This window comes from Schistocerca serialis, chromosome 5 (genome assembly GCF_023864345.2).
Source record: "Schistocerca serialis cubense isolate TAMUIC-IGC-003099 chromosome 5, iqSchSeri2.2, whole genome shotgun sequence".
Lineage (NCBI taxonomy): Eukaryota > Metazoa > Arthropoda > Insecta > Orthoptera > Acrididae > Schistocerca > Schistocerca serialis.
In genome coordinates, this window is record NC_064642.1 from 566,132,397 (window position 1) to 566,276,575 (window position 144,179).

Below are 144,179 nucleotides of genomic sequence, written 5' to 3' on the forward strand. Positions count from 1 at the left end.
CTATTCTTCGTTCTAAGAATACCACATACTGAAATTTCCTGGAAGGTTAATGCTGTGTGCCGAACTGAGACTCGAACCCGGAAACATTGCCCTTCGTTAGCGAATCCTCTACCGAATGACCTTTTCCAAGTTCGACTCACGACCCGTTCTCACAGCGTTGCTCCGCTGCAAGTGAGGACTGATTCTGGAAACATTCCCCTAGGTAGTAGGTAACAAGGGGTTGCGGCTACTCGCCATCACCGATTTCATCAAAATTTACGATATACTAGGGGACAAACCTGGAACTGCTCGGGTATTTATTTTACATTTCCCATTACAACGGAAACTATGAACTATGTTTGTAGTGTAATATCGAAAAAATTTATATTTCCATGTATTCGTAAAAATGTGTAGGTTACATTCAGTCATGTAATTAGTAACAAAGAAGTAATTAATTTAAACGTCATGCATGATAGAACATTTTTCACACATATCATTGTTTATGACGTCATATATCCTGAACTATGAAAGGTAGATCCTTCTTGCCTCTGCAGCGTTGTTTGACTGACAAAAAGGGAGAAGTGTACCAATTTTTCATTGAAGTCGGTCCAATGGTTTTGGAGAAACATACGTACACATACTCATTTTTATATGTCTGGATGCAGCACAAGGCTCGAAATGAAACTGACAGGTGTGTGAGCTCCATGTAGCTTAGATAAAATGGTATTTCTGGCACTGATCGGTCAATGCATGGCACATTTATGCACAGAGGCTGGCTCAGCCCACAGACTACATACCGCTAATCCGAGAATAATGAGGTAGAGTCTGTAGGTGGAATTTTTTTCAATTTTTACGTTACTTACATCGTAAATAAACCAAAATAATGCTCAGTATATTGTACTTATTAATATTATCGTAAAAGGCAGGAGAAAATAGGGAAAGGGAAATTTTCTCTGCCTCGTGATGACTGGGTGTTGTGTGATGTCCTTAGGTTAGTTAGGTTTAAGTAGTTCTAAGTTCTAGGGGACTGTTGACTATAGATGTTAAGTCCCATAGTGCTCACAGCCATTTGAACCATCTGCTGTATTATTTTACAATTGATAATTCACACGGATGATATTCATCGTAAAAACAAGAGAAGTTATGATCTCGGTATTTTCCATACGTTACAAACGCCTCGTTATTACAACTACATGGTAACTTTAAGGTTTCTATGGAAAAACAGGAACATAAGAGAATAGAAGCATTTGAAATGTGGTGTGACAGAAGAATATTGAAAATCAGGTGGACTGATAAACAATGAGGAGGCTTTCTGCAGAGTCGGCAAAAAAAGGAACATATGGAAACAGTCACAGAATGATAGGACATCTGTTAAGATATCGGGGAATAATTTTCATGAGAATAGAAGGAATTGTTAACAGTAAAAACTTTAGGAGAAGACAGAAATCGGAACACATCCAACTAATAATTGAGGACGGAGGATACAAGTGCTACTCTGAGATGAAGAGGTTGGCGCAAAAGAAGAGTTCGTGTAGGGGCGCATGAAACCAACAGAAGGCTGATTAAACATAAATACATAAATAAAGAGTATATGGTTACATTTATAAATCGTTCTCTCATCGGTCAGTTTGGTGGCAAATCAAATGTAACGAACTCCTGTACACTTGGATGTCAATCTCTTTTTGCGAAGTTATTTGCAGAAACCTCGAGATGCTGTAAGTACAATCGCTTCCTGGAGATTTTTTTACAATCTCAAATTTTCCTTTTCTTTTCTAGTTAGACATTTATGAAAATATTAGTAAATATAATATATTTAGCATTATTTCAATCTGTATTCAGTGTAAGTAGCGTAAAAACTGAAAAGGAAAAAAGGAAAAAAAAAAAAATGTTTCCCCCTAGGGACTTGACCCCGCGACTTTCAGTGCTCGGAAACTGAAAAGTCTGTAAGGCTGTTGCAGGTTAGGTTTTGCTCAGAAATAATTGTTAAGAAGCAAATTCAATAGGTAGCTCCGTTTCGGAGTTAATTAGCATTGAAGATAGCCGTTCAGGCAGTTGCGCGCGCAGTTTCAAGAGGCCTGCCAGAGACGCTGTCGCCAAACGATGGCCACGAGAAAGACTGGCTGCTGTGCGCACGTCACAGCTTCTGACACTGCATGTCTTACGAGTGCCAGCAGCAGTCTCTGATGGGGAGCGAGAACTAATTCAGACCAGTTGAATAGTTATTAACTACCCGTTTAAATGCATGCTAGCTCTCGATTGCACACGACGAATTTAAGAAATTTAGTGGGCACCTTTTCATTGACGTACTGATCTATCGTAAGACCTGCACGGATCCGAGCGTTCGCGAAGTATGCCGGGCAAGGCGACTAGAGTGACGTCACAAGTTCGTTGCAGGGCCTGTATTTTTCGTGGTTTCCTATAATCGAAACAGAGAGTGATATAATAGTTGGATATGGACGTAGGAAGGACAGAATCCGAGCCAAAGGCTGGTAAGTCTCGTGCACTGTCATCTACGCAATGAGAACAACTGACGCTAAATGTATCTGGCGGGTCGCTTGAATCTGCGCGCGAAGTTAGTTCACTCGGAAACTGAACTTTCTTCATAACAGTTATTTCTCAGCACAACCTACCAATCAGTACCCTTACAAGCTTTTCAGACTGTTTGTAACTGCTCTTTATAGTCTTTCCGCTGCGCCAAACGCTGCCTGGGAACTACACCTACATAATGGCTAATGCCACACCCAATCTGCACCAAAGCGCTGTGCCATCTTCGCTCTCACTTATGTCAGTTTCATTTCTGGTTAAGCCCTGCATATACCATAAATCTGGACGAAGTCGGCGATGGAGAGCACGCACGGTGATCCGCAAAACCGTTTCTTCCATGAGTACTAGTCCCGTTACGTAGGCAGAACTGGTGGCAGTAAAGCTTTGGGAGCAGCTTATCAGTCCTGCCGAGATAGCTTAGCTGGATTAATGAAACAAATACGAGCTCATCGAGTATCGGATCAGATTTACGACTGGAGTCAAGCCTTCTTTGCATATAGAACTCAAGACGTCGCTATTAACAGGACAAAATCTGCGGATGTGAAGATAATTTCCGCAGTATCCCATGGAAGTGTGAAAGGGCCGTTACTGTTTGCAAAGTATGTAAGTGATCTAGGAGAAAGCGTCGGAACGTCTATAAATCTGTTCGGAGATGACGAGGTTGTCTACGAGTAAGTTACAAGAGATGGTTCAAATGGCCCTGAGCACTATGGGACTTAACCTCTAAGGTCATCAGTCCCCTAGAACTTAGAACTACTTAAACCTAAGTAACCTAAGGACGTCACACACATCCATGCCCGAGGCAGGATTCGAACCTGCGAGCGTAGCAACCACGCGGTTCCAGGCTACAAGAGAGTATGGATTTGTGGAATGACCTGCAGAGGACTGATGAATGGTGCAGGCTCTGGAAGTTGACCCTGAACGTAAATAAAAATATTGTGCAAACATAGGAAAAGAAATCCAATGCTGTACAACTACACTATTGATGATAATTTGCTGGAAACAGCAGTATCGTCTTTCTTTTTGCTGTTCGTCTTTCCGGAAAGTGCAAGTGATATATGCGATGTTACAAATGTTGGTGAAATAACGCCAGAAGTCGGCCACCTGGAGCATGGAAACAAACACACACATCTCTAAGACCGCACGCATGAGTTCACAGCAATGGAAATCACCACTGAAGGTGCTTCCCAAATAAAAGAAGCAAAACGCGTATGCCAATAAACAAAATGCCTTCAATTAGTTGTATAGACGGAAGATACCTCCAAAAATCTCTAGCAGTAGCTAACAAGAGCGACCTTAAGTGGAATGAAAACGTAAAACAAATAGTAGGAAAAGCAGATGCCAGACTGAGATTAAGAAAAGTAGATGCCAGACTGAGATTAATAGGAAGAATCTTATGGAAATATAACTCATACACAAAAGACGCTTGTTAGACCGACTCTTAAATATTGTTCATAGGACCCTTACCAGGTAGGACTGATAGAAGAGATAGAGAAGATTCGACGAAGAGCGGCGCGTTTCGTCACGGGACCGTGTAATCCGTACGAGAGCGTTACAAACATACTCAACAAACTCCAGTGCAGACGCTACAAGAGAGGTTGATGTGATCCTACAAAAGAATGTTAAAAATTAGATGGACTGGTAAAATAAGGAACGAGGAAGATGTGGAAAACACTGGCAAGAAGAAGGGATAGAATGAATAACTTCCACCTTTCCAGAGGGAGCTATAGAGGGTCAAAATTGTAGAGGAAGACAGAGCTTGGAATACATCCAACAAATAATTTCGAGAGACTCGCGCCTCGCGAAGTGATCACAACAAGAAAATTCGAGAAATTAGAGCTAGTGCTGAAGTTTACCGACAACACTCTTCCCACGTGCCATTCGCGAATAGGACAGACAAGGAGAGGATCAATTGGTAGTACCAGAAGTAACCTCCACCGCACACTACTAGGTGGCTTGCGGAGTAATCAGGTAGATGAACGTAAGCTGACAGGTGGCGTGGGGATTTCCCGTCAGCTTGGGAATGATGCAAGCTTTGGCCTCCCGCAGAATAGTTGCTTAGGTAGTTAGTCTGTGAAATCTGATCAGGAGGTGAACAAGTGCGAGTCGGGGTGGAATAGGGGAGCGATTACTTGTTCTATGATAAGTACTATGCAATATGAAATAGCATATTTTTCTTTAAGACGACTGAACGTAATGTAAAAGGGCAATATTTGACTCAAGTCTAACTTTATAAATAGTGTGAGTGTTCATTGATTCTGAGTGAACTTTAGACGAACGTAGGAACATTTCCATATAATAAACCTTGTGTTAATCTCAACCTCTTCAATTTGAAGATTCCTTTATCCGTCATAATATGTTCATTGAATGTCATATCTAAGAGAGACAGTAGCACCTTGAGAGGGTACGTGTCACATAAGCACACGGTTATGAAAGTTACGTCTGTGATACATGTACTTTCTGATTAATATCAGTCATAATATTGCTGATGACATTGCTATCCTCAGTGAAGCGCAGGAATTACTGGATCAGCTGAGTGGAATGAACTGTCTGTTGAGTACACAGTATGGATCAAGAGCAAACCGAAAAGAGCCGAAAGGAACGAAAACAACAGAAATGAGAACAGCGAGAATCTTAACATCAAAACTGGGAATCACGAATTTGACGAATTCTGCTACCTTCGAAGTAAAATAACCCATGATGGTCTATGCAACGAAGACATAAAAAGCAGACTAGTACATGTAAAAAGGTTATTCCTGACGACGAGGAGTCTACTAATATCAAACATATGCCTTAATATACGGAATAAGTTCCTCGGAACGAACGTTTGGAGCGCAGAATCATGGACATAGGGAAAATCGAAACAGAAGAGAATCGAAGAGTTTTGGAAGTGATGCTACAGAAGAATGTTGAAAATTAAGTGGAATGATAATGTAAGGGATGAGGAACAAGACAATGATAGGACATCTGTTACGCCAGGGAATAGTTGCCACGGTTCTAGAGGCAGCTGTAGAGGGTAAAAGACAGAGCTTGGAATACATCCAACAAATAATTGAGGAAGTAGGTTGCAAATGCTGCTCTGAGATAAAGAGGTTGGCACAGCTGACAAATTCATGGCGGGCCGCACCAAACCGGTCAGAAGACTGAAAGAAAGACACCGTGTGCCTTGGGACTAAGTTTTTCCGGTAATGCTTTCTACGAATAGTCCGACGTCGAACCAGTACGACAGCCAACGACAGTCGAACAAATGAACAGTCCATAAATTCGTCATACGATCGGTCAACTTGCAAGTCTTGGTCCGGCACATAGTTTTAATCTACCAGGAAGTTTCAAATCATCGCGACTTCGCTGCAGAGTCAGATTGTAGAAGTACTGGACGCTATATAGATAACATTTCAGTAAAAGAAGATGAATTATTGGTATATTTATTCTTGTGTGTTTGTGCTTCGTACGTTCGAAGCACTAACAAGAACTAATTTTGATTTTTGCTTCTCGTTTTATTTCACTACATTAAGAACATTCAAATTGAATATGTCTATCTATCATATCTATTTTCAAAACAGAAAAAAGTAATGTTTCGCAACGGACTCAGTTATACTTCAGCAACGTGAAACCAATCACGCTACTCTGAGGACGTAAATAGGAAACGCTTGCGTTCAGACGTGCACAGCTGTGATGTAGGCTACAGAGCGGGCAAGTTGCCACAATCCATTGCACGGAGATCTAAATGTAACTGAAGGCAAGCTTTCAATATGCCACAACAAGTAGCTAGTTTGAGAGTGAGCGTACAACAACGTGAACCAACTGTGATATTCGCTATTTTTGACTTCATTAAAACAGCAAATAGTTAACACTTTTAGCCAGAATACGAATACTTGTTTATAAAGAATGATTAATGTATAATAAGGCGTCGCATAGCGACGGTGAGTAATTCGTCGTCTTTGGGCGGCAATATAAACAGAAGAACACGGATCGATATGCGATCCTTCACTATTTTGTTCGCTGGAGAACAAATGAAGCCTTGAGCGCTAAACGCTTGTACTGCTTTTCTTAAGTAAGACGGACTAATTTTTACTAAATTTTTAAAAACGTGTACCGTCTAAGTTTGAGTGAAGTGTAAAAAGACGAACTGTTATAACTTATCGTGACGAAGCACGGGCGACTCAAGAAGACAATGGCCGTATAGAAAGAGCTCTCAGTGGACATGAAACGGACATAAAAATCTACCGTCATTGTTGTACTAAGCATTAGGTACGATATATGTTTTAGTTATAATAAATATTTGTTCTAAAAATACTGAATCATTTAGCAGCGCTCATTCCTATCATCTCCTCAGTATTATTTTCATTTTAATTATGCATTTCGCTAAGATTACAGACACCAAGATCAGCATTCCAATGTGCGTGTTACATCGACAAAAAAAGAAAACTTCTTTATCATCTTCTTGCATCAGCTTTAATATTGAATTCCCATTTTGTGTGATGTTACAGTTGTTTTTGCGCCCTTAAGAACTTTCTGGTCCCATAGGAAATTGTTTTGTCATAACAACAACTTCACAACCGGGTATGATCGTATCTACGATCATGAAGTAATTAGAAAGACGATAATGCAATTTCTTAATCAATAGCGCGGTAGCTGTGACTGCCTCAAGCCACTCGAAACTGCAAGTAAAGACTATTCACATTTCATAATGCAATATCTTAGACAATGGTCAATCCATGATTCTTACGCCAATTGTGATTGATAAAACATTAAACGAAATCTCAAATTCCAACTTTTCCATTGAATAACAACATTACTTTTACTCTATTACATCACACAACTTGTTTCATTCTCAGAAAGTAACAGGAAATTTATCGATAATATTACATCACATTTTTCCTTGGAACAGTCGGTAATTTAAAAAGCCCAATGTTACGCAGCGTTGTGTCTTAAGAAAATAGTTATTATGATGGGTTTAGCAACACTTCAGCGAACTTCGATGCTCATAACAATATAATTTAAGGAACGTGCAAACAAAAGGAGGAAGATTAACTCTCAGTAGACTTCGAGATAATTAGACACTGACCACATGCTATCGTAGCCAAAGGTAGGAATTTAATGATGTGTTTTCAGATGTTCAGTCGAGTTGATTCCATTTAGCTGCACAATATTTCGAAGACCAATCAATTCGTCTTCTTAAGGTGCTTTTATTTATTCGTACTGCTGCCTGGACCCTGATCAGATCGAAAAGTATTAGTGGTACCACGCCGTTATTTATGGGCGAGATGGACTCCCGACGGCCAATACTCCTGTTGATGCTCTTTTGTTTTTCGGAACCCGCATTATTATTCTGCGAAGTGCACATTCTCTCGGCGTTTCCCATCTCTGGTGGATGAGATGGTCGACGAGGTCATAATACTACAACGACGCCAACAGTGTTGTTGAAGTCCATCCTGCGATTACGTGCTCATAAGAACAGCTCGCAGCACTCGAAGACGACGACTAGGACGGAAGATTGTCATTAAAAATTGTATCAACACCGCGGCTGAACACCAGAAAGCACGATATTGCGTAATCACGTGAGAAAATATGAAACCTTACGAGTGTACAGAACGTAATCGGTAACGTCGAATTAAAGCTTCCATTCCGGTATTCATTTGACGTGATTTGCAGAGACTGTTCGGTCTCTCGGTAGGCAGTGGCTATAACATCTTACTCATTAATGCACAGGGTGTCCCAAAAAGAATGACCCGATTTTAAATAGAATCATGTATTAGGAAGAAGGGCTTAACACCAACAAATTGCATACTAAATTACTCAGAAAAGACAGACGTTTATAAAAGTCCATCATAAATGTTCAATATGTCCTCCGTTGGGTGCACGGACGACATCTTGCCGATAGTCGAGTTCATCCGAAACTGAGCGTAAGATGTCTTCTGTCACTGAAGCTACAGTAGCTGACATTCTGGTTTTTAGTTCGTCAACGTCTCGAGGTAAGGGAGGAACGTAAACACATTGTTTAAGATATCCCCACAGGAAGAAATCACATGGTGTTAAGTCAGGGGACCTAGGAGACCAAGAGTGTAAGGCCTGGTCTCGCGGTCCTGTACGCTCTATCCAACGTTGAGGCACGTTGGCATTGAGGAAACTGCGCACGTTGTTGTGCCAGTGCGGTGGTGCTCCATCTTGCTGATAGATGAAATTGTCGGAGTCAAGTTGTGGAAATACCCAGTTCCGTAGTATTGTAAGATATGATTGTCCTGTTACGGTTTCTTCCTCAGAAATGTAGGGTCCATAAACCTTGCTTTGCGAAACAGCACAAAAAACATTCAATTTTGGTGAATCATGTTCATGTTCAATTGTTTCATGAGGATTTTCGAGCCCTCATATACGCAGACTATGACGGTGAACTTTACCGCTAATATGGAAAGCTGCCTATCGCTGAATATCAACTGTGACATAAAATTGTCATCTTGCATGTCCACGCTCCAGGTCAGCACTCGTAGCGACATCTAGCGGATTTTTTCTGAAACTCTAGACCATGCCGATTACATCTAGCACTGTTTCAGTTACCTAGTGACATTTGTCTCCAATTACAAGTTAAAATCGGGTCATTCGTTCTTGAACACCCTGTACTCATCTACGTCATACTATGCAAACCACCAAACGGTGTGTATCGGAGGGTGCCGCTGCTAGCACTAACTGATCCCCTCCCCTTCCTTTTACACTCGCGAATTGAGGTGGGGGGGGGGGGGGGGGATGGGGATGAATGACTGTCTGTAAGACGCTGTCGCCCCCTGCTCTTCTCCCCCATCTCTTCCCCTCCCTCCCTTCTTCCGGTGTCCCTCATCTCCTTGCGCCTGGCAGATCCTCTGTTTTGATCATCGTCAGTGTGCCACATCAGTGTTGTGTTTAGTGCTGTTTCTCCTGTGCGTCAAGAGGTGTGATTTTAATTGTGTACTGCCTTGAGGTTCGCCGTCAGTGTTTGTTATATGCTACGCCATCCGTCGATACCTTTTCTGCTCCAGTCATACTGTGCCTTGTGTTCTTTTAATTGTCGCAGTGTGTGGCTTTTTGTGTGTGCTACTTGTAAATAGTTTTTTATCTCCATTTTACAGTCACCCCGTTTTTTGTCTATTGCCTTCCATGATGTTCCCCCTTTTTCTGTATCTATGTTCACCATATTCTCTCCTCTGTTATTTTTAAATGTCTTCTATTGTTTGTTCTATGTCTTTCGGCTGAAGAGCAGAGCATATGCTGCTGCCAGCCCGCCCCGATGGGGAATTGAAATACAATAAAGAAGAAAAAAAAAAAAGACACTGTATTAGTTCTAATTTCTCGAATTCTCTCGTCGTAATCACTTCATTAGAAAAATATGGCAAGAAGTATGTCGTCCGACTCTTGCTGGCAAGCTCTCTCTCGAAATTTCAGTAGTAAGCCCCCCGTGAAGCAGGACACCTATCTTGTGATGTCTGTAACGCTCTCGTGCCGACTAAACGATTCCGTGACATTAGATCTTCTCTATCTCTTCTGTCAGTCCTACCTGGTAAGGGCCCTACATTTTCAATACTCAATGATCGGTCGACAAGCGCTTTGTAAGTCACTTCTTTCGTGATGGTTACATTTCCTTAAGATTCTTCTTCTGAATCAGTCTGGCATCTGCTTTTCCTGCTGTTTGTTCTATGTGGTCATTCCACTACAGATCGCTCCGGATAGATACTGCTGGATTCTTTATCGTAGATTCTGTTTCCAGCAATTTGTCATCAATAGTGTAATTGTACAGGACAATGGATTTCTTTTCTTGCGTGTGCTCGCGCGCAACATATTACATTCATTCACGATCGGAGTAAAGCGTCAGAGCGTCTCTCTGCAATTCTCCCCTACTGTCTTCTGGCGTTGCTACTTTGTCGTCGACAGCCGGGTCGTCTGCCAGCAGTCTTAAAGAGCTTCCAATGTCACCACAGCCTCGTGCAAGTTTATCAAGAGGATTTCACTTCGGCTATTGGCGTCTCCTTAAAATCAACAACACCCGTTTTTCACAGGACGGTCACCCATTGAAGTAGTCACTGCGTCTAACTTTGCTTAAGGGGAGACGGAAGGCAAGTGGGCTTCAAAAATTGGATTTTTAGATTTTAGCATATTTGAAATGCCTTATATTTCCTGCATGAAACAGTTTTTGTTTTATATAATACAACAAATTTTCTTGATATATGATGGTTTTCCTGACTCTCTGTGCAATCTGGCATTTAAATGCCACGCCTTCGTTTTTGCGGCATGCAGAGATAATGCACAGCATTCTTTTACTCCTTGTATATTATTTCATGCTTCTATTGTTTTATCTCTTCAATGTTTCCTACCCTGTATCTACCATAGATACTCGTTTTTCCGATCGTTTTTGTTATTGTTTTCGAGCGTTAATGGTTGTACTTAGTGAAGTCTGTTGTGAGTGAAGTATGTGTTGATTTGCATTTTCTTTGGATCCGCATGTTTTCATAAAAATGCCGCGAATAAAGAAATTCTCGCCTAAATTAAAATTCAGAGGAAATAAATACGTAAAGCCGGCCGAAGTGGCCGTGCGGTTAAAGGCGCTGCAGTCTGGAACCGCAAGACCGCTACGGTCGCAGGTTCGAATCCTACCTCGGGCATGGATGTTTGTGATGTCCTTGGGTTAGTTAGGTTTAACTAGTTCTAAGTTCTAGGGGACTAATGACCTCAGCAGTTGCGTCCCATAGTGCTCAGAGCCATTTGAAATACGTAAAGGTAAATGAGGTTAGTGGGTCAAAGGACCCAAGAATGTTTGACATAAATAAAATCAGCACATCAAGAAAGAAACTGCAGTGTCTTCAAGGCATTTCCTCCCAGTCAGCTTGGGAAGATGAACATTCGTTTGGAAATATTATGGTGAACCTTAGCATGCTCTGCGGTTTCATTTCCAAAAATACTGTGTGCAGAATATGTGGTGGTGACGTATCTTTGGGTGAGAATCAGCGTCTTCGTAAAGGGATTGTGTCAAACCTGACAGTGAGTTTTACAAAATGTGGTGCAGTTGCTACAACTATGACATCAAAAATGGAAAATAATAATTTATAGGAGAACAACATAAAGCTAGCTTATACTCTCAGATCTAGTGGTAAAGGGATGGAACCAGACAAACGCTTATGTGCATATTTCACATTCCAAATCCTCCTGCAAAATGTTACAATAATGTTACTGGTACTGCTGTTGCTGAAGTTTGTAACATCTCAATCAAGAAAGCAGCTGAAGAAGCACTTAAGGAAAGTGATGACAGTGAAAATAGTGATATTTGTGCATGTTTTGATGGCAGCTGGCAGAAACGTGGACACACTTCACTAAATGGTGTCGTGACAGCTACATCATTTGATACTAGCAAGGTAATTGATGTAGAGATTCTAAGCAAGTACTGTAAAACTTGTGGCAGTGGAAATGAGAAAGAGCATGAACATAACTGTGAGATGAATTATACTGGTCTGAGTGGTGGGATGGAAGTGGCAGGAGCTCTCAGGATTTATAATCGTTCAGTGGCAAACAGAGATGTCAGATACACACAGTATTTAGGGGACGGCGACAGCAAGGCTTATGACTGGGTATGTGCAGAACAACCCTATGGTCCTAATGTCACAATTTCTAAATTAGAGCGCATTGGGCATGTCCAGAAGAGAATAAGATCCAGGTAGAGAAAATTATTGAAAGAAAAGTCAAAAATAGTATTGGAAGATGTAAGAAGACAGATGGTAAAGGCCGCCTGACAAATGTTGAAATAGATAGATTACAGAATTATTATGGCTTGGCCATAAGAAGAAATTTAGGGAATTTAGAAAACATGAAAAAAGCTGTGTGGGCTATCTTTTTCCATAAGCTTTCCACAAATGAAAATCCAGTGCACGGTGTTTGCCCGAATGATCCTGACACTTGGTGCAAGTACAGGAGATGTGCCAGATATGACCACAAACATTCTTTACCCGCATCAGTAATGAATGAAGTTAAACCCATATTGAGAGACCTTTGTAAAGGTACCTTGTTGAATAAATGTCTTCATGGGAAAACCCAAAATTTAAACGAATGTCTGAATTCTGTCATTTGGGACCGGTTACCGAAAACTGTATTTGTTCAACTTACAACCCTCAAATTTGGTGTTCATGACGCTATTTTATGTTTCAATGGTGGTGTAGTTAGAAAACTGGATGTTTGGGAATATTGGGCATAAAATCTAGTGAAAATACTGCAAAATCCTTGATGCAAATAGGTACAGAGAGAATCCGCAAAGCAGATATTGCTAATTTAAAACGCACAAAAGAAGCCAGACAGAAAAAAAGAGGGATCAAGAGAAGAAAAGAAGATCAGTGTGATTCAGATGATGCTCAGTATGGCGCAGGAAAATATTAGTGGCAAGCAATTCTCATCAATAACCATACTAGAATTGCAATATCAAACTTTAAATGGATTTTTCTCAAAACTACATATTTTGCTTTCAGGTACCATTATTTGATAAACTAATCGGGTTAGAAACATAAAATTTGGTCAATTTGTACTGCAGATAGTAATGAGTTATTACAAGTAAATTGAAAACTACCAAAAAATCAGTAACTGTTTTATACTAATTAATGTACAAAAAAAGTTAAATTTTACTAGTGAAAGAATATTTTTTCTCTAAAACGATAAGAGGTATTATGTTCATATTACTTGTAAATTGAGGTATATATGTTATATATATGCAGTAAAAATTTCATTGTTTTATTACTTACAGTCCTTTTGAAAAATGTACCTATTCAAAGGGCAAAATAGCATTGGCAGAATAACTGCGTACCTTCTCCCCTTAACTTCGGTGATCGGGCGAGAACCGGTGTTACCAATGTGGCAAGACGGTTGGCTATTCTGCGAGGCCATTTATATACATTGTAAACATTAATGGTTCTATCACACTTCCTTGTGGCAGTCTAGAAATCACATTTACATCTGTCTATTTTGTTCTGTTAAGAGCGACTTGTGTTCTGTCTACATGGAAGTCTTGAATCCATTTGCAAATATGGTATCATACTGGGTATTCTTTTTTCCTGAAGTTAAGGAACACGGCGTCAGCCTGAGCGCCATTGACTGGAAGCGCTCATGGAGACACTAAGCGAGTTGAGTTCCTCAAAAATCTCTGTTTGCTGTATCCATGTTTACTTTTGTAGAGCAGATTTTTGTTCTACAAAAAGTCATAGTTCTTTAGCATAAAACGCGTTTCTCAGTCCCAAGACAGATTGACGTCAACGATATAGGCTTTTAATTATGTGTATTTGTCCTATGATACTTCTTGAAAATGGGAATGATCTCCACTTTTTTCCATCTGCTAGGTACCTTTCGTCGCTTCAGTGGTCTACGATGAACCCCTGCTAGAAGGAGGCTAAGTTCCTTCGCATATTCGTATAGGTCTTCCATCTTGTCCTGATGCCTTTCCACTTCGAAGCAGTTGTGGTTGCTTCTGTTACCGAGTGAGGCTCATCATCATCATCATCATCATCATCATCATCATCAGTGTTCTGCCAAAAGGCAGGTTTTCACATGGTAGTTCTCCAGGCTGTCCGGTCTTCTGCCATCCTCTTCAGGTCTGCATAATTTCCTCTTCCTTTACGTCGTCTACCATCTTGTATCTCCTTCTTTCTCTCAGTCTTCTCCCACAAACCAACCCTTCCAAAGCATCTGCTACAAGCTCTCTCTTCTCAATGAATGTCCGAACCAGTTTTTTTTCCTTTCTCTTACAACCTTCAGCAGACATCTTCTCTCACCAACTCTTTCCAATACTCTTTCATTACCCACTCTTTCCATCCAGCTTATACTCTCCATTCTCCTCCACATCCACATCTCAAATGCTCCTAACCTTTTTTCATCCTCTCGTCTCAGCGTCCATGTCTCTGCCCCATATAGTGCCACACTCCAGACAAAACATTTGCCAAGTCTTTTCCTTAGATCTTTATCTAATTTGCCACATAAGAGTCTCCTCTTTTTGTTGAATGCCTCCTTCACTATGACAGTTCGAGTTTTCACCCCCTGGTGACATCTCAAGTCTTCAGTTATTGTGCTTCCAAGATATTTAAATGCACTTACTTGGCTAATGGTTGATTGTCCTATTTTAATATTGGACAGTCTGCGTCTTGTACTGATAACCATACTCCTTGTTTTTGCTGTGTTTATTTGCATCCCATATTCCACACAAGCTTCATTCAGATCTTTCAGCATGTTGTTCACTGTCCGCTCACTTTCTGCCACTAATACCATGTAACACCTCGTCCAATACCGCTTCGTGCTGACATTTCATTTCCAATCCTTATCCTTACTGTCTGGTGTAAATATAGATTCTGTATGAGTCGTCTCTTTCCAATCTACTCCTTTCCTCTTCAAAATATCCATCAGTTTGCTCCACTGAACTTTGTCAAAAGCCTTTTCTAAATCTATAAAAACAGCAAAGATTTCTCTACCTTTTTCCATATACCTTTCGCCTATAGTTCTTAACAGGCCAATAGCATCTCTTGTTCCTTTTCCTCTTCTAAATCCGAACTGCTCCTCTGCAGTCCCTCTATCCAGCTTGCCACATAGCCTTCTACTCAACACTCTCAGCAAGGCTTTAGCTGCATGAGAAATTAGACTGATGGTCCGATGCTCTTCACATTTATTTAAGTGTTTCTCTTTTTCTCTATTGGTATCATAGCTGTTGCAAGGAAGTCCTCAGGCCATTCCCCTTTGTCATATATCTCGTTACAGAGGTAGACTATTTCTTTTCTTGCCTTGTTTCCCAGACTCTTCAACAGTTCTGCTGGCAAATCGTCAATTCCACATGCCTTCCTATTCTTCATCTCCTTCAGCGCCTTTTCTGAGTGAGGCTGCAGTGAGATAAATACTGTGGGCTCATATTCAGAGAGCCATGGCTCAAATCCCTATTCGATCATTGCCATTTGAATTTTCCTTGCTCTACCTACATCTCCACAAATAAATGCCTTCATGGTTCTTTCTCGACCACTTCCATTTGCTTATTCTTGTACAATTCGGCTGCTTCTCCTCTCTAATACCCTCGAAGTCGACACAACGCCTTGTGTAACATTTTTTCCCTCTGCTCTGCCCTGGTATCTGAACCGGCAGCTCGCACCCAGAATGAATGCTTTCCCCCTGCTCGTAGCTTCCGCGGCGCTTGCGTGCCGTGTCCGGAACAAAGTTACTGCCTGCGTCTGTTTGTGACAGGCGTTTAATATCAGCGTCTCGCTTGCCCCCGTACGACAGCTTGTCACCAGCCCAGACACGGTCAAAGGCCCTGGCAGCGTTGTAAATCACTGAACTGCTGCAAATGCGTGCTTTATTCGTCTTGGACGGCATCCGGTCAATATTATATTTATACACGTGAGTCAAGGATCTACACGTATTTTTTGAAGCAATGATCGTGTTCACAAACCACCGACGTTTTTTACGAAACGTTTAAGAATGCTCCGATGTTTGATTAAACACGGAGGTTGTTACTCTTCAAGCGTCAAAGGAGAGAAACTTTCATTCATTCCATGTCTGATAAACGAATAATACGAGTATATTTGGTATTCGAAGATTATGTGAACACTTTGTCATCCCTAAAAATTATTACACAACGTTAATGAATTAAATTCAAGTAAACCGTGTACGAGGGAACATGAACATTTCTCATCTGGGGATAATATCAGTAATCATATGAGGGGAGTGGGATTCGTCATGTATAGGAAGCTAGGGCAAATAGTGAGTAACAGAACAGTTCAGCGATAGGCTTTTTCTCATTAGAATAGAAACAAACGATCACCAACGACTATTCTTCAAGCATTCATGATCCAAACGTCACAAGCAAAAGACGGCGAGGTATAGAGATTAAATGAGGAAATTGAAACGGTCAGTCGAATGAGCCACATATTCACCTGAACCATCATCTTGAAATTGGAGTCAACAATTTGAAGACGGTGATGACCAAATGTTCAAATGTGTGTGAAATCTTATGGGACTTAACTGCTAAGGTCATCAGTCCCTAAGCTTACACACTACTTAACCTAAATTATCCTAAGGACAAGCACACACACCCATGCCCGAGGGAGGACTCGAACCTCCGCCGGGACCAGCCGCACAGTCCAAGGCAGCAGCGCCCTAGACCGCTCGGTTAACCCCACGCGGCCGGTGATGACCCTGAGAGATCACTACCAAGAAGATACCATTATGCGTAGTGTACCACATGGAAATATCAATACGATTATGTGAAACAGACCTCATCTAGAGAACGTTTATTGATATTCTTAATAGCACGTATCCTGTGCCACATAGTGTGCAGAAAATGCTGGAAATATAAATACACCCCGTGATTTTTGACATTCAGTCTTAATCTCACTTTACGTAATTTATAATCTGCCACATCGCAGGTATGCAGCCACTCCAAGGTTAATTATTTTCACACATACCAGTTACGAGATGAGATCACAAAAGATGCAGCTGAAAACTTTGAGATCAAGACACACACACACACACACACACACACACACACACACACACACACACACACATTCGGCTAATCTTTCCACATAGTGACTTTTGTTCTCCAAGAGTTTTTGACAGGGTGAAACATGTATTTCTTTAAGAATGTGCACAGACCACGTACCATCTTTTCCTTAGTTTTCTTCACCCATTCCTGAAGGCTCATATCAGCCACAGAGCTCGCAATGCATTTCACCCGTGTTGGGTTCTTTGGCATTATGTAATCGAATCCCATCAATAAAGAGGAAGTAACAACAGTACCAAGAACTTAGCTGCTTTCTTTTTTTTATTTTTCCTTTTAGTTCCTAAAGCCTTACATCACAGTTGCAATCTAGTCATCTCTAAGTCCATTCGCCACAGACATTGTACTTTATTCCATAACTACTAATAACCGTTAATTTGATTTCGTGATATACAGGGTGATTATAATTTAAGTTAAACTTTCAAACCGCCGTAGAAGTAACACCACTGGTCAGAATTACGTCAAATTGCAACAGAATATTATCGGAGAAGGGGAAAAACGTATGGCAGAAGAAAAATAAATCGTTACAAAATGTAGCAGTAGATGGCGCTGTAAGTATCATAATTTAATATTGGCCGACTACAAATGACTAATGAATCATACAACAATGCCTAAGGTGTGCGTCTGACGTTAAACAAACTGTACTACTCAGTGTGCATGGGTGTACAGGTGTGATACTGTTAGTTAGTAAGCGCATCCACCACAGCAAGGTCATATCACATCGGATGGGAAAAATCGGTTTTTAATTGTCCTGAAGCCAAAAACCACATACAAAGCATCAATCAAAATCGAATCGGAGTATTACTTTCCGTATGACTGAAGCAAAACATGTTCAATATGCTGTCCACCGTTTTCTGCAACAAGTTGAAATCGAGAAACAGCATGTTCCACAACTGATCGATGTGTTTCTGGGGTCACGTTGAGAAAATGTTGCGCAATGCATGCCTTCAATGCAGCTAAGTTTGCAATCGGAACGCTGAACACAACATCTTTCAGATAGCTCCACAGCTAGGAGTCACACGGATTAAGATCAGGTGATCTGGACGACCAGGCTGCAGGAAAATGGAGGCTGATAATTTTAGCATTTCCGGAATGGCACTTCAGCAGCTGCTTAACTGGATTTGCAATGTACGGAGGTGCGCATCTTGCATAAAAATGATCCTATCCACACATCCACGCTGTTGGAGAGATGGTATGACGTGATTGTACAAAAGAAACTCACAGCGCTTACCAGTGACGGTACAAGTAACAGGACCGGAAGTAGCTGTCTCTTCGAAAAAATATGACCCTATGATAAGTGAAGCCGTAAACCAGCACCAGACAGTGACCTTTTCAGGATGAAGTGGTACTGGTTGATTTTTATTTATTTATTTATTTAAATGTCAAGTTCCGTAGGACCAAATTGAGGAGCAAATCTCCAAGGTCATGGAACGTGTCAGTACATGAACTTACAACATAAAAAGTAATAACAGATAAAAATAAATGTTAATGAACCTGAAAGAAAATCAGTCCATAAGTTTAAGCAAACGCTATCAGCAATACAATGAGAATCATCTTAATTTTTCAAGGAACTCCTCGACAGAATAGAAGGAGTGACCCATGAGGAAACTCTTCAGTTTCGATTTGAAAGCGCGTGGATTACTGCTAAGATGTTTTAATTCGAGTGGCAGCTTATTGAAAATGGATGCAGCAGTATACTGCGCACCTTTTTGCACAAGAGTTAAGGAAGTCAGATCCAAATGGAGGTTTGATTTTTGCCGAGTATTAACCGAGTGAAAGCTGCTTACTGTTGGAAATAAACTAATATTGGTAACAAGAAACGACAATAAGGAATATACATATTTAGAGACTAATGTCAAAATACCCAGACTCGTGAACAGAGGTCGACAAGAGGTTCGTGAACTCACACCACTTATTGCCCGAACCGCCCGTTTCTGAGCCAAAAATATCCTTCTAGACTGGGAAGAGTTACCCCAAAACATAATACCATACGACATAAGTGAATGAAAGTAAGCAAAGTAGACTAATTTACGTGTCGAAGTATCACTCACTTCCGATACCGTTCGAATAGTGAAAATGGCAGTATTAAGTCTTTGAACAAGATCCTGAACGTGGGCTTTCCACGACAGCTTACTATCAATCTGAACACCTAGGAATTTGAACTGTTCAGTTTCACTAATCATATGCCCGTTCTGTGAGATTAAAACGTCAAGGTTTGTTGAATTGTGTGTTGGAAACTGTAAAAACTGAGTCTTACTGTGATTTAACGTTAGTTTATTTTCTACAAGCCATGAACTGAGGTCATGTACTGCGCTACTTGAAACCGAGTCAATGTTGCATACAACATCGTTTACTACCAAGCTAGTGTCATCAGCAAACAGAAATATTTTAGAGTTACCCATAATACTAGAGGGCATATCATTTATATAAATAAGGAACAGGATCCCTGGGGCACCCCCCCCCCCCCCCCCCCCACTTGACAGTACCCCACTCAGATCCCACATCACAGCCGTTATCAACATTGTGAATAATGACCTTTTGCTGCCTGTTGCTAAAGTAAGAGGTGAACCAATTGTGAGCTACTCCCTTTGTTCCGTAATGGTCCAACTTCTGGAGCAATATTGCGTGATCAACACAGTCAAATGCCTTTGTTAAATCAAAAAATACGCCAAGCGTTCGAAACTTTTTGTTTAGCCCATCTAGTACCTCACAGAGAAAAGATAATATAGCATTTTCAGTTGTCAAACGACTTCTAAAGCCGAACTGTACATTTGATAGCAAATCGTGTGATATAAAATGATCAATTAACCTTACATACACAGCCTTTTCGATAACTTTTGTAAACACTGATTGCATAGAAATAGGTCTAAAATTATCTACATTATCCCTTTCTCCCTTTTTATAAAGAGGCTTTACTACTGAGTACTTTAATCGCTCAGGAAACTGACCATTCCTAAAGGAAAACTTACAAATATGGCTAAATACAGGGCTAACATGTGCAGCACAGTACTTTAATATTTTACTAGACACTCCATAATAACCATGAGAGTCCTCAGTCTTCAGTGATTTGATTATTGTGTCGATCTCCCTCTTGTCTGTATCACAGAGGAATATTTCAGACGTCAATCTCGGAAAGGCATTTGCTAAGAAATTTATATGATTTCCTGTAGATACCAAATTTTTATTTAATTCACCAGCAATGCTCAGAAAATGGTTGTTAAATACTGTACATATATCTGATTTATCAGTAACAGAAATATTATTACTGCAAACTGACTTTATATCGTCAACCTTGTGCTGCTGACCAGACACTTCCTTCACAACTGACCATATGGCTTTAATTTTATCCTGTGGATTAGCTATTCTATTTGCATACCACATACTTTTTGCTTTGCCAATAACATTTTTAAGCACCTTACAATACTGTTTGTAATGGGCTACTGTAGCTTGATTGTGACTACTTCTTACATTTTGATATAATTCCCGCTTTGTTCTACATGATATCCTTATCCCACTAGTCAGCCAACCGGGCTGTCCATTACTGCTAGTACCCCGTTTAGAATGTTCTAATGGAAAGCAACTCTCAAAGAGCATGAGAAATGTGTTATGGAAAGCATTGTATTTATCATCTATATTATCGGCACTATAAACATCTTGCCACTCTTGTTCCTTGACAAGTTTTGAAAAACTCTCTATTGCTGTTGGATTAACTTTCCTACGTAGTTTGTAATTAAATACGACATTGGTTTGAGTACAAAAACCGTTTAGTGTTAAAATTTGTGCATCATGGTCTGAAAGTCCATTCACCCTCTTACTAACAGAATGCCCATCTAGTAATGAAGAATGAATAAAAATATTTTCTATGACTGTGCTACTGTTCCCCTGCACCCTAGTTGGAAAAAACACAGTTTGCATCAGATCATATGAATTTAGGAGATCTACCAACATCCTTTTTCTTGCACAATCATGTACAAAATTAATATTGAAGTCACCACACAGAACTACTTTCTGGTACTTCCTACAAAGTGAATCAAGAACCCTCTCTAGCTTAAGCAAAAATGCTCTGAAGTCGGAGTTAGGGGACCTATAAACAACAGCAATTAGAAGTTTAGTTTCACTAAATTCAACTAATGCTGCACAACTTTCAAATATCTGTTCAGTGCAGTGTCGTGATACGTCTATGGACTCAAATGAAATACTGATTTTTACGTACAGAGCCACTCCCCCACCCCGCAAGGAACTCCTGTAACCTGGTAAAGGAAGCCTCTGAATTATCAAATTATTTAAGTGGTGCTCTGATATACCAATAATTTCAGAGTTAACATCTATTAGCAGTTCACTGACTTTATCTCTAATACCTCTTATATTTTGATGAAATATGCTAATTCCTTCTCCACCTGGAAACATTACATCCTCTGGAGGTGATCCCTTAGTTAGAGGCACTTCCTTTAAGCAGGTATTTGGGTGTGGATTTTTCGTTGCCCATATTCGACAATTCTGTGTACTGACATGTCCTGTCAGATGGAAGCAGGCTTCGTCTGCCGACAAAATCTTCTACGGCCAATCATTATCCACTTCCACGCGAGCAAGAAATTCTAAAGCAAAGGTTTCTCTTGCTCGCAGGTCAACAGGAAGCAACTCGTGCACGTGGGTAATTTTGAATGGATAGCAAAGAAGGATGTTTCGTAAGATTTTACGCACCGTGATCACTGGTATTTCCAATGTTCGGGCAGTACACGTTTGCACACCATCACTCGTCTGCTTCTGCATTCTTGTGGCCACAGCTTCCATTGGCGTCGAAACAATTCGTTTCCTCGCTCTATCAGGTTGCACACCAAAAGAACCCGTCTCTTCGAACTTCCGAATCATTTTCTCCAGACCCACGGCAGTCATCGGACCAACGCCTTTCTTGAAACCCTTCAGTTTCCGGAACTTCTGCAGAGCGACGTGTGCACAGTCATCATTCTTGTAATACAGCTTTAAAAGCGGAGAGCGAGCCTGCATTGAGACAGTCATGGCGAAAGTCGCAGACGCAAAAGGAGGAAAAGCCGTGTACTCGGCGTGTTTATACCAACTTCAGTGGGTCGTGAGCATGACAGGTGCATTCATTTATGTATTCTGACACATAAAGCGCCATCTATTGATCAATTTTCACACTATTTTGTAGCAATATGACGTCATTCTGACCAGTGGTTGTATTTCTACAGGGTTTAGAAAGTTTAATTATAATCACCGTGTATATATTTAGCTGAGACTCTCAGAAACGGCACGTTTAAAACTCACACCCATGACAAAGTCAGGACGAAAACCCGCTTTTAGAGTCAACGTGGTTCTAGGCGCTTCAGTGTGGAACCGCGTGACCGCAACGGTCGCAGGTTCGAATCCTGCCTCGGGCATGGATGTGTGTGATGTCCTTAGGTTAGTTAGGTTTAATAAGTTCTTAGTTCTAGGCAACTGATGACCTCAGAAGTTAAGTCGCATAGTGCTCAGAGCCATTTGAACCATTTTGAACCAGGGTCAACGACATTACATCGCCGTCAGGGACACAGGCCGCTTTTGCTGTGAGTAGCCTCACACGGGTGTGTGAAAAGGGTTCAAATGGTTCTGAGCACTATGCGACTTAACTTCTGAGGTCATCAGTCGCCTAGAACTTTGAACTAATTAAACCTAACTAACCTAAGGACATCACACACATCCATGCCCGAGGCAGGATTCGAACCTGCGACCGTAGCGGTCACGCGGTTCCAGACTGAAGCGCCTTTAACCGCACGGCCACACTGGCCGGCAGGGTGTGTGAATGCTATTGCTCTTAACGCTAGCTGATCTCTCAAGAAACTTTTGTCAACCATATGCTCGTCATTAAAGAACGCCTCGTACTTTGCCACTTCGACAAAAATAGTACTCGCATTACAACGAAATGGAAGCAAGTAAAAATCTACTAAGAATGCTGAGATAAGTGGACCTAATATCGTCCCTGTTCCTAATTCCGTCCCCCTTAGAATTCCCGGTATCCGAAGTTGGTAAGTAATGTTTAGCTGCGTACTCATACGTGACCTCAGTTCATTGTTGTTGAGAAAGGCTGTTGTGTACAGAACGCTCAGCTGCCGTGTACGGGGGAATTCATCTTTTTACGCTGAGGCGAGTTAGTTCAGCAGTTAAATTAACAGCGTGCTATTCCTAGTGTGAGTACTGCTTTGTGCTCAAATATTGGGCTTTATTTCAGTCGAGTGTTGTAGTTTCTGTCGTGTATTCGCTATAGTCAAGGGTTTGGGGTACGTTGCTGTGGAGGACATTGTAATAAATCTGGGGTCGTCCGTCATTTCGTCACCCTCCCAGTTCCACTTTTCGTCCGGGGACCAAATTTGGAACCGCTGCTAAAAACTGATTTTATTTTCTATTTATAAAGAATATTTTACTTTTTCATATGGTGAAACGCAAGCGGAGGGAAAACGATTCGCTGCACAAAATACCTGGTTTGTTATCGCTAAACGTTCTCTTCATCTACGAGGACTTACGGGCAACTGACAGATGTCTAGAAAGCTGAACACGGGTTGAAAATATTGTTCACTCATGGCTTTCATGTGGTTTATAGTGGTAAAAGCCTTCGCCTCTATTTCTTGTTAGGCGAAATGAGGTACATAAAGGTAATTACAAATATATGTACTATTCTACGTATCTTACACAATTTTTCCACATAATCCCTACAGCGATTCAGACATTTGTTCCATCGCAATACTAAGTTTGTGATGCCTCTGTGGTAGAATTCATCCGGTTGACAGTGGAACCACCGTTGGACGCCTGCCTTGGCTTCACCCTCGCTTTCCTGCCAGGAACTTCTTCAACAGACCAGAAACGTCAAAATCTCTAAGGACGAGGTCCGGGCTATATGGTGGTTCGTTCAGACTCTCCCACTGAGAGGACCGGAGCTTGTCGGTGATTCTGATTATCACATGTGGCCCAGTAATGTCGTGGAGGATAACCAAATTGTTCACATCGAGAAATCATCGGCGCTTCTTCCTGATGGCAGCACGCAAACGTGACAGTGTGGAACAATAACTGCCGGTTTTCATCACTGCATCCAGGCGGAAAACGTTGTTGTCGGTAAGCGACGAGCTCGGCCTCTCCGAACGCTCATCGCCATGCAAGTCTTCACGGCCTTTCGCAAACTCACAACACCACCACCTCCTCACACTTCTCAAATCAAGACACTTTACCCCCATATAGAGGCTGCATTTCCTGTAGATTCCGATGGGCGTTCGCCCCTTGCTCCATAGGAAACGAATCACACGTTGTTCATGCGCCGTGGACATTTGAAAAACAAAGGCCATCTTCAACAACTGGCAGCTGCACCATGCCGCGGAGCTACCGGCAGACAAGTCGGACCGCTCCAAGAGAGGTCCACCGCTGTAAATGGACATCTTGACGTACTGCGTATCATTGGAGATTCAGAGAAATTGAAATACGACTTCGAGAGAATGTAAAGTTCTAAGGACGTACCGTATTTCCCGGCCGAAGTAGTTCCAGAACTGTACAGTGTATATATTTCTTCTGTTTCTGATACGGTAGTGTTGTAAACTAGTAGACAGAGCAAAATAAAGTTACAATTCCAAAAGATATAGGCTGATAAACACACAGAGATATTTGATTTTGGTGTGCTGTGTCTCAAGAAACGTGTGATAAAGATTGAAATAATAAACAGTACAGTACGGTTAGTGCAAATAATATATGTTAACTACCAGGAACCGTTGGAATAAACAAATATGTGAATCAACTGCACGACATGCAATTCAGTGGATAAAAAATGCTAGACGATGGAATATCATAATCAAATTTGAAAATTTATCACCTACTTTTGCCGGCTATAAAACCGATAAACGCTACTCTGACACATTATGCGATGAATTAAAGAAGTCTCATTAACAGAATATGTAATATCTTCGCATCTTTGAAGAGCTGTTAAACTATAAGTCCCAGTCGTAATAATGACGACGCCATGGCCTCCACTCATATCAAAATCTAACTTTGGAAAGTCACTTGGGATACTTTTAATGTGGACTGTTTTATGAACAAGTGTGCAGTGAGGTGAGAAACCCGTCGCCTAATGTGATGGCTGTTTTTAATAAATAACTCTATTACAGAAACAAAATACATTCTGGTTCAAAATGGTTCAAATGGCTCTGAGCACTATGGGACTCAACTGCTGTGGTCATAAGTCCACTAGAACTTAGAACTACTTAAACCTAACTAACCTAAGGACATCAAACACATCCATGCCCGAGGCAGGATTCGAACCTGCCACCGTAGCGGTCGTGCGGTTTCAGATTGTAGCGCCTTTAACCGCTCGGCCACTCCGGCCGGCTACATTCTGGTAATTCGAGTACAAGATACTGTCCGCAGCTTGTGGTCTAGTTTCTAGCGTTGCTGCCTCTGGATCAAGGGGTACTGGGTTCGATTACCGGCCAAGTTGGGGTCTGGGAGTTTGTGTTGTCCTCATCATTTCACCATCATCATTCGTGAGCATTGCTAATTTGGACTGTGTGAAAATTGGGACTTTGTACGGGCGCTGATGACCGCGCAGTTCAGCTCCCCACAAATCAAACGTCATCATCAAGATACTCCACGAGAAAGTTTTGCTAGAAGTAAGAGAGAAAACAAAGGAATACTACTGCACCAGCCAATATTTTGGTGACTTCTTTGATGGCACTTTTGTTGAAGACAAATGTTATACTATGTATTTGCCTAGGAATCTATGTAGTGAAGTATGAAAAGCCAAGTAAGACAACATAAAGTCACAGTTGCGTGTCCCTCAAGATCTTTGGTAACGATTGAAAGAATTCAAGAGCAAAAGTACTAACATGTAAGTGAACATGTTAATTCAGGGAGCAAACAGTTGAATTAGACAATTATTAGCACTTTCCCTAACATCTAGTAAATGAAGAAAGTCCTGTAAAGTGCAATGACGAAACAAGGCTGTATGAGGGCTGTAATATTGAGAATTTCTTTGATACAATCTGTTACGAAAAAAGAATAGAGCTTATGCGAGTTGTAAAAAGTGATAATTACTAACCTCTGACCAAGTTGATGAACATTTCTGAACTGGAGAAGATGCTAAACATTTCACGAGCTTTTCTGGTAAATTGTGAACTGAATAATGAAACTTTTGAGAATATTGATAGTAAAACTTAAGCTTCCTAAAACTTTAGCAGCTCATTTACGAAGTGAACCGTGAATAGAACAATGCCTGTGAGACAACCGAATTACTGTATTGAAACACCGTCCAAATGAACCAGAGAACGTCATTACTGACAACACAACAGTTCAGCGAAACAGACAACATACGTAACTCTGACGCAGAGAAATAACGTCTGCATCGATCAAGACGGTGGAGTGCAAACTCTACAGACGCTGTACATCTACATCTACGTACATACCCCGCAACACAATATACGGTACATATCGAAGTGTGGCTAGTACTACTACTAGACATTCCTTTTCCTGTTCCATTCCTAAATGGAGCAAGGGAAAAAACACTGTGTTTATGCGTCCGTACGAGCCCTGATCCCTCTTACCTTGTCTTCGTGTTTTTGCGCGAGATGTAAGTTGGTGGCAGCGGGTGCGTTCTGCAGTCTGACGCATATACCGGTTCTCAACGTACAAAGTGTGTATTATTCCCTACAGACACTTCCATTTGAGTTCACGAAGCCTCTCCATAATACTCACTTGTTGACTGAACCTGCCAGTAAGAAATCTAGAGCACGTTTCTGAATTTCTTCCGTGTCTTCTTCTAATCCGAGCAAGTGGTGATCGCAAACACTCGAGCAGTATTCAGAAATGAGTCGCATGGGTGATATGTACGCGGTGTCCTTTACTGATGAGCTACACTTTCCTACAATTCTACCAATAAACCAAAATCGACCATTCACTTTGCCTGTTACCTTATTTAACCGTCCCATTTCATGTCCCTCTGCACCGTTTTTCTAGAGTTTATAATCGACGTGACTGTACTTATCCTTATTAAATTACACTTCCAATACGTAGAGCAACTTGCCATTCATCGTATCAAAGATAAAATCTATCCATCATTCTGTATCCTTCCACAGTCAGTCAAAGACGACACAGTGTCATTAGGGAAGAGTCGTAGATTGATGCTCACCCTATCAGTCAGATCGGACGAGTATATAATACACTTTCCTAGGGCACATCTGACGATACGTTTGTTCCCAATGAACAACACTCGCCGTCAAGGGACAGGGTTCTATTACTTAAAAAGTCCTCGATCCAATCATTTACCTGATAACCTACGTATTTATGCTCAGACCTTCGTCAGTAGTCTGCAATGGGGCACTGTGTCAAACGCTTTTCAGAAAACTAGGAATATGGCATCGGCCTGTTGCATTAATAGTTCAAAGGATATTCTGCGAGAAAATGGCATGCTCATCTGTCTGCTGCCTTCCATTCAGTGTTCAAAGGATATCCTGCTAGAAAATAGAAAACTGAGTTTCTCAAGAACGATCGATTAAAATCAGTTTTGACTTCTGGATGGAAGCTTTTTCTCTCAAGGTAATTTATTGTTGTTGTTGTTGTTGTTGTTGTTGTTGTGGTCTTCAGTCCAGAGACTGGTTTGATGCAGCTGTCCATGCTACTCTATCCTGTGCAAGTTTCTTCATCTCCCAGTACCTATTACAACCTACATCCTTCTGAATCTGTTTAATGTATTCATCTCTTGACCTCCCTCTACGATTTTTACCCTCCACGCTCCCCTCCAATACTAAATTGGTGATCCCTTGATGCCTCAGAATATATCCTACCAACCTATTCCTTCTTTTAGTCAAGTTGTGCCACTAACTCCTCCCCAATTCTGTTCAATACCTCCTCATTAGTTATGTGATCTACCCATCTAATCTTCAGCATTCTTCTGTAACACCACATTTCGAAAGCTTCCATTCTCTTCTTGTCTAAACTATTTATTGTCCACGTTTCACTTCCATACATGGCTACACTCCATACAAATACTTTCAGAAACGACTTTCTGACACTTAAATCTATACCCGATGTCAACAAATTTCTCTTCTTCAGAAACACTTTCCTTGCCATTGACAGTCTACATTTTATATCCTCTCTACTTTGACCATCATCAGTTATTTTTCTCCACAAATAGCACAACTCATTTACTACTTTAAGTGTCTCATTTCCTAATCTAATTCCCTCAGAATCACCCGACTTCATTCGACTACATTCCATTATCCTCGTTTTGCTTTTGTTGATGTTCATCTTATACCCTCCTTTCAAGACACTGTCCATTCCGTTCAGCTGCTCTTCCAGGTCCTCTGGTGCCTCTGACATAATTAAAATGTCATCGGCGAACATCAAAGTTTTTATTTCTTCTCCATGGATTTTAATTCCTACTCTGAATTTTTCTTTTGTTTCCTGTACTGCTTGCTCAATATACAGATTGAATAACGTCAGGGATATGCTACAACCCTGTCTCACTCCCTTCCCAACCACTACTTCCCTTTCATGCCCCCCGACTCTTATAACTTCCATCTGGTTTATGTACAAATTGTATGTAGCCTTTCGCTCCCTGTATTTTACCCCTGCCACCTTCAGAATTTGAAAGAGAGTATTCCAGACAACATTGTCAAAAGTTTTCTCTGAGTCTACAAATGCTAGAAACGTAGGTTTTCCTTTCCTTAATCTATTTTCTAAGATAAGTCGTAGGGTCAGTATTGCCTCGCGTGTTCCAACATTTCTACGGAATCCAAACTGATCTTCCCCGAGGTCGGCTTCTACCAGTTTTCCCATTCGTCTGTTAAGAATTCATGTTTGTATTTTGTAATTTATTATATTCAAAATTAGAATATGCTCAAGAATTCTGCAGCAAAATTACATTAGGAATATAGGCCTCTAATTTTTTGTGTCCGTTCTTTTACCCTTTTAATATACGGAAGTCACCTGGTCGTTAGTTTTCTAGCCTTTGGGACTTTCCACTTCATGATTAACGCAAGCTAAGTATGAGGCCAATGCTGATCAGTACTCTCTGCGAAAGCGAACAGAAGATGGCGAGAGCAGTGTTATGACCTACAGAATGTTTTCGTTGCATTCACTACGACTACAAATCCAGGATTCTGAGGACTATCAGAAAACGTCTCAGAGTTGCTTGTCCTGCCTGGTATGCAATAGCGAACACAGGGTGACATGTACTTCTTGTGGGGTCGTCTGCAAAGTATTATTTCCGAGACCCCAGTAACGACAAAGGAAGATCTTCTGGCGCGAGTTCTGGCCGCTGTGCTAGAAATTGAAGAGACGCAAGGTGGGATGGAGAGTGTATACCAGAGCGTGCTTCGTAGGTACAGTGTCTCTAAGAGCGATAGTGGTCGTCGCTTCGAGCCGCTGTTGTAATGCATCGGTACTGTTCTGCTCATACAGTATCTGGAAAAATATAAACACTTAGTTTAAATATTAAAACAAACAAATGTGCTTAAATGATAAATGGTTTTTCCTTTGGTTTCATTTCGAATCGTTACCTAATAACTATACAGCGTCACACCTAATTCAATTCCTCAAGCAGAAGTGGGTTAGCTAAACTTCTGAATTGAAATTGTCATAGGACATATACGGTACGTTTCCAGACATGGATTCCTATTAGAAATACTATGCACTCGAACCTGTCTACAAGTCCTAGTAGTTTTTAACTGGAATGGGGCAGGCAGTAGGCCGTCGCCTTGTAGTAGGAAACATTCAGGAATTTGCTCGAAATAATTTAAGGAAACCACGAAAAACCCAAATCTTCATGGCAGAATAGAGACAGGAGCCTCCACCAGATACAAGACCAGTCTGTTTGGAACAGTACTACCCCATTCGGTTTATCCCTAGTGCACAATACTGTTCTATGAATAAGTTATTTGACAACATAAAACTAGTGGTACACTGTTCATTCATTTCTCATTCCCTGTCACTGGCCACACTACCTACACTATAAGCGACTTATTTCATACCACACGTACTATGAGTTGACGTCAGGACCATGGTGACTAGTTCCGCTTTTATTCTGTATACCGCAGCTTCCCGTTTGCTAGCCTGAAAAACGGTGTCATCATCCTTCTATAAGGAATGAGATGTTGAGCTCAGAAAGGGGTAAGGAGTTAGTATTATTCACTGCATAGCTTTGGGGGTAAGGTTTGCCAGGGCAAGAACAGTGTGGAAGAGTTATACAAAATAATAGGTGTTCATTATTATTATTATTATTAGTCCTATTGTTATTACTATTATTTATTTGTTTTACATTTTTTATCAGTGATGCTCGAAATTATGTACAGCAAAAACGTGGGCGATTAGGAATTTAAAGATCAACGTTTTTAACTTGGTATCTTAGAATTTCAAACAGTACTGGAGGGTATTTGTCTGGCAGAATTTCACTCATTGTGAGTTGTCTCTGTAAGTCACTGAAATAAGAGCGTAGTAGCTGCTGTGCATGATTTCGATTATCATTCTAAGGTGCTTCAAGCTTATCTATACTCTGTTTTTCTTCTTACTCTTAGACAAATCATGTTACTAATTACTTTTATTTTCAAAATTCTCAGTAGACACCTTCTTCGCTGCACATAACTTCGGGCATCATTGAAAGGGGCGTCAAATGATTCTATAACCTATTTTATTTCTTACTTTTAGACAAATCATTTCACTTTTGATGTGGTCAAGTGGTCGGTAAATGTACTCACATGGCTTATTTAAAGTTACCATTGGTTTGAGCACATCTTTACAACGAGCTCGACTATTATTTTTGGTTATTGTTCTTATGGTTCTTTTCTGAGATTTGAAAACTACGTTCATATTTTGTGTATTTGTTCCCCAGAAAATAATTCCATAACTAAGAGCTGAGAGAACATATGAAAAGCATGTAACCAAAAAACTGTGGTTGTTACACACTGATGACAGGACTCTAAAGACATAATATGCTGATGACATTGTGTTTACAAGGACCTTTGTTTGTTCGCACAACTTCAACTGACAATTAATATTCATTCCTAGTAATTTTTTGTTTGTTGCGCAGTCTGTAAAGGTGTCATCTAAATTTAATTTAACAGTGTCATTCTCCCTCTGCAGACTGAAATTCGTGCTATTTGTTTTCTTTCTATTCAATGTCACATTATTGCATTCTGAGCAGTGGTAACTCAAGCATATAAGGTATAGTATTGGTCTAACATGCTATACTGAGGCAATCCTAAATTAATTTATTTGCATCTGGTAAGTTTTTCACTAAAAAATTACCTTTTTAGTACCACTTGTGCGACTTCTACTGTATCTAATTCTGTACTTCTACATTTCGGAAACGAAACTCTGCTTCGCTTAGAAGGTTGTATTTATTTAAGCACTTCATTAATCTGCCATTCATAGTTGATTGTATTACTTTGTGACAGCAGGAAACGAACCATTAGTTTTCTACATTTTGCCGGCTGAAGTGGCCGAGGGGTTCTAGGCGCTTCAGTCTGGAACCGCGCAACCGCTACGGTCGCGGGTTCGAATCGTGCCTCGGGCATGGATGTGTGTGATGTCCTTAGGTTAGTTAGGTTTAAGAAGCTCTAAGTTCTGGGGGACTGATGACCTAAGATGTTAGGTCCCATAGTGCTCAGAGCCATTTGAACCATTTTTTTCTACATTTTCTGCATTATCTTTCTGTAGAAGATGCAGAACACTTGCCTGTTATAAATATATTGGAAATTTCCGTCATGTGAATGACTCATCCGTCACATTTGTTAAAGAAGCTTGTATACTATGTATGCATATTTCACCACACACAATGATACTTCATCTAAGACTACTTTAATTTTAAGATTTCGTACACTTTCACTGGTTTCACGTTCTGTGGTTAGTAGTAACGTTATTATATTTAGTGCGTGATTAATTAAATGTGTTATATTTGTTTTTGAGAATTTTTGCTGCAAATTATCTGCATTGCCATCAGCATGTTTCGCTAGGCGATGTGAATCATTCATTACTTTATCCTCCTCTTTTATCAATATGTTATTATGCTTCCGTTTGTCTATCCCTGTTACGTGGTTATCGTGCAGAAAGGTGATTCATTTTATTCGTTTTGTTTTTTTTCAATGGGTCATATTGCAATCGAATCTTTTTTTATTTATTTATGTATTTTTTATACACATTTGGGCCAGTTGAGTACCACGGCGACTGTGTTTTTGATTTCCTGTTGTCATCTGCCAAGTATGATGATGTTAGTGAAGTTTAGTAGCTGTTTTCTCGTTACTGTCTTCAGCGTTGCTGTACGCCCAGTATTCTTCAATTTCCAGCTGAAATCTATCTTGCATTCCTCGGAACATTGTCTGGTACACAGTGGTTAACAACTACAAGGGATGTTAGTAGGCGCTTAGTTTCAATAACTTAATGATAGTCACGCCTGTTAGTTAGCAAGTCTTGCCTAATCTGCAGTTCTGCAATGTGTTTCTCTGTTTGGATGAACAGCAAGGTTCCAGTGGCTTTGACATTGTTGACTACTTCGTAGTCTTATAAGGCAGACTATGGGATCCATTCTGCACAGGTGGTCATAGAGAGCTAGTTTCTTCTTCTCATGGCGTCGATGATGTTCTCTTGGTGTTAGCAAAGTTCACGATTAGTTTTGTATCATCATCTCCCATCTGGTAGGATCTCTGGTTCTACTATCTTTCGTAGGAATTTCATCCCTTCTAGTTTGAGGACTCTTATTGGAATCTTCTCAGTTAGGAATAGCCACTCTGAGCCATAGAGGACTGACGGTCTGACTATTGTCTTATAGTATCTTAGATTGATGTTTATCGATAGATGTTTCGAGGTGTACATTTCTCTACAAGTATCTAGTATGATTTTCCTTTGTTCGACAGCTACCGTTTCACTTAGATCATCTCAGCTCCCGTCTCCGAGGTTTTTTACGATTTTCGTTACCGCTTGGTGGCGCCGACTCCTATCTTTGTAAGGACGTCATTAAGACTGGTAATGAATTCAGTCTTTTCGATTTTGATCAACAGAGGTGTTTTCCCAGTTACTAAATGCAGTGTTTGGAGTTCCATAGAACACTCTTGCACATTGTTTACCTGTGAGGACAGGTCATCACCAAAAGTCAGGCAAGGGATTCTTCATCCATTCTCTAATGATTTGTTCTAGGACACAGTCAAATAATATACATAAAATACCATTTCCTTGCCTCACCTCTGTATTGATCGGAAAGTTCTCATGGTTGTCCTGTAAACTTCTCTTTGGATTTGGTGTTGCACAGGGTGACCTGCATCAAGTGCTACAGAGGTTTTGATTGGGCCATAGTCCTCTAAGTATTGCAAAGAGAATGGCTCTATTCACAGTGTTGTACGTATTTTAGAGCTGTACGAAGGTAGGTATCCACTGTCTGTTCGTTTCTTGTTGCTCTAAAACCTGTCTGATATTCGCCATAACATCATCTGTTTGTCTCATTACTTGTCGTCAGAGGATTTTGGGAAAGATTTTGTGTGTGAGTGCAAGGAGCAATCCTCGTCCTTATTCAGCGGGTCTGTTTTGCTACATTTTTATTAAATGGGTGTATGATGGTTGAGGTCCTATCGTCTGGGAATTTCTTGCTAGCTCATACGTCGAGGACTTTAGTGTGCACATACCTGTCTGTGTTTTCTCCAACTAGTTTCAGCATTTCTGCCATTATGGAACTTCCCCAGAGGCTTTGTTGTTTTTGAAGAGTGCGTTTTAAGACGCTTCCGATGTATTAACTGCTTGAACGGTTCACAACCGTTGCATTAGCGCTGTGTAAACTGCACAATATTTCCACTAGACAGCTGCTAGCCATATTCAGATGCATCAAAAATTCAAGAACAGTCTTAATCGCATTTATTATTGTTATAATACCGCCAACCGGTTTCAACCCGACGAAGGGGTCATCTTCTGGGCGTTTACACCATTGGTCGACGGTTGGCGGTATTATAACAATAATAAATGCGATTAAGACTGTTCTTGAATTATTGATTAATCATACTAATCGCTGCTTCTCTCCACAACCATGTTGCCCAAAAATATTCAGATGCTACTGACACATTGGTGTTGTGGCTCGCTAATTCATGCGCTGGTTGCGGTTTGCTAGAAAAGTGCAGGCACCAAGCGACGGGGTTGTAACGTCATCGTCGACATCTGGAGCCCCCTGCCGAGAAAAGGGCCACAATCATCGCATGGGTGGAAAATTCATGCAAGGGAGAAGCGCAGGCGCAAGCGGCGGACTACGGGGGACGTGCACGGCTAAACTGCTGGTGCATGCATAAACTGTCTTGGCTTCGATGTCCCTTTTGTGTTACTTCATTTCATTAGTATGCCCGCGGTTGACGATGTCTTAGAGCCGCTAATGCTGGTTCCCATGCTTTGCCGAGTTGATAGCCCGTGTCTCTGTAGCTTAAGTCTTTAGTTATATGTATTTCAAATTCTCCTGTAATGATAGCTCCCATAACGTGGTAGCGGATGACGAGAAGATCGTGTGCGGGGGAGGGAGGGAGGAGGGCCGGATGTCACACTGGAGTGGGGCTTTCCACCCTCACCCTCACACCCCGAAAACATCTATATTCGGATTGTAACATACATGAACTTCGAAATTTCTCTGTAAACTTTTGAAGAACACAGTAACATGAAATCACTAAGACCACATAAAATTACAAAGTAATCTAGAAATCACAAGATGTGTTTAACGTTGCTTGTGTAAGGACCTTTCTATATGGTCTAGTGGTCTAGTCCCCTACAGAAAACTGTTCAACCAGTTAGAAACGCCCATTCACAAGGGGATCCGACAAATTAGCAGTATCTTAAGACCTTTATTCACAATGGTAGTGGTCAAGAAAATACTGATAATGCTGAATCCACACTTAAATTTTATGTAGAACTAGCCTGCTCCGGCAGTTTTGCCCACGTATGCATCCAACACAATATTGCCCACATAATTGCCTCCTCTTTGTTACCATCAATTCTTCCATCATTTTCCACTTCTCCTCCTCACTACTCTCTGTCTCTTCATCTTCTTCTCCCCCCCCCTCCCCCCAACCTTCCACCCTCTCTCTCGTCCTCTCTCTCTGAATACCTCCTCTTCCCCTCTCTCTGTCCATCCGCGCCTCTCCCTGTCTCTGTCCATCCCCTCCTCCACCACTCTTTGTCCATCTTCTCCTCCTCCCTCTCTTCCACACCCTCTCTGTGATGATCAGCTTCTCCTTCTCCACACTGTCTACCCATCTCCTTCTCCCTCACATTCCGCCTGTCTCCTCTTCTTCCTATGTGCCCATACCCTCCTTCCCACTATCTCTATCCATCCCCTCCTCTCTCCCTCTCTACCATGCCATCCTTACATCAAGCTAAGACTACTCTGTCATGCAGAACAGCCTACATGTCGTAGGCTGGAAAAGTCTTTCTTGCCCCTAACATGCTGGCTGGCATGCAAAGCAGGTCGATCAGGCAGCTACCCAATATGTCTCTTATACAGGCAGCCTTTATGCCAGGGGCTGGAGCATCTTTTTTCCAGTATCTCCACTCCTATTGGAGCTACAAGTGCTGATACTTGTGAGATGTGCTGTTTCTGTGCCAGATTTGGTTGAAATCGATCCAGTGGTTTGGGAGGGATACCAGACTTACACAAAAACATACGCTCTGCTTTATATATGAGAGAGAAGAGATAAATCAAGAGACTGTCAAATTTGTGAGTGTCTTTTGCTATAATAGTTCTTAAATCGACCATATAACACATGTATACCTCAAATTGTCCAATGAATACTTTTCTGATTCAGTATTTCTCTTTATTTCAATTCCTTGGAAACTGTGCTGAAGCTATTACTGAGAACTCATATCAAAATCTATTATTGCTATTATTATTACTGTTATTATTTCAGTAAACAAAACAAATGAGATCACTGAGCTGGACACTGCCTAAGTCTCTATGTCTGGGGTATGTATGGGTGGAAAATTCATGCACATGCCACTAAAGTAGCTTCTTACAGGTGGTGAATGGCTATTTTATCAATGCCAATGGTTCTCAAGTGGCCATTAAGATCTTTTGGCACATCTCCCACTGTGATGAGAACCAATAGGTTCACTTTCAGTGGTTCACACCAGAGTCTCCACAGTCCGATTTTCAAGTCTTTTTATCTGGAAGTTTCAAGTTGTTTCTTGTCTATTCTGCTATCACTTAGGACGGCAATATTAGTGATTAACACTCACTTTTCTACACAATTGTGATGTCTGATGTACTGTGTTCCAGCATTCGATCTGCCTGGAATCGGAAGTCCCACATTAATTAGGCGCGTTCATAGTCCACGACTTTATCTGGCTTGGTTACCCACCATTTACGTACCACAGGAAAAAGGTTATTGTGACATATGCCCCGTTTGATCATTCGTGCAACATCTTTTAACCTCTGCTTGTTATCAGTCTGAGCGATCTTCACACAATTGCTCAGAATTTGGTCAATTGTTTCGCCAGCTTTTTTGCAGAGTCTGTACTTCGGATCTTTCGTTGATTTCTTGGTTCTGGCATTGATGGCGTTAGATCTGATGGTTTAATCCTGTGCAGTAAAAATCAGTCCTTCGGTTTTCTTCTTTATACTTCCGTTAGTCAGCCAAGACCAGGTCTTTTCTATATCTATTTCTCCAAAACACCCTATGCAATGCCTAGTGCACATGGTGTCACTGTACCACTGGAGTACAGGTTTTTCGTACTGATTCTAGGTTTGCTGTACCTCAAGAAACTTTCTGTGACAGCAGATTTCAATCATAGCCGACTCTGTTTCACTTTCACATAGCCGACCAATGCATGCTCTTCTTGCACTGTGTACCTCACTGGCAAGAGTCCCCTACTGCCTGTTTTTCTGGGCGACTACAGGCTGTTGATACGCTGCGATAATGGACTGCATGGTGTTTTTTTCTGTCCAAATTATCCAGATCTACTTGAGATGAATTCCTAGTGTCTTCAGGGTGTCTGTTGATGAGTATGGTCCTTGTAGTGAATGCTTGGATAGTATTGCCACCGTTCAGTTTGCTGTTCAAAGTATTTTCTGACCCTTCGGATACACTCTTTCCTGACCAATATTTTTTAGATGCTCATGCTTGATTATGTGCAGCTGCAAAACTACATATTTGTAGACTTCTGACTTTTGCCTTTTTTTATTTGCCCATTTGGCACTTCGATGCCTTTATTTTCTAATATTTTGCTCTTGTTTGGTTCCACTGTGGCGTACTTGTCTAATCCGAATTCCATCCTGATGTCATTGTGTGGATTCCCAACTGGGATATTGTCTATGAACTTCTCGCTGCTTGATAGTTCAGGTTTATTTTCTGTAACATGGTTGACAATGGAATCAAGTTGATCCTGAAGTCATGAACAGCAATGGGGACAACGAGTCTCTGGGGAGTCCGCAGGGAGGAGGCGACAGCGGGGCTACATGCCCCTAGTGAGAATTATATAGAGCCTGTAATGGCTCGAATTTTTATGATGTGCAATACATGAAAATGTATCACTAAAATGACCTGAAAACATCGATAAAGTTACACAATAATTATGTAACACTTAAATACAATGGTTGATCAAGAAAGATTGTAACCGATTCTTTTCACAGATGTTTATTATTCGAGTTCAGCGTTTACATGATCTTTTTAAAAGTACTCCCCTACTACTGGAAAGCACTTTTCGTAGCGTCTCTGCCAGTCCTTGAACACATGGTGCAGGCGATTCTTTGTCAGAGAATCGCCTCACTTTTATTGTATACTGCTTCAGAGCTCTCAAATCAAACGCCCAGGAGCTTTCCCTTTAGTGATGGAAATAAAGAAAATAAAAATCACAGGGTGCAAGATCGAAACTATAAGGAGGATGCGGTACAGAGATAATCTTGAATTGAACCAGAAACTGCTCGACTTGATTTGCGATCTGAGGCCGTGCATTGCCACCCAGTCTGAGAAAGTTGTGGTCGTTTCCTTGCAATGTGCTCCCTCAGTTTATCCAATAATGACGTGTAGTATATCGCTGTAAAAGGGATGTGTGAGGAAACAGCCTGCTGGTAAATCATTCCTTGGCAGTCAAAAAACGTGATCATCACTTTCACTACAGATGGAACAACTTTCACCTCCTTGGTATTGGAGGACCTGCCGATTTCCACAGTGTGTTGGCTCGTTTTCCTTCAGGATCATAGTGAGGCAGGCATGACTCATCACCTTTGGTAAGCGATTCCAGCATCAGCAAAGAGACGCAGCACCTCACGGCTTGTCTCCATTCTCACAGCATTTTGTTCTGGAGTCAACAGACGTGGCACCCAATGGGCACATACACGGCTCATATGGAGATGATCATGTATGATTGTAGTGTCACTGCCATATGAAATTCTCAACACTTCGCTAAGGTTGCATAATGTTATCCGCCAATCCTCACGGGTAACCACAGCAGCTGTTTTGCTCTTGACTTCAGTCCCCGCATAAGTCCAAAGTCTAGGACGGTCTTGCTTAACACAGACTTCTTTGAACCGCCAACACACTGTTGCACGAGGTAGTGCAGCTTCGCCGTAACCTTGCAGCACCTTTTCGTAAGTTTCAGTGGCTGTATCATTTTTAACGAACACAGAAAGTTATTGCGCCGTACTGCGCCTCTCGCGTCACCTCCATTGTTTGGTATGCAAAATGTAAAAAGCATCTACAAAATGCAGCATTATTGCGAACGGCAACTGATACGAAAGTGTTGCCACCTATTGACATTATTCATAAAAAACCGCTCTTTTCATATAGTCACGGTACAGATAGGAAACTGTCACGGAAGCCATTGGAAAAAAATCTGTCTGTCTTTTTTGATGAGCTCTCATACAGTGAGTTCTGGACTAGACTAACGAAAAGCTTTAGGAGATTGGAATGGAAATTAAAAAAGTGATACTTAACTAAAATGGCCATTGAAGGCGAACGAAAATTGTTCTGTAACCATCATAGAGCAATGGCCTGGTGAGTCGCCCTGGAAAAAGGCTCTGTTGATATTGACTAGTCCATAACTTTCGTTTTTGACAAATAGTAATTATTATTATATTAAAATTTTTGTATATTTTGTTCAGTCTATTGCTATCAAAGTCATAGGCATCTGTGGCACGTTAAAAGAGGCGGTGATGAGAAGTTGGGGGTGGGCGCGATAAGAAACAATAACAAAATATGACCTACCCCGCAGAACCACACAACCATCCCTGGATCTGCATCTCATCACCAGCATCTGACTAAGTCAGTAGCATTTCCTCATCTAGACGTTTGCACGGGTCCTAATAGGTGGTCATAAGAGTGAGACTTGATAGTGTACATTTTATTATAAACAGTGATTTTTGAAAAGATCGTCAGTTGTTTTTGGGTGACGGCGTGTATGTGAGTGGATACTGCCGCCAGGTGTGACGGGCAACATGGCGACGACGGTGGTGCTGTCTCGGCCGCGCATGCGCTCCTCGACCAACACGTACCTGTGCGCGCTGGCCGTGTCCGACCTGCTGTACCTGTGCTTCATCCTGACGCTCTCCTTCAAGCACTACCCGGGCATGGACCAGGAGAGGCACTCGCGCTACTGGTACTACCTGCCCTACGGCCACTGGCTCACCGACGCCACAAGTAAGTCGCTGCTCGCTAAACACTAACCACTGTACTCCATCGTAACACCTGCTGTGGAATAACACACGAGTGCCAACAGAATGAACATCTCAGTTTTCTCCAGCGTCTCTGGACATTGGAACCTACGGACTTCACCTGCAAGGAACTCAATCTTTATCTCATGGCAAACTGCTTTAGGTCTTGGTTGCAAATCGTTGTCGTGTCCTGGCATAGGTGGGAGAGGGAGAAAAGGGGTTACTGGTCAGTCTGCGCTCCCGAGCGGTACAGAGCAGAAGGCAGAAGGACAATTTACTGTGAAGGCATTTGATTGTTTTCTTCTGTCTGAGCCAACACTTGTACAGGCATTTACTAGAAATGTAGATGGTGAGACTCGGTAGGGAACTCGTTGTGGAGGCTCTTGGACAAACAGGGTTTTGAAATAGTTGTTTATTCCAGACAGGACTAACTAATACACTGGAGGCTAGTTAAAAAAGCATGAATAACACTGTTACAACAGAAGCCAGTGCAGAAGTCCCAGGAGTGGATGCTAACCACAGTAACAAACACTAGCAGCATCTTAAAGCAACAACTTAGTTGAAAAAAAAAAAAATTAAAAAAAACATGCTAAATGTCACACTGTTTAATGAGGCACTTCAAGTGCAAGAGAAGACTCACGTGGAGCTGGACCAAGGCTGGAGTCGACGGACGCGGATTCGGCGCCCAGATTGTCTGACTGAGAATTCCGCCAAAATGCGGGCTCTAGGGGTTTTAAAGAGTCGCGTGGGGGCACTGTTTTTCCGACTTAAAGCCACCCAGCCAATCCCCCAGGTCTCTTGCAGGCGCCTGCCAATCACGGTTTAGTTTAGTTGTCCCCTCTACTGGTCCTAAGGCGGGGATGTTAATGCAATTGCGCTAAGTCCGTATTTGGTATCAACATTGATCAGCTGAAAGCGAAACGTAACTGCTCTGCCAATTAAGGCTTGCAACATTATCGTTATACGTCATTTAGCCCCGCCCCTCGGGCTCCCCGAGTAGAGACTGCTAGGTCAACAGTTTTTGGCGTTTTCACTCTCTTTCTAACCCTTGTGAGACTATTGACGTTCCTGTTGTCAGGGCTGGTATCAATCCTGGCTTTATACGCTAGTACGTGCCTATTGGTTACAAAGCTCCACGGTGGCAACCTACCACAGCGTCTAGACGACGTATGAAGTTACATGTTAATTCCTTGAAGAGTAACTAGCGCCCTGGGACCGCGTCTGGGGGCGTCTGCATTTTCGCAAGGCTCTCCCCTTACGGTTTACTGCATGTAACAATATCTCTGCTAGTTTCGTCGGCCCTCAGCATCGTCTCTGCTTCCGCGCCTTGGAGCGCCTGGCCTCCTTTCTCACAGCTTCAAGATAACACTACAGTAGCAAGGAATAATCAATATATTACATCGTGTTGTCAATTTACGCAAGACTAAATAAAATAATTTGCCTTTCCTTTAAGCCGTCCTCTGTGAGAACCCAATCCCTGCCTCAGACACAGTGTATTTAAAAAAAAAAAAAAAAAAAAAAAACTCGTTCATATTCACCAGTATCTGCTCGATTTCAGCTACTAGCACCTGTTTCAAAAGGGCACTGTTCGATGATCTTAGATCAACGAGCAGATGTTGTCTCTTACCACAAGAACTGAACCACCTTCAGTGAGAGTGGCTACAACGACAAAAAAGTTACAGCCAGCTAATTCAGGAGGTATTTCCAAGCAAAACACGTCCAAATGGCGTTATAGAAAAGCTTGCGTTTCTGCCATTCTGTGGTTCAGTGACCGGAAAGATCAGGTGGCTCCTGAAATCTGACTTCAGGCCTCTTGTGAAAGAGACGACGCGACACTACGCCACCAAAAAGTCTATGAGTAACGTACTGTGATTTTTCCGGCGCAAGCACTAGACTTTATTTTGACAGTGCAGATTACAAAAGAGATAGGCGCTGGCCAAACGTAAGAACGCTTTAAATAAACCACTAACAAATGCAGTAACCGTTAAGAAGTTTGTCCATAACTGATGGGAATCACATGTAAGTAAATTCAGAGTCTATTGGAAAGCCAAATAACCCACGCGGTTGGATTAGTTGATGCCAGTGGCAGCGGGGCCACAAAGTGATCGTACCTGAGGTGTTCGTCAGATTCTGATGTGAACCAGAGGTTCTGCCTAACCTGGATGGCAAATGTCGCCGTCGTATTTTCTACCGTACTTTCTGAATATGCCTGACGAGATACCTTTTTTCTCGTTATTATTGCATTGCAAGCCAGCCCACACAGCTGTAATCATAGATAATAAACTTTACTTGTACTTTTTTGAGAGGTCTTTCGTATTAAAGTGCGTTCTTAAATTTGATTTTACGGAATGGAACATTTTAAAAATTGTTAACCTAATGTCTCTATTTTATGCCTGCTCGTATGGGTCCGCAAGCCTACATTTCTAAGCAATGTTTGAAATATGTACTGAAAGCAAGAGAGGTAAGAAGAAAAGACGAACAAAATAGGGCTGTAAAATATGGCTGGGTGATGCTTGGTAAAATATCGATGAAGCAGCGGCACGGATTTACATTGGAATCTACCCACTAATACACTCCTGGAAATTGAAATAAGAACACCGTGAATTCATTGTCCCAGGAAGGGGAAACTTTATTGACACATTCCTGGGGTCAGATACATCACATGATCACACTGACAGAACCACAGGCACATAGACACAGGCAACAGAGCATGCACAATGTCGGCACTACTACAGTGTATATCCACCTTTCGCAGCAATGCAGGCTGCTATTCTCCCATGGAGACGATCGTAGAGATGCTGGATGTAGTCCTGTGGAACGGCTTGCCATGCCATTTCCACCTGGCGCCTCAGTTGGACCAGCGTTCGTGCTGGACGTGCAGACCGCGTGAGACGACGCTTCATCCAGTCCCAAACATGCTCAATGGGGGACAGATCCGGAAATCTTGCTGGCCAGGGTAGTTGACTTACACCTTCTAGAGCACGTTGGGTGGCACGGGATACATGCGGACGTGCATTGTCCTGTTGGAACAGCAAGTTCCCTTGCCGGTCTAGGAATGGTAGAACGATGGGTTCGATGACGGTTTGGATGTACCGTGCACTATTCAGTGTCCCCTCGACGATCACCAGTGGTGTACGGCCAGTGTAGGAGATCGCTCCCCACACCATGATGCCGGGTGTTGGCCCTGTGTGCCTCGGTCGTATGCAGTCCTGATTGTGGCGCTCACCTGCACGGCGCCAAACACGCAGGCAGAAGCGACTCTCATCGCTGAAGACGACACGTCTCCATTCGTCCCTCCATTCACGCCTGTCGCGACACCACTGGAGGCGGGCTGCACGATGTTGGGGCGTGAGCGGAAGACGGCCTAACGGTGTGCGGGACCGTAGCCCAGCTTCATGGAGATGGTTGCGAATGGTCCTCGCCGATACCCCAGGAGCAACAGTGTCCCTAATTTGCTGGGAAGTGGCGGTGCGGTCCCCTACGGCACTGCGTAGGATCCTACGGTCTGGGCGTGCATCCGTGCGTCGCTGCGGTCCGGTCCCAGGTCGGCGGGCACGTGCACCTTCCGCCGACCACTGGCGACAACATCGATGTACTGTGGAGACCTCACGCCCCACGTGTTGAGCAATTCGGCGGTATGTCCACCCGGCCTCCCGCATGCCCACTATACGCCCTCGCTCAAAGTCCGTCAACTGCACATACGGTTCACGTCCACGCTGTCGCGGCATGCTACCAGTGTTAAAGACTGCGATGGAGCTCCGTATGCCACGGCAAACTGGCTGACACTGACGGCGGCGGTGCACAAATGCTGCGCAGCTAGCGCCATTCGACGGCCAACACCGCGGTTCCTGGTGTGTCCGCTGTGCCGTGCGTGTGATCATTGCTTGTACAGCCCTCTCGCAGTGTCCGGAGCAAGTATGGTGGGTCTGACACACCGGTGTCAATGTGTTCTTTTTTCCATTTCCAGGAGTGTATATTGAACAGGAGGCGAGGTTGAACGAAAACCTTCAAACATTTTAATTACAATGGGGATTCAAAGATATGACAAATTCTTGACTTATATCAATTTGCTGCCAGGCTGTTATTGTTAGGATTAAATCACGTTTTCATTGTATGTTGTTCAACGTAGTTCTGTCTGCGTCACCTTTCCTATGTGTAAAGTACAACCTGCGAAATGCACATACTTGTGCGACAATCAACGTACTTCTTTACGTTACGCAGTTTTGGAAGCCAACCAGACTCTGCCTCCACAATTGTGTGACGTAGACAATTACGTTGACTAACCCAAGTACATGGTTTTGACGGGTTATGCAGGGTGACTACTAGGTGTGGTACCACCCTTAAAGACAAAAACAGGTGGATCATCTCTGGAGGCCCAGCCACCGCCTCACTGTCGCAGTGCAAACGGCATGGAAGGCGCCACGTACCTGATAATCGTCTGGTATGTGAAAGTAAGTATATGTCATTGGTCAATGGCCTATTGTACATTCACTTAGAAACATTTATTTTAAAATTTCTGCTTGGGCTAATGTGTGCCATTTTGACTGATTTCCTTTATACGTCGCATCGCTTGTCCAAATCTCGGTATAAGACACATTACAACTAGTATAATTTTTAAAATCACCATTGTACATAGTCAGCATTCTGGAACGTTCACTAGTCGATCTTACCGTCACTGTCGTTAGCAAATGCGCAAATACAGTGAGTCTCGTTTTGCGAGGCGAAAATATGGAACTTCCAGATCAAGTTTTTGTCGAGAGTGGCTCGTCGTAGCGCCAATGATGGCAAAGTTATAAGTCGTTACGATTATTTTAGTTCATGGCATCAAAAAAAGTTGAAATTTCGGAAATTTTATTTTACAGGACACAAGAGGCAATAGCAGATGAGCGTTATGTAGTGTTGTTTGCAACACGGCACCGATCTCTTTTCAGAAAGACCGTGCACTATGAAGCGCCTGCACTCGTCATTCGCCTTGGCCAGTAGTTACAGCAACCGACATTTGGCAAAAACCGACGGTTAATTTGATGATACAAAAATGTATCGATTGAGGCAATACATGTTTTTGTTATTAAAAACTGCTCTTTCGCCAAAACTGGTTTTTTGTGTGTATGTATGTGTAGGCGAGAGGGGGGGGGGGGGGGGGGAGAGTACATAAGACAATACTTCACTGGTGTGATATGAAAACATCTGTACTCAGTTACTAGGAGCTCTTGTTTAAGTCATACAGCATGGGCACATTTACTGGTATGGATGGCATAAAATGAAACGTGTCAATGCAATCATTAGCAAATATAGTTGACATTAAAGAATTTTCCGTTTGTGCTTGACAGGAAAAGCGTGATAACAATATCACTTCACGATGGCCTAAGAAGCCAAAAGCCTATTAGCGATCAAATAAATAATATTTTTAGGACATCAGTAAAGTGTATCCTATTAGATATTAAACTCAGATGGAATAAAATCATATTGTAACTACAAGTACCAAATGGACTTAGCTGCACCATAGATATCTCAAGAGATCACTGACAAGCTTTCTCCCAACTTACCTGAGCTTTTCCTATGTTGTTTAGCATGTATGTCCATACTCTTGTTGTGGAATGGTGGTCAGGGAACAACCATTTCTGTTCCTCGGTATACGATTGTTGAATAACATAAGTGTTGAGCGAGGTGGCGCAGTGGCTAGCACACTGGATTCGCATTCAGGAGCACGACGGTTCAATCCCGCGTCCAGTCATCCTGATTTAGGTTTTCCGTGATTTCCCTAAATCGCTCCAGGCAAATGCCGGGATGGTTCCTTTGAAAGGGCACGGCCGACTTCCTTCCCCATCCTTCCGTAATGCGATGAGACCGATGACCTCGCTGTCTGGTCTCGTCCTCCACAACAACCCAACCCAACCCAATAACATAAGTAGGGCAACGCTTAAAACAACACACTTCAAAACATTTTAAGATAATGACAGCGAAACCTATAGAACTAAATATCAGTACACACACACATACACACACACACACACACACACACACACACACACACACACGCGCGCGCGCGCGCGCGCGCGCGCGCGCGCGCGTGTACGTTGATGAACTATCAAACCATATATACACAACACAAACAAAAGACGAGGGATAAAGACACGGCGCAGTTGGCAACACTACACACTGCAAACACAACGAACGTTCAACACACAGTGAAAAGTGTAAGTAAAGTGTTGTAATAAATGTGGACGAGAAAACGCCGAAAACCGGTCATCTGGAGAATGGAGATCGAGTAAACATCTTCAGAATACGACACATGAACTAACAACGTTGGAAATCATAAGTAATACCAAGCGATAATTTAATCTCACGAATCTTGTGCTACAAAGATTGTTTATAACCTGAAAAACAAGAGAGGGGCAAGAGAAAACTTAACATAGTAACTTACCTGTAACTACTACATGATGTAAACATGAATTACAGACCACTGAAGATGCTTCATAAATAAAAGAAGCGAAACGCGTCTGGCAAAAAACAAACAGCATTTCATTTTACTGCAAAGACGGAACATACCTCCACGGAGACAGAGAGGAAAATTTGGAAATTTGTGGTAAGTTCTTATGGGACCAAACTGCTGAGGTCATCGGTCCCTAGACTAACACACTACTTACTCTAACTTAAAATAACTTTTGCTAAGGACAACACACACAACCATGCCCGAGGGGGGACTCGAACCCTCAAGAAGGGGGGGGGGGGGGGAGACCACGCGAACCGTGGCACGAACCGTGGCCCTAGACCACGCGGCTACTCCGCGCGGTGACAGAGAATACACTGGATTATCTTTCTCGTGGAAGGTACTCTAGAATCGGTCTCAATTTTCAAATTCTTGGAAGATTCAAATGTGACGAAAACACCATTCTTAGGAAGAATAAAGTACAACTGTGAAACTTGTGTGGGCAATTGGTTAAAGACTGTTATTATATAAACGACTTTTTTTTTTGCACGATTTTGTAACCATCTTGTCAGTGTTGGTTCAGTGGTCAGAGATTATATATTCATAAAACATTTCACTATTAAACGGCATATTTTTAAGGAAATCCATTTAGTTAATTTGCGCAGTAAGTGATTTTCAGACCAGTCTCTTCTTTGGCTTAATCAACTATTTCAGCATTTATCTACAAACAAACCCACACAGGAAAGATTCATTCTCTTGAGTGTACCATCAACTACTTTCAACTTTGTTGGCGCCCACAAAAAGAAGAACCCAGCGCGAGGAGAGGGGCCACCGGCGCTGGGAGGACCACCAGGAGCGCTGCCCGGCTGCCCGCCTCTGCGGTAAACAGGTAGTAATGCTGCTCTCAGGCAGTTAGCTGCCGGCCTGTCAAACACGTCATTCAGGGGCTCTCCGGGAACGAAGGCGGCCTCTGTTCAGGTGCTCCACAGTGAAAGCTTCGTGCTACTCACAACCAAGTTTCTAACATCGCTACAGTTTTTCTTCCTCGAGCCGCTTAGTTTCTGTTATTTTGACCTTCTGACGTTTAGGTAAAGTATACACCTTCTACGCTGGGCCGCTTGACGCACGCACACACGCACACACACACACACACACACACACACACACACGCACGCACACAAGCACAAAACCATGCATAAGGCTAAGAGTGGGCCAACACCATATTTAATTCCAGCGTTGCCGATGGAGGGCACCACGAACTTGTAAGCCATCTTCAGCTAGGTGTCCGCATATTTTTGATCACATAGTACCGGGTAATCAAAAAGTCAGTATCAAATGGAAAACTTAATAAACTACGGAATAACGTAGATAGGTAAAAATTGACACACATCCTTGGAATGGCATGGGGTTTTATTAGAACAAAAAAAAAAAAAAGTTCACAAACTGTCCGACAGATGGCGCTGGACAGCAAAACGTCAGTGACTGCTCATGACAATCGTGTATAAAAGGAGCTGTAATGAGAGAGAATGAGATGCGCCAGAAGTCGCAGCATGTTGACGTTACCTGAAAAGACGCTTTTAGTGAAGCTGTATTATCAGGATGGGGAATGTGCTAGTTCAGCGTTACGATCCTATCGCCATAGGAAGGGGTTCCGAATGGGTAAAGGTCCGTTGACAAATGCAGCTGTGGCGAGAATGATTTCGAAGTTCGAAGCCACGGGTTGCTTAAACGATAGACCCCGTAGTGGCCGACCGAGCACAAGGCGTAATGCTGCTGAGACAGTTCAGGAAGAAATGGAGACTGTAGCGGGTTCGTCTATGCACGTGGAAGTCAGCGCTCGTGCAGTCGCACGTCGCACCGGCATTTCATACACTACTGTTTGGTTGGCACTGAGTCGTACCCTCCGATGCTATCCGTACAAAATCCATCGGCATCATGAACTATTGCCTGGCGATTTAGTGAAGCGGAGGGCATTTCTGGTGTCAGCGTTTCAAAAGATGGCGTAAGATGACGATTGGTTGAGTAATGTGTTGTGGACCGACAAAGCTAATTTCACGCTCCGAGGGTCTGTCAACGCCCACAACTGCAGAATTTGGGCTACCGAAAATCCTAGAACTGCCGTGGAAACTCCATTGCACGACGAGAAAGTCACGGTATGGGTTTGATTTACCACATCTACCGTTATCGGGCCTTTTTTCTTCGAGGAAATGCGTGATTCTGGTTTTGTAAGTGCTACCTTGACGGGTGAGAGGTACGCCTATATGTTACAGAATCGCATCATCCCCAGTCTGGCTGATAAACACCTGCTGGAAAGTACGATGTTTATGCAGGATGGCGCTCCACCCCATGTTGCTAGACGCGTGAAATATCTCTTGCGCGCGTCGTTTGGTGATGATCGTGTGCTCAGCCGCCACTTTCGTCATGCTTGGCCTCCCAGGTCCCCAGACCTCAGTCCGTGCGATTATTGGCTTTGGGGTTACCTGAAGTCGCAAGTGTAACGTGATCGACCGGCATCTCTACGGATGCTGAAAGACAACATCCGACGCCAATGCCTCACCATAACTCCGGACATGCTTTACAGTGCTGTTCACAACATTATTCCTCGACTACAGCTATTGTTGAGGAATGATGGTGGACATATTGAGCATTTCCTGTAAAGAACATCATCTTTGCTTTGTCTTACTTTGTTATGCTAATTATTGCTATTCTGATCAGATGAAGCGCCATCAGTCGGACATTTTTGAACTTTTGTATTTTTTTGGCTCTAATAAAACCCCATGTCATTCCAAGCATGTGTGTCAATTTTTACCTCTCTATCTACATTATTCGTTGATTTATTCAGTTTTCAAATTTATACTGACTTTTTGATCACCCGGTATATGTGCGAAGTTAAACAGATTGTAAATCGTGCTCTGGACAAGTATGTAACTAATAAATGGATTAACGACGGAAAAGAACCACCATGGTTCAATAGGGAGTTTCAGAAAATGCTGAGGAAGCAGGAGCTGTTACACTCTCGGTTCACAAGAGATCCCGAAAATGATGACAGGCAAAAGTTAGAAGAGATTTGGGCGTCTGTGAAAGCATCTATGCACGAAGCGCACAATGACTACCACTGTCGTACCTTAGCAAGAGATCTGGCCGACAACCCGAGAAAATGTTGGTGCTACGTAAAATAGCTAAGCCGATCTATGGCTTCCATCCAGTCACTCGCTGATCAGCCTGGAGTGGCAGTTGAAGGTGGCAAAACGAAAGCGAAAGTTTTAAATTCAGCGTTTAAGAAATCATTCACACAGCAGAATCGTACAAACATACCGTCGTTTGACCATCGCACAGTCCTGTATGAACAAAGTAGTAATAAGCATCCATGGCATAAAGAAACAATTGAAAGAGTTGAAAGCAAATAAGTCGCCAGGTCCGGACCGAATTCCAGGTGGGTTTTACAAAGAATACTCTATGGCATTGGCTCCTCGTGAATCTTTCGCCCAGCGACTGGACAAAAGGTGACGGTGATTCCTGTACATAAGAAGCATAAAAGAACGGACCTGCAAAATTGCAGACCAATATCCTAACCATCGGTTTGCTGCAGAATTGTAGAAAATATTCTGAGTTCGAACATAATAAATTTGCTAGAAGCCGATAAGTTTATATCCGCAAATCAGCTTACCCTTTTCTCACGTGATATACTGCGAAGTGTAGATTAGGGCGCAACAGGCAGATACCACACATATTTCTAGATTTCCGTAAATCGTTTGACATAGTACCTCACAGTAGACTTAACGAAAGTACAAGCATACAGAATAGCTTCGCAGATATGTAGGTGGCTCGAAGGTTTCTTAAATAATAATTAGCAGTATTTTGTCCTTGACGGCGAGTGTTTATCAGAAAGAAGAGTAAAATTGGACATCGAAGCAATTCAGAGGCGGGCTGCTAGATTCGTTACCGTCAGTTTCGAACAACACGCAAGTGTTACGGAGATACTTCGGAAACTCAAATGGGAATCCTTGCAGGGAAGGCGACGTTCTTTTCCAGATACGAGAAATTAGGGCTCATACAGAGGCATATAGATAGTCGTTTTTCCCTCGCTCTATCTGCGAGTGAAACAGGAAAGGAAACGGGGTGCCCTCCGCACGCACTGTAAAGTGGCTTACAGAATATGTATGTAGATGTAGATGAACTGTCAACCTAGCACATCTGCGCTTGAAAATATCATGACGTTATTAGTCTGAATTGCTGAGGGTTGCGAATGTATCTGGTTTCTCTTTGAACGCACATAGCACAACAGGCTGTATCAAGACATACCACTCCTCGTGCTCACAGAAAGCGTGTCGGCAAACAGCAGAGTGGTGGATCAGAGGACGACAGCAGAAAAGGTTACTTGTAAAGAAAGCAGGAATGTGGAACATGTGGTCTACAGTCTGACTAGATTCCTGTTGCAGACAAGATTGTACGTATTGATGACCATCCATTCGTGGTCAGAATACACGCACTCTTGGTGATGTGTGTCATGCGAGTACAACTGCACGACGTGCTGCTCCGCGGAAGATAATGATTAAAAGTCCTTTAGCTGTACCGGAGGGCAGAAAAACTCATATAAGCTTATAAGGGCGTTGCGGGGTAGGTTGTTCTGAGAAACAATTGTTAAGAAAAAGTTGCGACGCGTTCCACAACTTCCGAGTTAATAAGCATTGAAGTTCTAATCAGGTCGTTGCGGTCCAAATTCAAGCGCAACCTCCCTTCTTATAAGATTAGTGTGAGTTATTCTCATAACGTAGATGATACCGCACGAGATTGCTCAACCTTTGGCACGTGTTCGATCCTTACTCCAGTACCAAATCCATTTGTATCGCTCTCATGTTCGGAATAGGGAAAAAAAAAGAACACGTTTGGCGACATTTCCGTGATGGGCGGCATATAACGCTCTAATCGGCTAACTTCAATGTTAATTTACTCGGAAGTGCCACATCGCATCTAATTTTTTCTTATCAACTGTTTGTCAACACAACCTATCTGCAACACCCTTACAAACTTTTCAGACTGTTTCTTGCCACCCTCTATAACTACTTTAAGGAGATATTCCGAGATCCGACCACTCGACTGGATACGCCCACCTATAGCAGTTCAATAAACCGTCTACAACCGGCTACTAGAAACTCTCGCCGATAATCGTCCCAACAAGCAAACAGGGGTACAGTTTAAAGTGCGTTGCGAAATCCCCTCTTCGTGGTTTTATGTTCCCAGCACAGAAGACCAATTGTGGAGAGGTCACTTCGTTAAGACCCACCCTTTTAATTTACACGAACGCGAACTGAGATAGATAATGCGACTTTTACTAGCCCCTAGATACAGTTCCTAAAGTGGGGGATTTGTACGGTAAAAAGCGCGAAAGAAATATTTGTAAGAGTCTTTCGTTTAAATACACAATTTTGTTCCAATAAAACAACCATAATGGTCATTATAGCAAGAAACGGAGAAAAAATGAACAACTCAGTGAGTTCAAAGGCAATCTGAAGCTTACGTTCACCCCACGAGTCCCTGACAGAAACAGCTAATGAAATCTTGGTGATTGCTAAAGAAAATTATGCACTCAACACAAGCGCTCTAATCCTGAGACTGGCAATCGTATGGAATCCCTCAAGTGCAGGACAAATTGACCTTTCCGCTCGTGACACCTGCAATGCTCACCGTGAATTTCATACGCCGTGCTGAAAGGCGCTAACATGGATTTGGCTCTGCAGAGAAGACGAGGATGCGTCGCAATAGCTGCAGCTGTGTCCCCTGCTAAGCTGCTCTGCTGCCCACCTCAGCCAAAGTCCGCAATCGAATCGAATCTCCGGCTCCACTCCACCCGGTACGGGTCCGAACGTCTCAATACTCACGCCTACTGTCGGTGACCAGATCTCCTAAAATGTCCCCCTTTCTTCCCTGATCTGCACTCTATTTCCAGCCAAGCCGTGTCTTCAAATCAAATGGTTCAAATGGGACTTAACATCTGAGGTCATCAGTCCCCTAGACTTAGAGCTACTTAAACTTAATAAACCTAAGGACATCACACACATCCATGCCCGAGGCAGGATTCGAACCTACTACCGTAGCAGCAGCGCGGTTCCGGACTGAAGCGCCTAGAACCGCTCGGCCACAGCGGCCGGCCCCGTGTCTTCTGCCAAAAGAAAACTGCTAAAGCTCTGTGACCCAATAACGAGGTTTCCCTCCAGTACCGAGTCCCGCCAAAAACAGCGCATCGTCTTCAGACGCCAGTCAAGGCATAGTGCTCTCCCCTACTACTGAAGAACATGCGCCCTCGCTCTGTGTCGTGACATCACATTCAAACATTCCAACCCCGCGCCTTCACTCCTGTAGCACTAGCTACGCGAGGCTAGCCCAATATCTTGTGAGCGTCATGTTTCGAAAGCAGCAGACAGCTATTACCAAAACCGCTCTGAGAACACATGTGGAAACGGCCCCGGCGTCCTCCTCGTGGTGGCTCTGTCCTCAGAGTCCCACACGCAGCCAGAGGTTGTAAGCCCGGACAACGCTTAGCAAGCTCCTTGGACGCCTCCGCAACTCCAGTTCCATCAATTCTGTGCCTGGCTTCGCTCTCCCACTCTCAGCAACATTTCCTTTTCCCCCCGTCTCAGCTCCATTGCCTTCCCACAACGCCAAAAATATTCAAAACGACTGAGTCCTTCATAATTTTAGAGGAAAGAATGCTCACATAGGGCATCGTACCAGCAGTCACTGTGGTGCATGTTCATTAATAAATTATCCATAGCAACCCCTGTCACCTTCCTGCTCTAATTTATTAAATCTATGGCACAATAAAAATGAAACAGGCATGTAAATTGGCCTGCTGTATTTCACAGTAACACAGAAACATCACTGTCAAATTTGCATGGAAACAAATGAAATTTATTGGCATGAATTAACCCTAATGAAGTTAGTCCCTTTTACGCCGTTCTGTTACCCAGTAACTAATGGTTCCACGTTCTGCTCTTTATACTGAACAAGTCTCAGCTCACTGATCCGCATCACTTGTCGAGAAAGACAGGAAAATTAACAGCATTCCACACCTGTGCATGGGAATGCACTTTCGAATGCTACATAAACTTTAAGCACTGGCGAAGTAATCACGTTGATTACGGAGGACCATAAACACTGGAACTCCGAAATTACCGCCACTTTAAAAAACAGAGGGCCCACGACTTGTCTCAATCTTACGAGGCCACCCGCCGATCAATGATTTCTTGAGCTAAAGATCACTCCTCGAAATTATGTAATCTTTAGTAATTCCAGCCAAACAGAATATAGCCATCCTCATTGCCCATTCCTTGCTCCTGCGTACCACACATCTGTAAGGCGCTGCTTTTGCAGGACTTTAAGAACTTTTTTTGCAATGAATGATGGAAGCAGAAGCCGTCATGGGTAAATTACTAGCCCTTAAAAACAGTCTCGTCGATTTCAACTACCACCCATTTAGGAGGCTTAGGGAAAGCCCAGCCCACCAACTTCCGGCCAGTCAAAACGCGTCTTTCCTATTCAAGTGGAGACTAGCCGACACGACTGCAATATGAAAATGTGGTAAACATGGGTAACCATTAAATGATATGTTTGAGTACATGGCCGTATTGTTTATGTTACTTCGACAATTGAGTTACGCTACAACGAAAATAAGCCGAATTAATACTTAAATGCATTGTCTAATAATAAATAGAGAGGTTGGACAAATACATGGAAACACCGAGAGAAATGCCTGTCTGTACATAACTGTGGGTGCCAGCACTGTTTTATTTGATCACGAACAGCACCTGTGTCACGGGCCTCAATACGTTGCAAGTGTCAGTAGAAATCAAATCAGTGCTCTGTGTAGTTATGAGTACATTGTGTCAGAGTTACGTCAATTCGAACATGGGCAAATAGTTGGCGTTCGTGTGGTGGGCGCTCCCGTGACCAAGGTACCGAAGTGTTTGGCGTTTCAAGTGGCACTGTATCCAAGATTTATACCGCACGCAGGAAAAGCGGAAGGATATCATCCGCTATATGACAACGGGGACGAAAATTTGTCTCGAGTCACTGCGACAGTCGGTCATTGAAGAGGATTGTGACGAAAAATAAGAGAACGACAGCTGCAAAAGTCACTGCAGAAATGAGTGTCCCACTCACGAACGTTGTCAGCATCAAAACAACACGACAGGAGTTCCATAAGTAGGGCGTTGCAGTGACGCAAACGCCCGTAACAGGAAAACGTGGTGCCGAACCCATAAAACCTGGTCAGTACAGGATGGTCCATTGATAGTGACCGGGCCAAATATCTCACGAAATAAGCATCAAACGAAAAAACTTCGAAGAACGAAACTCGTCTAGCTTGAAGGGGGAAACCAGATGGCGCAATGGTTGGCCCCCTAGATGGCGCTGCCATAGGTCAAGCGGATATCAATTCCTTTTTTTTTTTAATAGGAACCTCCATTTTTATTACCTATTCGTGTAGTACGTAAAGAAATGTGAATGTTTCAGTTTGACCACCTTTTTCGCTATGTGATAGATGGCGCTGTAATAGTCACAAACGTATAATTACGTGGTGTCACGTAACATTCCGCCAGTGCGGACGGTATTTGCTTCGTGATACATTACCCGTGTTAAAATGGACCGTTTACCAATTGCGGAAAAGTTCGAATCGTGTTGATGTATGGCTATTGTGATCAAACTGTCCAACGGGCGCGTGATATGTATGGTGCTCGGTATCCTGGACGACATCATCCAAATATCCGGACCGTTCGCCGGATAGTTACGTTATTCAAGGAAACAGGAAGTGTTCAGCTACATGTGAAACGTCAACCAAACCACGACCTGCAATAAATGATGATGCCCAAGTAGCTGTTTTAGGTGCTGTCGCGGCTAATCCGTACATCAGTAGCAGACAAATTGTGCGAGAATCGGGAATCTCAGAAGCGTCGGTGTTGAGAATGCTACATAAACATCGATTACACCCGTACCATATTTCTATGCACCAGGAATTGCATGGCGACGACTTTGAACGTCGTGTAGAGTTCTGCCACTGGGCGCAAGAGAAACATTACTCTCTGTGGGGAAAGTTGAACGATATTTGCTATCGTGATCCACCGACGACGGCTGACAACATGCGTCAGCGCATTGTCAATACATGTGCGAGCATTATGGAAGGCAAACTACTCGCTGTTGAGAGGAATGTCATTACACGTATTGCCAAATGCGTTGCGGTTGACGGACATCATTTTGAGCATTTATTGCATTAATGTGGTATTTACAGGTAATCACGCTGTAACAGCATGCGTTCTCAGAAATGATAAGTTCACAAAGGTACATGTACCACATTGGAAAAGCGATATAAAATGTTCAAACATACCTACGTTCTGTATTTTAATTTAAGAAACCTACCTGTTACCAACTGGTCGTCTAAAATTGTGAGCGATATGTTTGTGACTATTACAGCGCCATCTATCACAAAGTGAAAAATGTGGTCCAACTAAAACGTTCTTATTTCTTTACGTTCTACACTAATATGTAATAAGAATGGGGGTTCCTATTTTAAAAAACGCAGTTGATATCCGTTTGACATATGGCAGCGCCATCTGGCGGGCCAACCATAGCGCCATCTGGTTACCCCCTTCAAGCTAGACAAGTTTCGTTCTTTGTAGTTTTTTCGTTTGACGCTTATTTCGTGAGATATTTGGCCCGCCCACGATGAATGGACCACCCTGTATAGCAGTTGAAGAACGTCATATGATTGGATGAGCCTCGTATCACTCCGTTTCCAACTTCTGGCCGAGTTTATGTCCCAAGAGTAAAACATGGCGGGGGTTCGACGATGATTTGGGGTGTCAATCGTGGTATTTCATAAGCGCCATGGTTATTCTGCAAGGCTGCATTACTGGCAAGGATTTTGTTACCTTTTTGGCTGATCAGGCCTATCACATGATACAATTTTCTTGCCCCGACGATGATTCTATATTCCAAGAAGACAGGACCCCTATTTACTCAGCTCGCATCGTCCAGCACTGGGATTTTGAGCTCTAGGATTATCTGATGTATCTTGGCCACCACAATCACCAGATCTCAACATTATTGAGGCTCTGTGGTCTGCTTTGCAGAGAATGGTGCGTGATTGCCATCAACCTCCGTCATCGTCTCCTTAACTTGCCACTAATTTGCGGGAAGTATTGTTCCAAACTCTTTTGAAGACCGTACAGGACCTGTGTTTACCCATTCCGAGATGAATGGAAACAGTTATGAATGCCAACGGTTTTTCTTCATCTTATTAGGGCTGGTAATGTGCCGTGCTTTTGGTGTTTCCATTTTTTTTTTTCGTCCTCTGTAAGCAATGTAATGTACGAAGTAACGCAATACCTTTATTTTAAGCAGTTTGCTTTAATGAGGATTCCAATACACCGTATCATTCCCCACTTTCTTGGCTACAAAAGCCTATTTCTTAACATAATCCCCGTTCATTGCGACAGCCTTCCGCAACCTTATTGGGAGGTCCTGTATGTTCGCATGGTACCACTCTACTAGTCCAAGTCGGATGCAACGTATTGCTGCATTAGTAATCTCCCCATCATCCAAGTACTGCTTCTCACAGAGTGCATCCTCCATTGAGCCAAATACATGGAAGTCGGAAGGAGCGAGATCCGGACTGTAGAGCGGATGATGAAGTACAGTCAATGAAGTCTTCTATACTCCTATCGAGTGCGCAGAGTTGTGTGCGGCCTTGGATTCTCACGGAGAAGAACTTCGTTTGACTTTATTCCAAATTTTTTCTACCGAAATGGCCAAGGAAAAAATATGTTGAGTTACTTATCAACCGCCGCTCGTACCATACTGCTATCCTGACAAACGTGTTGTAAGACGAATTCTTACTTCAGTATAATGATCAGCAATATACAGGTCTGAGATTGATGAAATTCGACATTTTTTTACAGCAATAAGATAAATTAGCACAAAAATATTCAATACGTGATTTTAGCGTCCTGTACAAAGTCTTGTCGGAGGAAGGTAATGGCAAACCACCTGCGCTAGGACCTTGCCTAGTCGGCGGTGCGGGTCTCCCGCATCGTCCCCTACGCTCCTCGGAGTATGGGACCTCATCATCATCGTCATCACAAAGTCTATAAGGGATATATTTTTATCTCCTAAATATGGGAAATATCTTACTATACTGGTTGTTTGGCAAACCTAGTGCAGAGCGACCTGTGATATACGCCAGCCACACTCTGCATAACCGGGCTGCTGATGAACAGTAGCTAACAGCCCTGGTAGACGTATTCACGCAGTGCTGTTCTAGGAAAAGCTGCCCTATGCCTCGGCAACCGAGAGCGAAATAGTTCGCAGCTTCACTGTGTACCACGCCGGGTAACGGCTGGTGTTGTTTACACAACGGTTCGACGTACCCGCGGGTGTTGGATACGCGCAGTTTGTTTTCGGCACTTTGGCCCGCTCTGAGTGCCTCTTCAGGCACTGCGCGGACATTTAGGAGGTGTTAATAGGGCGCAGAGGTAAATACGAGCAGGGCCGGACGCGCCGGTTTGCTGATACGTGCGCTACCTGCGCCACGGTGCGGCTGGCTGACTCACCTGTCCACTCCGTATCACGCTGCCACATCTGACGGCGCGTCCGCTCATTTGGTTACCGCCTCGTAACCGGGCGCGCCTCAATAAGCGACATCAAAGCGGCGCCCTGTCCGAATGTAACGACGTTATACAGACCTCGAGTGATTCCAAAGCAAATTACTGGCGTGTGGCGTTTGAGCACTAGAGCGAAATGCTGGAGGTGATCGATGAAGACCAGTCAGGTTTTACGACGCAGATGTTTGTTACATCTAGAACGTTCGAACTAAAATAACGGAACGAAGGCTACAGTTTCGCGTCGACGTCGAGGTCACAAGAAACGAGCGGCAGCTCGGACAGTAGTAAAAGAATTACGGCGCGTTTTACTCGAAGAAACCAACGTGGAAATCGTGTAACGTGACCACGTAAGACCAGGGGTATCGTTGTAGCCACTTGTCTTCCATAGGCTCAACCACTGGGTTATGTAGCTCACTTTGATTCGCTAGAAAACAGTCCCATAATTTGCCAGAAATGGTTTTGAGGAACACTGGAAAACCCATACAACTCCTCGTGGATTTGAATCACAGTTCTCCAGTGCTTTAAATCCTCCATCAACTCGCTCGGTATGTTTGGACCGTGAATATAATCGGAGCCTATTAGTACTTCCAGTACCATTAACAATTAGCCATTCCTCTCTAAGTGCGTTTGTACAAAACGAAAATTGATTGCTTTTACTTTTAGTTTATTTTCCTATTAATACGAAATTTAGTAAGGAAAGATGTAGGGAAAAATAATGAAATATTCCATATTTTTGTTGCGTTATTGATTAGAGTTGTGTTTCAAAGTTTCATTTACTGAATGCATTTAGAAATTCACTGGTGGAAAAAAAAATTGCAACGCCAAGATGATGTTCAGCATGAACTAAAGTCTGATAATATATTGCAGGCATGTCCAAAGGGACTTGGTATCGTAATTCAGAATAACACAGGCACTGGAATATCATATTTATCCACGGACGCCAGGCACGGGAATATACACAATGGATGTACACTCGTAGAGACATGTGGAAGCTTGGGTGCGGCTGTGAGTCGTGCACAGATTGCGAAATGGTAAGGCGACCGCTCGTGATAAGCGGGAATTTCGGGTTCGAGTCCCCGTCTGGCACAAATTTTCATTGTCGTCATTCCATCATAGAGTTGATCGTTGTCCATATTCGCATAGCGATTACATTTAATGTAAACGAAAGTTCGTAAACGTGTTTCTACGTATGAAAGAAGATGTCTATTCAGATTTCACGCATAAGAGTGGCGCTAGAAAGCGCCACTACACATCAGATTTGCTTCATTACACGCTGTAATTGTCGTGAGCGTTAGTTATCTTTGAGATGGGCGTGATGAGTTTATGCTACTCAAGTACGCCTCTAAAGCGACAAAGACGCCGTTAGCAACACCTATCTGAGTTTGAACGAGGTCGTATAACAGAGCCACGAGATGCTAGATGTTCCTTCTGTGATACTGCAGAATAACTTGGTAGGAATGTAGTCACTGTACATGATTGCTGGCAGCGATGGTCACGCTAATGCGCGGTCCTAAGAAGACTCTGGCCCATCGTACAGCCCATTGAACAGCGGTCGGCACCACGGTGACACAACGAACTGTAACAAATTAATTACTTCAGCGACAGCTCCCAGCCACACGCTCTGTAGCGTGCATTCCGCTGAACCCAAACCACCGCCATTTGCGATTTCAGTGGCGTGAAGCGAGAGCTCATCGGAGGTTAGGGAGCGGGTCAGTTGTGATTTCACATATAGCTGATTCTGTCTCAGAGCCAGTGACTTCTGTGTGTTTGTTAGGAGGTCAAGGGAGGGCCTGCAACCAACCTGTGTGCGTACCAGTCACACTGTACCTACACCTGGAGTTAGTCTGGGGTGTGATTTCTTGTGACAGCAAGAACACTCCCACGAAACCTGGATGCAAAATTGTACGTCAGTCTGGTGATTCAACCTTTTGTGCTACCATTCATAAACAGCATTCCAGGGAGTATTTTTCAACAGGATGACGCTCGTCCACATACCTCTGTTGTAACCCAACATGATCTACAGACTGTCGACATGTTGCCTGGGCCTGCTCGATCACCAGATCTGTCTCCGATTGGGCACATACTTAACATCATCGAAAGATAACTACAGCGTCATCCACAACCAGCATTAACCATCCCAGTACTGACCGGTCAAGTGGAACAGGCATGGAACTCCATCTCACAAACTGACATCCGGCACTTGCACAACGTAATGCATGCACGATTGCATGTTTGCATTCAACATTCTGTCGGTTTCAGTGGTTATTAATATCTCCTCATTTCACATTTGGATAGTCTCCAGCGTCTGTCACGCCCGCTTTTTTTCATTATTGTGAGCCACACAGACTTCATGCTAGATCTTATTGTTTTTACTAATTTTTCTGTCACATAGCCGAAGCGAACACTATCAGTGCGTAGACCGTCTCTAACGACCTCGCTGTCGACGCCACGCTAAACGCCAATTCTCTTTTTTACGAGTACCCAAAAGGGGTCGACGAAGATAACGCTTGTTCATTTCCTGTTCTTGAGTTTAAAAACGCATTTGTTTCGAATAGAAAATCAGACACAAACCGATTTGAGGTTACTTTTACAGTTATTAAATTATTTCGTTCCAAATGAATTACAATCGAAGAGTGTGAAGCATGACTCGGAAAAGCCCAGGAATCAGAAGGCAATAGACAAACGTTGGCAGGATAAGGGTTCCAGGAAAATAAAAATGGGTACGGACGGCATTAGTGAGTAAAGATATGGATACACTGATAAAAATTTAAATATAAACCTTAAAGGGAACTCGGTGTAAATTGCTGTTATGGAGTTGAGATGTACCTTTTCTCAGAAAATATAACTGCCAATGTTCTAAGATTTGGTAAAAAGCTTACTGCACTTACTGGACAAACCTATTCTGTACGTTTTCTTCGTACAGTGTCTGCCTGAGTTTATATTCTTTCAAGTGAGTAAAACAGGGCAATCTCTTTTAGTATCAAACTGAAAAATTTATTTGAAAACAATTATGAGCTTAAAGAAAAGTCTGTTGCACACATTTAATGTCTTTCATAAATAAGTAAAATTTGTAAAAGAACTTGATTGACTAATTTGACATTTAATTACGTGATTACATGTAACGGACCTTTTCTGATACTTTCTTATGAAACGAATGTCTTTGAACATTGTTGAACAAGCACTTCCAAGTGTCAACATTATATCTGCAGTACTGGAGATATCTACATTTAAATGTGAATATGAATTTTGGCCTACGCCTGCACTTAGTATTCTCACAGATGCATGCTCGATGCATTGTCAACCGCCCCAAGCGAAAAACGTGCGTTGTTGTGGTCCACATTTTACGTCTTGTTCATGAGATATATTAAAATTGAAGAGTTTCTTTATCACATTAACGTGACACGAAACTAGCTAGGTGCAAAATTTACACGTTTATTTACTTCATCGTACGTATATAATCAGACTTTCGGAATATCGTTTGTGTCCGTGGAAAATCGACTGCGTCAGATAAATTCACCTTGAAAGCTTGGGTCCAAAGGCTTGACGTAAAATTTAAACTTGTTTCTCATGTTGATTGTATCAAAACACGTGGGTTTATCGTGATGTATTACGTATTTTCGTACGTTGTGTTCTGCGCAGAACGTATTTAGTGCTAGAGCATCAGTTGTAACTAGCGTTTATGCTTTACACAACGTTACTAGTAGTATTCTCTTATCTTGAATTTCAGTGTACGTTAAAGTGAATAATTGAACATCATTTATAATCTTCAGAAGATACAAGTATTCTGCGGATTTGCTAATAAATTGGCATTTGTGATTTAGCTACCGTAGCAGATATTGTAACTAACATACTGACATTTATTTTCCCTTTACCAGGAGTGGACATCGTCTGCATTTATTGTAAATCAACGCCGTTTTCGAGTTTTTAGCGTCTACAATCTGTAGAAAGTTTCAGGAAATTTGTAATCTTTATCCCGGGTTTTTCTGTTGCCTTAATACATGTCTCGACTTACGTACTAACTGCTTCAGTTCTTAAAGGGAATTATTAATGCTTTTAATTTAACAGATGCAGAAACTGAAAGAGAATTAGCAGGCTTATTTAAAGTTATTTGTTTACTGTTCTGTAAAATATTGCATCAGCCACAATGCAGACTCACTGTGAATGCCGTTCTCGAACACGGGATGAGTTAGTTGATGTTCGTAGGCAGCTGGAAACCGTCCTGACTAGCCGGCCACGGTTGCCGAGCGGTTCTAAACGCTTCAGTCAGGAACCGCGCGACTGCTATGGTCGCAGGTTCTAATCCTGCCTCAGGCATGGATGTGTGTGATGTCCTTGGGTTAGTTAGGTTTAAGTAGTTCTAAGTTTTAAGGGACTGATGACCTCAGATGTTATGTTCCATAGTGCTCAGAGCCATTTGAACCATCTGAACCGCCCTGACTACTGTCAAAAAAATTGCAAACTGTTGTGTTGGGAAGGCTCTCTAGAATCGTGTATCAGAGAGTCAAGAGGCAATTCAAGTACTGCCCTCTTCTGTGTATACTTTCTCCTCTACAGTGTGTACGGGATCCGTCATCAGTCGTCCACTCGACTGTGATTAACGAGTCAATGGTGGGGTTGGGCGCCACGTACAGAGGAGTCAGGAAGCAGGGAGAACTCACGGATTTATACCCATCCCCTTAACCAACAGGTTCGAGATCAGGACTTCCACTGAAACCGAAAGTTAGCCAGTGAGATTCACTTCACATGTAATGTAACCTACAACGCCCTTTTTCAGATGAGAATAGTGTCTATTAATCGTCAACAGCTCAAACTTACGGTGAATAATGGTACCCCTTCGGGAAATGGCAGGAAGAAGTCGAAAGGAACGCCAGGCGACTTCAGTATGTATGCCTGGGAGCCTCAGTCAACACGTTAAAGAGGCTGTTCCGGCAGCCACTGAGGGAGTGCAATCAGTTACAAGTCATGGCATCCATTGGAACAAACGATGTCTGTTCACTGGGCTTCGAGGTCATACTTGGATCATTCCATCAACTGGCAGTGAAGGTTGAGAAGACCAGACATGCTCAAGGAGTTTCACCGAAGCTCACAATTTTCAGTATTGCCCCCAGAAGTGATCGTGGCCCACTGGTTCTATGTCGAGTGGTAGGGCACTCAGAAATATCTATGTCAGATCCAAAGAAATTCAGCCTAGAAGCGAGAGTTTCATGTTGTTGCTCTTTAGCCGCTTTTATGTCGACTCGTTGTCTCTGTAGAGCTGTGCCATGGAAAGCAAGGAGAGGATGTTGGTTGGTGGCCGGTATCCTCGTTCTACAACACAAACTGCTCGTAATTAATTAAAAAAATGGTTCAAATGGCTCTGAGCACTATGGGACTTAACTTCTGAGGTCATCAGTCCCCTAGAACTTAGAACTACTTAAACCTAAATAACCTAAGAACATCACAGGCGTCCATGCTCGAGGCAGGATTCGAACCTGCGACCGTAGGGGTCGCGCGGTTCCAGACTGTAGCGCCTAGAACCGCTCGGCCACTCCGGCCGGCGCTATTAATAACTGGGTTCTTTATTCATAGAGAGATACTTAACGTAAGTTTCCATGTGCTGTGGCACAAGCTCTCTCCTGTACAGTTTACTTTAGCCTCTTGCTGTTGAAGTAGAAGTCCGCTATATTCACTATAAGGTTACTATGAGCTGCCTGTCTCTGTGCTAGAGGCTAAGTCTGCGGCTCCGTCTCGGTGACACGCTCCGCGGCGTACAGACTCGAACTAACTGGCTAAACTCGCTAGCACATTTAAAATCCTAGTGATTAATTGCCGAAGCATTCGCAGTAAAGTACCGGAGTTTGAAGCACTCTCAGTGCAGTGGAGCTCACGTATTAGTATGTACAGAAAGGTGGTTAAATTGGAAATGGGTAGCTGTGAGGTAAAATTTGATCGTACATCGAAAGAAAAGGCTAATGGGAAACGAAGGTGGTGTGTTTGTCGCGCTAGACAAGAAAATCAAACCCACAGAGATAGAAATTGGAATGTATGTGAGATTGTATGGGCAAGACACGGTACAGAGGATGGGCATAAACTCAAAATCGGATCGTTCCATCGACTACCAGACTCATTTCCAGATGTAACAGAATACTTCAGAGAAAAACTAAATACATTAGATATTTTAATCGACCAACAATCAACTGGAAAAATTACAATTACAATTACGTAGAAATTATTGCTCCCAAGCCTACCCGTGATGGAAATACACAGGCTGACAAAAAATAATGAAGCACCCAGAACACATTGACGGGTGTCAGTGCAACTTCGTACACGTACAAACCATAGGCGGGAATGTAAATGACTAGAGTTGTAAATTCTCTCTGAGAGGCAGGTTGATGTCCAGAGTGCAGGACAATAGTCGTGTTTAGTGTTCTCATCAGCCTGGGAGGATGATTAAGGAGCGTGAATATTGTCAGATGTCGAGCAAACACTGTGAAGAACACGGAGATGTCGTGCAATCGTGTGACGCACTTTTATCAGGGACCTCATTGTGGGTCTGATCGAATTGTGAAATTCCAGATTGTGGGGCATTCGGATGAGACAGTGGTCTGATTTCGGACTTCATGGGAAACGCGAGGGAGGCGTAGCAGATGTCATGGTTCCAACGACCGCGTCCGACCACCACAACGGAGAGTCGGCATATGGTGCACTAAGCGGATCGTAACACTTCCACAACTGCACCTGCCTTCCGGAAACGACTAATGGACCCCCGGCAGCAGTCAGTGCCATCCTACGCAATTAGTCGGACACTAGCAGTAACCGGACGATGAAATACTTGTCCCATGCATAGGCTGCGATTAACACAATTGACTGTGTTTGGAATGGGGCCGTGACCGGGAAGTATGGACTGCTGACGAATAGTGACGCATTGTGTTCAACAATGAATCGTGCTATGATCGTCATCAGCGAGCATGGTGGCGACCTGGGGAGAGGTCACATTCTGCCTATGCTTTGGGGAAGTACAATGATATCATGGTGTCATGACTTCAGTTCGAGACCGATGAATGACGGAACTCTGGTGGCACTATGGTATGTCGCGGACATCGTGTGTCCTCATGTGTTAGCTCTCAAGCAACAGTGTCATGGCGCCATTTTTCAACATAACCGTGCCACTCTGAACTTTCTGTATCATGCTGAGGTTCTCCTGTGGCCAGCAAAATTCCTAGATCTATCCTTGAAAGAATATACACGGGACCAGAATGAGATTTTCATTCTGCAGCGGAGTGTACGCTGATATGAAACTTCCTGGCAGATTAAAACTATGTGCCGGACCGAGACTCGAACTCGTGACCTTTACTTTTCGCGGGGAAGCGCTCTATCGACTGAGCTACCCAAGAATGACTCACGACCCGTCCTCGCAGCTTCAATTCTGCCACTACCTCCCCTCCAACCTGCCAAACTTCACAGAAGCTCTTCTCCGAACCCTGCAGAACTAGCACTCCTGGAAGAAAGAATATTGTGGAGATATGGCTTAGCCACAGCCTGGCGGATGTTTCCTGAGCTATATTTTCACTCTGCAGTGAAGTGTGCGCTGATATGAAACTTCCTGGCAAGTTAAAACTGTATGCCGCACCAAGGTTCGCAGAAAAGCTTCTGTGAATTTTGGAAGGTAGAAGGCGAGGTACTGGCAGAATTGAAGCTGTGAGTGGTGTTTGGGTAGCTCAGTTGGTAGAGCAATTGCCCGCGAAAGGCAAAGGTCGAGTCTCGGTCTGCACAGAGTTTTAATCTGCCAAGAAGTTTCATATGAGGCCAGATCAAAAATCAGCTCCGTGCTAGTACGATTATCCAGGATATCAAGGACCAGTTACAACCATTGTGGGCCACTTTGTCTCAGGAGACGGTACAACGGCTTTATGACACCCTTCCCAACTGGCCAAAGACCATGCAACGTCATGCTGATAAGTGGACTCATATTGCCTAATTCTTTGTAAAATGGACTCGAAATGGTAATCAGTGAAATAGCATTATATAACGACTAAATCAGTGAAGTATCGTTTGTTTTGCCCCTTCCTTTCTTGGTGCTTAACTTTTTTGTCAAAGAGTTTATGTAGGATCTAATCGCAACAAACAGGCCTGACCTTTTTAAGGATGTTCGCATAGGAAATGGAATCAGTGACCATGAGGAAGTTGCACAACAACAATTAAAGAGCAACTGAAACAAGTAAAAGGATTTTTACGTTCAGCAACCTAGATGAAGAGGCAGTAGTGTCGTATCACAATAGGGAAATTAAAACACTTAGCTCTGTAGAGAAACTTGTAGAACTGTACCTCAGTTTTAAAAGAACAACTGACCACGTGCCTGACACATGTGTGCCCAGTACAACAGTTCTTGGTGGGTGGGATTGTTTGTGGTATACAGTCACTATAAAGAAACTTCTGAAAAAATGGGGACTACTGCATAATAGTACAAAACTAAGCATAGGGCTGCAGATAGTGAGATGTCGAATGAAACACGTCTGGTTGTCAAGAGAGCGGTTTGTAGAGCCTTCAACGACTACCGTAGGGAAAATACTATCGGAATGTCTCTTCCAAAACCCAAAATCTAGTCGTATAAAGGATCTTCGCGATCGCGAAGTTAATGTCCAGACAGTCATGGTCGAGACAGGGACTAAAATTGATGGTTCCAAATCAAAAGCAGAAGTTATGAAATCCGTTTTCAAATGTTGCTTTGCAGATGAAAATCCAGGGTTCTTGCCCAAATTCTCGTACCACTGCGAAGATGAGAGATATAGATATTAGCGTCAGTAGTGTTGAGAAACAGCTGAAATCGCTAAAACTGAACAAAGCCGGAGGGCCCAATGGAACCGTCTTTGATTCTATACAGAATTCTATACCGAATTAGACCCTCTTAACAATAATTTACCGTAGATCCCTCGAACAATAAAACCGTGACCAGTAGTTAGAAGAGAGTAAAGGTCAGAACCCATCTACATGAAGGGTAACTACCGACCAGCAACCTTGACATCCATAAGTTGTAGAATCTTAGGACACATTCTCAGCTAAAACGTAATGAGGAATAGAATGATCTCCTCCTTGCAGAACAGGATATATTCCAAAAAGATCGATCATGTGGGACCCAAATGGCGCTTTTCTCACAAGACGTCCTGAAACCCATAGATCAAGGCAGCCAGTTTCCCTAAAACATTTTACTCAGTACCAGACATACGCTTATTATCAAAAGTATGATCGTATGGGGTATCAAGGGAAATTTGTGACTGGATTGAGAATTTCTTGATAATAGGGATACATCATGTTACCTTGAAAGACGTAGATGAAACTATGCGTGTTCCGCAAGGAAGTGTGTTGGGACCCTTACTGTTCATGATATATGTTAATGACGTTGCAGACTTTTCGCAGATGATGCAGTTATCTATGATTCATTACTCTGTGAAAAAGAATGTGCAAATATTCATTCGGGTCTTGATGCGGTTCCAAACTGGTGCAAAGATTGGCATCTTGCTTTAAATGTACAGAAATGTGAAACTGTGCGCTTTACAAAACGAAAAAACATAGGATCCTGTGACCATAATATTAATGAGTCATAGTTGGAATCGGCCAACACATATAAATATCTTGGTGTAACGCTTTGTAGGGATATGAAATGGGATGATCACATAGGTTCAGTTGTGGGTAAAGTAGATGGTAGACAGGTTTATTGGTAGAATACTGGGGAAGTGCGATCTGTCTACAAAGGAGATTGCTTACAAATCACTTGTGATACCCATTGCTCAAGTGTATGGGAACCGCACCAAATAGGAATAACAGGGATATTGAACGTATACGCAGAAGGTCAGCACGAACGGTCACAGGTTTGTTTGACCGGTGGGAGAGTGTTACAGAGATGCTGAAGAAACTGAACTGGCAGACAGTTGAAGGTTGATGTAAATTATCCAGAGAAAGCCTACCTTAAATGTTTCAAGAACGACTTTTAAATAATGAATGAAGGAATATACTGCAACTCCCTACGTATGGCCCCCGTCGAGATGGAGAGGACAAGACTGGATCAACCACAGCGCCCAAAGAGGCATTTAAAGAATCATTCTTCCAGGCTCCATACGTGAATGGAACGGAAAGAAGCCCTAATGACTGGTGCAAAGAGAAGTATCCTTTACTGTGCGCGTCACAGAAGTATGTAAACTGTGGATGCAATTGTAGATGTAGATGAAATGTTGTGGAACTTGTTTTTGTAGTTTTTTATAAGATTATTTTAAGTGACTAGACTAAACTTGAATTGTAGATCAGCAAATATAAATCACTAGGGAATCGGAAATGGTTCGCAATTACTAAATATTATGGGAATTGCATGTACGTCCTGATGTCCATCTCTCCCCTCTTTCTGGCTATTTCCTCCTCCCCTTCTCTTTGTCCAGCTCCTCCTCTTTCCCCTGTTTTTGTCCCTCCTCCCTCTCACTGTCCATATCCTCCTCCCCCCCCCCCCCCTCTTTCCATTTTCTCCACGTCCCTCTCTCTGCCCATGTGCTCTTCCCCTCTCTGTCTGACCCTGAACCTCGTTTTTTATAACCTCGATTGGAAATTGAAGTCACTTAAAATGAATATGTAAATCGATTTTGATAATTAATATAAGGGATGAAGGAGAGATCTCTTCAGTTGCTAGACCTGTGACGACAGAAGCTCCAATGACAGTATTTCTTATAGTATTAATATGTGAAAAGATAGGATTGCAAAGCTTCGGATGATTCAGAGTCCAAAGTAGTATTCTAATCATAAGTCAAAAAGCCTGTAAATACAATATTCCTCTTTCCTCTCAAAACTGACTGCAAAGAACAAAACAGAACAGCAAATTCTTGTGTATATAGCCTCGGTTTAAAATTGAATAAGGAAAAAAAAATATGTGGAAGAAACATTTCGTCTATTGGTTTAAATGGCCTGATATCGAGTTACAACTGACTGCACAAAAGGAAACGAAGCCGCACAGCACATTTTCACAGCACAGCACTTTCTTTCTCTTTGAAAACAAAATCTGTAAATTGTTGTTTACAAAAATACGTAGCATATGTCCGTCTGAACGTTAGTAGAGTATCATGTAACAATTTGAAGCAAAACGGTCACGAACTTTTCGAGATTTTTGCTAAAAACGTTTCTCCTTTAGATTTGTAGTACATATTTATACATTACATAGATTTAAAACATATACAGCCATTGTCTGTCCGAAGGTTTATTAGAGCATCGTCTAAAGGACTGAAATAAATTAGTCACGAACTTTCCCCTTCACATATTACGTATTTATTTACTGCATACATTTAAAAGAAATAGGCAACCTATGTCCATGTGAAAGCTTATAAGAGTATTGTGTAAAAATAGGAACCAAATCGGTCAAGATCTTTTCGTGACTTTCACTAACAACATTTCCCCGTTATGTATTACATACGTATTTTTACCCCATACAAGGTTATTATAAATGATTGAAGCGATTTCATAAATTCACTGTAGGTACGTGAATTGACATATTGTCACAAAACGCTACAGTCGTATATAAAAGCCCAAAAAGAATTGTATCGTTGCAGCAGCACCTCATATTTCTACCATGAGAGTGCAGCAATGGGCAGTTATACAAGATGGCGACAGGTCGCGAGAAAGCGTACGTTCTGCTTGAAATGCATTCCAAACCTAACCCCATGTGATTTTTTTGTATGGGGTTATGTGAAATGTTTCATTGTGTACTCCTTCTCTGCCAACAGCCATACCAGAACTGCGACCTTGCATTAACAGCATTTTTGAACCAACTGATACGGACAAGCTGCGTCGAACGTGGATAGAACTTTATCATCGACTTGACATCTGTAGGAGGGGTGGAGAGCGCGGGGGAAAGTGAATACATGGAGCTCTTTTCATACGTGGAAAAGAACTTTTTGAGTTTTTTTATATCTGTGTAAAGCCCTATGACAATATGTCAAGTAGTATAGCAATAGCAAGTCTGTGAAATGGCTTCAATTATTTAAAATAACCTTGTATGTTCGCCTAGACGTTTATTGTAGTGTAGTATAAAAATAGGAAACAAATCGGTCAATAACTTTTTCCAAGGTATTTCTCTTTAATGTACTACATATATATCTATGTACCATATATATTTATGTGCCATATATATTAAAGAATATGTAGCCTATGTCAGTCCGAACGGTTAGTAAGGTATCGCGCAAATGTTTGAGTAAATCTGTCAGGAACTTCTTGAGGTGTTTGCTAGCAACGTTTCTCACCAATGTATTAAACATATATTAAAAAATATGTATTCTATGTCCGTCTGAACGGTTACTAGAGTATCGTGAAGAATTTAAAGTAAATCGGCCAAGTACTTTTCAAGACTTTTGGTAACAATATTAATTAATGTCTTGTCGCTATATAGTAAGTATAGATAGATATATTTCGGTGTTAATTAATTTAAGTAAAATGTAGCCTGTGTCTGTCCGAATGTATACTAGAGCATCGTTAAAAAATGTGACGTTAATAGATCAAGAACTTTTCGAGATTTTTGGTAACAACTTTAAACAACGACAGCAGCTTACATCCATATACCGTTCATATTTTATAAAACTATGTAGCTCATGTCTGTCCGAATGTTTATTGGGGCATCGTGTAAAAATCTGAAGTAAATTTGTCAAGAACTGTTAGAGGTTTCCGATAACGATGTTAAACTACAACATGTCTACAAATAGTATTATATATTAGCAAGCTAATGAATAATACTATACATACGTTTGTTAATTTCCCCTTTCTCTTTTATTTATTTAGTTAAAATTATTATCATCAGATTCATTCTTAAGTGTGTAAGAAGTGTTAGTGGAGAACACAGTACCATAGTGCAATAAACTGTACAGTAATCTGGATATGTCATCGAGAATTGTTTCTTCGTTGGTTGAGGTTATTGCGGATTCCAAATTGTCAATATCTATGATATACTGCACCAGCTATGCTCCAAATTCTGCTCTTTTTTGACTCTCAAACTGTATTTCTAGGTTACCAATATATGTTATGCATCAACGAGTGAAATGGCACAGTGATTAAGATACTTAACTTGCATTCTAGGCGAGCTGATACCGAGTCCTCGCCAGCCATTTCGATTTAGATTTTATCTACGTTCATCAAATCGCTTCAGACGAGTGCCGCAATAGTTTGCTTGAAATAGGCGTGGCCAGTTTCGCCTCTTCTTTGTCCAAAACAGAAATTGTTCTCTCTCTCTCTCTCTCTCTCTCTCTCTCTCTATTGCTGTATTAATTTCATCTCGATGGGTTACTAAATACTTCACACACTAAGCTACAAAATGAGTCGCAAGAATTTGGTGGTAACTGAAGGAGGTATTGGGCATCATAATATAATGGAGATCCGTTATGGTGAAATCATAGAATTTCATAAGACTGTATTCTACTCTGTAAGCATATCAGCTACAAAATATCATGAACGTCTTTCGGATGGATGTTCTCCTTTGCTTACGGATAGGGAAAATTTGCTTATTCTGCAAGTCAGTTACCAAAACTCTGTACAGCACAAGCAGCGCCTACATTCCAGAATGGATCTTTTATCCTCTAGCATAGTTCCTGGCACATTAAATCCCCGTAGATGGTGCGTTAGTCCAGCAAGATAAACGGGAGAGCTTCTGTGAGGTTCGGAAAGTAGGTGAGAAGTACCAGCAGAATTAAAACAATGACGGTGTGTCGTGAATCATACCCGGATAGCTTAGTGGGTAAGAGCGCCGGATGCAAATGGGAAGATGCCGGGTTGGCGATCCGATCCGCCACTGAGCTACTCCCAAACATTTTACGGTTGCTTCTAAGTAGCTAACTACATCTACATGGTTTCTTTACATAAATGTTACTGGAAATTTACAGAGTGTCATAGAACCTGTATTAGAAGCGCCATACCATAAATAAACGCTTTCTGATAAAAGAAATCTAGAAGTGTGTCAAACAGAAAATAAACAGTCGTAAATAAAGGTATCCTGAAAAAAGAATTCTGGCATTTTGACAAATGGAACATGGATACTACGGCAACTGGAATTTGCAGACTGTGTTCTTATTAGCACATTAAATGGTGCTTGACTACGTCCCAAATGCGAAATGCCTACTTATCCAAATATTTTCATACACCACGTAGTTGTATCTTTATCTAGAAAACAGTCGCAAATTCATGTTGCGGATATGTGTGACTTTACATACAACCTGTCAAACCTATCCACAGGGTACAATCCAACATTCCATCTTCTTTCCTCGGGTTGTACGATGCGCCCAGATTTAATGCCATACACGGGCTCGAGGACAATAGGATCGACTGAAGCTAATAATCGGGCCTTTACTTGTCCTCTTCGCTACGGCTTCTCTATTGTTGTGGCCATGTCCCGTTTCTATTGTCGACATCCTTTCTTTCGTTGTTGCTGCTTATTGCATTGCGCGGAGCAAAAATGTCTTCAATATTTATTAATTAAAATTACATGTGTGTGCTTGCGCTCATGTGTGTGTGCGTGCGCTCATGTGTGTGTGTGTGTGTGTGTGTGTGTGTGTGTGTGTGTGTGTGGGTTGGTGGGTGTGTGTGAGTTTGGACGTGTAAGTATCTACGTACTTACTGCACGTGTATTCCAGCACGTCTGGAACATCTGTAGCTATTTAAACCAAATTTGGTACACACATGAGTTAGTAGCTGTGTGACATCACAACAACGATGTTCATGAATACATTACATAATTTGCGTACTAAGCACATACTGCGAATTACAATCCACATACCTCTTTTAAATCACGCAGAAATACAATTCAAATAATCAATCTATTGTAAACAGCGCTGGCTGATGACCGCATTATTTGTATGGAAAAATCCGAGACTCTTAGCTACAAAAGTGTATCATTTATAATTACCGACTTCGGTCTGACAGTCAAGACGGTGAGTTAGTGTCGTACATCAAACTCGTATCAAAAACAGTTTGTAAACTACAAAAGCATAACAACACTGCAACGTCCGTCCGGAAGAAGAAACTGGCCAGAAAAATGTAAGTATCAAGGATACATGTTAAATAACTGCACAACGAGGGATTTAGCTGAAATGGCTGTTATTTTATCAGCCATTTATTATTATCTGCAGTAGTATTGTAGTACCAAACAAAAGTAAGAAGTGACCTCTGCGTAACTGTTTAATTTTTATAGCATACAACATAACGGCGACAGTATACGCGAACAATTGCGCTAAGCTCTATCTAGCCGTAATTATATGTATGTGTAACTTACTGGTAGTAGCAGGTTTTCTTAATTCTTGATTAAGTGACTAATAAGCAAAGCCAAAAAAAGAAAAAAAAACGTAACTAAATAACTGATGCACGTCTGTTAAATACAAATTGTTTCGAAGGTGAAGTTCACATGACAATACCAGAGTCAATCTTTAACTGCTGGTTTCTCGCAGCAAAGTATTGTCTATGGCGTTCCGTCATCGCGTATTGTCAGCATATATTAAAAAAAAAGTGATATTCCCACTGTAGTAATTTTGCTTTGTTTCATCGTAGTACAACGATCGAAATGACAAGGAAAGCTTATATGATATCTTCTCAGGTTAAAAACTATGACTTAATTTTTTGTTTAGCGCAACGATTCACGTTACCCGACCACAGAGTAAAATTAGGTGTACTTTATTCTTTTTCAGTTTTTACGTTAACCACTGGATTAGGCTGTAACATTATTTTTTCAATTAAGGAAGGTAAAAGGGCATACTCTCAGTTGTTATATTTCATCTAAATCCTACTTCTTTCACTGTCTACTGCTCTCTGCAATCTATTCCATATACAGCAAAACCACCGTAAACCCTAGCTAGTTGCGATGCAAGAAAAATACTTATAGCATGTCAGCATTACTGCACAATTGCTGTATTGGTCATTGAATAAGAAGCCATCAGCTGGTAAACTAACGATTTTATTTGACGTGTTTCGGGGTCAACCCATCATCAGATTATAACGAACATCTTGGTGATCAGATATATAAAGGCGTAATACAGTTTGTTTGACAGCTTTGTTTGTTACTTACTGTCTTTATATAGCTTATCACCAAGATGGTCATGATAATCTGATGTCGGGTTCTCAGCGAAACGCGTCCAATAAAGTCATTTGTTTATCAGCTGTGGCTTCAAATTCGGTGACCACTGCACCAGCAACTACTGATTTGCAATTTGGTCGCATTCTTTTTGCATGACTATGTCACACTTACAAGCATAATATGTAGGATGAAGCATAACTCCGCAGACGAACTTTAGAATTGGAAGTATGAACCAAAACAACAACAAAAAACCTAGTAAACATGGGCTGCAAAATGCGTACCTTAAGAACTACGAGCGTTTGTTCATCTTCGATAGTGCAACACGTCTCTTATACTGTAGGCTTTTTGCTTTCCCCATTTTGAGATGGAGTAGTGTAAACCAAATCAAGAAAAAAATTAGGTAAACATTGGCTCTAAAATGCATGCCTTGAGGGCTATGAGCACTTGATCAGTAGAGGAGAGGTGTTTCTCAGTAGCGAAGATGATTAAGTGCCCACAGCTCTTAAGGTATGCTTCTTGGGACCCATGTTAACTGGACATTTTTTCTTGTTTTGTTCCATACTACCTCACAAAATATGGAAAGGGAAGAACTTGCGATAGAAGAGATGTTTCTCCCAGAAGCGAAGGTTAATAAGTGCTCATAACCCTTAAGGTATGCGTTTTACAGCTGATGTCTACGAGATATTATACTGAGTGCACTATCCGAAAAACCTCGAGCAATTAAACAGAGAACCGACTCGTGGAGATAACATCTTGGACCTACTGATAACAAACAGACCCGAACTTTTCGACTCTGTAAGTGCAGAACAGGGAATCAGTGATCATAAGGCCGTTGCAGCATCCCTGAATATGGAAGTTAATAGGAATATAAAAAAAGGGAGGAAAGTTTATCTGTTTAGCAAGAGTAATAGAAGGCAGATTTCAGACTACCTAACAGATCAAAACGAAAATTTCTGTTCCGGCACTGACAATGTTGAGTGTTTATGGAAAAATTTTAAGGCAATCTTAAAATGCGTTTTAGACAGGTACGTGCCGAGTAAAACTGTGAGGGACGGGAAAAACCCACCGTGGTTCAACAACGAAGTTAGGAAACTACTGCGAAAGCAAAGAGAGCTTCACTCCAAGTTTAAACGCAGCGAAAACCTCTCAGACAAACAGAAGCTAAACGATGTCAACGTTAGCGTAAGGAGGGCCATGCGTGAAGCGTTCAGTGAATTCGAAAGTAAAATTCTATGTACTGACTTGACAGAAAATCCTAGGAAGTTCTGGTCATACGTTAAATCAGTAAGTCGCTCGAAACAGCATATCCAGACACTCCGGTATGATGATGGCATTGAAACGCGTAAAGCTGAAATACTAAACACCTTTTTCCAAAGCTGTTTCACAGAGGAAGATCGCAGCAGTTCCTTCTCTAAATCCTCGCACAAACGAAAAAATGACTGACATCGAAATAAGTGTCCAAGGAATAGAAAAGCAACTGGAATCACTCAACAGAGGAAAGTCCACTGGACCTGACGGGATACCAATTCGATTCTACACAGAGTACGCGAAAGAACTTGCCCCCCTTCTAACAGCCGTGTACCGCAAGTCTCTAGAGGAACGGAAGGTTCCAAATGATTGGAAAAGAGCACAGGTAGTCCCAGTCTCCAAGAAGGATCGTCGAGCTGATGCGCAAAACTATAGACCTATATCTCTGACGTCGATCTGTTGTAGAATTTTAGAATATGTTTTTTGCTCGAGTATCATGTCGTTTTTGGAAACTCAGAATCTACTCTGTAGGAATCAACATGGATTCCGGAAACAGCGATCGTGTGAGACCCAACTCGCTTTATTTGTTCATGAGAAAATATTAGATACAGGCTCCCAGGTAGGTGCTATTTTCCTTCCGGAAGGCGTTCGATACAGTTCCGCACTGTCGCCTGTCAAATAAAGTAAGAGCCTACGGAATATCAGACCAGCTGTGTGGCTGGATTGAAGAGTTTTTAGCAAACAGAACACAGCATGTTGTTATCAATGGAGAGACGTCTACAGGGGAGTGTTATGGGACCATTGCTTTTCACAATATATGTAAATGACCTAGTAGATAGTGTCGGAAGTTCCATGCGGCTTTTCGCGGATGATGCTATAGTATACAGAGAAGTTAGTGGCAACTGGCCCTTAACATAAACAAATGTAATGTATTGCGATTACATAGAAAGAAGGATCCTTTACTGTATGATTATATGATAGCGGAACAAACACTGGTAGCAGTTACTTCTGTAAAATATCTGGGAGTATGCGTGCGGAACGATTTGAAGTGGAATGATCATATAAAATTAATTGTTGGTAAGGCGGGTACCAGGTTGAGATTCATTGGGAGAGTCCTTAGAAAATGTAGTCCATCAACAAAGGAGGTGGCTTACAAAACACTCGTTCGACCTATACTTGAGTATTGCTCATCAGTGTGGGATCCGTACCAGATCGGGTTGACGGAGGAGATAGAGAAGATCCAAAGAAGAGCGGCGCGTTTCGTCACAGGGTTATTTGGTAACCGTGATGGCGTTACGGAGATGTTTAGCAAACTCAAGTGGCAGACTCTGCAAGAGAGGCGCTCTGCATCGCGGTGTAGCTTGCTCGCCAGGTTTCGAGAGGGTGCGTTTCTGGATGAGGTATCGAATATATTGCTTCCCCCTACTTATACCTCCCGAGGAGATCACGAATGTAAAATTATAAAGATTCGAGCGCGCACGGAGGCTTTCAGACAGTCGTTCTTCCCCCGAACCATACGCGACTGGAACAGAAAAGGGAGGTAATGACAGTGGCACGTAAAGTGCCCTCCGCCACACACCGTTAGGTGGCTTGCGGAGTATAAATGTAGATGTAGATTTTGTCCTTATTCTGGTCGAAACTGTCTCCTTGGAAAGTCTGTCGGTGGATTTCTGCTTCACTCTGAATGTACACATTGAAATAAGCCACACACTTCTCGTTTGGGCCGCGTCTAAACTAAATCCCGCTCACATAGAAATAATCACTCTATTGTAAATTCTGTGGCAACGTGTCCAGAAAAGGATGCATAACCTTAATTAAACTTCTGCCTCTCAAACTAACTTCCATAATCGTCAATCGGCGAAAATCTGTCGTCCGCGTTAAAGAGTCTGTTTCGTAGTACTTCTCATCCTCAACTCTCGACAAATTTAAGTACGATAGCTCCTGTACGACATAAATTGCCTATGGTTTATTGTGCTTCGTCTTCGTCTCTTATTCATAAGCGAACGTTTCGGACACTGCTTTCACCCTTGTGCTGCATTTCGTGCTCCAGCGCTGTTAGCTGCATGGCTTACAAAACACTCTGCTCGCCAGCCTCTCATGCCATGTAACCTACAGCCGTCATGCTACTGTTACCTCTATTGCTTTCTTTGCTAAGCTTTTTTTAAGTACACTTACGCTGAGGTAGCAGTCGTGACATAACGATATTCCCATGTACAAATGGCAGTGGTATCGCGTACAGAAGGATTAAAAGGGGCAATGCATTGGCGGAGTTGTCATTTGTGCCCAGGTGATTTATGTGAAAAGCTTTCCAAAGTGATTATGACCGCATGACGGAAATTAACAGCCTTTGAACGCCGAATGGTAATTAGAGCTAGACGCATGGGGCATCCTATTTCGGAAATCATTAGGGAATTCATTATTCCGAGATCCACAGTGTCAAGAGTGTGCCGAGAATATCAAATTTCCACGGACGCAGTGGTAGACAGCTTCCACTTAACGATCGAGAGCAGCGGCTTTTGCGTACAGTTGTCAGTGCTAACAGACAAGCAACACTGCGTGAAATAACCGCAGAAATCGATGTGAGACGTACGATTAACATATCCGTTAGGGCAGTGCGGCGAAATGTGGTGTTAACGGGCTATGACAACAGACGACCGACGAGAGTGGCTTTGCTGACAGCACAACATCGCTTGCAGCACCTCTCCTGTACTTGTGATCGTATCGGTTGGACCCTCGACAACTTAACAGTGGCCTGGTCTGAAGTGTCCCGATTTCAGTGGGTAAGAGCTGATGGTAGAGTGCGAGTGTGTTGTAGACTCCACAAAGTCAAAAAAAAAAAAAAAAAAAAAAGTGTTCAATGTGTGTGAAATCTTATGGGACTTAACTGCTAAGGTCATCAGTCCCTAAGCTTACCCACTACTTAACCTAAATTATCCTAAGGACAAACACACACACCCATGCCCGAGGGAGGACTCGAACCTCCGCCGGGACCAGCTGCACAATCCATGACTGCAGCGCCTGAGACCGCTCGGCTAATCCCGCGCGGCCACGAAGTCATGGACCCAAGTTGTCAACAAGACACTGGCTTCATAATTTTGTGGGCTGTGTTTACATGACATGGACTGGGTCCTCTGGTCCAAATGCACCGATATTGACTGGAAAAGCTTATGTTCTTCTACTTGGAGACTATCTGCAGCCATTCGTGGGCATTGTTCCTAGACATCGATGGAATTTTTATAGATGAAAATGCTCGATGTCACCGGACCACAATCGTTATCGATTGGTTTAAAGGCGATTCGAGCGAATGATTTGGCCCTCCCCTTTCCCAGTCAGTTGGTGCACAACACCCTGCACTGGCAACAGTTTCGCAATTATAGACGGCTATAGAGGCAGCGTGGAGGAGGAGGAGGAGGAGGAGGAGATTAGTGTTTAACGTCCCGTCGAGAACGAGGTCATTAGAGACGGAGCACAAGCTCGGATTAGGGAAGGATGGGGAAGGAAATCGGCCGTCCCCTTTCTAAGGAACCATCCCGGCATTTGCCTGAAGCAATTTAGGGAAACCAAGGAAAACCTAAATCAGGATTGAACCGTCGTCCTCCCGAATGCGAGTCCAGCGTGCTAACCACTGCGCCACCTCGTTCGGTGAGGCAGCGTGGCTCAATATTTGTCCAGGGGACTCCCAACGACTTTGTGAGTCCATGCCACGCCGAGTTCCTGTGTTACGCCGAACAAAAGCAGGCACGAGACGATATTACGTGGTATCCCACGACTTTTGTCATCTCTGTATAGGTTTTTCGTGATTTCTCTAAATCGCTCCAGAAAGATGCTGCGAATCCAGTGACCTACCTGTCGACAGGACCTGAACTCTTATCTACCTAACCGCATCTAGTGAGCAGTTCTTGCTACAGCAGTAGCTGTCGCAATTGTTGCGAAACGAGTAAAGTCTTAGCCGGGCAAACTCTCTCGGTGAACAGGACGACGCTACAAGCGTTCCTCTGCGTCAGGGAGCTGTCGGGAGCCGTCGGCCACTTCAGGTGGCGTGTGTAAACAGCTGGCCGTGGAGCCGCCGTAAACCAGACGGGCGGTCGGTGAGATACTGTCGGCGATTTATGCTTCAATAAAGTGGCGGGCACTCAGCCTGTGGAACCGGCCGCCGCCCTCTCAAACGGCCTGCTAATCGCCCTCGCTAAATGTCTGATCTCTGCTGTGCCAGGGCCACCAGTCCTAAACGCCGCTCTAATGGCTTTCGAATCACAAAGAGCGCAAGAGTGGTGCACTCAAAATAGATACTGAGTAGGCGGAAAAATAACGTCAGAGTGCGGAATCAGACATAGAGACGCAATAGCTTCTGGCCGAGCACAAAGGCCAGTTTTAGTTTACCAACAAATTCAATTATGTAAGTTGTAAAAGTAGACTACTGCCCGTTAAAATTGCTACACCAAGAAGAAATGCATATGATAGACGGGTATTCATTGGACAAATATATTATACTAGAACTGACTTGTGATTACATTTTCACGCAATTTTGAGTGCATAGATCCTGAGAAATCAGTACCCAGAACAACTTCCTGGCCGTAATAACGGCCTTGATACGGCTGGGCATTGAGTCAAACAGAGCTTGGAAGGCGTGTACAGGTACAGCTGCCCAGGCAGCTTCAACACGATACCACAGTTCATCAGGAGTAGTGACTGGCGTATTGTGACGAGCCAGTTGCTCGGCCACCATTGACCAAGCGTTTTCAGTTGGTGACAGATCTGGGTACTGTGCTGGCCAGGGCAGCAGTCGAACATTTTCTGTATCCAGAAAGGCCCGTACAGGACCTGCAACATGCGGTCGTGCATTATCCTGCTGACATGTAGGGTTTCACAGGGATCGAATGAAGGGTAGAGCCACGGGTCGTAACACGCCTGGAATGTAACGTCCACTGTTCAATGTGCCGTCAATGCGAACAAAAGGTGACCGAGACGTGTAACCAATGGCACTCCATACCGTCAACCCAGGTGATACGCCAGTATGGCGATGACGAATACACGCTTCCAATGTGCGTTCACCGCGATGTCGTCAAACACGGTTGCGACCATCATGGTGCTGTAAACAGAACCCGGATTCATCCGAAAAAATAGCGTTTTGCCGTTCGTGCACCCAGCTTCGTCGTTGAGTAAACCATCGCAGGCGCTCCTGCGTGTGATGCGGCGTTAAGGGTAACCGCTTTCATGGTCTCCAAGCTGATAGTCCATGCTGCTGCAAACGTCGTCGAACTGTTCGTGCAGATGGTTGTTGTCTTGCAAACGTCCCCATCCGTTGACTCAGGGTCGAGACCTGGCTGCACGATCCGTTACTGCCATGCGGATAAGATGCCTGTCATCTCGACTGCTAGTGATACGAGGCCATTGGGATCCAGCACGACGTTCCGTATTACCCGCCTGAACCCACCGATTCCATATTCTGCTAACAGTCATTGGATCTCGACCAATGCGACCAGCAATGTCGCGATACGATAAACCGCAATCGCGTTAGGCTACAATCCGACCTTTATCAAAGTCGGAAACGTGACGGTACGCATTTCTCCTGCTTACACGAGGCATCGCTACAACGTTTCACCAGGCAACGCCGGTCAACTGCTGTTTGTGTATGAGAAATCGGTCGGAAACTTTCTTCATGTCAGCACGTTGTAGGTGACGCCACCGGCGCCAACCTTGTGTGAATTCTCTGAAAAGCTAATCATTTCCATATCACAGCATCTCCTTCCCCTCAGTTAAATTTCGCGTCTGTAGCACGTCATCATCGTGGTGTAGCAATTTTAATGGCCAGTAGTGTATTAACGGTAGACAGATTTGAAGTATCGTCTGACAGAACATGTACACGAGGACGCGTGATTTACATACGAAACCGAAAACATCCGCTCACACTTCTCGTAACTGAATTGTCGCCAACTTGCTTACCTCGTATCTCGTAGACCCTGCCCCAGTTATTTTCCTCTCCGGTGGCCGCGAGCTCTAACACTTAGGCAATAAACACTTCATAATAATGTAGCAAGTGGGTAGGTTTAAATGCTAAGCTTAATAAGAATCGCAAAACGTTAGGATGACAGCTAATTTTGTTTTATTTGTACAATCGCAAAATTAGCAAAATGATTTCTTGAGCCAGTCTATCGCTAATATCCATAACAAGATCCCCGGTCTTTTATAATCAGCTCCCGAGCACCGCAAAAGTCACAAAATGCTTCACACACTCTTAGAATCGACACAAGATCGTACAAATGTTTTTCGAGGCACCTTTAAAAATTAATTCTCTCTTTATGCAGAGTAGCACTTCATACACTATTTGGCGTGTTGCAACCTCGAAAATCGATAGTAGACTGGCTTGGAATGACACAGCATCGCGCAAGTGCGTCCACCGAGACAATTTTTCAACAAACGTTTCCGTCTTTACATGAGATCAGATTTTATACGCAGATTCATGTATTACCTCCTCGGAAACCTATCGTAGACCAGTAGTGAGCTCTTTTAGGAGTTTGACGCCGCCGCTTTAGGGCATACATGTGATTCGTCTATCCTTTCCATCGGTAATAACTGACAGCAATAAAATTTGTAATTAGCATTTCCTGATGAATTGAGTGATATTGAAATCATTATAAACACGTTCTCAATGCAAGTAACGATATCCCCATGATTGGATCTTTCTCGGTGCCCAGCGTTGTAGGTGAATCCTCATTGTCTCTCCCTGTTTCAGTACGATACGGCTCTTGCTCGCCCGCACATTTTCACGCTATGTGACCATCGAGCGCGTCGTTCGTTGAGTCTGCCTTGTGATCCTGTTCCTTTGCTAGCCTCCCGTAACAACATCATCCAATATCGTGCTTTAAATATAGTAACTAGAATGAAATAAAATTGGACGGGGATTTGGCATGAACGCGGAAGATGCTGTATAGTTCTGTGACAGTTGTCATTGATATCTTCTCAGTGGTTATGCCGTCGGCCTCGATAGTTGCCGGCACGGTAGCTCAACGTGTTCGGTCAGAGTCAGAGAGCTGCGTGCTCTCTGCAATAAAAAAACAGAGTCAAGGAATCAACGATCAACCTGAACGGATGTCTTATGACGTCCGGCCAGACCAAACGCAACGAACTATATCGAAAAAAAAAAAGGTAGCTGAATGGTCAGCGTGTCGGACTGCCGTCCTAAGGGGCCTGGATTCGATTTCCGGCTGGGTCGGGGATTTTCTCTGTTCAGGGACTGGGTGTCGTATTGTCTTCATCATGATTTCGTCCCCATCCGGCGCGCAGGTCGCCCAATGTGGCGTCGAATGTAATAAGACCTGCACCAAGGCGGCCGGACCTGCCCCGTAAGGCGCCTCCCGGCCAGTGACGCCAAACGCTCTTTTCCATTTTTCCAGTGGTCATGCCGCGTCATATTCTTGTTCAAACGTCTTCAGTGGTATCCGTTACCATCCCTGTGTGCGACCTTCTTCATGATTCCAGCTCTCATTTGTACTCAGATGATTCATGTGAGAAACTTTCCGAACTGATTATGACCGCACGACAGAAATTAACAGCCTTTGAACACGGAATGGTAGTTGGAGCTACACGCATGGGAGATTCCATTTGGATATCGTTAGGGAAATCAGTATTCCGAGATCCACAGCGTCAAGAGCGTGCCGACAATACCGTATTCCAGACATTGTACGCCTGCTGAGCTGGGTGGTAAACTAGCCGGGTTCCATTCCCGGACGGGTTGGAGATTTTCTTGGGAACTGGGTGTTGTGCTGTCCTCTTTATCATTTCATCCTTGTCACTGGCGCGCAAGTCGCCCACTGTGGCCCATTTCCCCGGATGGGGCCTCCCGGCCAACAATGCCATACGCTCATTTCCATTTTTTCCAGGTATTACCTGTCACGGCGGACAATGCAATGGCCGACGGTTTCACTTAACGACCGAGAGCAACGGCTTTCGCTTAGAGTTGTCTGTGCTAACAGACAAACAACACTACGTGAAATAACCTCAGAAATCAATGAGGTACAATACGCGTATCCGCTAGGACAGTGTGGCGATATTTGGCATTAATGCACTATGGCAGCAGACGACCGTCGCGAGTATCGTTGCAAACGGCACGACAACGCCAGCAGCGCCTCTCCTGAGCTCGTGACCATATCGGTTGGACCCTACACGACGGAAACCGTGCACTAATCATGTGAGTACCGATCTCAGTTGGTAAGAGCTCATGGTATGGTTCGAATGTGGTGCAGACACCACGGTCCCATGGACATGTTAACAAGGCACTGTGCAAGCTGGTGGTTGCTCCATAATGGCGTGTTCCGTGTATACATGAAATTGAGTGGGTCCTCTGGTCTAGCTGAACCGATATTGACCGGAAATGGTTATGTTCCGCAACTTGGAGACGGTCTGCAGCCATTCGTGGACTTCATGCTCCCAAACAACGCCGGCCGAAGTGGCCGTGCGGTTCTAGGCGCTGCAGTCTGGAGCCGAGCGACCGCTACATTCGCAGGTTCGAATCCTGCCTCGGGCATGGATGTGTGCGATGTCCTTAGGTTAGTTAGGTTTGACTACTTCCAAGTTCTAGGGGACTAATGACCTGAGAAGTTGAGTCCCATAGTGCTCAGAGCCATTTGAACCATTTTGAACCCAAACAACGATGGAATTTTTGTGGATGACAGTGCGCCATGTCACCAGGCCAAAATTGTCCCAGATTTGGTTGAATAGCATCCTGGACATTCGAGCGAATTATTTGTCCATCCTGATCGCTCGTAATTATTCCCATCGAACATTTGTGGGACATAATCGAGAGGTCAGTTCGTGCACAAAATCCTGCACCGACAAGAGAGTTACGCAGGTTTTGGAGGGGAATTTTCTTGCATTTTATGTCGTTCGATTGGGTTCAAATCTCATAGTCAGTCAACCATTTAATCCAGCCGCGATTAGTCCGACGCGGACAATTACATGCCTACGCAGTGCCAGTGATTAACATTGCAATGTGCCCCTGGTCGATCGCTCTTGACACTACAGACACGCGAGTAATAACAGTGATACATGAAACGGACTCACTGAAATTCCGGCAGCAAGAAAATGAAGCACTACATCCCGGAAATCCGGAAATAAGAAGCGGTCGACATGTTACTAAGTCAAAACCGTAATTCTTTTCTTAATCAAAGTCTGCGTTTGTCTGATACTTATTTCTGCATTTTACATTCATTATATTTTGCATCTGCTCTTACCGCACCTGCTCCTAGAGGACAGTGTGTTAATCCAATAAACAAGACGGGAAGGAGCCTGAATCTGAAGAAGATTTCAAAAGGCAAGCAAAGTTAGGGATGGCTTTCAGTCTATGATGAGATCATTACAGATAGGGCACAAGCATAGTTTTGAAATAAGTCGAAAAGAAATCGCATGTGTCCTTTCATGCAATCTACGTTAAGCGATGCGCTGAACACCTAAATCTGGATGGCCGGACGGGGTATGAACATCCATATCTTACAACTGAGCCGTCTCCAAAGAAAAAGCTTTCAACATTTCATGGTCGGGCATTGTCATGTTGAAATATCGGTTGTATAAAAGTATGAGGGAAAGATGTGCTGTTGAGGTTAATTAAACTCAGTAGTAACCAACGTTGTCGATGATGACGAAAGACACACTACACCACTGGGACTTTCATTTGTCTAATTTGACAGAAACGTTGCAGACAGTGCCTATTTCACCGTCGCTGTAATAAAAGATATGCAAGACGTATTCCGAAACATGACCCTACACAACTGGCTGTACTCATTCGCTAATTACAGCCTGAGGGGCAGCTGCTGAGGGTCGTGTTCGTGCTTGTATTTTGGGGAGTTGCACCGTATGAACAATGATCAAATTTAAAAAAATGGTTCAAATGGCTCTGAGCACTATGGGACTCAACTGCTGAGGTCATTAGTCCCCTAGAACTTAGAACTAGTTAAACCTAACTAACCTAAGGACATCACAAACATCCATGCCCGAGGCAGGATTCGAACCTGCGACCGTAGCGGTCTTGCGGTTCCAGACTGCAGCGCCTTTAACCGCACGGCCACTTCGGCCGGCGATCAAATTTCCAGGTGACTGTTAATCAGTAATAACGACTGCTAACAGTTGCATTTAACCTCAGTAGGAGGTCGCCCCTAAGTGCTTAGCTGCCAAAATCACTCTTCGCTCAAAACATTTCTGACAGACGTAGCATTCTAACAATACACTGCTCAGGCATCTTGCTTTCAGTATGGCAAAAAATACTTCTCGGCATAACCTTTCATGTTGTCTCTAGACAGTTCACTTGGCTGTTGCTTTATCAGACTCCTGAATTATTATATAGGCAACATTTCCAAAAAGAAATTAAAAAGTGATGAAATTATAATTGCGTTCTTAGTTGCTTACGTAATGAATAACTATTTTGGGAATTTTTCCCAGACTGATTGAAATATGACATTGCTAGGCATCTCTAGAAGAAGGGTGACTCCACAGATCTAACTAGTGTCCTGTGTCGCTCCTTACGTCATTTTCTAATAAATTTGAGAAAGTAATGTACTTCAGGATTGTTACTACCCTGCATTGTAAAGGATACTTAGCAAATCACACTTTGTATTTCATAAAAGCCACTCTATACTTGCTGAGCATAAAATCAAATCTTTAAAAGATTTAAAGTGACTGATATGGGTCATCTGTGACTTACCGAAGGCATTTGATTGTGTTACTCATAATATTCCATTACAGAATTAAACAATTTATTGAATATGTAGCTGAGCACTTTCCTGATTTAATTCTTATATAAGAAGCAGAATGTAAAAAGCTACCCTAAACTTTGCTATTTGAGTAATACAAAGCGGAACGCCACATCATCTGCTTGGAGAGAAGTTGCCATGTGAGTCCCACAGGGTTCGATCAATGGACCACTTATGTTCTTGCTTAATATGAGTATTACTGATTAATCACTCTATTTGAATCAGGAGGCAGTTATTATTCCTGTTTGCAGATGATCCGGCCATTGTTGTGATGCCAAGAAAAAAGGATTAATGGAGAAAATAGTAAATTGTGTTTTGTGAATGTATCATTGGGTCACTTTAAACTATGAAAAACACGGTTCATCCGTTTTTATACTGACAAAAGTATCGCTTCCCTTATCAACCGAGTGTAATAACAATAAAAAGTAATCAGTTCAGAAAGATGAGTATTTAGATGCACATGTTGATGAAAATTTAATGTTGAAAAACCTGCTAAAACGCATAGGTTCTGTTACTTATGTCTTAAGCGTAATTGCCAGCTTCGGTGATATGGAAGTCGGTAAGTTAACATAACCTGCATATTTTCAGTCACTGATGTCTTATGCTATATAATGTGGGGTAATTCTTCACTTAGGCAAAAAGTGTTAATTGAACAAAAGAAAACAATTACAATTATGTATGGTTTTCAAAGACGTACATCTTGTATTCATCTCTTTAAGCAGCTAAAATAACAGCCACGGCCTCACAGTATATTTATTTACTTATGATATTTGTTATCAACAATCCATCTCATTTGGAAAATAACAGATATATTCGAACGTACAACACTAGAAGGAAAATGATCTGCATTATCCTTTAACGAAACTAAATTTGGCACATAAAGCGGCAAAATATGCAGTTTTAAAACTCTTTGAAAATCTTCCCAGAGACATAAAAAATGACTAACTGATTAACTAATTAAACTTTTGGTAGACGGTGGTCTAGGAAAGTATAGTTTTTCATACTATTGGCCAACAGTAGCAGTAATGTTGTTATAACACAACGAGAATCATTGAAATATTTTGGCAAAGTGCCAAAACGTTTGTAGGATTACCTAAGAGATACGAAGTACGAACTATAATGTAACAGACCTTTGGCTGATATTCGTATTTACGGCCTATTAAGGCTGTTACTGCAATGGATGGAGCTGTGTGGAACTCCTGGTGATGACAGAGACAGAATAAACGTTTAGGAGCTCTTCAGATGAGAGCGAGTAGATTGCACCCTTACGTCGCAAATACAGGCCTAAGCCCCTCTCAGCGCAGCAGTGCGCAGCATCTTGCCTGTCAGCTTCTAATCTTCCCCGGTGGGCTCGGAGAAATGCACACATAGTTCTAGTACTACAGGGACAAGTTACTCACGGTATTCAGCGAATCTTCTTCTCGCTGATGGGAATCAGATATCGTTGTCTTAGAAGAAAGTCCCTTAAATTCCTCATGTATTTACCAATTTATGCATCTGAAAACCTCTAGGAAGAGAACAGGTTTAGTAATATTAAATTTCCTCGCTTGACTCCTCCTTTGAATTTCCCGGGATTCTTACGAATACTAATGGAAACTGTTGCTCTAGAATGTATACAATTTTGCAGATATTAACATTGATTAAATCAATGCTTGATTTCTCAGTAGCTGTTAGTACTGTAAGAAAGTCTCATAATTTATTAATCCCACGCGAAATGGTAATTTATGGTTATTGCTTCCATTGTGCTGTAGCTACTTTTAAAGATTGCTTATACCTGTGCCTGTTATCACCTTCACTCCTGAAATTAGCAGGAAATTTTTCTTTTCATATTTTCCAGCAAACTAATAAACAAGCATGACAAATGCAAATGAAATATTTTTTTGATGATTCACTGAGTCATAAATCGAGGTCCACTTATGTCAACCTCAGGTCTCACTTATCGTGAAAACGTATTACTCTCTGCTTCGTATTTTCTTCCCCCTTACTTTAAAAAGGACATTTTATTTGGCAATATATACATACAATTTGAAACAGTGAACTGTTTTTGCCAATGCTCACAGAAAATAGGATTTTTAATTTTAATATTTATGAATTACGTGATTTCCAGTACAGGTTTTTGTTGATGCTCTAAAACAACTTCATAAATTCAAGAAAAAAATAATCATACAATTTTTTCTGGCAATTAATAATTTGCTACTGGCAGTAAATAAATCTTTATGGTATGTTTCATGATAATCTCCAAAACAATTACTTTCCACAATACATAAATACATTACACATTTGACACACTTATCTCTTATCCTGAGCCTGCAGCCATGTTTCATTATTTTTAGGCATTATTTGCCTCGACAAATTTTGGTATTTGGTCAACACTTTAAACCTTGACATCTGAAATTGGTTGCAACATAGTTATCCTTGGCTTTTAATTCACATTTTCTACATCATCTACATTTTCACTGTCACGGGAATTCACTGTACAAGGATGTCCTCTCCTCCTAGCTGCTGGCAAGAGATCATAACATTCTTATTGCTTACCAGTCTGTTTCAAGTTCAGCAGGACACTCTTTAGTGAAATACAACAATTCGTCATCTTCCCAATCAGATAATTCCGCATTGCTGTCATCAACAAGAGCTTCTAACTGCTCAGCAGTGAACATTTCATGTTGTTGTAGTGTGTAGAAATAACGGTTATATCACTGTTCCGTTATCGAGGACATAATTGCAGTTAGCAAATATGGATTATGACCTGAGGTCCTTCAGGGAATCGGTTATTTCATAGTAACGAATAAAATTTACGGAAATCTGAACTAATTCTCAACATCTAGAATAGTTAGCGAACGTTAGGTAAAAAAGCACAGACTCTCAATCTAATACTTAGGTATAATAATTGTGTACATACCTTTTAGACCTGTAGAAGTAACCATTTCCTGCGATCGATCAGCTGTAAACTAACACATGAGTCATTCCCAGCAAGGTGATGGGCGTTGGTTTCAAAACTAAGAACTAGAAGGTCCACAATCATGGACCATCGGTCTACAAGCGGAAAACACGCCTACTTTTTGAGAAAAAAATAATTAACGAAGGTCCACGTGTGTGGGCCGAGGGAGTAGACCGAGGGAATGAAGAGATCATGTTCTGACCTGTGTGGTTGATGAAAATATGAGTAAATGTCTTAAATATTACGAACAAAACGATGACAGGTTTATAGTTGATGTCTTGCCTGTCTTCTTTCGTGACAGTTTCTTCCAGTTTTGGGGGACTGTCAGACTTCTGTTAAAATGCCTTACTTATTGATTTTCTCCCAGATTTAATAGTTTTCATTCACACAACAAATTGCCTAGCGCTATTAAATTCCATGAAACCTGGAATAGTTTCATTCTTCTCATCTGGCGCTACTCACGGAACCCATTATTTTCGTTATTAACTATCCCAATTTCTGATGGAGCTCATAACTATACAATCAATTGAACAAATCCTCGAATACGTATATAACTTTCACAGTTCATTGCTTACGATGTAACCAGTTTATGAGTTTGGTAGCTTGGTTTTGTTTGGTTTGTTTTTTGGAAAGGAGACCAGACATTGAGGTCATCGGTCTCATCGGAGTAGGGAAGGACGGGGAAGGAAGTCGGCCGTGCCCTTTCAAAGGAACCATCCCGGCATTTGTGGAGCGATTTAGGGAAATCACGGAAAACCTAAATCAGGATGGCCGGAAGTGGGATTGAACCGTCGTCCTCCCGAATGCGAGTCCAGTGATTTGGTAGCAAACCGATCGCTTGTTATTGGTGCTTTTCTGTCTTTTTTAACTAGTGTGTTTTCAGCGGCGCTGAGACGCATCTGCCAAGTATTTTATAAAGTTTTGCCGTAATAGTACAGGGTGTCCCAAAAAGAATGACCCCATTTTAACTTGTAGTAATATTGAGACAAATGTCACTAGGTAACTGAAAGAGCGCTAGATGTAATCGGCATGGTCTAGAGTTTCAGAAAAAATCCCCTAAATGTCGCTACGAGCGCTGACCTGGAGCGTGCAGCCAGTCTCGCGCAATATGGCGTCCGCGCAACAGAAGGCGTATTGTGTTATTGAATTTAGTCGTATTCAATCAGTGATCGCAGTCCGCCTAAGTAGCGTAGCGGGTTCGATTCCCGGCAGGGGACTGGGTGTTATGTGTCCTTCATCATCATTGACTCGCAAGTCGCCGAAGTGGCGTCAACTAAAAAGGACTTGCAATTCGGCGGCCGAACTTCCTCACATAGGGGGGCCTCCCGGCCAACAATGCCATACGATCATTTCATTTCAGTGATCGCAGTTCAGCGGGAGTTTCATATTAGATTTCGTGCTGAACCACCATCACCAAAGAACATTTGACGGTGGTATAAACAGTTCGAAGAAACAGGAATATCAGCAGCTGTAGCTTCAGTTTGGGATGAATTCGGCTATCTGCTAGATGTCGCCCGTGCAGCCAATGGAGGAGATATTGAACACTTACGATGGATCTTTATAAACTTCTGTCTTTTATGAGTAATTTAATATGCAATTTGTTGGTGTTAAGCCCTTCTTCCTAATAAATAATTCTATTTAAAATCGGGTCATTCTTTTTGGGACACCCTGTACTATTAGTCCTGTCACGGAAAAGCCAAGTATAGCACAATCGGCTCTTACTAAATTAGCAATATACCAATAATGTTACTCCTGTGGAAGAATTTTTATTTGACCATAAATGCGTGTAATGGCTAAGGTATCCGATAGTTTTCTTTTCTCGAAATATTATTATTGAAAGGAAGCAATAGCAGACCAAACGTGATCAGAAACAAGCTTCTATTAGTTACAAGTAAACTGTAATTATGTAAAGGGAAACGGTCGCCAGTCTAATGAGGCAAAATTGTACCAAATACTAACACTGTTCATAAATGAAGTTAACTATTGGGGTTGGCTTTACTTGATACTGAGATACTGTTTTGCAATAAAGATACAAGGCAGTAGCGCAATTTAGCAAGCAGTGTAACAGTGGTTTGGCTTGAAGAAAAAAATAATATTAAACGTTTTAGCAACAATTGGCTATCAATAACACTCTCTGTACATTATAGTAGGAAGGTAATGATCTTTGTAGATAAATGATTACTAATGATTGAGCATTAGTAACACTGAAATGGTTCTCTGGTAATTATATTCTATATTCTGATTACTATCTGTCTTCTCATGGGACGTTCACTAATTTACACTATATACGGTAACTAAAAAATGTGGTCCCTAATCTGTTACAGCTTGTACAGTGGTTACCTATTATAGCACACACAAGGTATAAGAATAAAAGTTGCAGTTATGTTATTGTAATATATGCTGCAGAACTTTTTAGTTAGTACATAATATGAGAATCACTTTTAAATATATATACATGAAAAGATAAACACTGTTACTTACAAACCTGCACAGTAATTGTACCATGTGCTGGCTCTTCAATTTTATTATCTTATAAACAACTCTGAATAACCTCAATTTTAATACAGTTCTGGGAATTCAGTAAGAACAAGAATTGAGCAAAACAGTTTCGATCATCTCTTTGCAGTTGTACTATGTTGAAACTTTCCTTCCCCTGAAAAATTACATGGAGGATTTCAGAAGCTAGGATCACTGAATGATTCCGAAATTTACTACTCCGCAAAAGTTATTAAATTTAGTTGCAGAAAATAATTACTTTACTGATCAGTAAAATAGGATACTCGGAAACTTTGCAGTACTTTGAGAACGAACCACCCTCGGTAAATGAATAGGGATTGAATATCGGTCTTCGGCACTAATTTTAAACAAAATAGCGTGTTTATTTGAATAAGGTACCAAATAACCAGTCCATGCAGTTACCAGTACTTAACTGATATTTTGAGACGAAGTTCATGGCTATGGCGATATCCTGTGGCTATTCAAGAAAGGCAGCAAAAATAAATATGACTCTTTCTGTGTAACAAGCTCTGAAAATTCTCTTCTTAGCGTGGGATTTTCGTAGTACAGAAGTAACCAGTGTATGCCATGAATAATAAGCCAAAATATTTTCACATCTGAGGCTATATTATGTGATCTTGCTGCTGTTCTTATCTCGCTCAACACACAGGATGCGAACACTTTGCCTGGTAGCCACCGAGTAACACTTGCTGCAAAGGAGCCTTGCAGTTCGACCGCCGAATCCATCTTTTCTATTCCCTCCACGCTCGTTTCCTCCATGTTTTATAACATTACAAACCTGAGCATCCTACGCATAAAACAACTATTACAAGTAAAATTTTAACATTTCCATTCTTTTACAGAAAATTAGTTTTGAAATTACATCCACAGATTTATTACGTTGATTTAAATGGATATAAATAATGAATAAAACATTTACTTAGATGTTGCACCAAAGAGCATGGTTATACAGATGTCACGTTAAGTAGAAGCAGACAGAAAAGTTATGTGACATAAGTATAGGCAACATCGATAACAATACCACAATGTGTCTAGACGAGTACTGAATATTCGGCAAGTGAGCTGCATACTGTAATATTTAGTTAGCGTCTAGCAGACGGGGTTGAGGGGGGGCGGGTGAGAAGTGACTAAGTGATTGGGAGATGTGACTGGATTTTTTTCGGATGTGTCAATCCGCCAAGGGAAGTACTTCCGCCAGAGAACATTTGGGACGAAGTATTCGAGCTGTCTATGGAACGCCGTGTTGTGTACAACGGCGAAGCGGCCAGTGACCGCCGTCTAGGGCGCCGCCAGCAGGCCCGGAACGCGAGCCAAGCGCCACTGTGCCGTCGCCAGAAAACGCACGAGTGACGCACGTGGTGGAGGCGGCGGCCGCAGTCACTGCGAAGTGCGCCGCTGCCACCTAGTCTCACCTCTGCGAGCAGTTGCACATGAAAAGTGTCATGTTTCACACGAGAGTAATACACTACTGGCGAATAAAATTGCTACACCAAGAAGAAATGCAGATGATAAACGGGTATTCATTGGACAAATATATGATACTAGATCTGACATGTGATTTCATTTTCACGCAATTTGGGTGCATAGATCCTGAGAAATCAGTACCCAGAACAACCACCTCTGACCGTAATAACGGACTTGATACGCCTGGGCATTGATTCAAACAGAGCTTGGGTGGCGTCTACAGCTACAGCTGCCCATGCAGCTACAACACAATACCACAGTTCATCAAGAGTAGTGACTGGCGTATTGTGACGAGCCAGTTGCTCGGCCACCATTGACCAGACGTTTTCAATTGATGAGAGATCTGTAGAATGTGCTGGCCAGGGCAGCAGTCGAACATCTTCTGTATCCAGAAAGACCCGCAACATGCGCTCGTGCATTATCCTGCTGAAATGTACGGTTTCGCAGGGATCGAATGAAGGGTAGAGCCACGGGTCGTAACACATCTGAAATGTAATGTACACTGTTCAAAGTGCCGTCAATGCGTACAACAATTGACCGAGACGTGTAACCAAAGGCACCCCATACCATCACGCCGGGTGATACGTCAGAACGGCGATGACGAATACACGCTTCCAATGTGCGTTCACCGCGATGTCGCCAAACACGGATGCGACCATCACGATGATGTAACCAGAACCCGGATTCATCCGAAAAAATGACGATTTGCCATTCGTGCACCCAGGTCCGTCGTTGAATAAACCATCGCAGGCGCTCCTGTCTGTGATGCAGCGTCAAGGGTAACCGCAGCCATGGTCTTCTAGCTGATACTCCATGCTGCTGCAAACGTCGTCGAACTGTTCGTGCAGATGGTTGTTGTCTTGCAAACGTCCCCATCCGTTGACTCAGGGTCGAGACCTGGCTGCACGATCCGTTACAGCCATGCGGATAAGATGCCTGTCATCCTGACTGCTAGTGATACGAGGCCATTGGGATCCAGCACGGCGTTCCGTATTACCCTCCTGAACCCACCGATTTCATATTCTGCTAACAGTCATCGGATCTCGTCCAACGCGAGCAGCAATGTCGCGATACGATAAACCGCAACCGCGATAGGCTACAATCCGACCTTTATTAATGTCGGAAACGTGATGGTACGCATTTCTGCTCCTTACACGAGGCATCGCAACGACGTTTCACCATTCAACGCCTGTCAACTGCGGTTTGTGTATGAGAAATCGGTTGGAAATTTTCCCCATGTCAGCACGTTGTAGGTGTCGCCACCGGCGCCAACCTTGTGTGAATTCTCTGAAAAGCTAATCGTTTGCATATCACAGCGTCTTCTTCCTGTTGGTTAAATTTCGCGTCTGTAGCACGTCATCTTCGTGGTGTAGCAATTTTAATGGCCAGTTGTGTAAATCGTTGACAGAATCGCTAGCGATATTCGCACAGTTACTCGCTCGCTTCGATCCCGCCACACATGTGAAACTTACTAAGCAGTTTCAAACTGTATTTAGAACGCGACCCTGTAGCTGAGTGTCCTTCCGAATGCGAGTCCACTGTGCTAACCGCTGCTCTGCTGCACTAGGTCTGTTGAAGGGATATATGGAACGAGCGTCCTGTAAGCAACGACTCATTTTCCCGGTATTATAACAACAACCTGCTTTACCTACAATTGAGCAGCCGGCCGTTGTGGCCGAGCGGTTCTAGGCGCTTCAGTCCGGAACCGCGATGCTGCTACGATCGCAGGTTCGAATCCTGCCTTCGGCATGGATGTGTGTGATGTCCATAGGTTAGTTATGTTTAATTAGTTCTAAGTTCTAGAGGACTGATTACCTCATATTTTAAGTCCCATAGTGCTTATAGCCATTTAGAACCTACAATTTAGCCAAATCGCCATATACCGTAAAGCTCATGTGTTTTTATGAGTTAACTGATCCCAGTTGTGCCTCATTGATATTGTAGTCATAATATACTACTTTTTTACGTTTTGTGAGGTGCACAGGTTTACATATCAGGAAATTTAAAGAAAACTGGCTAACTTTGAACTACTTCAAAATCTATAAAAATATGACTGAGTATTAGAGCAACTTTTTTAGGCGGTAATTCATTATAAATAACTCCATCGTCTGCATAAAGTTTGAGGTTATTATTAATATTGTCTGGCAGGCCATTAAAAAAAAAATTACAAACAGCTAGAATTAAATATCTGGAGAAAACGTTGCAAAGCATTATGTAAAGGAATGTGTATATAAGGGCTCTAGCAGGGAAGATGAATGGTCGACTTCCGTTTATTGGGAGGATTTTAGGAAAGTGTGGTTCATCTGTAAAGAAGACCGCGTGTAGGAAACTAGTGCGATCGATCGTTGAGTACTGTTCAAGTGTTTGGGATCTGCACCTGGTCGGACACATGGAAGCAGTTCTGAGGGGACCTGCTAGATTTGTTGCCAGTAGGTTCGGACAACACATGAGTATTAGGGAGCTGCTTCGGGAACTCAGATGGGAATCCCTGGACGGAAGGCGCCTTTCTTTTCGAGGAACATTTTTGAGAAAATTTAGAGAACCGCCATTTGAGGCTAACTGCAAAACGATTCTTCTGCCGCTAACGTACATTTTTCGTGAGTGTCATGAATATAAGATAAGAGAGATCAGGGCTCGTAAGAAGACAAATAGACAGTCGTTTTACCACCGTTCTGTTCGAAAATGGAAGAGAAATGGAAATGACTAGTAATGGTACAGGGTAAAAAATGGTTCAAATGCTCTAAGCACGATGGGACTCAACATCTGAGGTTATCAGTCCCCTAGACTTAGAACTACTTAAACCTAACTAACCTAGGGACATCACACAAATCCATGCCCGAGGCAGGATTCGAACCTGCGACCGTAGCAGCAGCGCGGTTCCGGACTGAAGCGCCTAGAACCGCTCGCCCACAGTGGCCGACTGGTACAGGGTACTCTCTACCATGCACCATACGGTGACTTGCGGAGAATGTTTGTAGATGTAGATTCCAGCACATTTCCCCGGAACTGTACAGTGGAATGTAAATCACGATAAATCTTTTCAGCCAGGACTTACAGTTCCTGCAGTGTCTCAAACGCTCATTGACGAGCGTGGGAAGGAATTTGAATTCAGTTGTTCAACATAGACCGACATTTAGCTAAAACACCATCATGCGGCAATTACATCCCTATTATCTGCAACACTAAAGTCAGCTGATGATGGAATCTAGTCCTAAAATAAAGAAGATTGTCTCCGTCAACGTTGAAAGTGTTTTAGAAATTTTTATTATAATTCGTTATGTTAAAACTGCTGCTGAACAAATTGTGCTTAAGGGCAGATACTGATATGCCATCGCTGCACCGTTATGCAGGTTTGGCAGCCTGACGGATATTACTTTGTAATGCGTCACTCATTCCGTTACTCTTGTCATATAATACAGTAACCTCACGTTTTGACGAATAAACCACATATGTTTGCTCTATCAAGTCTTTTATTTCTCCTTCCTTAGTAAATAAGTGAATGCTGAATCTGCAAAACGACTTCAGTCCACTTTTTCATGGTTTTCAGTTATGAGTATAGCAGTGTTCAGATGACCAAATCGCATCATTTAGTATCAAAAGAACTTCAGGCTGCATCTTCAGTACATTTTTTCCAGAAACAGAAAATTCCTGTTTACCGCCATTTCAGCCTTAGTCTATGGCTTAAGTTGTTTTGCTTGTCAGATATGCAGTTATCTCCATTATAGTTTCAATACCTGTGTTTTATCTGGTGTTAAGGAACTCTGGTTTTTTGGTATGGATGTCTACGCCAAAATAAGAACACTCATTACGTTGCTAATGAATGTAAGTGATCAAAGGCAATTTTTGAACGTCAAACTTCTTTTACCTGTCAGAGAGAACTCTTTTTGCCATCAGATAGGGACTTTGTGGTAGTGAAAAGAAAACTAAGATCTGTGGACAAACTGTACACAACGAAGGACGTGTGTGAGCAAACAGTTAGCTCTACAGGGTGGGCACGAAACCCCGTTGCCCCCCTAGAACCAGCCACATTAATCTCTGAACTTAAACAAATAAGAAGAACAGTACTTTAGTGGATTTTGGTTGAGTTACGAAGTACTACTTCTCTCATAGTAAAGGATATTACGCGACCAGGTTTTGTGCGACATTTTTTGAAGCATTGCTGATGTGACTCGGGTACAAGCAACGCTACCAAAAATGTCGCACAGAACTTGGCGGCGTACTATCCTTTACCATGATAGTGACGGTGAGCATACTGATACTCTTAACAAGTTACGATTCATATTTCAAGGAAACACCTCCAAAAAACCATTGTTTAGGTTATTAGTTTATGTTCAGAGGTTTATGTCGTTTATTTACATTGACGATTTACTGTTAGAGGTATTCCGAATGTCTTTTTCAATAAACATGATACATGTGTGTTTATACATAAAAATTTTATTACGTAAGAAGAACAACTGAAGTTAATTGGAAAAACGACGCAAGCCCTACTTTTTTAAAACGAAACTGGAACATGAAGACAGCACGAGGTTGTTTTTGATGACAGATATACGTCATTTGCTTGTACGTATCGTATCATACAACAATTTAGAGCAATATCTGCTTCAGTAATATAATAGACTTTTTTGCAGTTTCTGAAAATTTACCTCTAAGGACTTAACTAGTTTTGCAAATTCACGATTCAAGTAAACATTGTTTGAATGAAATATAGTGAAACTTTTACACCTTGTAACTGAACGGAGTGGGGCGGGGGGGGGGGGGGGGGGCGGGGAGGAGCGGGGGAAATTGGTATCAAAAGTCTGCGGAGTGTAGCACACATTGTTATGATAGGTACTAAGAAACTCTTAAAAAGTATAGTTGGATCTCATTGCCACGCCAGATACAAATATTGTTAGAAAATTGTAGTTTGCCGTATGAAAAAGCCTCTAATTAATCTCAAAAGATAAACGAGTTTTATTTTGAATAATATTGTATTATAGCCTTTCTTCTTCTTTTTGTCTTAATTTTGCTGTGTACGAATTGTGGAGAGAAGTATAATCCACCATAAGGAAGCAAGATTGTTGTAGCTGCCCCATAGAAATTCCTCAGTCCTCCTACTTTGTTTTAGAATTCGATTCATTTTAATTCCTGGAAGTGGGTTTGGTTCAAATGGTTCAAATGGCTCTGAGCACTATGCGACTTAACTTCTGAGGTCATCAGTCGCCTAGAACTTAGAACTAATTAAACCTAATTAACCTAAGGACATCACACACATCCATGCCCGAGGCAGGATTCGAACCTGCGACCGTAGCGGTCGCTCGGTTCCAGACTGTAGCGCCTAGAACAGCACGGCCACTTCGGCCGGCGAAGTGGATTTACCGATTACGTCGTAGTAGTATTTCTAGTGAAGTGCTTGTTTGATTATCGGTTGGAATTTTATTGCTCTCTTTCTCATCCGCTTGTGGACAGAAGCTAATACGAATCATACACACAGTTATTCATTCAAATAACTTGATCTAATTTTACCTGTTTGAGTGATCAGGGAAACTGTAATTCCTGTCATTCACTGTTAAACACACCGTAAAAATGCACAAAGTATACAACTTTAGCACAAGGTTCCCCAACGGTACGTAAACCTCTTTCAAGTAACAAATATTGCGGATAAACAAGTGATAAAATTTACCAGAGATTTATGTAGCTAGTGGTTTTTCATTGGTGTGTGATGCAGGACGCGGCCAATGAATCGCGTTATCTTCTAGGAACATTCGCTGTTAGTAGCAACACATGTAGTATGTAGCTGCAATTGTCCTTTCACTAGAGTTGTTGTGTTGTTAATGCCATTTGTCTCGTTTCAGAATTTCAAGACATTAATTGTTGATAAAATAATTAATGATCAGAAAAAATAATCTGTTTCATTAGGTAATGGTACTGAATTATTTATGATGTGGATATGACCGCAATGGGAAACATGCTTTGGAAGAAATACAAAGTTGCTAACGTGTCGTCGTGTTTGTTGTGCCCTATACACGAGCATGTGCAGGAAGGACAGATTAAAAATTTTCGAGACGTTTTAACAACATGCTGCTCGAACTGAGACTGTAATCCGCTTCTGGGTTCAGAAAATGCATTGTGAATGCACTGAGTGGCCGCAAAATACGACGCTGCCTGAATAAATTACGATTTGTGTGATTGGAATGTTCTTCTTTACATTGAAAGGAAGCCAATTGCTTATGTAGAATATTCTTAAACAGACTGCCATAAAGAATGCAAACTAAAGCTTCAGAAGCTAAAAGTGCTCGAGTGCTTCTCAACAGCTGTAAACTGCCACGCAGCGACAAATTACCAGCCCCAAGTTATCAATCTCTCGAGACACAAGTTTTTCCTAAAACATGTCACTACCGGCACAGTACACAAGGCAATTATGAGAATCTCTTCCGAGGCAGTAGGAAATGATGGAGTGAGCATTGACATGATTAAGAACGTCGTAGACACTATTATTCCAGTTATCACAGACATCTGCAACCTGTCTCTTGTCAGTAGTACATATCCTACTGAGTGGAAGCAAAGTTTAATTCAACCTATACCCAAGACTGACAACCCTAAGTCGCCAGGTGACTACGGGCCGATCAGCATACTACCTGCAATATCTAAAGCCCTAGAATACATCGTCCATGAACAGCTGGCGGATTACCTCAAAACTCATAACATCCATGACAAATGTCAGTCAGGCTTTCGAAAGCACCATAGTACAGCAACTGCATTAATCAAAGTAACTGATGACATTAAACATGCTATGGACAGAAGTGAAACTACCATCCTAACACTGCTTGACTTTAGCAATGCTTTTGATACAGTTGACTTTGATATATTACTAATTAAAATGAAACAGCTGAATTTCTCAAACAGCGCAATACACTGGTTCGACAGCTACCTCAAAAACAGAAGTCAACAAGTCATTTGTGGGTCGGAAAAGTCATCATGGAAAAACGTGCGCTCTGGAGTTCCCCAAGGCGCCGCCCTTGGTCCATTACTCTTCTCTCTGTACATTAATGATATTTCTTCAGTGATTCACCCCTGCAACTACCATCTTATATGCCGACGACATCCAACTGTACATAAGTGCAAGCCCCAAGAACATTGCTGACGCAGTAGCGAGTATGAACGCAGATCTTTGCTCTGTTTCTCGATGGGCACAGAACCTAGGTCTGAAACTAAGCCCCAAGAAATCCCAGGTCATACTTATATCTCATCCAAAGTTAATCAGCCGGTACTTTCACGAAACAGTCCCTCAAATACTTCTCAATGGTACCCAACTACCATACCAAAAAACAGTAAAAGACCTTGGAATAATCTTGGATGAACACCTAAACTGGGAAGAACAAACAGTCACAGCTTGCCGGAAAACGCTCTCCTCCCTACATGCAATTCAAAAATTTAGAAAAATATTTCCAACCCATGTTAAACAAAAATTAGTCCAAACACTAGTCTTGCCTAATCTTTACAACTGTGATGTAGTTCAACACGGCACAAATAGTGAAAATTCGAGATGCCTCGAGCTAGTGATGAATGCTTGCGTTAGATACGTGTGCAATATACGGTTGTATGATCATATCAGTCCTTCATACTCCCAGCTAGGTTGCAGACGCCCACATAAGGCACGCGATCTCCACACGATGTGCTTACTTCATCGATTTCTTAGCCACTGGTACCCCCCAATACATATCTTCTCACATTAAACACCTATCATCATTCCACAACCGCAATACCAGATCGGATACGTCTAGCATCTTGGCTGTACCTTTACATAACACAAAATCTTTCTCCGTGTCATTCTCCATCTCAGCCATACGACTATGGAACGCGCTCCCCTGTGATCTGCGTCTTATCCAGAACCACTCAACATTCAAGAGGGAACTCAGAACTTACATATACCTCTTCTATATCACTTTCACCCCATTCTATCATCTCATGTCTCTGCTCGATGAGAATAACTCACAAGCTGCAAGAACATAACGAGAAAATTCCCAACTAGCAATAGGACTGACATTCATAAAAGAAAAATATGTTTACTTTCATATACATAGTCATTACTATTATTATTGATTGTTATAATTATTGTTTGATTGTTATAATTATCATTGTACTACTGTTATAATCTCTATTTTTTTTCTTTAACATTAATACTGTATAACACGTTATATGTCCTTAATGTTCTGTAGAAACTGTAATTCGTTCAATCTGAATATGCCTGGTTAGGTGTAAGAGAGGGCCTGAAGGCCCTAATCTTGCCAGGTAAAATAAATGCATAAATAAATAAATAATGAATTTAAGAGGGTCCGCGTTCTTCTTTTGAAGAGGTTTCACACAGTTTCTTCTTCTATTATTTTTGAAATATATAATTACAAACAGGAATATGTTGACATCAGATTTTGTTGTTTAGATTACACACGTATTTCACAATTTTATATTGTGTGCGCCCTGTGGCTGCCAACAGATATCAGCCACATGACTATATTACCACAGCATTTCATCACCACTGGGGAAACGTCTAAATTGATTTTATGTTTAGAATACAACATATAAACTATGCATTTTGGTAAAATAGTTGCGTATGCCTTTCTGTTCTATTTTTACGCTTACGCTTGCTGTAGTTGAAATTTGAGGTGCATTTGGTTATTATTTGCTGGTTAAATGTGTTGTTATCGTTTTAATGTTTAATGTGACCTGTGGGCATCAGGAAAATTTCGAAGGGTTTTGCTTTGGAGAACTACGTGGTGTGATTTGCTATTTATAGTTTGTTTAGATTTTCTCGTGCTCACTGGCGAATTCTGGATGTTATTATGTGGTTGTGACTATTTGCCACTGCACATTTACTTTTCAGACACACTGTTGACAGTCGTTTGTTTCAGTGTTTTGTTTTCGACAGCCGGTCGCAAAGATTGAATTTGTTCAGATGTGTTAACATTTTTCTTTGCGCGCGTGTGTGCGCATGCGCTTGTTACGATTTTACTGTGGGGATTAAACAAAACATGAGAAAAAAATGTTCTTGCATGAAGGCGATCGTCTTTGATTCATTATTGTTTTCTGAAAGCACGGCAACAGAGCTCGGAATTTCATTATACATATTGTTTATTCGCCTGCTTTGGAATACTTATTTGCGAAATGTGTAACAAAGAATGGTTCAAATGGCTCTGAGCACTATGGGACTTAACTTCTGAGGTCATCAGTCCCCTAGAAGTCAAAACTACTTAAACCTAACTAACCTAAGGACATCACACACATCCATTCCCGAAGCAGGATTCGAACCTGCGACCGTAGCGGTCGCGTAGTTCCAGACTGTAGCGCCTAGAACAGCTCGGCCACCACGGCCGGCTGAAATGTGTAACATGTAACTGTGTGGTGTAGATGTCAGAAGTGCTCGAGCTACTTCTGAGTAAGAGAGAGAACGGATTCTGTGAAAGCCTGTTGCAACATAAAAGGTTCCATAGGGCGACGATCTCAGTACCCCCGTCGGACGAGATGATCGTCGTCAGCAGATAACGTCGCAGCTCGAGATAACACGACACGGAAGCTGCTTCACAGCCTTCGCAGCGGATTAATTGATATATTCACGACTCAGTAAACGAAAAAAATGCGAAGGAACTTCGAAGTTGTTTCTTCCATTCCGATTACCTGTGATCAGTAATAAATCGCACTGTCTACTATCACCTTTATCAGACTTTCATAATAACTTACACTGCCTATGATAAATAGATCTCACGTGCTTTTGAAAAATTTTTGTGTGTGTGACTCGTCGTCCACCTCTGTAGGTGAGTGGGCAGCGCGGCTGACTGCCGTGTGGAGGATCCTGGTTCAATTCTCGGTACTATCCAATACACTGATGGAAAAAAAAAATCACGATACCAAGAAGGAGTTGTGCGAGATGAAGGAAAGCTGGTAGGCGTATTTCTACATCTGAAACAAGATGTCGATTCAAATTTCACGTCAGTCGCATAAAAGTGCCAGTCAGGTTTGCCTTAAATACACTCCGTAGTGATCGTAAGCATTAGTTAGCTTTGAGATTTGACGTGGTAAGTTGATGTTGGCCATGAATGCCTTTAAGGCGAAGAAAACGTCATTATCAGCACCTTTCTGAACTTGAGCGACGTCGTGCAATAGAGCTACGGGAAGCTGGACGTTCCTTCTGCGATATTGCAGAAACACATGGCAGAAATGTAGCCACTGTACATGATTTCTGGGAGCGGTGGTCACGAGAATGTACAGTCACAAGGAGAGCGGGGTCCTGACACCCACGTGGCACCGCCGAGAGGATAAGACCCACGTGTTCGGTGTATGGCTCTGTCGCAGAGTACTGCATCTGCAGCAGCGATCTGAAAAGCAGTTGCCACCATAGTGACACAACTAACTGTTACAAATCGGCTACTCCTGGCACAGCCCCGAGCTAGACTGCCTGTAACTCCATTCCACTGACCAAAACCACGGCCATTGGAGGACAGGGTGGAGGTCTGTTGTGTTTTCTGATGAATGTCGGTTCTGCCATCGGTGCCAGTGGTGGCCGCGTGTTGGTTAAGAGGAGGACAGCTGAGGGTCTGCAACCAGCCCGTCGTGTGCTAGACACACTGGACCTACGCCTGCAGTTAGGATCCGGGGTGCGATTTCGTATGTCAGCAAGAGCACTCTCGTGGTTATCCTACGCACCTTAACTGCAAGTCTGTACGTCAGTCTTTAAATTCGATCTGCTACGATGCCATTCATGAACAGCATTCGAGTGGGTATTTTCCAAAAGTATAGCATTCGCTTAAATATCGCTATTGTAACCCAACGTCCTCTACAGAGAGTCGACATGTTGTCTTGGCCTGTTCGACCATCAGATCTGCCTACAACATACAGGACTTCATCGGACGACAACTTCAGCGTCATCCACAACCAGGGTTAACCGTCCCTATGTTGACCGATTAAGTGCAACAGACATGGAAATACATCCAGCACCTGTACAACACAAGCATGCACTTCTGCATCCTTACATTCAACATTATGGCAGTCACACAAGCATTTCATGCAATGGCTTACCTCGCGTACATTAACCTGTGATCTTGCAATGTTAATTAGGTAAGGTATTCCCGAAATTTCATTACTCTACATTAATTTCTTTTGGTGTCGCAATTTTTTTCCGTCAGTGGATCATGCTGGGCTTGTTATTACCACGGAAGATACGGAATCAAGTTAATTTTGGCCCGCTGCATACGATTCTGTTCACTGCAAATGAAAACGGTTGTGGATGGCATGTTACACTTGGGGCCTGAAGATGACACCATTTTGTGTCGAAAGTGGTAGCGTGTTTTGAAAAGAATAAACGACGTTGTATTCAAATACAGCCGCTCATTATTCAAGTATTTCGTGTCCAGCTGCAATTCCGCTTTCCTTGATGGTTCACCAGACGGTAAATACTTGAGGTCCGCCTGGTTGGTTGTTCCGTCACGTTTGTACTCCACAGAAATATCAATAGTCCGCTTGGGCAGCTTTAGGAGGGTTGAAATATCCCCGATGAATTTGTTACTCAGGTGACACCCAATGGCCTGCCACGTTCCATGTCACTCAGGTGCGCTGCCAGAGAGCATCTCTACTGACAACTTTGTACTTCCCGCCTCCTTTTACACAGGCTGTTCCGCCTCTCGTTACATCTAGTAGTCGATTCCGCATTACATATGGGTGTCCGAATACCTTTAATCAGATAGTATATTTCTTTAGGATCACAATTTTAGTCCACTCACTTTTGCAAAGTTCTAGCATACCATAATTTCGTGGACACAAATAAGATACATGCACGAGATTAAGAAGCAATAAACGCACAATATTTATAAACATCTGTTAACATATCTCATTTAAGCTAAACGGAACTGCGGTGTCTGGAGGAGGCCTACTACTTGAGGAAAAGAAAAACTTCTTTGCATTTCTCAACAATCTTTTTAAATTCATTTTTGTTAACATCTCTATGCTTGGCGTGAAATTAGTGACAACCAAACAGATTGATCCAGCCAGACGAGCTTCAGTGAAACTACTCCTAATCTTTGGTTTCATTAACGTAATTAGTGAAAAAAACGCTTTAACATATGTCTTACGTTCCGAACATACTGCAAACACGAGCAGCAATTTTAAACAACTGCGTGAACTTTTCGCGTGGAATATTCGCGTAAAAGAATTCCAAATCTTCGGCTGTACGAGGTATCTCCCTCTCCATGCGACTGCAGTGTAAGTAAACGAACTCCAACAGAATATCAGCAAAGGCGTTCTCAGTGACCACCGTAAAATCTGTTGCAAAAGCATTGAAATCAAAGTGAAACTTGAATGAGCGGACAGTGCGCTGATATGAAACTTCCTGACAGATTAAAACTATGCGCCGGACCCAGACTCGAACTCGAGACCTTTGCATTTCGTGGGGAAGTGCTCTACCACTGAGCTACCCAAGCATGACTCACGAACCTTCTCACAGCTTCAATTCTGCCAGTACCTCGTCTCCTACCTTCCAAATTTCACAGAAGCTCTTCTGCGAACCCGAATCTCGGTGCGGCACACAGTTTTAATTTATCAGGAAGTTTCAAAGTGAAACTTTTTACGTCGCTAAATCCACTGTCAAGGGTCTCTTTCAGTGCCTGTAGCACAGTAACAGTTCCAAATATTCGTTGACTTTCTTCTTATTCCAGATACTTCTAACTTGTAACTGGTCTTACCTTCGAAAATGCACACACAAACAGAAATTGCAGAACTAATAACCGAAGTACCTGAAACTGTTTCGGTTGTAAGAGGAAATTAGTGTTGTGTGTGCTTGGCTAGTTCAGCAGAAGTACAACACCTAATAACAGTTATCAGAAGGGCGTTGAGAAACATTTCCATCAGTGCTTTCGAACAAAGCTAGAGGTAAACAAAACCAAGTCTTTATTCTTGTCTTTCAACTGTGCTTCCACCTCATTCGCCATTTATTCAGCACGTCTGCAAAACCGCTCTCATTGAAAGAGAAAGTATCTCGAAAGGAGAAAATATTCGATGTATATAAAATTGCTGCGGAAGTCGAAACATTATTTCACAAATTCACCATCGCTGAAAGGGACGCTCTACTTTCGCTATTCTGAGAGCTGTATGATAGTTCAGTTTCATTACAGCACCGTTAGGAATCGCATGATTTTCTTGATACAAGTACGTTGCATGGAGGAGATAGAGGACAGAACCATGCAATGATTTATCAGTGATAGCAATAATCTCAAATACTGATATCTATGCTACATGAACACTTGTAAATAATAGATTTCAGCTATCAGTCGTCCTTTTGAAATTTTATTGGCAGATCTAGATTTCAGCTAGAAACTAGCCATTCTCAATGCACTATCATTTTTGATCAATGCATGTAATGTCTGTTGGTCGGGCTTCATCCACAGTTCATTGTTTATAGGTATTCAATGAACTGCGCTGCATAGTTTCGTGCTTGTAGAGATGGACCTCGCCATGGACATCGGGAGTGAATTTGCTCATCATGCAGCCTATTGCGCACAGTTTGAGTCGTAACACGACGTCCTGTGGCTGCACGAAAAGCATTATTCAATAGGCGTTGCTGTCAGGGTTCCTCCGAGCCATAATCTGTAGGTAGCGGTCCTCCAGTGATGTAGTGGCCCTTGGGCGGCCTGAGCGAGGCATGCCATCGACAGTTCCTGTCTCTCTGTATCTCCTCCATGTCCGAAAACATTGCTTTGGTTCACTCCGAAACGCCTGGACACTTCCCTTGTTGAGAGTCTTTCCTGGGACAAAGAAACAATGCTGACGCGAGTGAACCGCGGTATTGAGAGTCTAGACATGGTTCAGCTTCAGACAACACAAGCCGTGTACCTCCTTCCTGGTGGAGTCTCTGCAACTGATCGGCTGTCGGACCCCCTCCGTCTAATGGGCGCTGCTCACGCGTGGTTGTTTACATCTTTGGGCGGGTTTAGTGACACCTCTACACAGTCAGAGGGACTGTGTCTATGATACAATACCCACAGTCAACGCCTATCTTCAGGAATTCTGGGAACCGTCGTGATGCAAAACGTTTTTGATGTCTGTAATTCAAAACTAGTCAGGTGCGTAGCATCTAAGTTACATGCTGCAGCAGTGAAATAACTGTGCACCACGGATGGGACTTCTTTCAGAATTCTGAAATCCCACTTGACAGTACAGCTCAAAAAATCATCACTTCCTCCAAGATATATCCTGTGTATGTGTCGTGATGATAAAATTAGACATATCTATTGTTTATAGGTACCATTTATTACTAGGCTGCTTTAGTGCCCACTCGCGGATAACCTAGAGCGCGTGGGTAACAGTGGGCAAGGGGTGGGCAAACACCTGAAGCGCAGGCTGTCTAGACAGTAGAGCAGTAACGTACGCAACCGAGCTGAAGTGGCTTGCGCATGCGCATAATGCATTTATTAGGCCTGCCCGGCGGGTAGCCTATATTACAGGCGCCCGCCCGTGAGGGCGCTGACAACGGGTGCCCCCCTCCCGCCCACCCCCTCTGCCAATTCCACCTAACGTGGGGCGGCGTTGGAGCGTCCTACTAGTAGAATAGGATAGGTTGAAAATTATTTTGATGCCCTACGTACCCTCTGCTGCAAGCTGTAGAGTGAATTTCAAAGTACAGATGTGGACCTAAGTATACGGATTTTACTGCTAGCCAATACCCACCAAATCAAAAATTGCCCAATAACAGTCTTAAAAAATAATCATTATTAATTTTAACGTAAAGGTCTGCTCCTGTAGGTACCCATCACCTACCGACTTTCCTGCATTACAGTGAAGAGCAAGATGAGATAGCGCTGCTCAGAATTTATAGAGTGACAGTTTTCAAGACATTAGAGTAGTTAATAGGGTGGAAGTGTGTCAGCTCAGGATAAATAACGTGATGAGATTCATAGAACGGCGGTTCCTGTTTACCAATGACTGTCGTTCGTGGATTACGCTACTGGCATATAAAACTGGTACACCAACAAAAAATGCAGATGATAAACAGGTATTCAATGAACAAATCTATTATACTAGAACTGACATGTGATTACATTTTCACGCAATTTGGGTGCAGAGATCCTGAGAAATCAGTTCCCAGAACAACCACCTCTGGCCGTAATAACGGCCTTGATACGCCTGGGCATTGAGTCAAACAGAGCTTGGATGGCGTGTACAGGTACAGCTGCCCATGCAGCTTCAACACGATACCACAGTTCATCAAGAGTAGTGACTGGCGTATTGTGACGCGCCAGTTGCTCGGCCACCATTGACCAGACGTTTTCAGTTGGTGAGAGATCTGGGGAATGTGCTGGCGAGGGAAGCAGTCGAACATTTTCTGAATCCAGAAAGGCCCGTAGAGGACCTGCAACACGCGGTTGTGCATTATCCTGCTGAAATGTAGGGTTTCGCAGGGAAGGGTAGAACCACGGGTCGTAACACATCTGAAATGTAACGTCCACTGTTCAAAGTGCCGTCAATGCGAGCAAGAGGTGACCGAGACGTGTAACCAATCGCACCCCGTACCATCACGCCGGGTGATACGCCAGTATGGCGATGACGAATACACGCTTCCAATGTGCGTTCACCGCGATGTCGCCAAACACGGATGTGACTATCATGATGCTGTAAACAGAACCCGGATTCATCCAAAAAGATGACGTTTTGCCATTCGTGCACCCAGGTTCGTCGTTGATTACACCATCGCAGGCGCTCCTTGATGCAACGTCAAGGGTAACCGCCGCCATGGTCTCCGAGCTGATAGTCCATGCTGCTGCAAACGTCGTCGAACTGTTCGTGCAGATGGTTATTGTCTTGCAAACGCTCCCATCTGTTGACTCAGGGATCGAAACGTGGCTGCACGATCCGTTACAGCCATGCGGATAAGATGCCTGTCATCTCGACCGCTAGTGATACGAGGCAGTTGGGATCCAGCACGGCGTTCCGTATTACCCTCCTGAACCCACCGATTCCATATTCTGCTAACAGTCATTGGATCCTGACCAACGCGAGCAGCAATGTCACGATACGATAAACCGCAATCACGATAGGCTACAATCCGACCTTTATCAAAGTCGGATGCGTAATGGTATGCATTTCTCCTCCTTACACGAGGCATCACAACGATGTTTCACCAGGCAACGCCGGTCAACTGCTGTTTATGTGTGAGAAATCGGTTGGAAACTTCCCTCATGTCAGCACGTTGTAGGTGTCGCCACCGGCGCCAACCTTCTGTGAATGCTTTTAAAAGCTAATCATTTGCATATCACAGCATCTTCTTCCTGTCGGTTAAATTTCGTGTCTGTAGCACGTCATCTTCGTCGTGTAGCAATTTTAATGGCCAGTAGTGTACTATAACTTGTGCTCCTCCCGTTTTAGCTGGGAACAAGAATCCGAAATAGATTATAGTTATGTTTGAAGCTAATTTAGTAGCTATCTGGCTGCAAGGAAATTGAGGAAAGTCATTAGTAAAGAATAGGAATAGCTTACTCTTGCGGAATGAATAGATGTTTAAGTGACTTCCACAAAAGTTCTGTTAGCACGTGTGCTAACATTTACACCGTCTAAGTAACTCTGTTTGTAGCCAAAATACTGCAACGGGCACGTTTTTCTCGTGTGTTGGCCCAGAATTTCTATCTAAAAATGAGAATATTCAGAGTCACAAGGCAGCCACGTTATTTGTATAGAAACAAGTTGCTAACGCCTTCTGCGAACCCCAACTGTGAACTTACCTTCTGTTCCGAAAGATTATGCGAAGAAAATAGCAGCAGCATATGGTCACTGTGATTACTGAAAGACATGTTGGGGGAGTGTTGTACCTAGAAGATAGTGTATCTCGGAATAAATGTTTTTCGGAGTACTTCAGTCTAGTGACTCATTTTAGAATTATATTTAGGAATAATCACTAGAGATTGCCATAAGCAGTTCCCGGCATTTTTTACACTTCTTGTAGACGTGAGGTTTTTTGTGCAGCATTTTTATATGTTTAGAGACCTACCGATTTAAATGCTGTATAATATATTAAAGCTGTTTGGAATCTACAGTTAATTCTTCAGTTACAGAATTTTGTGGCAAATCAAATTTTGCACAAATTTAAAAACCCGTTATATGACGTCTGAAATGTAAAACCCTACTTTGTCGGTCGTGCGCCATTTTGTGCCTTGAAACAGAAGGTCTTTGACCATGGAACTTGGGATATTTGCAAATTAACTTAATTTCGTTAATGTCGTAATTTTAACTGAAAATGTAAATTTTTGTTCGCTTCCGATAGCTTCAGTTTCAAAAGTTGTTTAATTTTAACTTTTTTATAATACCTCTGCTTAATTTGATTTCACTTGCTGATTATTAATGAGTAGTAGTGTACGAATGAAACAGATACCCTACTATATACAGTATTGACAACATTTTCTCAGTAGATTGTGTGTTCCTAGGTGCATGACCATGTTCCCTCTTCGAACATGTTATTACTTTTCCAAAGAGGTATATTTTCTGGAGTACTTTTTGTAATGTTCCTTCTGACATTAAAAGAGAATGCCATCAATTAAAAATAGAACAAGAAAATATATTAAACTTCTGTTACAGGGTTGGTTATCGGTGAAAGTCTGAAAGTGTTCCAAAGTACAACATTCTCCCCTATATTGATCGCAAGGACAGTTCAAGAAAGTTGCTATCGTTGTCGAAGGCAGAAATAATATTACGTGAAATAGCTATATATGAATTGCAAAAGTGCAGCTCTCGGCCGAAAAGACATCGTATTTTACAAGTAATAGCTAGGGATCACGAATAACTTTTAGGAGCTTTATTTAGAATAACATCTAATTGAATTCAAACCATAGTTAAGCCACCAGGTCACGGATCATGCCTGCCTGTGACATTTGGTACAAAAAGTCACTATACGTGAAATAAACGAACAAAAGACGATCCATATACACCTGAAAATATTGAAGGAAGCTCATTAAGGCCAAATGTAATGACTCCAAATGCCGTAATATTTGTATGAATTACCAGGAAATCACACACCTTACAAAGCCATGTCAGACATCTCCCAAATTTCTGGAAATATTGTAAATATCTCCACGTCAGGTCCTGCAATACGAACCAGAAATTAGACACATATTTATTCTGCGACGTATGCCGGTGAAGTACATACTTTAACTGCAGTGGTACTCAAATTTTACTTACGCATAAAGCATCTTACCACACCCGCCCTTGCCAAGCGTGAGCGACCAAAAAACGTCTTATTTGTTAATTAAGAAACAACGTTCTCATAAAGGCACTTACACACCAGTCCAACGAAGGCAAACGAACGACAGCTAATGGATTTGGCCGAATGTTGGTAGCTGGCACATTTCTGTTCGTCCTGTTACACTCGCCAAGCCAAGGGATTGGTTCAAAGGTGTGTGAAATCTTATGGGACTTAATTGCTAAGGTCATCAGTCCCTAAGGTTACACACTACTTAACGTAAATTATCCTAAGGAAAAACACACACACCCTTGCCCGAGGGAAGACTCGAACCTCCGCCAGGACCAGCCGCACAGTCCATGACTGCAGCGCCTTAGATCTCTCGGCTAACCAAGGGATTGGAACCGGAGGATTCAGCCATGTGGATTCGTGTTTGGCTCTGATAACCTATCGAGGTTGCTCCCATTTTGCTGTTGTTATGAAATAGCGTTGTAATAACAGTTACATCGGTCGATATTATGAATGATAGAAGAGACTTTTAGCAGTCTTCGCATGTGCAACATTGATTTTACTGCAAGAAGCTGATCGGCAGAAAAAGAAGAAACGGCGCTGGTGGTCGACCTCTCTTTTTAAACAGTAAGGAGCAGTGTGGTGGGACGGAGGATGAAAATACTAGCGGTCTATGCCGCTGGGCTTTCTGATGCGAGGAGGGACAAAGTTAATGTCTACGATAAAGCTGAATATGCCAATATGGGCTATTTCATAATTTTTTATGAATGAGATCTAAAGATTTCGAATTGTTAATGAACTGTGCAGGTCCTAAAATTTCCGAAGATGACACCTCTTTCAGGAGAACTGTACCTGCTGTAAAAAGAGCTCCATAAAAATTTCATTTTCTTTTTCACATTGTGCCCATTATTTTCTAACAGCTCACTTATTTCCCTCCAAGCGCCTAATATTTGCAATTTGTTTTTACAGTCGCAGTCCATACGGTCCCATAAACATTCTCGTTCAGGATAAAACTACCTGCTTTAATGCTATCTCCCTATTCCATTCAATACTCCAATATTTTTACACAAAATAAGTAGGTATACGTCAACAGACACGGCAAACGCTACTAAACCAACGAACATTCAACCCGGCGTCCACACTTGGAGGTGGATCCCAAACCCAACTCACCGCCAACGCTTTGATGTTAGCGCCGGCAGTCCGAACCGCCACGAGCACCATTCGCTTTGTTGGCTCCGATTTGCTACCCGTATACATTAAAAAAATTTCGGCCAACGAAGCGGTTGGTTGTCGTTCGCTGACCTTCGTTGGTCTAGTGTGAACATACCTTAAGAACCACACTGTGCGCTTGTTTTTCGTCGGTCAACGCGCCCATCCCGTCGAAGTACTTACTCAAGTTTCCTGTTCATCGTGTCAAAGACATGCTTTTAGATGTCGATCCATTGGTACAGAATACGTCTTTGGAGAGTCTCTTCGGTTTAAGATTATGTTGTTTTGTGGGAGGAGACCAGACAGCGACGTCATCGGTCTCATCAGATTAGGAAAGGAAGTCGGCCGAGCCCTTTCGAAGGAACCATCCCGGCATTTGCCTGGAGCGATTTAGGGAAATCATGGAAAACCTAAATCAGGATGACCGGACTCGGGATTGAACCGTCGTCCTCCCGAATGCGATTCCAGTGTGCTAGCCACTGCGCCACTCGCTCGGTCTTAGGTTTCAGAAAAGACGAAATTTTAGTACCGGAAGTGACAGACAATTTCAAGTAGTACGTAGTTAATTAGTGAATCTATTTTTGAATTGCCGTTTGTAAAAGTACATTTAAAGACATAATTCAAAATTTTAGCTTTCGTTTGATACTTTCTGATTCATCAACAGATCTATGAACATTAAGTTCTGGGCTATTTTCAGCCTTGACATACGTGTATCCAAACTATACTAGGATTTAGGAAAAGATCCTGCCATAGTGGGAGAGGGCGGGAGGGCGTGTTCGTTGCAGCTATTGAACGATTTGTGCATTCCCGTTAAAATTCCGAAAGTATTCCGATTAACAGCGTCCTGTCTGTAGTTGTACCAATTGTGCTGCAGGCGATTCTTTTTAAGGAATCCTCTGCAATTATTTTTTTATCGACCTTAGTTATTCCTGGAAGTATTTATCCTTCTAGCCTTCGATCATTATCTGTTTGAACGTGAACCAAGTTCCTCTACATTTCTACCTTCCGACATACGAAGTTCCCGTTACAGTCTGAGAAACTTCTTATCTAATTAAGTGAACGTATAATCTTTCCTGCTTGCTGTATTACACCTTTTTCTGTTTGCTGTTGTGCCTCTGTCTACCTCATCGATCTCTGTCTCAGATTGTGTGAGTCACTGAAAGGTGAACCGGCCATACAAATCAGACTCCAGTCAAACATGTACATTAATCATCATATGCAGGTCCCGTAACATCCTACATAATGACGCGAAAGAGAGGTGCAGAAGGTAAATGCAGAACTGTCACCTCTGCATCAGATACGAGTGCAGACACGTCTTCACGGACGTCAGACAGACTAACGTAGCCTGCACCGTACTTCTGACGACGTCATTTTAACTGTTTTCTTCTTTTTTAATGCCCCGCTGACAGCAGGGTGGACTGAGACGGAGCGGCTGCAGAGGGCTATAAAAGTGAATTCCTCTCGTTTACAGCCAACATCCGCTTAACTTCAAAGCGTGAGTCTCATAACTACGGGAGTTCGAGGGCTTTATCTTTTATTATATTTCTCTTCTTCTCAGTAGACAATGACGCTCTGTTACGTTGTTTACGCGTATATAAAATTATGAGTAATAAATCTCACTATCCAAACGAAAAGTGTAATTACTTTGGATGCTTTGGCACAGATATTTTATTTATCTTTCAGCAGAGCTCATAATTTTTGTTGTGTCGGTGGGACTTGCATGACGTTGTAGAAGAACGGTTTGTCTAGATGTGCTTCCATCGTACAATTATTGTCAATATCGTGAATTATGAGTTCTGAATGCGGCAAAAGGGAAATATAAACACAGTCCCAGAAAATGATAAAAGATAAACGTTAACATCTTAGGCAGCTTGGTATGACACAAATGGAGTATTTTGCAGTGAACACATAGTGCGTAATTGGGCGATCACTCTGTTTTGGAAATAATTCAAACGCCAAGATCGCTAAATACTGTTTACTGGATAACCGGTTTCAACACACTAAAGGTGCCATCATGGTTTATAAATGTTATTCTACATTCAGATCCGATGATGGTACCTTTAGTGTGTTGAAACCGGTTATCCAGTAAACAGTATGTAAGCGATCTTGGCTTTTGAATTATTTCTAAAAATGTAGTCTATCAGAAAAAATTGTCTGTGTGTATACTATCTGTTGTGACTTGGCAAGACAGCCAAGCCACTAGGAGAGGAAGCATAAAGGCACGCGTTTAAGCTCACGCAAGCTGGCGTGAGGTCTGGAACAGTTAAAGGAATAGAGACTAGCAAAAAAGGTACGTAGCTTCTGGAATACTTAACTTTAATCCATAATTGGTAAACATCGGTCTGACGGTACATGCATCACAAGATAAATAGCAAATGATAATGGCGCCTTGCTAGATCGTAGGAAATGACGTAGCTGAAGGCTATGCTAACTATCGTCTCGGCAAATGAGAGCGTAATTTGTCAGTGAACCATCGCTAGCAAAGTCGGCTGTACAACTGGGGCGAGTGCTAGGAAGTCTCTCTAGACCTGCCGTTTGGCGGCGCTCGGTCTGCAATCACTGACAGTGGCGACACGCGGGTCCGACGTATACTAACGGACCGCGGCCGATTTAAAGGCTACCACCTAGCAAGTGTGGTGTCTGGCGGTGACACCACACTATCTGATGAGTATTATGCAGGATAGGAAAGTGATGTTTATAGACATAGCTGGCTACAAAACGGGTGCACCAAGAGTCCAGTGAGCGGAAATATTTCTCAGTCACGTAGCAAGACTTACAAGACAAGATTGAAAACGAAACATAAAAATACAGAACGAAGAGCTATAAGATGACTCAAAACCAGATGGAAGGACGTAGGTTAACTTCTAGAAGTAGGTGTAACAGCCGAAGCCCAATACATGCAGAAGCATTTAACAGCTGTACAAAAGACGAAGATGGGAACTGTTACTTATACAGCATCGTTATTCAAACTTTATCCGTGTTTCAAGAAAATAGGCACACTAGCATTGGGAACAGCAGGGGTAAATACTGCAGAAGGAGATAAAGGCTTACATACGCTTCTGTCCAATGCAACATACCAACAAAGCAGCAGTATAGTCAGAAGACACTGCGTGAGGACACGTTACACCAAGTGTTTGAACAAGGCACGTACGTATCCCTGCACACATCTATGCCTGTACTCGAATGCTCTTCTCAGAAGTGATATTGTTTAGCGGACCAGCCTAGTTGTTAGGGGCACCATACTTTTAGCCAAGTGACAGCCTGATCTCGGTCCTCGGATGTGTATACTCGTACTATAGGCCGCCAGCATCCAAAATATGTGATTTCATGTCATCAACTGTGTCCCTGAGGAAAATAGTTTCATGTAAAGTAGAAAAAGCTATATCCATTCCTGAAGTTAGATTGCCAGATAAAATTTTACTCATAAAAATTATAAATAAAATACTCCTTTTGGATTTTTGTGCTTTTTTAATCACGTTATATAAAGGGAATTATTTAGCAAAAAAGTTTTTTTCTGTCATTTACTATTGATATTGTTGATGTTGAACTGGCTTTGTTTATTGCTTATAATTATTGTAATATACTAAGGGAACAACTGCTAACAATATTTTATTAATTTATATTAATTTAAATATAAAGTAAGCATGAGCGATTTTTTTTAAATACATATTTCAATGAAGTGTGAAACGAGAGGCTGTGGTCTCACACCTATCCTGCACACCGCTTCCGCTAACAGGTGGCATCGTATGAAGGCTATGTCATACCTTGTGCCCGTGGAAGCATGACGCACGATTCTACTGGCAATACCACGGTCATAACAATAAGTAGAGCTCAAATTCGAATCCTTAACTTCAACATACAATATTCCACATTCAAGATTTAAAACACAGCAGAAAACGAATGTTAAACAGACGGATTGGGAGTCAAGGGTCCGCTGGTGTTTAATACTAGTTTGAAATGTTATCAAGATCACTTAAAATAAAAGTTACAAAAAGGTAATCGATGAAGCCTCTATGAGGGTCAGACCGGAGAGAGGGGGGGGGGGGGGGGGGGGGAGAGTGCTAGCAGTGAGGATCAACAATGGAGGCTGATTGCGTGTCACCTAGTCTGTAGGCGGTAGCATCTCGGCGTGTTGGGCCGACAGCGGCTGGCGGTTGTACACTATGTCCTCTGTGACTGACGCGGACGCTACGTTTGACTCTTCCAGGACACCGATAAAAAGAAGGCTGACTGACACACCAGTATCCTATTTCAACACCCGGTCGCAGCAAGAAAACAAAAGACTGTCAGACTAGTCACTGTTTTCTACTGCCACCCTAAACGGCCATTCCTACAAAACGCTACAGGGGTTGGACAATGGAGACACCGTGAGAAATGCATGCTTGAACTTAATGCAGAGGATAAGCAACCCTGAATGCTGCGCTGTTGTTTATGACCAAGAATGTGCAATGTTCTCAAAAAATTTTCAAGTGTCAGTCCTGGTCGGAACGGTTTTCTGTGTAGTCGTCTGTGCAGTATATCGGAGCTAAGTGAATTCGAACGCGGGCAGATTGCTGGTGCTGGTGGACGAAAAAATGTGAAGAGTAATCGTCACGAACAGTCATTGAAACGGTTGGTGATGAAAGATAAGAAGACCACAGCAGTAAAAGTCGCTCCAGAACTGAATGTCGCAGTAGCCAACTCTTTCAGCATCGAAAACAACACGAAAGGAGAACCAAAAACAGGGAATTGCAGGCGAGCTGGAAGTCCAAAAACTGATCACTGATGCAAATGAATGTAACAGGAAAACGTGGTGATGAGGCCATAAAATCTAGACTGTGAAGTAGGAGAAGAAAGTCATTTGTTCGGATGAGTCTTGTTTCACACTTTTTTCCATCTTCTGGCCGAGTTTACGCCCCAAGCTGAAAAACGGCGGCGGTTCGGTGGTGAAATGGGCAGCGGTAGCGTGATATTCTATGGGCCCTATGGTAATTTCTCAAGGTCGCATTAGCTCGCCACGATTGTGTGACCATCCCATGGTACAGTGTTTGTTTCCCAATGATGATACTGCGTTCCATGACGACGGAACCTCTGTTCACGCAGCTCGCATCCTCCCGGATTGGTTTTGTGAGGACAAGATGAACTGTCGTATCCGCCCTGCCCACTACGGTTACCAGATTTCACTGTTACTGAGCTTTAGGGGTCCACTAGGAACTTCTTTTTGCCTGTTACGAGAGGAACCGTATTAGGCATGGAATGTGTTGTGTTTGCAGTGCTTCGGTATTACGTATTTCCCCCTCCCCCCCCCCCCCCCTCCTTACAAGTACGTATGTCCGTATTACGAGCGAGCTTTTACGGAATTCTCTGGACACTTTAGGTTTCAGTTACCTGGTTGATTCTAACCCCGAACTGTATTCCTGCGTTCCTGGCAGGAACACAGTTTGAAAGGCGGTTGCCTGGCCGAAAATTATTTCTGTACGGAAAGGGTAATGTGCAGTAACTGCCGTGCCACTCTTTGTCTCGGGACGCACAGAAAATCGGGAGGAACAGTTTTTATAGTAATTTTACAGCTAAATTTCCAAAAAATTTAATCTACTGTAAAAAAATTAAACACCTACAACGGTGCTTAAGCTCTTATTTATAGTGTAGCTACCAGTTTCGGCGCTTCAGTGCACTATCTTCAGGCCTTAGTTTATGCTGGAGGGCCGGCCGGCGTAGCCGAGCGGTTCTAGGCGCTACAGTCTGGAAACGCGCGACCGCTACGGTCGCAGGTTCGAATCCTGCCTCGGGTATGGATGTGTGTGATTTCCTTAGGTTGGTTAGGTTTAAGTAGTTCTAAGTTCTAGGGGACTGATGACCTTAGAAGTTAAGTCCCATAGTGCTCACAGCCATTTGAACCAATTTTTATGCTGTAGGGATTATCACGATCCATATATACTCTGCATAACTAAGTGGTTTACGCAGACTATCTGTAAATGTGATGTCAGCACTCCAGCCATCAACTGCTCTCTGCCAGCTGACCTGGAGATAGCCCATTGAAACGCCTAAACTGATAGCTACACAATAAATAAGATCATAAGGACGGCTGTTGGCGTTTCATTTTCTTACAGTAACTCCACACGATGGACATACAAAATATAAATCTAGTATCATGAACTCTTATTCTCGGATGTGGTATTCGAATATCTCGGTGTCAGTTCTCGCGAACACTGGTAACATATTGAAATGAAGAACTTTTCGGTTTTCGGATTGTCTATCGCTACCAATTGCGCCCTACGTAACTGCCGAATAATCTTAGCTCCATGAAAAGTGTCGTAGAGGATAAGTCCACATTTCTTATAAATTTACATTAGTGGATCATGAGATAGTTTGTCACTCCTCCAGATACATAAATCTAGTTCCAATCTGGCGGAGCACTGAATGCCACTCCTTCCGATTGCAATTCTAGTGAGACAGCCATTGCATCACCTCTCCCATTGCGGCTAACGTACCGTGAAATTAATGGCAGCCGTCACGCAAGACTCGGTAATCACATTACGTAATGCACCTGAAGTCACTTAGGGAAACTATTTATAACTTCTGTCAGGATTTTTGACATGTAGTGGGCTTTAAGCATTGAAGTATAGGATAAAGGAATTGACCTACTTTCGCCCTTATAATGTCATATAATCGTTTTTATCCTCAGCTCCTTGAACATTGGCGTCGCGCCGTGGCCACCGTACGTGTCAGAGCGAAGTTGTAGCAAGTCACTCGGCGGCGTCTTCGTGCGTTGCGGCAGATCCTGCACATCTTGCGGCATCGTTACTGGTAACCGCCATCCTGTTTGTCGAGTTTCCTGTACTGTCGCGCAGCTGCAGCCGGAAGCCGAAGTTCGAAACAGCGTACGCATACGGACGGATCACGCTCGCCATCTGGGGCGAACGATAAACTTATCTGACTTTTTGTTTCTCTTTTCCTCCTGATTTCTTCACACTTTTCTACACAAATATGTTCAAATGGCTCTGAGCACTATGCGACTTAACTTCTGAGGTCATCAGTCGTCTAGAAATTAGAAATAATTAAACCTAATTAACCTAAGGACATCACACACATCTATGCGCGAGGCAGGAATCGAACCTGCGACCGTAGCGGTCGCTCTGCTCCAGACTGTAGCGCCTAGAACCGCACGGCCACTCCGGCCGGCCACAAATAGGTAACAAGTTCTCTAAATCTGATTAGTAATTGGCTCGTTCTCAGTTACTATAGACATTCTACTTTCGCAATATGCATGAAATTATAGGTTTAATGCCTTCTATTAGAACATTTTTTAAACGTGTGCTAGCCTTCAGTCTGAACACAGTAACTTCTCTTCCCCAGTGTGCAACCTTGTTCTGCTGTCCTTCTGGCTCGTATTTTGATATCGTTGGTAATCAGATATTAGTTTCTCAAACTTGTGTTGCTAATCTTGAACTCAATGAATGAATCCTTGCTTCATAAACTGAATGAACTATAAATAAGTGAAACAAAATATATGCAAACGTATACAACCTGTAGAAAGTATTTTTACCTGTATGGAGTAGCCAAATTCTTAAAAATACTGCAACGACTCTCGCTTCTGTGAATCGCATCATTCACTTTAATACTAGCTGAACGCGATAACACTGCACGACATTGTTACCTAGAAAACCCGTGGGCATCATTCGTTAAGTAATCTCTTGTTGCACGTTGGAACTGTTGTAGTGTAACGACGTAAGTTTTTTATTATAACTGATTTTCTTTGGACATATGACCATGTGCAGACTTCGTCACCTACGTCAGTTACAACCCACTTCAAAATGATTTATATTCTTTTTAAATCGTCATAGAATGGTTCTTGAACGAAACTATAAAACATCAGTTGAGTCGTATGCAAAGAATTACATCACTTGGACCAATTGGTTTTCATAAACTTTTTCGATTTAAATTTCGCTTGTTTCTCCTCAGAAATTATATTGACACACGTTATCTTGATCTAATCGATATCAGAATCACACATGAAATAAACTTTTGAGATTCAAAGTTTCGATGAACGCTGTCAGAATCAATAATCTTGTCAAATACATTATTAATCCGTTCACATAATTCTTCATAAATAAATCCTCAGAACACGTGTTTCAACTTTAGTAGCATACACTATTTTATTAGCTTCCTACACATACAGATGTGAACTTGACGGTTGACAAACAATGACAGACTTTTCAATAAGATTACGCTCTATATGACGTCATTGTTGTACAAAAAGAGTACAAAAATTCATTTTTAATTTTTAGAAGCACGACGCAACAACTCGGTTCCAGGATCTTCTGTTGCTCCTTGGCTGTCGACCCGCGACGTATAGCGGCCAGCAATTTCCTCTCTGGTCGCGGCAACGAAGATGCTGTCTCCGTTGGTTGCGCCGCTCTCTCCGTACATGAAACACATAAAAAAATACAAAACTTTTAGATAATTCACAGCTATTACAAATATTAAGAAAAATACATAAACAAAACTAAATTAAACTTATAGTCACCTGCAAACTGGGCTGACATTGGTGGATGGGTGACGCTTAATTTCGTCCCACTACACTGTCTGCTCTCGATGTATCAGTCTTACCTCTTCAGTGTATCAGTGTAGTGGACACGGTTGTGATGAATGTATAGACAAGAGCTATACAGCTACCCGAATACTTGAATTTAAACAACGTGAAACATAAATGTAATTATTTATTAATGTAACATAATTTTCCGAATCCCCGAATTACACGAAATTCTCTCCGAAGGCGTTGCTCAGGAGTTTAACAGGTCATGAACTTAGGAATGAGTTTTTGACAGTTGTATACGTCAACCACGACACCGGCATCATTCGTCAAAACGAACTTGTGCATCAAGTCAACAGCACCATTCCACGCTGTGTACAGTGTGCATAAAAATGGTTCAAATGGCTCTGAGCACTATTGGACTTAACATCTGAAGTCATCAGTCCCCTAGAACTTAGAACTACTTAAACCTAACTAACCTAAGGACTTCACACACATACATGCCCGAGGCAGGATTCGAACCTGTGACCGTAGCAGTCGCGCGGTTCGGGACTGAAGCCCCTAGAACCGCTCGGCCACCTCGGCCGGCGTACATTGTGCATACAGCAGCAAACCAGCGTCTCCAGCGCCCCCTTAAGAACTTGTTGGATCACCTCTTTAGGAAGAAAGGAAGGAGTATTTGGATTTTATGCCAAGGTTGCTAACGTGGGCGTAAGGGACGGAGCACAGGTCAGCATTCGACAAGGTTTGGGAAGGAAATTGCTTACAAATGTTTGAAAGGAATGACTCTGACATTTGCTTTAAGCTATTTGGAGAATCAACAGGAAAAAAGTCTGGGTGATCGGAGGAATTTTCATTCTCGTTCTTCCGTAATGCGAGAGCTATGTTTTACGCCTTCTTCACACGGGACGTGAAGCTGGTCGAGTTTTGTGACGTCACAACGTCGGATTTCTAGTTGCGAGGCATTCCCAGACATGGAAGGCAGACTGAAACACGGCAAATTTTTTCTGCGTGGAGAGGAACGTGGCCAGTTTGATGCAAGCTCGTTTTGTACGTCACAAGCAGAACTTGGGAGCCACCTTATTGGATTACGTCGTTTGTTGTTTAAGCCCATATTCGAAACATTTTATGCTGAAACTTGTGTCCTATGAATATTTGCTGTTTCAAAGCACCAACGCACTGAACATCTGTCAAAAATGCGTCCTTTTTGGTCGGAATTGGTATAATAAAGTTACGGGAAGCAACAATTTGGGGGTTAAACGATTTTACGATTATAGCTTGCATGCTATGAAAGTACGATGTTTCAAGGCACCGTCACACTGGTGATTTATCAGAAATAGTTTGTGCTGCGTAATGGTCAGAGACCGGACTGTGAATTTATATACTCTATGTTCGTGTCCTGCATTCTGGAAATTTTACATTTATCCACACGTTTTCTAAAGCATTCTAAGACTTTTTAGTTAATGTAATAGAAGTATGTTCTGGGATATCTGATGCAATGCGTAAATAAAAGTATTCACGACGATGAAAAATCCTACAACATATGTCTATTGTAGCGTAATGGTCAGAGACCGGACTGTGAATTTATACACTCTAAGTTCGTGTCCTGCATTCTGGAAATTTTACATTTATCCACACGTTTTCTAAAGCATTCTAAGACTTTTTAGTTAATGTAATAGAAGTATGTTCTGGGATATCTGATGCAATGCGTAAATAAAAGCATTCTCCTTCGACGAGTGACTTTGTTCAGTGTTATGAACAAGCCATGGAACACGAAACAATGAAGTGCAATGAGCATTTGATAGCCTACGCTCTTTGCCATGTATCTGTAAATGTAAAATTCGTTAGGTCTGCGTTAATGACTGCAAAATGAATGCCAAAGGAATTGTTTAAGTATACGTAACAATTCGTCGTTCAATCCATCGAAGTATCAACAGACTTCTTTTCGATTTTCTCGGCTTATCCCCCACGGTCGCTTTGGAGCAAGCTTTGCAGTTTGCGCGCCAGATTTAGCCAACATTCGCATCTGAAGAATAATGAGGGGTACTTTGTGTGTGATGTACCAACTCGTTTCTGAGCGTGCGCCAACCAAGTTTGGCAGGCTTGACGATGAGAAACACGTCCCATGTAAGGATGGCTTTAACTACTGCACCACCTCGCACGGTTTTTAGCCGCCTAGTACATGCAGGAGCAAATCCCGGTCTCCACATAATTGCATAACGAAATCATAACGAAATGTCGACAGATTACGAACTCCATTGATACATTAGTTCGCCTGGTTGCTATTCTATTCCAAGTCTGTCGGTATAAACACAGCTAGAAGAGAGTCGTATGGAATGGGTGAGAAACCGTGATGGGTTCCTCAGCCGCCCAAAGGGAAAGAGATTTTTTTCTTCCACACTTAATGGTCCGTTTCCATGAGGTGTATCAGAGTTGTGTCTTACGTGTATCTGTCTTGCAAGTGACTGTAATGAACGTGTGTGTGTAGTGTGTTTACAATTTTATATTGTGTGACGATGAGAAAAGGAAGAGGGTGAAACACGTTGCCGTCGCACACCATACTCCTCTCGTGTAACGTCAGGGGCCCATCGTGCTTAACGTCCACATCCGGCGGTCGGATCACCAGCAAGATTACACGCTGAAAGCCATGATCAACAAGAAGAGTCACATATTTACAAAGGACTTACGCCAACTTATTTATATTTCCTTAGGCTGACTACGGGCAAAATCATTGACTGTGCGTTGTTTCCTAATGACGTCCGTTGCTCAAGCCTTTTCAGCTTACGAGTCCGTTCGGTCTCAGCTGATGCATTCGCAGTCACCCTAAAACATGTTAGGGAACGTGAAAGTATGCCGTTGCGTAATCTCTGACGAGGAACGAACTCTTCAATTCCTCCCTGACTCCAGGGCTAGATTTCAACGGCTCGAGTCTCATATTGCTTCATTTGTTGGAGATGCAATTAACATTTCCAACACCTGATGCCTTAATTTGCTACTTGCACAAGCGTCTGTCGCTTAACATTGACGACAGTTGAAGTGAATTTCTTCTTATTGTCTTTTGATTAATTTGATTTTACATCTACGTAGATACTCCGCAAGCCGCCATGTGGTGCACTGCGGAGAATACCTTGTACCACTACTGGCCATTCCTTTCCTATTCCACTCTCAAATGCAGCGAGGGAAGAATGTTTATCTATCCCCGTACGAGCTCTGATTTCTCTTGTCTTCGCGGTTCATACGCGAAATATAGGCTGTCTCCGTTACAGATGAGCTACATTTTCCTGGAATTGTCCCAATAAACAGAAGTCGAACTTTCGCACTATGCTCTCGTTCCATTTCATATCGCTTTGCAACGTCATTTCTAGATATTTAATCAACGTGGCTGTGTCAGGTAGCAGCCGTTAATACACATTGTTTCTTCTTCTCAATTCCTGTGTTAGTGTGAGAATTTCATTCCACGAAAGACGCGTCATGAATGTATTACTAGAATTCTTCTCTGTGCGATAATGATCTGCTTATGATCACGTTGTACGTGCTCCTGGTACTGACGTGTATTTTTTACTCTTACCTCTAATGTGTTACGGGACAGTATTTTGATGAATGAAGCGCTGCCGTCCGCTGTCGTTCTTCGCGTTTATCGGTCTAGCTTTAAGACCAAATGGTTGGCTCTGAGCACTATGGGACTTAACTTCTGAGGTCATCAGTCCCCTATAACTTAGAACTGCTTAAACCTAACTAACCTAAGGACATCACACACATCCATGCCCGTGTCAGGATTCGAACCTGCAACCGTGGCGGTCGCGCGGTTCCAGACTGTAACGCCTAGAACCGCTCGGCCACACCGGCCGGCTTTAAGACCAATTTCCGTACTTGACTTTCCCGAATTTTTCGTGGAAGTGTGGAAATATTTTGCGGTCAGGTGACACCTACTCATCAAATTCAATCAGCAATAGACCATATGAAATGTATTTGCATTCATATTCTAAGGAACATTGCACTGTACTTCTGAACAACACAGGCGCTGCAATATCGCATCCAGCAATAGACTAGTTTCTTTCTGTAAAAGCCATATATCTATTCACACTGGTTTCTGTTATTGATAAAAAAACATTCGTAGACGATTCTTTCCTGTGACGAATAAGACTGATAGTACTTACGTTGCCTTGTCTTGCAGCGTGCAGTTTTCGGTTTTGATCTACACTAAATTTCCGACTGTATGGTTGTGGGATATCCGGTTTACTGAGAATCTGTTCACAGTTCACCAAATTTTGAGAAAAACAAATAACAAAACCTGAAGTATTCCCTTATAATTAAAATGAATATTTTCGTTTAGAATACCCTATTATGCATGCGATCCGTTTTTTAGCACCGTTGCCTGAAATATTTATATTTTTCCGTAGTTTCTCAATTCATCTTCAGGTAAATGTGCGTACTCCACCATTTTAACACGTCAGCGGTCGATTTTTTGTCAGTACGTTCGTCTTTCCCTTTGCTTACGAGGAAGTAAGGAGGAAAGAGTACAGCATAAAGTCCCGTAGACAGCGGAGTAATTGGAGACGGAGAACAAACTCGTGCTTCGAAAGGGTGTGGAAGGGAATCGGTCATCGCGGAATTTGCCTGAAGCGATTTCACGAAATCACGGAAGACCTAAATCGGGATTGCCCGATACGGATTTCAACCGTCGTCCTTCCAAATACGATTCCAATGTGCTAACCACTGTGCCATCTCACTCGCTTTTCTTATGAGCTAAGGTTCAGTAGTACCCAATCCTTTGTTTCCTGCGCGTAAGTACTGAAGTGGATTTTACAGATGTCACACGTAGCACGTTTTGTAAATACAGTAGCAGTTTTCGGTAAATGGGCATGTCTTTTGATTTATCCGTGTTCTTTGGTCATCCGTGCAGTCACGGGTCCACATTTACCCGGATAATCGGAAGTTTCTTGTGTGTGTTGTTTCTTCTTGTTGACTTCATTTCACACTGTGCACGAATTCTTACTCTACTGTTGTATCGTAAAGAATAAAATAGATGATTTCTATAAGTACTTCAGGAGAATATTAGAGAAAAACGTGTCTGTTTTAGGATTCAACACATTTCACTCCAGTGCTTACGAAAGAAGTCAAGCACTTGTGAAAGTTGATCGATGTTCAGAGTTCCTCTTAATCGAATTTACAACTGTTTGGGGTGACATCTGTTGCCAGCACTTTCAATTTGCATGCATACATTAATTTACATTTATTCGCATTATAGGACATTTTCTGTTATTCTTGTATGAATAATCTATGGGCTACGTATGGCATACATTGCGCATGCACATTAAACGGTTAATTCCAAAAATAACACGAGTCGAAGAGGGTTTGTTTCCATTTTCATTTATAATACTCTACAAATGGAATAGCGTTGATTTTCCACTCTCCGCGAATGTAAACGAAAAAAGTTCTATGCATTCACTAGTATGAAGGTTACAGTGGTACATCACACATCAGTACACTGAGGCGACGAAAATCATGGGAGACTTGCTAATATCGCGGCGTAGTGCGGCAACTAGCACGAGCTCTACAAGTCGTTGCAAGTCCCCTGCAGAAATATTGAGCCATCTTGCCTATATAGCAGTCCATAACGTGAAAGTGTTACCGGTGCAGGATTTTGTGCACGAACTGACCTCTCGATTATGTCCCATAAATGTCCGATGGGATTGATGTGGGTGATCTGGGTGGACGGATCATTCGCTCGGATCGTCCAGAATGTTCTTCAAACCAATTGTGGCCCAGTGACATGCCGCGTTGCCATCTAGAAAAATTCCATCGTTGTTTGCAGGCATGACGTCCTTGAATGGGTGCAAATGGTCTCCAAGTAGCCGAACATAGCCAATTTCAGTCAATGATCAGCTCAGTTTGATCAGAGGTCCGAGTTCATTTCATGTAAACACAACGGAGCCACCACCAGCTTGCACAGCACCTTGTTGAGGGGTCCAGGGCTTTCTGGGGTTTGCGCCACATCAGCTCTTATCAACTGAAGCTCTTACCAACAGAAATCGTGACTCATCGGACCAGGCCACTGTTTACCAGTCATCTAGGGCCCAACTTATACGGTCTCGAGCTCACGAGAGACGCTGCACGCTATGTCGTGCTGTCAGCAAGTGCACTCGTCTCCATAGCCCATTAACGCCAAATTTCGCCACACTGTCCTACTAACAGATACGTTCGTCGTACGTCACATTAATTCTGCCGTTGCTTTACGCAATGGTGCTTGTCTCGTAGCACTGACAACTCTTCGAAAACGCCATCGCTCTCGATCGTTAAGTGAAGGCCTTCGACCACTGCGTTATCCGTGGTGACATGTAGTGCCTGGAATCTGGTGTTCTCGGCACACCCCTGACGCTGTGAATCTCGGAATAAAGAATTCCCTAACGATTTCCGAAATTAAATGTCCCATGCTTCTACCTCCAATTACCAATCCGCGCACGATGTCTGTTAATTCCCGTCATGAGGCCATAATCACATTGGAAACCTTTTCACAAGAATAACCTGGGTACAAATGACATCTCCGCCAGTGCACTGTCTTTTTATACCTTGTGTAAGCGACACTACCGCAGTGTGTATGAGTCCTTATCGCTATCCCATGCCTTTTGTTAGATCAGTGTATAGTAGATTGTAATTCGGTTGTTCCATATTAGGCTATCATAGTATTCCCTGTGTGAGGAAAATCCCCCACTGTTCGCCGTCAGATCGGGAAACCATGAAATGTACAAAAAACTGAAACCCAGAGGCGACACCCCTGCTCAAAAGCAGCTGGGTAGGCACACCCTTCGGTGGTGCTGGAAAGAGGAAGGGGGGAGGCAGAGAACTTACTGCCACCGCCAATACCCTTGAAATCCAGCTGTGGTACCGAATTTGCGTACTGTCATCGGTGGGTTCCTCACCCAATTAAACGTACAGTCATTAGTGATTAGTTCCTGTCCGAATTTCTGAACGCGTTAATGCCCCGCTTCCGGGATTACTTACTTACTTACTCCTCGGCTCCACAGCCCTTGAAGGGCCTTGGCCTGCATCACAATATCCTGCCATTCTATCCGATCCATGGCTTTCCGTCTCCATCCTCTGACACCCAGCTTTTTCATGTCTTCTTCAACTCCATCCACCCACCTTTTTCTGGGGCGTCCCCTCCGCCGTCTGCCTCAACCTTTTCCATCAAAAATCCTCTTACATGCTCTGTCTTCTTCCATTTTGACCACGTGCCCTGCCCACCGCAGTCTTCTTATTTTAATCGTAGTGATAATGTCAGGTTCTTCAAAAAGGTGTTGTAGTTCTGCATTCGTACGAATGCACCAACCATCGTGATCATATATTAAGGCCATATATTTTACGTAGCACCTTTTTCTTCCATATGCTAAGGATCCTTTCCTTATTTACAGTCATGGTCCACGTTTCGGCACCATACATAACAACTGGTCTTATAATTGTTTTGTAAATGATGATTTTGGACTTTCGTGATAGAAGCGAACTTCTAACAAGGGAACCTCCCCATCGCATCCCCCTCAGATTTAGTTATAAGTTGGCACAGTGGATAGGCCTTGAAAAACTGAACACAGATCAATCGAAAAAACAGGAAGAAGTTGTGTGGTACTGTGAAATAATAAGCAAAGTATACAAACTGAGTAGTTAATGGGAAGATAGGCCACATTAAGGACACTAGAAACACAGGAGCGCCGTGGTCTCGTGGTAACGTGAGCAGCTGCGGAACGAAAGGTCCTTGGTTCAAATCTTCCATCGAGTGAAAAGTTTAATTTTTTATTTTCAGTTTATGTGACAAACTCTTACGTTTTCATCACTTTTTTGGGAGTGATTATCACATTCACAAGAAAACCTAAATCGGGCAAGGTAGAAGAATCTTTTTACCCATTCGCCAAGTGTACAAGTTAGGTGGGTCGACAACATATTCCTGTCATATGGCGCACATGCCGTCACCAGTGTCGTATAGAATATATGAGATGTGTTTTCCTGTGGAGGAATCGGTTGACCTATGACCTTGCGATCAAATGTTTTCGGTTCCCATTGGAGAGGCACGTCCTTTCGTCTACTAATCGCACGTTTTTGCGATGCGGTCCCAAAACACAGACACTAAACTTATTACAGTGGACAGAGATGTCAATGAACGAACGGACAGATAATAAATATGCAAAAATAAAGAAAGTAAAATTTTCACTCGAGGGAAGACTTGAACCAAGGACCTCTCCTTCTGCAGCTGCTCATGCTACCACAGGACCACAGCGCTTGTGAGCTCACGGTCTCCATGATGTCGCCTATGTGACCCATGGACTACTCAGTTTGTATATTTTGCTTATTTTTTCACAGTTCCACACAACTTCTTCCTGTTTTCTCAATTGATCTGCGTTCAGTTTATCAAGGCCTGTCCACTGTGCCGACTTATAACTAAATCTGAGGGGGGTGCGATGGGGAGGTTCCCTTGTAAGCATGGGTAATGCGGCAAAGTAGCATCTGTTACCTGCTTCTGGCTTTCACGTCACCGCCAATGTCATTTGTCTCAGTGATAGTCGACCCAAGGTACTTGAAGTCTCTCACCCTTTCAAACTCCCTGTCGGCTATCCTGAGATTTGGTAGTTTTTGTTGGTTGGTCATTGCCATATACTTGGTTTTTTCAACATTGACTGTCAGGCCAAATTCCCTTACACCTTTCTCCAGTTGCCGATAGGCTTCACCTAGCACAGCAGTGTTTCGTGCGAGTAATGCCACATCGTCAGCGTAGGCTAGGCGCTTTAGTGAACGATTTAAGAAGGTTCCTCCTGTATTTAACTTTATCTGACTTACGACTTTCTCTAGGCAAAGGCTGAATAGCAATGAGGAGATATTGTCACCCTTTCTAAGTTCCTTCTTCACTTCCACTTCTCTGGAGATTTCGCCCTGTATTTTTACTTTTCAGTTGGTTTCGCTGAGGGTCATCATAGAAAGTTTAACGAGCTTCTTTGGTATTCCATCTTCTTCCATTACATTACGCAATGCCACTCTTGAGATGCTATCATAGGCTTGTTTAAAGTCGGGATTCGGGTAGGCGAACATGCACCGGCCTGACGGATTAACGACACGAGCTTTTGACCTCCGGATGTGGCTTTTCAGGCGTTTCCCCACACCCAACTTGGTAAACAGCGGACTGGCACCAAAGTTCTGCCTCAGTTAATCTAAACGCAGGCAGGTGGGGTGCACACATCCGGTACCGAGGGGAGTAGTAGTATTAGGAAGGGCATTCGACCACCAACTGTCACTAACACTGACACTGTCAAAACCCATATAACGATGTAGACCCCTTACAGAAACGGGAAAAGGCAAGGAAGAAGAAGAGAAATGGCTCTGAGCCCTATGGGACTTAACTTCGAAGGTCATCAGTCCCCTATAGCTTAGGACTACTTAAATCTAACTAACCTACGGACATAAGACACATCCATGTCCGAGGCAGGATTCGAACCTGCGACCGTAGCGTTCGCGCGGTTCCAGACTGTAGCGCCTAGAACCGCTCGGCCACCCCGGCCGGCGAAGAAGAGAACTGAAATGTCAGTTTCTATGATGTCAGCCTGCTGATGGTAACATTGTGATCCTTGCAATGCGAATCATGAGGGTTTTTCTTGATGGGGCTCAACGAATTTTATCCACAGTGTTTGAAATGCTTTTGCTAATCTCTATCGTCGCAGGTAACTATCAGAGAAAGGTGTGGGAGTTTTCGTCCCCCTTTATGACGTTTTGAAAGTGTGCAGTAAACCATAAATTGACGAGTGTGTATATTGGTGAAAAAAAAGGAAGGACACTTCGAACATTTTCTATTACATGATGGTACTCTTCACACGATACGTTTCCTACATTTATGTTAGGGACTACTTGGTCGTCTAGTTTATTTGTAGTAATTTCTTCAAAACTTCTTTAAGGTTTTCATTTCCAGTTAGAATATTTGCCCGTAGGCCCTTGACCCTTCAGCAACATAACGTTGTATTGGATTCCTTTCTATTCGGCCCGACTGCATACACTACCACCGGTTGTTCCTACAGCCATTTCAGTGCCAGTACCAAATCTTAGACTGCAGATGATGAGCTTTCTGTTCTCTTCAAATAATTTAAGTACATTATCCACTTAGGACTGGATGCTATGGTTAAAGGGTTATAATTAAACATTATAGGCGGAGGAGCACGAGCTGAAATGGTCAGGAACGGGGAAAGAAGTCAACCATCGCTTTGTTAGAGCAACCAACCTGAACGTTCACCTGATGTGAGTTTACTGCCATTACTGCCGTGTTTTACTTTGACGGCCATCAAGCAACAGAACAAAAACTAATCAGTCACAAATCTGAAGCATAATATTGAGTCTCCTTATTACTTTTATTATATGTATACTGCAAGCATTCCTTTGTCATTGCCAGAATTCAATTATCCTGAATAAGTAGCAGGTAAATTCCTAGTACTATCACCAAGCAGGAAAAACAGAGACGCCATGACTTACATACTTGTGACTCATAATCAGGCACAACAGTAAAACACTGAAGCAGGAACTGTTTAATCATTCTCATACAGGTTTCCAAATGAACCACAAAGGCACGTATCTCGCTACGGAAAAAAGGACGAAGGTACACAGAACACAGGTGAGAGTAATGAATTTTGAATTATTCTTTAAGGAACAGGAGAAATGATCTATCTTTTACTGAGTGCAAGATGTGCACCGTTTGTCCAAGCTCTCAAATTGAGAAAAACGAAGAAAGTGATTTAACTTCCTCGTTAAGGAAGACTGATTACTATTTCCAGGATGTAAACCAAAATTTGGCGTTAGGAGGAGCCTCATATTCGATGTAGCCTACAGACATGACTTAACAGATGAGCAATTTAATTTGACATCTGAATTTTAAATCAGTAAGACCGCTTTCAGACAGAGAGCGCGCATGCAGTATCAGAATTACCCACGCGCCTTGGCCCCATACGTGGAGCAACATTCGAAGTGGGGGCGAAACTCGACAGATGTCGCTCATGTAGGGGCTCCTTATGTGCATACGTCTCCCCGTCAATTTTTTGGTGCAGAGTTAGCGATGTGAAGTGTGGTGTCACCGCCAGACACCAAACTTGCTAGGTGGTAGCCTTTAATTCGGCCGCGGTCCGTTAGTATACGTCGGACCCGCGTGTCGCCACTGTCAGTGATAGCAGACCGCCACCACAAGGCAGGTCTAGAGAGACGTACTAGCACTCGTCCCAGTTGTACAGCCGACTTTGCAAGGAAAGGTTCACTGACAATTACGCTCTCATTTGCCGAGACGATAGTTTGCATAGCCTTCAGCTACATTTGCTACGACCTAGCAAGGCGCCGTATTCAATTGATAATTAATATTATGAAGCATGTACCGTAACGAGAGGTGTTCTACAATTGTGGATTAAAGTTAAGTATTATATCAACTACTTACTTTATTTGCTACTATTAATTCCTTTAACTGTTCCAGACCTCGCGCCAGTCAGCTTGTAATTAAACGCGTGCGTTTCGGCCTCCTCTAGAAAAACAGTGTTGGCTCTTCTGCCAACACTACATGAAGTAGCAGTCTCCAGTGCAAAACACTCATCTGAAGGTAGCTGAATGGCTGTCAGCCGAAGTATCGTGGCAAGAAGTCGACGTTGTCTGGCTGCAATCCCGAAACTTTACGGAATACTCTTTATGCCGGGAAAATTTCAAGAATAGCAACCAGGAATAAATTGTAGATACTGTGACGCGATGTCATACTTACCCCACTGTCGCACTTTCTGATCCGATGCCAACACAGAGTTCTGGAAAGGTCTTCACTAATGTATTTCTTTAATAAAAATGATGTACGGTGGCTATCGCTCTTCACCATTTGATTTAAAAAATTTAAAAAAAATCTACTTGCAGAATTCGGGTTCGCATTGAGGAACTTTCGGGAAAACGTCCGGATAAAATCATAACGAGTGTGTGGCATTAATATGAAATTTAATTATCAATGTCTTTAATACAATGGCTACACAGAGTAGTTGAGCGCTTTTCAGAAGAGATAAATCGAAACTTTGTACTCTCGCTGGCCACTCTATGCCCCATCTATCTACCACCTGGTTACTCTGCTATTCTCAATAAAGTGCCTGGCAGAGGGTTCAGTGAACCACCTTCAAGCTGTCTCTCTACCGTTCCACTCTCAAACGGCACGCGGGAAAAACGAGAACTTAATTTTTTTGTGCGAGCCCTGACTTCTCTTATTTTATCGTGGGTGCCAACAGAATGTTTTCGCAATTGGACGATAAAACTGGTGATTGAAATTTCATGAGAAGATCCCGTCGCAACGAAAAACGCCTTGGTTTTAATGATTGCCGCTCCAATTCACGTATTATGTCTGTTGCACTATCTCCCCTATTTCGCGATACTACAAAACGAGCTGCCCTTCTTTGAACTTTCTCGATGTCACCCGTCAGCCCCACCTAATACGGATCCCACAAAGCACAGCAATACTCCAAAATAGGGCGGACAAGCGTGGTGTAAGCAGTCTCTTTAGTAGACCTGCTGCACCTCCTAAGTGTACTACCAATGAATCGCAGCCTTTGGTTTGCTCTACCAACAACACTACCTATATCATCGTTCCAATTTAGGTTATTTGTAACAGTAATTCCTAAATATTTAGTCGAATTTACAGCCTGCAGATTTGTATGACTTATCGCGTAATCGGAATTTAGCGGATTTCTTTTAGTACGCATGTGAATAACTTAACACTTTTCTTTATTTAGGGTCAATTGCCACTTTTCACACTAGACAGATGTCTTACCTAAATCATTTTGCAATTCGTTTTGGTCATCTGATGAATTTACAAGACTGTAAATGACAGCATCATATGCAAACAATCTAAGACGGCTATTCAGATTGTCTCCTATGTCGTTAATACAGATCAGGGACAATAGAGGGCTTATAACACTTCCTTGGGGAACAGTGGATATTACTTCTGTTTTACTCGATGACTTTCCGTCTATTACTACGAACTTTGACCTTTCTGACAGGAAATCACGAATCCAGTCACACAACTGAGGCGATGTTCCATAGGCACGCAGTTTGGTTGGAAGACGCTTGTGAGGAACGGTGTCGAAAGCCTTCTGGAAATCTAAAACTATGGAACCATTTTGACATCCCCTGTCGATAGAACTCAATACTTCATGAGTATAAAGAGCTAGTTGGTTTCACTAAAACAATATTTTCTGAATCCGTGCTATGTGTCAACAAATCGGTTTCTTCTAGGTACTTCATAATGTTCGACCACAGTATATGTTCCAAAACCCAACTGCAAATCAACGTTAGTGATATTGGCCTGTAATTCAGCGGATTATTCCTACTTCCCTTTGTGGTTATTGGTGAGCAATTTTCCAGTCTTTAGCGAGCGGTTGTATAGAATTGCTAAATACTGAGCTATTGTATCAGCATACTCTCAAAGGAACCTGACTGGTATACAATCTGGACCGGAGGCCTTGCCATTATTACGTGATTTAAGCTGCTTTGCTACACCGAGGATATCTACGCTCGTACTTCTATATTTCTCATCGAGGCAGTTGTTCTTGACTGGAATTCGGGAATATTTACTTCGTCTTGTTTGGTGAAGGCGTTTCGTAAAACCGTGTTTAATAACTCTGCTTTAGTGGCACTGTCATCAGTGACTTCACCGTTGTTATCGCGCAGTGAAGGTATTGATTGCGTGTTCTCACTGGCTTGCTTTATGTATGACCAGAATCTCTTTGGGTTTTCTGCCAGATTCCGAGACAGAGTTTCGTTGTGGAAATTATTAAAAGCTTCTCGCATTGAAGTACGCACTATACGCAAAACTTTGCCAGTCTAGGGGATTTTTCGTTCTTTTAAATTTGGCATGCTTTTTTCGTTGCTTCGTACCATGGTGGACCAGGACCACCACTTATTAATTTATATGGTACATATCCCCCAACTGCCGTCGATACTATCTCTTTGCAATCATTCCACATCTTTTCTACGCTTACATGATCAGATCGGAAGGAGTGAAGACTGACTGGCCCATGTGCCATTTTTTTCAGTTTTCTTCAGTTCCTTTTTGACGCTACCGTAAGCCTCGCATTCGCTCGACTCGACTTTTTAGGCTTTTTGGATTCCTTTCGACTCGAGCTTTCTGTGTGACACGATAGTGATGTGTGTGGTTTAGAAAATTGCAGGGTGGGTAAAATGAAACTGGTCTAGACACTATTTCATGCAGCTTAAGACATATCGATACGACAGACGTTAGGGACACCTCGCTGCAGTCCGCAACAACATTTGAGAGGCGCTGCTCAAGACCGCTCTCCCCCCTCCCCTCCCCCCCTCCCCCCCCCCTCTCCCCTCACCAGCACGGCAGCGTCCTCGCACTGGGGTTAATGTAGAGTCGAGCTTGGAAGTGCTCTGCTCCACACTGAAAGCTCAGCTACAACTGTCAACATAATCGTGTAGGGCAGTGACAGTTAAAGTTTCTGGAAAATGTACTTTAAAAAATGCTGAACATTGTACCTCAAGAGAATAGTTCGTTCATCTGTGCATCGACTGATGCTTTGATAGTAATTTACGGTTGTTAATTATCAAGCAGTCATGTGGCAAAGAACTGAATCAAAGTTAAGTAGATCATTTATTCATTAATGAAGTAAAGTGAATTAATATTTCATGTGGTATAGTTTAATGTGCTACCTCACAGAGCAGTCAGAAACCCACAGTTAAGGCCAGAGGAAAGTAGTTTCGTCTCATCACAACAAGGTGCATGAAATACAGGATGTATCAAACAGAATCATGCGATTTGGCACGTCTGTACTCCTGAAACTAATAAACATATACAATGAATTTAGTTTTTTAATGAACAGGAAACTAATTTTTTTTTCATACCTTTTCATAGGTTTCACTATGCCACTCTTGAGGTGCACGGAAAACGTCAATCGAGTATTTCTCACATACTGCAGCGAGCATGTCTTGAGTTACAGATTCCAGAGCTGCTGTTATGTGATGCCTCAGTTCACTCATTGTTGTTGGTAACGGAGGCACCAAAATAGTCTTTTACAAATCCCCACAAGAAATAATCACATACAGTCAGGTCCGGTGACCTTGTAGGCCGGCAATGTAAGGCTGAATCATTTGGTCCAGTGCGACCGATCAATCGTTCAGCAATCGTTTGATTTAAAAATTCCCGCACTTCCAGATTCCAGTATGGTGGTGCCCCATCCTATTGGTAAATGAAGTCGTTAGGATCAGTCTCCAACTGTGGCAAAGGAAAGTTTTCAGGCATATCGAGGTATGTGCTTCCTGTAGCAGTGTTCTCGTCCAAGAAAGATGGACGATACACCTTTTCCCGTGAAACTGCACAAAACACATTAAATTCTGGAAAACCCCTCTCATGTTGTACAACTTCATGTCGTTGTTCCGTATCCCACATTCTCACACTATGACGGTTACCTTTCCATTTAAATGGAATGTTGCCTCGTCACTAAACACTAAGCGTGGAAGAAAACTGTCATCCTTCATCTTGTCAAGAACGAAATTACAGATCTCCACACATTGTTGTTTGTCACCTTCACAAAGAGCTTGCAGCAGGTGAATTTTGTATGGTTTCATGTAAACGTCAACGCAACACTTGCCAGACGGATGTCAGGGGCATGTTGAGCTGTCGAGCTGCACGGCGAACGGATTTTTGCGGACTCCTCGTGAAACTACGGCGGGTGCGTTCGACGTCCGTGTCAGACTCTCGGGGACGACTCGGCGATTTGCCAATACACAAACAACCTGTTTCTCGGAATTGTCCATGCCATCGTCTAATAATCAGTGCTGCAGGAGGATCCACACCGTACCTAGTAGGAAAGTCACGCTGAACTGTTATTACTGACCCGCATTGCGCAAAACGTAGAACACAAAACACTTTCTGTTGTTCCGACACCCTTTTTACTAGAATTGAAGTGGGTGCACACTGCTGTTACCTAGCAGGAACTATGTAAAACTCGAGAGTTCGCTCTTTCCCACAGTACGTTGTTCACGCACAAATCTCAAATAACATAATAGTTATGATCTTTCGAATCGGACGATTCTTTTTGATATGCCCTGTGTTTTCCGGGCCGATTTTATTTCACCCACCCTGTATAATGATGACGGTTCCGTGGGCTCGTGGTAATATTTCCTTCGTAAGTGATATGAGTGCAGACGGCATTGTAAAGGAAGTTATGCGAGGAAAGGTGTGAGTTGAGGACTGTGAAGGGTCAATGAATCGCATGTAGGTGGCAGGAGGGGAGTAGAATTGCGGTTATGGATGGTTCAGAGCTTTCATTTGAAAATTCATCAACTGGAAGGGGGAAACGATTGCAACTATCTTAGGAAAGGACATGGAGATGTAAGGAGGGTGGAACGCGATGACAGGTTTGTGTCAGGAGATTATCTATGGTGGGGGACGTCCTGGGGTGTTGGGGTTCGAATTTGCGGGAAACGTAAGATTGCCGGAGGTATTTCCGGGTGTTTGAAGAGATGTGTAAAATTATCAGCTGGTACAGGATATGGGTGAGGCAGGATAAACTTACATGGAAAACGAGGCGGAGGACAAGGTGCTCAATGATAAGAAGGGAGTGGTAAACGTGCTATTGAAGGAGATCCATCAAACATTAATTGCACAAGTGAGAATGTTACGGATTGAGGTGTTGTATGTATATATGACAGTCAGTGGATGTTCAGCCACGCGGAAACTTCAGAAATTTATCTCAAGTATGGATCCGTTGTTGTTGTTGTCGTCTTCAGTCCTGAGACTGGTCTGATGCAGCTCTCCATGCTACTCTATCCTGTGCAAGCTTCTTCATCTCCCAGTTCTTACTGCAACCTACATCCTTCTGCATCTGCCTAGTGTATTCATTTCTTGGTCTCCCTCTACGAATTTTACCCTCCACGCTGCCCTCCAATACCAGGTTGGTGATCCCTTGATGCCTCAGAACGTGTCCTACCAACCGATCCCTTCTTCTAGTCAAGTTGCGCCACAAACTCCTCTTCTCCTCAATTCTATTCAATACCTCCTCATTAGTTATGTGATCTACCCATCTAATCTTCAGCCTTCTTCTGTAGCACCACGTTTCGAAAGCTTCTATTCTCTTCTTGTCTAAACTATTTATCGTCCATGTTTCACTCCATACAAATACTTTCAGAAACGACTTCCTGACACTTAAATCAAAACTCGACGTTATCAAATTTCTCTTCCCCAGAAACGTTTTCCTTGCCATTGCCAGTCTACATTTTATATCCTCTCTACTTCGACCATCATCAGTTATTTTTCTCCCCCAACAGTAAAGTATTGTTGAAATCAATTTCTATTTATTAACTGATGAGACTGGACAAACGTTTGCGAAATATTCAAAACACATACCTTATGGCTTAAGTAAATCCAAAGTACGAAGATTTTAAGAACTGTCTGTCATCAGCGTGTAATTAAGACTGTGCATAAGCAACCAACTTGCTTCTCTTGTCTGGCTGGAAAAGTCACTCCAAATTCAATGAATAGCTGTCCCGAGCAGCAAAAACAGGAAGGCAAGTAAATACCAGTATTCCACCTTGACAACAAAGGATACAATACATCGTTTGAGTGAGCTTGTAACATGTACAGTGATCGGACTTTGAGGAATGAGTTTGCCTTAGCATCACGTTTCAGGACTCCATGATAGTGATATGTATGCTAATCCAGTAAAGAGATCAACATACGCAATGAAGAATGGGACTGGAGAAAACAGTGTGACCATAGCACGGGACGACCGCCATCTAGCCAACATGGCCATAATGGACCGTACAACTTCGTCCACAGTATCGGCCTGACACTGAGTATTGCAAAATATGTGGGCCTGTCTGCGTCAACAAATCACTAATGGCTGAGCGGTGACTTAGCATAGGCTGTCATCTTCCAGAAACCGCAACCACCCAGGCAGACAAGGTAGAGGTTTCCCATTTCTACTTGCCGTACAACGATGGTCGCATGCGTGTTAGGTGCTACCGTGGTAACTGGATTCAGAAGATCTGCATTGTTCAGTGATATGAGTGACAAATGCGAAGTATAATGAATTTATGCTGAATTGGATGCCACAATTTCTTGACTCCTCCGTATTGGAGACTCATCAAATATCAAGTAAGCTCTAGAGTTCACAGACAAATCCACATTCCATATTTCAGCAGAACAGTTCACTATTTCATGTTGTAAGCAGACTGCAAAGCAGAAGAGGCACCTGTGTTCCTTCTGTCGTCCCTCCAAACATTTGCCCCTTCTTCTAGAGCCAATCCTAGCCCCTCATGTGCAGTCATTCAGTCGCAAAACTCAATTCTCGTGGAGCTTACTTTCACTTCTCAATAATTTTCCAAAACTTCATCTAAAGAAAGCAATGTTTTTTGGCTCTCAGTGTCAATAGACTTCACTTACAGCTCTTCGAATGATGCAGTAGTGTAACGATCGAATTCACGATATCCAGATGTTCGTTTATTTGGATAGATGCGTATGGGGCTTGAATATGGCATAATGAAATGGTGAAACTGGTAGCCTTTACAATAATATCTGAAGTTGCACAGCTTATCCGTCTCCCGTCTTTTTCAATCGAATATGTTTCACCTATTCGTATTATGCATTATCAGTGCCCTACAAAATAAAGCTAACTGTTTAGTTACACATTTTTTAAAGATCTACATTATTGCCTGGCAGCAATTTTAGGTTACCTTACGACTTACGATTATACTCTTGCGAATTCCGTTTTTTATGTTTCCTTTTCGTGCGCCCATTCACTAACGACAAAAATAGGAAACATAAAAGCAAGTGGCAAATCGCAAAATTATAACAATTGTAAATAACAACATAACCTAATGTGCTGCCAGAAAATACCAATAGTCTGACAACAAAATACGTATAGCTAAACAATATTTTTCTTTTTACACACGACTGACGATGTCTCATACGAGTAGCTGAAACTTGTTTGTTTGAAAACAATAATGAAAATTCCGTTGCAAAAGGTAGATAGTATTTATTCTTATCCATTGATAAATATAACTGAAATAGTAGCTGACGAAGAATGGTTGTAAGTATTAACAATAATAAATTCAAGTAATTATTTACCAGTCTTAAATATTACTCTTTAATGACTCAGTGGTATATCATATGGCTCAAACGGAACTGTTGTGTTATATCAAGACGTATACCGGAAAGCACACCCTTTACATTCGTTATCTTAGTTTTGCCTGGCGCTGCAACGTAAACGAAATCAGTCTAGTTCTTTGCAACAACGACTCAAAAGGATTTAAGAGAATTTAACAATCACAGTCAGGTCTTTCCATATTCTTACGAGATTAAGATGTTAATATCTGTTACTACATGGAAATTAACGTCGTTGGATTAGCTTAAAGTGTTACAACATATAAAATGCTGTTTTATTTTTTCTTTCTTTTCTTTTTTATTTATTTTTTAAATTTTTTTGTTAGTGTTGGACGTGACGAACACAACGTTTTAATGTTGTAGGGAAGTAGGACAAGATTTGCCTTTACAGAAAGAGGAAGAAGCACAAAATCTTTGTCATCAGTGAGACTTTGATTTCACCTTTATTATTATACTAAATCTAACTTGTCAGTGGAGATTTTCCCATTACATTTGCCGATACGTTAGTTTCTGGTTAGTCGCTGCACTGAGTTGCGAAAGCCCTACAACATGAACCGCCGGTACCACGAGAGCTTCATAATGGGGCAATTTCCATCCCGTTAACAGGCTGTTACACCTAATTGTGTTCACAGTCGATTAGACTACAAAGTCCCGTCGTATCAAGTCTCGATGAATTGTGGAATCTTTTGATTAATATGGACTCCGGGGGACGCCCACCCACACGCTGCAGAGGTTTAGCTGGGAAGCTCTTACGCATCTTCCACACATTCTCGACCTCTCCCCACGTGATTTATATATTTTTGGAGCCCTGAAGAAAGACATTTGTGGCCGTTGATGCGCTTCGGACGAATAGGCGTCTCAGTACAATGAGGCTTCCTTAGGCTTATTATGACTACTCTTCCATTGATCAAAGTTTCTGTAAAATCAGGCTACGGCACTTGCTGTATTCTCCTCGTTAGCAATAGTAAGAAAAAGGATATCACAAAAGAGTATGGTGATAAACATTTTCTTAAAATTTCATTAACGTCGTCAAGTGATAGAAATACCCATCGTCTATAGCAATATATGCTTGCCGTCACTGGAGAGTCTCAAGAGGTTGCACATGCTGCTACAATGCGGTGTTTTAAATCGTTCTGGGCCATCGAAACTTCTGCATGGACTTCATCTTTGAGTTTACCCCATAGGAAACAGTCCAGTGCCTTCAAATCAGAGGAACTACAGGCCAACTGATGAAGCCTTCATGTCCTATCCAACGGCTAGAAAAGAGTTGGATGAGCGCTTTTCTAGTCACAATCTAGTAGGGAGCCGGGCACCCATCGTACTCCTACCACTTTCATCTACGTATTTCAAGTGGTAGTTCCTCTATGGGAGCTGGTAGCAATTCGGTAAGAAATTTTGTGTTTCTTCATCTATTTAAGGTTTTGTCAGTGGAGGAAGTTCCAATACCTACTCTCCGAAATAACCGCTCTAAACGCTCAAACTCCACTGCCTCTGTTTCAACCAGTGCGGACCCTCAGCGACCCAGAAACGCTTACTTCTTAAGTTCAGCTTCCCATGACCGTAACTTCATCGGTAAAGAACTGTCTTGTCCTGATGTCTCGTCAGAAACGGGCGACAGGAGCCCCTGCATCATCCGATGTCCCGCTAGTTCATCTACTGATCAAGCGACGTGATGAGTGTGGAAGCTGTGTGAGTCAAAAAACGGAAAACTTTGCTCTGATGTAAGGGAAAGTTTTGGTCGAGGGAGATGAAAAATGGGTGAAGTTCATAATTTTTTTTTTTCATACAGGTTTTGTTTCTATTGAAGGGAGATTTTTACCACTTTATTGTGCATACATTCGCGTGTGAAAAAAAAAATTATCTCATAACAGATTAAAAATCACCACTGCGGCCCTAGTCAAACGATGAGCCTCGCGCCGCTTCCGGGTTTGCGCGAAGCGTTGTACAGATTCGACGCTATTTCTGAAACCCATAAAAGTCGAAAATTCCTAAATCAGTTGAATGGGAGGGCCATCACGATGGGGTTTTGAAAACTATCTCGAAAAAAGTGGCAGCTATTTAAAAAAAAAGCATGTAATTTTCTTGGCATATTCTTCTAAGTTCAAATGTTCACAAAACTATCTAAAATCCGAATAAAACATCTCTGCGGTAGCGTTCTCGCTTCCCACGCCCGGGTTCCCGGGTTCGATTCCCGGCCGGGTCAGGGATTTTCTCTGCCTCGTGATGACTGGGTGTTGTGTGCTGTCCTTAGGTTAGTTAGGTTTAAGTAGTTCTAAGTTCTAGGGGACTGATGACCATAGATGTTAAGTCCCATAGTGCTCAGAGCCATTTGAACCATTTTTTTTAAATCTCTCGCTGAGGCCTTCTAAATTTTTAATTGTCTTTTGTTTTGAAATAATAAAATGAAGTCGAGGCTGTAGAGCACTGCACGCGCTGAAGAATGTTGTTTCGAGAAAAATGCGTTAAAGTTAGAAGTATCAAAACAAAGTTTGTTTCGTAGCTTAAGGTTAATCTGCGATCCCAGGGCCATAAAGGTATTCTTTCTTTTCCTGAAACCTGTTCTGGTTCCGAATTTGGTGCTGCATTTTTCAGTCCGGTCTCTTTTAACAAACAGACATTCCTTGCTCGGCGGCGGCCATGCATTTCCTGTCAGATAATGACGTTTTCGCTTTTCGCCTCTGCGACGATTCCTAACATGTTTTTAGATTAATAACCTTCACTGAATATGCCTGTAGCTATATATGCTCCTATTTCTACAGTTTTTGTCCGACAGTGAAATGTCTCGGTAACAGATTCCAAATCCAGGCGTTTAAGCTCTCGTTGTCATTTTACGCATATCATAGTTGGAAGTAAATTCTTACATTGATCGAATATTTTCTTGAATTAATTCATCGAGCGTCTACAGCTTCCTATATTTCAGTCAGTACAAGGCTACATTTAACACTCGGTAACTTCTAAAATACTTTCACAATCAAAAAATCCTTTTGCGGGCGTAATCTGTACACTACAGGAATGAAAATTATGTAAAATTATTCATTTTTCCTCGGTCCCAACCAGAACTTCTCCTTAAAGGCACTCGTAACAGCTGCCAGAGCATCTATTTATTTCGTTCTGCTCTATTGTGGCTTGCTCCTTAGTCATTGCGTAGTATTCTAGCGCCCCTCCCATATTCTTTTCACATCGGCTGAAATATTTTTGTTGTACACCGTCTTGCTATGAGAATACTACTCAGCTGTTCCCTTCGCGTTCCCTCTGTGTTCCGAGTAAAGAAGTAGCACATCTAGCTTGTCATCGTTCGCATTACTTTTATACCGGTATCACGGCGGTGCAAAACACTGTTCCCTCCTCAACCGACGAGACGTATTTCCTTTTTTTTGGTGTGAAATCACGAACTTCTGCTAAGGACAGCAATCGCTTTCATTTTCAAAACAGGTAAATCCTACATTTTAAATAGCGATATTTCTCAGAAATTACTAACTGGTTTTTGAAGAATGAAGGGTAGTTGAATTATTTTGTTTTAAAGGTACGATGCTAGCAGCAGAAATTACTGTATTTCTGTTTTAAAAAGTGAAGTTGACGTCGATATCTATTTAATTAATATTGCTATGAAAAGAGACTGTAGTCCATTTAGTAAGGACTTCTTCACAATCCAGAATTGCGATATCTTAAACAGTTTACGAAATATCTGAGGTGAATAGCTCAGCTGAAACCTCGTATTACGGTTCTCCTGTAATAATCGTCAGACTTATAATTTCGAGGGCACACTGTCGAAACTCGGTTAGCGGCAACAGCACGTGCGTGGGAGACTCATTGCGTTGCGTGCATGGAGAGCAACAATCCCATTACGAAACATCTTCAATGGGGATATACTGTGAACTAAAAAGCAGCTGTCTTAATCGGAGGCTTTGGACGAGACCTGCCATGTGAAGCAGTATTAATTTCTCAGGTAATAGCACGAAGACGTTAGATCTTCAACCACAGTGTGATGGTACTGAACATCCGTATTGGTTGTGATTCCTGTCCTCGCATCACTACGACGAAAGGCAGCTATTGTTGTAACCTTGGCTCAGGAACCATCGATGATTGGAAGATAACAAAATGATACGACGAGCTAGCTATCACATTCTTACAAATGTGGGAAACCTCAGTCTATCAGGGATTTCCAAAGGAACTTGGGCCCCACTTCCTACTATGTAGAATTGAACATGGAGTCGTTTCTACATGAATGAGGCTGTCTGGTACGTGGCATTCCATTAATTCTGCCCTGATTGCACGGAAGGTCTAGTTGAAGCTTGTGGCACAAATGACGATCATCGATTGGGATAATTATGGTTTTATAAGTGGTGCGCGAGACAAGGCATCCAGCGAAGTAACAC